The sequence below is a fragment of the Vipera berus genome, assembly GCF_964194415.1.
Source record: "Vipera berus genome assembly, chromosome: 1".
In the NCBI taxonomy this organism is placed as follows: Eukaryota; Metazoa; Chordata; class Lepidosauria; order Squamata; family Viperidae; genus Vipera; species Vipera berus.
The window spans coordinates 102,386,774-102,530,952 of record NC_138202.1 but is presented as its reverse complement, the minus strand read 5'-3'; the positions used below and the strand labels follow the sequence as shown (position 1 = coordinate 102,530,952).

At 39.0% G+C, this 144,179-nt stretch overlaps 4 protein-coding genes across 4 annotated transcripts; 3 read left to right on the top strand and 1 right to left on the bottom strand.

The window, feature by feature from the left end:
- Positions 1-5,276: 5,276 nt before the first annotated feature.
- Positions 5,277-18,269, top strand: CYP2R1 (cytochrome P450 family 2 subfamily R member 1). The gene is made up of 5 exons (XM_081315000.1): positions 5,277-5,519; positions 6,535-6,676; positions 10,899-11,531; positions 13,228-13,557; positions 16,731-18,269. Exons 1-5 carry the CDS (start codon positions 5,307-5,309, stop codon positions 16,907-16,909), a joined length of 1,497 nt encoding a protein of 498 aa, XP_081171126.1. The 5' UTR covers positions 5,277-5,306; the 3' UTR covers positions 16,910-18,269.
- A 9,650-nt stretch (positions 18,270-27,919) lies between these two features.
- On the bottom strand, positions 27,920-91,318 carry PDE3B (phosphodiesterase 3B). The gene is made up of 16 exons (XM_081329986.1): positions 89,841-91,318; positions 66,983-67,033; positions 64,771-65,019; positions 60,569-60,702; positions 55,012-55,121; positions 52,586-52,790; positions 52,018-52,094; positions 47,560-47,663; positions 46,266-46,403; positions 45,347-45,458; positions 44,540-44,653; positions 40,776-40,969; positions 37,360-37,563; positions 30,464-30,622; positions 29,859-30,096; positions 27,920-29,186 (listed from the first exon to the last, which is right to left on the bottom strand). The coding sequence occupies exons 1-16, from the start codon at positions 90,840-90,842 to the stop codon at positions 28,981-28,983; spliced, it is 3,297 nt and encodes a 1,098-aa protein (XP_081186112.1). The 5' UTR covers positions 90,843-91,318; the 3' UTR covers positions 27,920-28,980.
- A 13,717-nt stretch (positions 91,319-105,035) lies between these two features.
- PSMA1 (proteasome 20S subunit alpha 1) lies at positions 105,036-115,466 on the top strand. The gene is made up of 10 exons (XM_081313133.1): positions 105,036-105,199; positions 107,180-107,224; positions 108,568-108,669; positions 110,341-110,444; positions 110,968-111,056; positions 111,993-112,063; positions 112,655-112,784; positions 113,029-113,108; positions 113,669-113,773; positions 115,134-115,466. The coding sequence occupies exons 1-10, from the start codon at positions 105,197-105,199 to the stop codon at positions 115,188-115,190; spliced, it is 786 nt and encodes a 261-aa protein (XP_081169259.1). The 5' UTR covers positions 105,036-105,196; the 3' UTR covers positions 115,191-115,466.
- A 2,871-nt stretch (positions 115,467-118,337) lies between these two features.
- COPB1 (COPI coat complex subunit beta 1) lies at positions 118,338-142,981 on the top strand. The gene is made up of 22 exons (XM_081324130.1): positions 118,338-118,493; positions 122,341-122,492; positions 123,436-123,665; positions 124,006-124,175; positions 125,217-125,331; positions 125,794-125,886; positions 126,419-126,556; positions 127,942-128,061; positions 128,183-128,290; positions 128,413-128,559; positions 129,974-130,119; positions 131,892-131,988; positions 134,650-134,810; positions 136,827-136,947; positions 137,636-137,863; positions 138,016-138,195; positions 138,704-138,848; positions 138,949-139,068; positions 139,663-139,808; positions 140,411-140,500; positions 141,309-141,464; positions 142,682-142,981. The coding sequence occupies exons 2-22, from the start codon at positions 122,402-122,404 to the stop codon at positions 142,739-142,741; spliced, it is 2,862 nt and encodes a 953-aa protein (XP_081180256.1). The 5' UTR covers positions 118,338-118,493; positions 122,341-122,401; the 3' UTR covers positions 142,742-142,981.
- Positions 142,982-144,179: the final 1,198 nt, after the last annotated feature.

Below are 144,179 nucleotides of genomic sequence, written 5' to 3'. Positions count from 1 at the left end.
ACAGGCGGACTGGGTGGGCAAAGCTCCCTCGAGGGGTAAAAACGCTTCTCTGCTGCCTTTCCCCTAATTCAGCGTTTCCCAACCTTAGGAACTTGAAGATGCGTGGACTTCAACTCCCAGAATTCCCCAGCCAGCATAGCTGGCTGGGGAATTCTGGGAGCTGAAGTCCACGCATCTTCAAGTTCCTAAGGTTGGAAAACGCTGCCCTAATTGACAGGAGAGGCGAAGTGGTTTTATTCCGACAGCTCGAAGGCATTCCTTTGATGGGGTTCTGGACCTGGCCCCGTCTGAAACGGCCAGAGCCTCAGCTAAGCTAACGAGGGAAGGGAAGTAATTAGCTAAGTGGTTTCGCGCGCCGCGAGAGGAATGGCGAGGCGCTCGGCCCTTCTCCGGTTCGCTGGCAGCTCTGCCTTTTTCAACTTGCGGGGACTTCATTTGGAACAAGCGGGCATTGCGCGTTAGGTTGCAATTCCATATTCGTATTTATTCTGGAAAAACCCCATTCGGTGCAGCCGGAATTCTCTGGCGCTTCTGGTTAGCCGGTTGCGACTGCGTTTGGCCGCAAGAGCCAGTACACTAATTTGAAAGTAAATTGCATTGGATTATAGACTGGCTGCTTCTAAGATCTCGCTGCCTAGTCCGAGGCATACTCTCTCAAAGAGTCTAATGGAGTTGGACGCCTATAATACATCTGAAATAATAACAATAACAATAGTTCCGATTAAACAAAGTTGCGTGTGAATAAATCTGCATAGGACTGAGTGTATCGTACAGCTAAGGCTTTAAAAGGTTAAAATGAAATCAGCACATTTGGAGACGACACATATTTACAAAAATCCACTGTCACAAGTCCGGGGGAAATTACTGGGAATCTCTCTGGTGTAGTTGGCCAGGTGGGGCTGCTCTCAGCCCAATTTCCCTCAAAAGGCTACTTCCATGGAAGCCACCCTGCGGAGTTGAACGAAAAGTGGAATATACATTCAACAAGCAAATACGGACCTCTTCGTTCTGAGAGGGCCAGTAAAGCAGATGCAGGTAATTTCACCTGAGCAGTTTCTAGAAAGGCAACATGGTTGTGCTTTTAAAGACTGTGCCACAAATAAGAAAGCAGCAGGTTAAGATTTGTCATAGATGAGCTGAGTTTCTTGAAGTTGCCCACCAGAGGCAAAAAAGAACAAGAGTTCCCTAGCTGAATTCATGTGATGAACAGACAGACAAATAGAGTGGATGGATGGATAGATGGATGGATGATATGACAAATGGATGGAAGATGGCAGGCAGGCAGGCAGGGTGTGAGAGAGAGAAGAGAGAGAGGCAGAGACAGAGAGATACCAATTTTTTGTGGCTTATCGTCTTAGGTGAATTTATGGAAACTCGGGGTAGTCATGTAGAATTTAAGGAACTTTTAATGCCATAAGTCATATTCCTCTCCTAAACTGTTCTAGTATCACTGAAACTTAGATCAAAACTCACTGCAGTGCATAAAATGATCCTGCCAGCACTATAGTAATACATCAGGAATGAAATAGCTTTTACATTGTTGCAGCACTTGCCCGGTGATTTTATCAATATCCAGAATAGAAATGCCTATCTGGCCAGATGGCAGCTGTCTAGGTATACCGCAGAATTTCACATTTTGATTGTTCATTTGATTGGAGTTATTCAATGCTATTTTGTTTTCTTTCTGTTACAGAAAGTGTCTAGCTAGCAGCACATCTAATATATTTAATATATCTATATATCCATACCGACATCTATCATCTAATCGTGTAAACTACTATATATTGTGTACTGTAACATAATATTTATTTGTTAAATTTATATGTTGCCCATCTCAAAATAATGGATAATAAGAATTTCCAGTAAATCCAAAAGGTGGGATAATAACTGGATTTGCATGGAAGGTTAAACTCCTGGAGTTTATATCGCTTCATAATTAAATCATTAAAGGAGAGCCAGGAAGGGAGAAGAAAGTCAGGTAGATTTTATAATAACCAGCCAGCCTGATGCTGAAAAGAACTGTGGTACATTCATTAAACCAAGATGCAATTGAGTTGAACTAAGGAAAGCTGCAAGGTGTCTCCCCCCACCCCCACCCCCCAATGAAATGCAAGACATTATTTCAGTTCCATTGATAAGATTTAAGAGCACCATCTAATCATTTGAACAGAAAAGAGACACACTGTGACTTTTGAGAGTTTCATGCTATATTTCTCTGGACAGATTAAGCACATTTGCCAAGATCGCTGGGACAAATGTAAATATTCTTTCATTTAGATTTTTTTCTTTGAAATCTGGATATTGAGTACCTCTGGTTTCTTGCAACTCAATTGGGCAAACCTGCATATGTCCATTTAGAAGTATATTTCAAGGAAGCATGTGGCCTCAGGTAAGCCTAGGGTAGGAGTTTACGCCCACAATGGAGAAAGCTCATTTAGCCAAGTAAACAAATTTAACTGAGTAAACAAATAGAACTGACTTACCCAAAACTTAGAATAAATTCTCAGATTCTCTCCCTAGTTAGGTCTCCAGTTAACCAATTTGATGATGAGACCCATTGGTATAGCAAGCAATTATCTCTTTAGATGTAGGACAACTGCACAAAGGACATATTGTTTGTAAAATAGTCCCAATTCTATGAATCACTGAAAACTCAGAATATTAAGTAGATTTTTGGGTATTTGCAGAATCATTTCCATGCCACTTCTACTTCACAGAGGCTGCCCTATCAGTATTCAAAGAAGTATGCATATATGCACACACAGGGCAAATGTGCATGGCCTTTTCACTTTTGAATCTTGATGTACATTAGGAATTAGTGAAATGCTTGCTCTTTGTCTATGTCACATCTCTCTCTCTCTCTCTCTCTCTCTCTCTCTCTCTCTCTCTCTCTCTCTCTCTCTCTCTCTCTCTCTCTCTCTCTCTCTGCCAACATTTCCTTTTTCCAGAAATCCTAATAAAAACTGGGGAAATAAGGGGAAACTGATTTTTCCAGTAGGGAGAAGTCCCAAATGTTTATCCCATTCAGAGAAATTAGCCAGCTTGGAACCTTGGGTAAACCTTACATGCATGCCTGACATTATCTGAAAGGGTATGTATCTGTAAACAAAATCTGTATGGAGGCAGTATCTTCATTAGCTTAAATCAGGGCTTTCAAACTGCCAGGGGGGGGGGCCCATGGGCCGGATGTGTCATGCCAAAACCACGCCCACCCCATTTCCATCAATGGAAAACATCACATGATGTTACAAGTTTGACACCCCTAGCTTAAATGATCTAAGCATGGCAATGTAACATGGTGTAGTCCAGATGTGATGGAACTGCAACTTTCACAATCCTCAGGCAGAAGATTAATTTGCAAATATGGGATTTGGAATCGCAAATAACTATATTAGCAGTTTGAACAGAGAGATCTCAAAAAAAAGCGACCTTAGAATCTGGCTTCCCCATTGACTATGCAGGTCAGAAGGGCGCAAAAGTTGATCACATTACCCCTGGACACTACAACGTCATAAATATGACCCAGTTGCCAAGCATCTGAATTTTGATCATGTGACCATGGAGCTGCTGCAAAAGTCGTAAGTGTGAAAAACTTAAGTCACTTTTTTTAGTGACATTATACCTTTGAACAGTCACTACACGAACTGTTGTATGTTGAGGACTCCCTCTATGCGGTTATGGAAGTATTCAAACAGAAAATGAATGCTCATTATCAAAGTTTTGCTTCTGGATTTAATCTCTTCAGTTCTTCATCAGTTTGCAGATAGTATATGAATTTTTTTAACTGTTTAATAAAAATAGTGTAGTACAATATGGAAATATGGGAAAGTGGCTTACCTAGCTATGATGGGCCATTGGAATAAATCCATAAATAGTAAAAGATTAATATTTTCTATTTAGATCAATTAAAAAGCAGTAAGCAAGCATTCAAATTCTTAAAAATTCTCATTAGTGTAGGGGAAATTCTAATCTAGAGTAACAATTAGTCATTATGAAGCAGTAATAGTAAACGAAGTGAACATGCAATGAACACTTCAGAGCATCATTTTCCTTCCTTTTTTATTTTACATGAAATTGGGTATTTGTCTTCCCTAAATTTAGCTGAGGAATTCAAATAAGCAATATTTACTGAAATGCATTTCCCCTTTTTTCTTCAACTTCCATGCAGCTTTATATACATATATCTATATATCTATAATCTACATATCTCTCTCTGTGTGTATATATATAGATACACACACATATACATACACATATAGATACACACACACATACAGTTTACAAGCTTAGCAGTAGCCTTCATTCTATGTATATGCCTGCTTATTAGGGCTTTCACACACACACCCCAAGCGGCATTATTACAAAGTCAGCTTAATTGCCCCCAACAATCTGGGTCCTCATTTTACCTACCTCGGAAGGATGGAAGGCTGAGTCAACCTTGAGCCTTTTGGGATGCGAACCTGCACTAATTGCAGGCAGCTGGTGTTACTTAAGGAGGCATTAGCCCACTGCTCCACTCATATGTCTTGAGTGTTTTTTTGATGCACCCTGTTGAATCTCCCAAATCATAAACTGCTTCAGGGGAATGCCATTCAGATTAAAGATGAAGAAACAGATTTTAAAATGCATGGTGCAATTTAAAATGATTTCTTGAAAAGCAGCAAACATTTGTCCCTGTGGCCTCATTTGAACTCACAAAAGAAAATGTAATTAACAACTATGATTAAATTAGTCAGGAAATAACACGCAACCCACACATGCCGATCCCACTTTAGCTGCCTAAAGCTCTATCTTCACATTTGCAGAAAGAGACGTCAAAAGCCCAAAGAAGTGAAGTTGTTAGGAACTCTCTAGATTTCAAAATCACTGTCGAGAAGACGCACCTCTGCTTCTTACTTGGATATGTTCTAAGAAGCGTTCTCCACCCTATTTAATGAAGATCTCAGCAACGCGGAATTATTACATAACTCGCTTTGTTTATTGGAAAAGCCCGTGTTAAAGTAAAGAGGCGGGACAGAGTAAGAGCAGACTTGGCATTGGCTTAGAAGGACTCCGTGCAACACGTGGCTGGATGTCCCAGTTTCTGAAATTCCACGGGTTAGATTAGAATTTGGAATCCTGACGCCGAGAAGCAAGCGGGAAACAGCGCCAATGGGTGAGAAGAACCGACCAATCCGGCTCGCCGCGGCTTGACAAGCAGTTTCGACATCCTATAAAAAAAGGAGGAACAAGGCAACAGGGCGTTCTGAGCTTGAACTATTGTGTTGACAATTGGCCACTGGCCTGGGAGGGAGAGGGAGAAAGCAATGTGGTCCGAGGGGCTGCTGGTGGGTTTGGTTACTGGCGCTGCTCTCCTCTTCCTCGTGCTGGCCGTGGTGGTGAGGCAGCTGCTGAAGCAGCAGAGACCGGCTGGCTTTCCGCCTGGTCCGGCGGGGCTCCCTCTTATCGGCAGTATCCATTCCCTGGCCGCGGAGCAGCCTCACATCTACATGAAGAGACAAAGTCAGCTGTACGGGCAAGTATGTTTGGAGGGACCTCGGCAGATCAAAAGGGAGCCGTCAGCCTGTTCATACTCGCACCGCAGCCTTTCAGCTTTCTCCTGTCAGGTGCACGCCGCATAGGTTGGACTACAACTCCCATCCCCGCTTATCTTTTGATTTTGCTGGTATGAGTGATGGGAGTTGTTTTGCAGCGTATCGGACGATGCCCGGTTTGGGTTCGCATGTTGGGGAAACCAGGCTGCTGATCTTTATCAGAGTGATTGCTTCTTGTTTGTTATCTCAGGGCAACGAAGTTGAAAACAGTTGTTGCAAGGGCAAGCTTAAAATGAAGGGGGGTGTGTGTGAAAAAGAAGCATAGGTTGTTACAGTATGTCCATGATCTTTGGTACATTTTTACGTTTAGCTGAGGGAGGCGAGGGGCAGAGGGAATTTCAGTAGTACACTCTACGGTCTATATATGATTAACTTGCTGGTTCAGCCAGGACGTAATTCTGACTATATCATTTTATAACTGTGGTACATACATGTAACTTCTTTGTGCTTTGCTTCATTATACTTAACATGAGAGAGGCTTACTAGACTATGGTTTGTTTTGTGTAGCATTTGAATAATGAAACAGAATACTTATAGTCCACTCGTTTCAACAACTTGTCTTCCAAACAGATTTCTCCAGTATAAAGCTAAAACTGTCAGCTTCCAAATTCTCTAGATTTTTTAAAACAAAATCCCATTTTCTTTCAAATCTGTTAAAATATGCAATAAGGATCAAACAGCTTTTCTTCTCTGCTTATGTTTTGAATGGACATTTTAAGCAACCAGTTGAGAGCTGGGATACACAGATGGGAGGGGGAAGTCAAAATAACTTTTTGCTGGAATGTGACAAATAGGAAACTCACTATGGGGATAGTAACCTTAGGCAAACAGAGGATTGGGTGAATAGTGTTTCTAGAAATTATCTGGAATTTGGAAAATATGAATGAGAATACTTGTTAATATATCTTTTATATGCAGCTTTTTCTATTTGTTTCTTAAGATCTTTAGTCTTGACCTTGGAGGCATATCAGCTATTGTACTGAATGGCTATGATACAGTAAAAGAATGCCTTGTTCAGCAAAGTGAAGTTTTTTCAGATAGGCCTTCTCTGCCTTTGTTCAAGAAGCTGACAAAAATGGGAGGTATGTCTGTTGTCATCAGTGATTTTTACAGAAGTTTATTGCATAAGAATTGTCTTGAAATCTGTCTATAATCTTATCTTTTATTCTGAAAAAAGAGTCTTGAATATATGTTCTTTGCACCCTGATTTGAGATGCCATATTAGACAAAAGATGTACAAGCAATGCAAGTTGAGGTTGCTGGAGTCAGAGTTCCCAGGCCAGGGAAGATGACTCTTGACTTGAGTCTCAAATAGGTCCACATATACCAAACAATAGTCTATCCCAAATAAGATTCCCTCACAATGCATACATATCTATGGAACATGTGCATACTAGTGTTACATCCTACTTATCTTTGACATATGATTCTCCAAACTTCATAAGATATATTGAATAAAAGAAAAGCTAGATAATATGAAACCTAACTCACATACTTTTGATTAAAACTAAAACTAAAAGTTAAAATCCAATGGATAGATGGAGACTGAAGATAGACTAGAGAGGGATAAAATGGCAAATTTGTCACCCAAGAACAACCAGGCTATGCTTAGAAAGTAAACTAATCATACATTGTCATTCTGTCTGAGTTCTTTGCATCTTAAACTTTTGGGCTGTCGGGCATAAACAGAAAGGTTTTATGGATTTTTAAGCCAAAATAGCCCAAAGGACAGAAATACCAGAAGGGAAACCAGAAAAAACAAAAAGCCACTGTCTTTAAGAGTAGAGCAAAAGGCAACAAATTGATTTTGTTGTTGTTGTTAGCTGCGAAGTCATGTCCAACCCATCGCGACCCCATGGACAACACTCCTCCAGGCCTTCCTGTCCTCTACCATCTTCTGGAGTCCATTTAAGCTCACGCCTACTGCTTCAGTGACTCCATCCAGCCACCTCATTCTCTGTCGTCCCCTTCTTCTATTGCCCTCGATCTTTCCCAGCATTAGGCTCTTCTCCAGTGAGTCCTTCCTTCTCATTAGGTGGCCAAAGTATTTGAGTTTTAGCTTCAGGATCTGGCCTTCTAAAGAGCAGTCAGGATTGATCTCCTCTAGGACTGACCGGTTTGATCGCCTTGCAGTCCAAGGGACTCGCAGGAGTCTTCTCCAGCACCATAGTTCAAAGGCCTCAATTCTTTGGCGCTCAGCCTTTCTTATGGTCCAACTTTCACTGCCATACATTGCAACTGGGAAGACCATAGCCTTGACTATACGCACTTTTGTTGACAGGGTGATGTCTCTGCTTTTTAGTGTGCTGTCTAGATTTGCCATGGCTTTCCTCCCCAGGAGCAAGCGTCTTTTAATTTCTTGGCTACAGTCACCATCTGCAGTGATCTTGGAGCCCAGGAAAACAAAATCTGTCACTACCTCCATTTCTTCCCCATCTATTTGCCAGGAATTGAGAGGGCCAGATGCCATGATCTTGGTTTTCTTAATGTTAAGTTTCAACCCAAGTTTTGCACTCTCCTTCTTCACCCGCAACAAGAGGCTCTTTAGTTCTTCTTCACTTTCTGCCATTAGAGTGGTATCATCTGCGTATCTTAGGTTGTTGATATTTCTTCCGGCAATCTTAATTCCAACTTTTGATTCATCTAGCCCTGCCTTTCTCATGATGTGCTCTGCATATAAGTTAAATAGGCAGGGCGACAGTATACAGCCTTGCCGGACTCCTTTCCCAATTTTGAACCAATCAGTGGTTCCGTGTCCAGTTCTCACTGTTGCTTCTTGACCCACATATAGGTTTCTCAAGAGACAAATAAGATGGTCTGGTATGCCCATCTGTTTAAGAACTTGCCACAGTTTGTTGTGATCCACACAATCAAATGCTTTAGCATAGTCAATGAAGCAGAAGTAGATGTTTTTCTGGAACTCTCTAGCTTTCTCCATGATCCAGCGTATGTTGGCAATTTGATCTCTACTTCCTCTGCCTCTTCAAAATCCTGCCTGTACTTCTGGTAGTTCTCGATCCACATACTGCTGGAGTCTAGCTTGTAGGATTTTAAGCATAACTTTACTAGCATGAGAAATGAGTGCAATGGTGCGATAGTTTGAACATTCTTTGGCACTGCCTTTCTTTGGAATTGGAATGTAAACTGATCTTTTCCAATCATGTGGTCACTATTGAGTTTTCCAAATTTGCTGGCAAATTGAGTGTAGCACTTTTACTGCATCATCTTTTAAGATTTTGAATAGCTCAGCTGGAATACTGTCACCTCCACTATTTGCAAAGCTTCCTCAGACAGCCATTTTGCTTTCTTGCATTTCTTTTTCTTTGGGATGGTTTTGGTTGCTACATGTTGTACAATGTTGCGAACCTCTGTCCATAGTTCTTCAGGCACTCTGTCTATCAGATCTAATTCCTTAAATCTATTTGTCACCTCTATATTCAACAGGGATATGATTTAATTCATACCTGAGTGGCCTAGTGCTTTCCCCTACTTTCTTCAGTTTAAGCCTAAACTTTGCAATGAAAAGCTCATGGTCTGAGCCACAGTCAGCTCCTGGTCTTGTTTTTACTGACTGTATAGAGCTTCTCCATCTTTGGCTGCAGAGCATGTAGTCAATCTGATTTCTGTGTTGACCGTCTGGTGATGTCCATGTGTAGAGCCGTCTCTTGGGTTGTTGGAAAAGAGTGTTTGCTATGACCATCGTATTCTCTTGACAAAATTCTATCAGCCTGTGCCCTGCTTCATTTTGTACTCCAAGGCGAAACTTGCCTGTTATTCCGCTTAAATTTTGGCTTCCTACTTTAGCATTCCAATCCCCCATGATGATAAGGACATCATTTTTTGGTGTTAGTTCTATAAGGTGCTGTAGGGCTTCATAGAACCGGTCAATTTCATCCTCTTCAGCACTGGTGGTTGGGGCATAGATGTCGATGTTCAGTCTTGTCATCTCTTGTTTGACCATGTCCAGCTTTCCTTGATTCATGGATCTTACATTCCAGGTTCCTATGGAGAAAAAATCTTTACAACATCGGACTTTCCTTTCACCACCAAACACATCTACAGCTGAGCGTCCTTTCGGCTTTGGCCCAGTTGCTTCATTCTTTCTGGCACTACTAGTACTGGCCCTCTGCTCTTCCCCAGTAGCATATTGGACGACTTCTGACCTGAGGGGCTCATCTTACAGCGTCATATCGTTTTGCCTTTTGGTACTGTCCATAGGGTTTTCATGGCAAAGATACTGGAGTGGGTTGCCATTTCCTTCTCCAGTGGATCACATTTTGTCAGAACTCTCTGCTATGACCTGTTCGCCTTGGGTGGCCCTGCACAGCATAGCTCATAGCTTCATTGAATTACGAAGCCTCTTCGCCATGACAAGGCAGTAATCCATGAAGAGGAACAAATTGATAATCATGAAGAAAAAGAAGATCAAAGATGTTGAGGAGAAATGGCAGGAAATCAGAGTCACATACAAGTCACAAAGCTGTAGCAATTGGGCCAGCCCATTACTATGACCAAATCTGCAATCAGTGCTGCATGTGGTATCTTACCATAAGGTTATATAACAACATCAGTGTAGGAACCCTTCTCTAATTAGTCCTCAAGTGAAATCTACTTTTTCTTTTTTTAATAGATGTCAGGTATTTGGCTGGCATCACTGAATTATAATAATGCATGATTTTTAATACTGTTGTCCTCCTGAGTATTATTGATTGGAAGTTTTGTTTCAGGTACATGCATTTTTCCATATGATCCTCTATAGCTTTTTAATTTTTTTAATGGGACTACCTTGTAGATCAGGGGTGTCAAACTGCCGGCCCATAGGCTGGATGCGTCACCACAAAACCACACCCACCCCATTGCTGGCAATGGGGAAAAAGCTCAGATGCATCACGCGATGTCATGTGACGTCATGAGTTTGACATGTCTGTTGTAGATGGTAAGATAGATTATAATTATTTAACAAAAGAGATTTCTTCATTGGAAATGCTCTTTTTGGGGGAATTTTATGGTAAATTTGATATGGTAACTGCTCAAAGATGCCCATTTTCCTATACCCAGAGGTGATGACCTTCTTATAGATACAAAGACAGATAGAAAAAAATTGAGTCATTGAGTAGAATAGTGTGGTTTATGTACTTAATTTCAAACCAAAACATAGAAATTATGTTCCCAGTATTTAGTATTTTGCTACTTTTGGCAAAAAAATTCTGTCTGAAAAATAGAGAAAGGTAATATATGATAAAATAAATTTATAATAAATTATAAGCTTATGAGTTAAATATATCAATATGTTGAATGTTTCAGGTTTACTGAATGCAAGATATGGCAGAGGTTGGACAGAGCATCGCAAATTAGCCGTAACTAGCTTTCGCAATTTTGGATATTGTCAAAAGTCCTTTGAAAGCAAAATAGCTGAAGAGTCGGTTATTTTTCTTGATGCCATTGAAACTTACAAAGGCAAGGCTTTTGATCTAAAGCACTTGATAACAAATGCAGTGTCAAACATTACTAACTTAATTGTTTTTGGAGAACGATTTACCTATGAAGACACTGAATTTCAGCACATGATGGAAATATTCAGTGAAAATATTGAATTGGCTGCAAGCGCTTCAGTATTTTTATACAATGCTTTCCCATGGATTGGTAAGTTGCCCTTTGGAAAACATCAACAACTTTTTAGAAATGCTGCTGAAGTCTATACCTTTTTACTCAACCTTATTCAGCGTTTCTCACAGAACAGGAAACCTCATGCACCTCGACACTTTGTAGATGTATATTTAGATGAAATGGATAAGAATAAAAATGATCCCGAATCTGTATTTTCAATGGAAAATTTAATTTATTCAGTTGGAGAACTCATAATTGCTGGAACAGAAACTACAACAAATGTTTTAAGATGGGCAGTCTTGTTCATGGCTCTTTATCCTAATATTCAAGGTAAGTAATATGCAGTTGTTATGATGAAAAGTTTCCATTCAATGATAACTAAGAACATCATTTTTCTACAACATCTTTTAATACAGTTTTTAACCATACTGTAGCCCACATTCAGATTAAAGATTTGGGTTTCTTTTTTTTCCTAAAATTTCTGAAATTTGGATGATATATTAAAACAGTGGCGTGCCAAGTTATTGCACTGATGAGGTTAGTTTGATGAGAAAATTGGGCTGCTTTGGCCAGTATTGATCAGTTCCTACTAGTATTTTGGGGAGTAAATTGCAATCAATATTATTTGATATAAACTATTGCCCTTGTATGCTGAACTTGACAGATTTTATATACACCTTCTTGCCCTACCTTGACATACAAAATAAATTCTGACAACCACAAAATGGCTGCAATTTGGCTATGTAGGCAATTTTGTATTTCTTTTTTGATATGCTAAGAAGAATGTACAGTACAGAATTATATTACAGAAGGAATATAATCCATAATCAATAGATTATAGAATAAATCTATCAGGAAACAACAAATTTGGTTAAGAGATTATGAAGTATTTAAAACCTTAAAGAAAACCTGTGACTGTTATAAGAGCACAGAGGTGGTATGTTGTCAGATAGTTTTGCTTGTAGGACTAAACAAATGTTGAAAACATAAGTCCCCTTTAAAGTTGTTTACCTTAGTTGGGGGAAAGTATTTGTGGATACCAACCATGCCATGAATTCTGTTTTTAATATTACTAAACAGCATAGTTTTTTTAGACAAGATGTTACCTAGGGATTCCTGTGATATATACAATTACTATATGAAAAATGGTTTGAAACAATTTCTTCTAAATAAAGTTTTTTTATAATAAAATATACAATTTGATATATTTATGAAGTAATAAGAAATTGCTTTTTGAAACGTGTGGAAACTTCTGTTAATAAAAAAATCAAAATAATGAGATAGAAGTGTATCAAACTTACACCACGGACTTAACTACTGTATTAAACAGAATGCCTTTTAATGAAGTAATATGAGAGTAAACGTTGTTTCAGTCCTAAGGTAAAATGTAGAGGAGCTTACACAACCTCTTGTGTAACTCTTTAATTTAGGAACTGGAAGAAAGCTCATAGCTTGATGACATAACACATACTTTGTACTGAAAGATTCCAGGGAATACTCCATGAAATATTCAGTTAAAAGTATCAGGGAGCTGGGGATCAAAAGATCAGAGCCAGATTTCATAGAGAGAATTTATCAATGCAAGAACATAAAACAAGTCTGGAGTCTTTCTGAATTTTGAGCTATTTCTCAGATGCATGATTATATTCCAGATTGATCTACATCGAGTTTATATATACACCTGGGTAGAGAGAAAAAGCTTTGAAAGTAACAGAAACAACAGTCACCCAGTTCTATATAGTCCATAAATGGTCAAGTGACAATCTAAATCAGGGGTGTCAAACTGCCGGCCCATGGGCTGGACGCGTCATCCGGAAGCCGCGCCCACCCCATTGCCGGCAATGGCAAAACTGTCCCGATACATTGCACGACGTCAGGTGACGTCGTGAGTTTGACATGTCTGATCTAAATTTTAAAAAAAACCTTTGTAAATCATATACTGACATTTCAAATGTAGGTACAAATGTTTTGGTGTACACATAATGTAGATGCTCACATACAGTCTAAAAGCTTTTTCTCTTAACAGGACATGTGCATAAAGAAATTGACTTAGTCATTGGTCCCAACAAAACACCAGGCCTAGAAGATAAGTGTAAAATGCCATATACGGAGGCAGTGCTACATGAAATTTTAAGGTTCTGTAATATAGTTCCATTAGGTATTTTTCATGCAACTTCTAAGGATACGGTTGTCCGTGGTTACTCTATCCCTCAAGGCACTACTGTAATCACAAATCTCTATTCTGTACATTTTGATGAAAAATACTGGAGTAATCCTGAAATGTTTTGTCCTGAAAGATTTTTGGACAACTCAGGACAGTTTGTCAAGAAAGAAGCATTTATTCCCTTTTCACTAGGTAAGCATAAAAAAAATGTATCCATAAATCTAGGTGTGATAAAACCTATGAGTAAATATATAATAAGTATGATATAGTGTATATAACAGTAAAATGCTTTAAATGTTCTGCTTTTGATCAATAACTTTCTCTGAAAGGGCAGTTGTTATTATTAATCTTCTTTGAGAAGTAAGAATAATAACTCATAAGTGTTAGTAATGCCTAACTGAACTTGAAAATGTGAAATAAGGTCAGGTCTGCTTAGTAGAAACACATGGAAGACCATCAGGATATTCCAGGGATGAACATTAGACTAAGAAGTTGAAACAAATCACTTTATCATTGCCACAAAAGCTAACTCAAATCAAGAGTCAAGCTTGATTTGAATGGGATTTTATTTTTGCCTTTGCAATGCAAGAAAGCAGTGAAATCTTCATTGGTAAACCTTTCATGCCGTTATCATTGTTTTTATTTGAGCTTGATACACCATGCAAAGGTGCAAAGAATGGAGTTTCTCATAGCTGCTTGGCTGCCTAATGATTTGTAAATCTCCTTTTTCTCTCAGCTTAAGACTTATGCAGAAGATTTCAGTATATTTATTTATCATTAAACAAATTTATATATCAACCCAACTCGCACATAGTGACTTTGGGTGGTGTACAGTAATTAAAAGCCACAATTTAAAATCCTCAAACCCCTCCCACCACCACCACAGCGGCAACAAATACCTCTGAAACCTCTTTTCATAGGCTTCTACTTAGCAATCAGTAGGTGTAATTTTTATCTTCTAAAGGGTTTTTTATGTGTGAAAAAGGGAAAAATGTGTGTCCAGGATTGAACTGGACAGAGGTGGATTAAAGAGGTAGTCTAAGGAGAATGACTTTTTCTACCATTTCAGATCTTACCTTCCTCAGATTTTTTTTCCATTACTTCTTGACTAGCTCTGTTACATGAAATCTTTTAGGGTCTTGTGTCAGGTGTGGTCTTGCTGAGTTAGAAACAGTTAAAAAAATAAATTTTGGACAGCATTAAAAGCAAAGGGAAAAAGAATAAACACTTTGGAATTGCCTGAGTTTTTCTCGTGTATGTGTGTGATCATATGGAGAAATACAAACATTTTAAAGATTAATATTCAGTGTTCTTATCCAGAATGTATGTTGTTGTTAGTTGCGAAGTCGTGTCCGACCCATCGCGACCCTATGGACAATGTTCCTCCAGGCCTTCCTGTCCTCTACCATCTTCTGGAGTCCATTTAAGCTCTCACCTACTGCTTCAGTGACTCCATCCAGCCACCTCATTCTCTGTCGTCCCCTTCTTCTCTTGCCCTCAATCTTTCCCAGCATTAGGCTCTTCTCCAGTGAGTCCTTCCTTCTCATTAGGTGGCCAAAGTATTTGAGTTTTAGCTTCAGGATCTGGCCTTCTAAAGAGCAGTCAGGGTTGATCTTCTCTAGGACTGACCGATTTGATCACCTTGCAGTCCAAGGGACTCGCAGGAGTCTTCTCCAGCACCAGAGCTCAAAGGCCTCAATTCTTTGGCGCTCAGCCTTTCTTATGGTCCAACTTTCACTGCCATACATTGCAACTGGGAAGACCATAGCCTTGACTATACACACTTTTGTTGACAGGGTGATGTCTCTGCTTTTTAGTGTGCTGTCTAGATTTGCCATGGCTTTCCTCCCCAGGAGCAAGCGTCTTTTAATTTCTTGGCTACAGTCCCCATCTGCAGTGATCTTGGAACCCAGGAAACGTATAGATAAAAGTAATAATCCAGGGAAATGTTTGTTAATAGTTCTAACAAATGGCAAAGACTTACAGTTTTTCAAAGTAGCTGTTTTATCAGTTTTTCAGCCACAGCAATTTTCTATGTTTTCAAGAAATTCCTCTTTTTGAATGAAGTATATTTTAACTTCCCAGAATTTTATGATAAGAGCTTGTCAGTTAACAATGGGAATTGAATCGCTTTCTTAATGTTACATATTTATGTGATTGATAAAACATCAGCTGGATTTATTATGGGGGGAAAAATCAAACCAAATATGAACAACTTAACTGGTGCATCCCCTCGAAAGATGCAATATGTACCAAAGTGCTTACAAATGATCACAAATACAATCTAGAAGGATTGCTGAAATTACTGTATAAAAACTTTAAAGTACTGTGTCACTGATGGATTTTCTTCATAGTGAATTGTCAGTGACTTGCTGAACTAGATACGATGAACAAATTCTATACTATAAGTTCTATACTTTACTATATAATTCTGGATGGGGTTGCACTATCCCAAACAGACTTGGTGCACAATCTGGGGGTCTCCTGGTTTTAATGAGTTTTATATATTGACAAAGACATGAATGGAATTTTTCTTACTTGAAATATGTTACCCTCCTTTTAAATAACAAGTCTCTATGCATAATTCTATAAAATCTCATTTTTTCCCCTTATATTGAAGAACCTTATATTGATGAAAGAGGATTGAGGAATTAAAAGAGGTGAAAAGATGGGTATCAAACCTAGCTTACACCTTTCCTAAATGTTTAAGATTTGAGATAATGTATTATATAGTAAGAAGTTCAGTGCAAATTCATTTTGTGTTCATTGAATGTTATTTAAATATGTAGTTATATGTATTAAATGTCTCAGTTGAAAGACACCTGGGATTTACAGTTACCAGAAGGAGAAATATTTGAATCTTCCTGCAATGGGTACACTAATTTAAATTAGTTGAATTCTACTGGACTACTGTATAAGCATAATGTGTCCCTTGCAGGAGAAATCTATCCTTAAAAAGCCCTGTTTAGCATCTTCTACCTTAATGATGAGTTTATTTTGATTTTTTTAAATTCATCTTTGGAAAGCACTTCCAAATTTAGTACCTGAGAAGCATGTCTATGAAAATTAATTCTGTTTTTTAAAAATAAGGAATATATAAATTTAAATTATACCTAATTTAAAAATCAGTAATTATTTACTCAAAAACATGATTTTGTTGATCTATTTTCATTGTAGAGTAACGCTTAAACATACATAGATTCAAACTGTAAATACATGCTGTATTTGCCATAGATCAATTTATTATCAGTGTGGTTTTTTTAAAATGGGCCTCTATTTATGTTTTGCTTTATTTCATATGTAGTCCTTGATTTAAAAAAACAACAATTAAACCTTGTTACTTTCTCTGTCTTCCCATCTCTCAGGACGAAGACACTGCTTAGGAGAGCAACTGGCCAGAATGGAAATGTTTATATTTTTTACTGCATTACTTCAAAGATTTCATCTACATTTTCCTAGTGCTTTGGTTCCAAACCTTAAGCCAAAACTTGGCATGACACTGCAACCTCATCCGTACCTCATCTGTGCAGAGAGACGATATTAAATATTACCACGATGGCCACAGAGGCATGGGGAAATGATGAGATGCTACATACAGTACATACAGTATTCTGTGCTTTTGCCTAAATGAACTGATTTCTGACCTATTCTTATAAAAACATCATAAACAAGCTTTCTGAAAAGCTAAACAGGAAGAAAAGAGTTTTTAAAACTTTCTTGGAGTGAGAAATGGAGTAAAGTCTAATCTAATCTAGTCTGATCTAATTTAACTATTTAAGTCACGTAAGGGGTGACTTCTACTGCCTTTCTTGGAAGGTTGGAACCCACTGGAAATCCTGAGTAAAGTAAGCATGACTAGATAAGCTAAATTTACTTTATTGCAAGGCTGCGTTAACAGAATCTTACAAGTCTGAAGGTACAAACTTCCAGCCACTTTTAACCATCTGATAAAAAAAATTACATTTTCCCCCTCTTACCATTAACCTCCTGAGGGCTCCACCCTCTCCTGTCTGATTGTTTCTTAGGCAGCATCTCTTTCACTTGTCCCCCAAGGGTCATCCACACATTCCATTACAAAAACTGAACACATCTAACACCTTTATAAACCTTTCAGTCTTGTTATCTTCTTACTTCATCATCCAAAGATCAGCTAATTAAACTGTTCGCAGAGTGGCTACACCCTCAGCCAAGTAAACCAGTTCGAATTATTTCAGACTGTATAGACCAGGGGTCCCCAACCCCTGGTCTGTGGACCAGTACCGGGCCACGGCATGCCAGCAACCAGGCCACACAAACAAGCAAAGCCTCACCCGTGGGATCCAGGCAGCACACAAAAACATGTGCCCTCTGGTCCGCGGAAAAACCTCTCTCCACGGAACTGGTCCCTGCTGCCCAAAAGGTTGGGGACCTCTGGTATAGACTGTTTCCCTTCAGGCATACAAGATCTGTAGACTCTGATTCTGAATTAGCTGGATGGAACAAGTAAGTAAATATAAAGTATTGGAAGTTATCCAAGCATATGTTGTACAAAGGGGTTCTGATGCTCTCTGAGCTTGGTTGTTTTCTTACTGACCTTTCATTACTCAAACTAGGTAACATCAGTGCTGGCAGGGAGTGGGGTTTGTTCCCATGTTATAGTGGCTCTGTAAGTGTTGGGAGTGGTCTGGGTAGTTGTTACTGTTAGCTTGTTTGGCAGTTCCTTGATAGGGGTATTGCCGTGCTCTCAATATAAATTGAAACCAAACCCCATTCCTTACTAGCACTAAAGTTATATACCAGTAGTTTGGGTAATGAAATGTCTGCAAGAAAGCTACTAAGCTCAGAAAGCACAAAGGACCCCTCGTTTCAACCCTGAGGTACAAATATTCTCCTTTATTGGTAGTATATCCTGTATGCCTATCTTTTATTTTTATGTTGATGCTCTGCTATTAAAAACACTGTAATACAACTAGTTAACTCTTAAAGATAAAATGGCAATAATGTTCAGAATCTTGCAGCTTGGACCTCTTTCATAAATAAAAGAAAGATTTGTTTTATATGGGATATTTATTAAATACATATAAAGGAGTATTAGAAGGAAGAATAATTTCTTATGAGACTATTTTAAATATATCACAATGTATCTCACTCCCTTTTTTGTAAAATAAATGGAGCAATAGTAGAAGAAAACATTAAGTTGACACACTTAATGATTGGTTGAAATACCATTAAAGCATGTATGTGTGGTTTTTCATTGCTTGTGCTTCACCAAAAAGAAAAAAAAAGTGAAAGAAGAAAATTTGAAAAGTATGACATTTTTGAGTATATGTGCAGGACAGCCTACATCTAAATTATATGAAGTTCTTTTGAGGATTAGAATTCAATTTTCTCTGTGCACCCGATAGGTAATATTCATTTATAATAAAAAGCAAAGACACTGGAACTGAGGGGGGAAAATGCTGATTTTTCAGTTGAAACAATTATTCTATAGTATCATTTTTTACAAGTTGCTCTTTCCCTGAAATGAGAAAGTGGCACTTCTAACTTGCCAAGGGTTTATCCAAAAAAAGAGAAGAAGCAAATGAGATCTTCCAGTGACAAAGCATGCCTTCTTTCTTACCCCATTCCTTCATAATATTGTCTTGCATAAACACACTCCCAACAGCCCACCAGGCATCTCTCTTTTAGAAAATGGGAGAAAATTATTCCCCCCCCAAGCAATCAAATAGGACGAGTTGACTGCACATTAGAAAGTTTGAATTGGTGCCAGTTTTTAATTTTTAATGTGTTTAGTTTTAATCTGGTTATTATGCTGTTTTAACTTTTGGTGAGTAGCCATCCAGGGTTTAAAATGCTGTAAACAAACAAAATAAAATTGTAATGATATGGGTTCACAAAAGAATGTATGCGGCTTCTGTTGGGTTTTTTTTTTCAGATTTTGTACGCACTCTCAGTAGTAACTTTTTAAGTTTAATGCATTCAAGGCAATAGCTGGTAAGCATAAATGAAGGATTTCGCCTGAGTAATTTCACAGCTGGTGGTGGTGGTACTTTGGAATGCAGCCATGATTAAAAGGATGCGCACAGAAGTATTTATTATAATAGTTTTCATTTAAACAAATGTAATTAGTTTTACCCCCTTATCTTGAGTCTGTCTATGGCTTTTAGAAAGTTTTCTTTGAAGGTAAACAGGCTTAATTTAAGGCTAAAGCCTTTTGCAATTGCTGGAGCCTTTCAGTCCTGGATTGCAACATTGTGACACGTGACACGCCTGAGGCAGCTTAAAGAGAAAAAAAACCCTGTTTATTCTGGGAGGGTTTTGTGAGCCTTTCTTGCTTTGCACTTGATTCCTGCGTCTTTAAGGGTACAGAGAAGGGATTGGGGGGGGGTGCATTCTTACTTCACTGTGGAAGGAAAGCTCAGAAGGCAGGGAGGAAGAAGAGGAGAGGGAGAGAAGAAGGGTGGTGCATATTAATAAACATGGATAAATTCATCATAGATTTGTCAGTGCAAAGGAAAAGTGTTTTAGCAAAGGAACCGCCTCCGAAGAAATTAAAACTGGTACCCTTTTCCTTTTTTTCCCTACAGTTTGTAATATTTTATTATAGAATAAAATACAAAAATACAAAAGCAAATAGTAGGACACAGTGGGAGGAAAAAGGGGGGGAGTGAGGGGGAGAAGGGAAAAAAACACTTCCTCTGTTTCAGTAGAAGGAAGCGTTAACATTGAACCTCAACTTTTTACTTTTCCATAATATTATAAACTAGCCATTTCTATAACAACAAATGAATCTAATCAGTAAAACCCAAAATCCATCCCCCCCCTTTTTAAGTCATCAAGTTTTTGACACCTTGCTAAGCACTGGTGGTACTCGAATATTGTCATGTCCTAAAAGTGGTACAATCTGTGAAAAGGTTGAAAAGCCCTGCTCTAAGCATTGTTGGAAAAAACCAGCAAAAATAGTTTCATGAACTTTTATGAACTCTAATGGGATTTTAAAAACCTACCCAGTGTATATTAATGGGTAGCTATTAATATTAAGATATGGGTAATTATTAATATTTATACCCATAATATAATGAGTAGCTATTAATGTTACAGCTATTAATGTTGTTAATAAAATTAAGATTATCATACCAGGGAAGCATGACATTTTGTTTCCCCAGTACAATAGTTTCATTAAGTGCTATCTTCCTGATGAAGATGAACTTTTAAAAGATTAACTCTCTTTTATGGCATTAATATTAAAAATGGCAAGTCTTGAGGGCTAGAAAAAGAGGTGGATGAGGACATTTTGGCTAACATCCAGACTATACCATCTCTGTGTCACCAATTTTCCTTGACCAAGTCAAATCCATTACAATAATTGAAGACACCAAGAGAAGAACTTATATATGAATAACTATTTTTTTCTGACCATTATAACGAATTCTCCCTACCATATAACCAACAAAAAACTGATAGGAAACAAAATCATATGATCATGCTGATGTATATAAGGTGAATCACCCTCTCAACCAGTGACAACAATGTATAACAGCTGACTACTGGCTTTGAGCCAGGGAAAGACAAATTGGTTCCTTAAAGCAGAAAGCCAAGCATCTGACCGTATCCAGCTGTATACAATTTTGCATCCAAAAAACATTTCTCCACCATGCTTGTTTATTAGAATAATTGTGGTTAAGAAACCATCTGCATCCATCTTGATGTGAAAAATTTGATCTTTGAATTATGACCCTTGACAGAGAAACATTATGCCATATAATCCACCTAATGCAGACATGTCAAACTCGCAATGTCACATGACGTTGCGCAATGTATCGGGACGGTTTTGCCATTGCCAGCAATGGGGTGGGTGCGGCTTCTGGATGACGCATCTGGCCCGTGGGCCGGCAGTTTGACACCCCTGATCTAACGCCTAGTCCTCTGCTAAATCTGAGAATCAAAGGGATCCTATCATTTAAGTGTCTATATATATGCATGTTGCAGCTTAAACAATAGTTTTGTGAACTTCTATGAAGTTTCTTAGTAGCATGAATGCTAAACATTTTAAAATGAGCAACCATTTAACAAAACTTATAAGTCAGGAAACATGATTAATATTAATATAGTCAAAAAATTGATTTTTTTCCATTGCAGAACTGAACAATTAAATTTAAGTTTCGCACACATACACACACATTTGCAAACTCATACCTGTGTTTCCCTGAAAATAAGACCGAGTCTTATATTAATTTTTGCTCCAAAAGACCCATTAGGGCTTATTTTGTGGTTAGGTCTTATTTTTGGGAAAATGCGGTACTAAATACATACATCTGGCTGATGATTTTAACTGGTGCTTATTTTTGGGGTGGGGCTTACATTACAAGCATCCTGAAAAATTACGTTAGGGCTTATTTTCTGGTTGGGTCTTATTTTGGGGGAAACATGGTAGTTGGCAGTGGCCACCTATAAAGACACTATTAAAATTAGGATAAACTGGAGCCTAGTAATTTTTGTATCATATAACTGTCCTGTTGATAAAACATCTAAGCTGTGCTGTTTTTTTTATAATTTAACTAAATAAGTCACAATAAGATTTCCCCATCACACTAATCCATAAACTTTACATACTAATTATATTAGGTTCACATGATGAACTAAGTCACAAACAAGTTATCCTATTTTGTATGTTGTGTGAACTGTATGTTTTGTATTATGCACAGATATAATAAAAAATATTTAAAAAAAACAATAGGTGCCAATTTAGCAATCCTATTTCTAGATCAGACATGTCAAACTCGCGACATCACATGACGTTACATGATGTATCGGAACTTTTCCCCCATTGCCGGCAATGGGATGGGGGCGGTTTCCTCGTGACGCGTCCGGCCTGTGGCCTGGCAGTTTGACATCCCTGTTCTAGATAGTTACACATGCAGGGGTGGAGGGTAAATGATGACATGCCATTGTGATTTCCTGATACAAAGGACAAGATATGTGGCCAGCTGTAGCTGTCATGATGCAAGTACTAAGTTGAATCTTTTGGGCAATGGTGTCATAACACGTATGTTCATTTGTTGTCATCACGACTTGCTACAGACACCACTGTGGGTTTCCTTAACCAATAAACAAGCCAAGATAAACTCAGCTTCCTTTTGCCTGGCATAAAACTATAAGTCTTGGTCTTCAAAATAGAGCAGTCTGGTAATTTCTAGTCTGACGCTCCATAATGGACACCTTTCAAGGCAGGGGCCTCAGTTATTTTGATTACAGCAGAGCCAAAGAAATGCACTTCCTGATCTCATCTAGCAGTGAGTGATTCTGAGGATAAGACTGATCAGAGGAGATGAGTCAAAAGTCTGAGTCATTCTGTCTTTTGGCAGCATTACTGGAACACAGGGAAAGCACAATGAGAGTGGTAGGGGGACTTTCTAAAACATTTCACACTGTGTGTATCCGTATTTAATGCATCAGTCTAAATAATAATGATAATGTAGAAGTTTGGGTGATACTTTCATTTATTCCTCCATAAATGCAAACTGTTTCCCTTTAATGAGCTTCCATTAAAATAGGTTCAGTACTTTTCCCCAGCTTTTGGAATAGTTCAGTTGGAAATAGGATTTGTGATACTTCCGATTGACAAAACGTACTGCAAGCTTGAACTTGGTCATGAAATCTTAAAATGCTTTGTAGGCATTTAAAAGGTGCTTAAAACATTTTCAAAACAAACATGATTTTAACTTATTTTTATTCATTTTAATTGATATTGTTTACACTTATATTGTACGGTTGACCATTAGGGGACTAGAGTCATTAGCAGTATAATGAGCGAATATATGTGTATAATGTGCTTGTGTGTGATTCACAAGGATCATGGGTGAGAGACCTATCTATGGAAGCCCAGCAGAAAATCTGGAAAACCACACTTCTTTGTTTTCTTCTCCAGTCACTATCCTAGCATTCCTTTTAGTGGCTCAGCAGCGGATCCTTTCATCGTACTTTTATTTTTGTATGTTTTGGAGGTTGAGAGCCAAGTGGAGGTAGACTCTCACCAGATGGGATAAAGGAAACCTAGTTCTTTTCTTTGCAGGAATTTGGCCATGGGCGGTGGGTGGTATGCTACCTATCCAAGAGCAGTGAGCGGCTTCAAATTTGTGTACAGCACACAAACCTACAGTATGTTGCAATAAGTAACCCTTAAAACAAGCCATGGTTTCAAATTGTGGTTAAAATTCTCAGCCTGAAGTAAGTTTGAGTGACACACTGTTCTTCTTATTCCTGGATGTGTCATGTTAGCCTTGAGGAACACAAGTGACTCAGGGACACACTTGCCAACTTTGTGAATAAGCAAAAGCAGTCTTTCTGCTCAACAATGGCCTCCTTGTGGAAGTTTCATAAACAGTGCCAACAAACTTGAGAGCTACTGTGATATACTGATTCAGAAGTTATTTCAGGACTGGGGAGAGTCAGCCTCTGGACTACCCTACTAACCTTTTGGTAGTTTCTTTCTTTCACTCCAACTCATGTCAAAGGGTTATTGTGGGCAAACATAGAAGGAGGACTATGTCCAGTGCCCTTAATTCCTGAAAGAAAGGCACCAAATCTAATAGATAAATATCCAAAGTTGATGTTTACTGCAGCATGAATTCCAGTGGGGTTTGCAGTTCAATTGTCTGAGAGCCCAAGTGAAAGAACCAAATACATCATACTTTATCACTTTATCAACTGCTCCTCTTACAAATCAAATGTAAGTCAATAATAACTATGATCTCAACATTTAGGCCACATAGAAATAAAAGACATGTTAAAAATCACGAAAAGTAAAAAAATAATGGTACTATGATATCTACTGTACGTTGAATTTCAGACAAATTATTTATCTTTTAAAATATTTTATTGAAAAAATTTGCAAAATTCATTTTAAACAAAAATATTCTGTGAAATCAAGGTAAATTAAGCCATTCTTTAGGACACAAATATATAGTTGTCATTTCTTTGGCAAAAAGATTTTTTGCTATTTTAAAGTATGTCTTTAAAATAGTTTCAGCAGAGTCCCTAGAATCAACTCTATAAAAGCCGGAAAGAAATCTGATTCCATTCAATTTTATTTCAGCTCAGTCATGATAAAATCTCTGTTTCATTAGGTTTTAACTGAAAATGATTATTAGTAATTTGGAAAATAATCAATCTAGACTAGAAATATGAGGTGGAGATGGGTTTCAAAAGCCCTTCAGAAATTACTTAGTGTGAAAAAAATAGTGCAATCCTCTATAGCAGGGGTGTCAAATTCGCAATGACACGTGACGTGTTGCGATGTATCGCAACTTTTTTGCCATTGCTGGGAATGGGGTGGGCGCGGTTTCACTATGATGCATCCGACCCGCAGGCCGGCAGTTTGACACCCCTGCTCTATAGGGATACAAAATGTTCTTGAAACCATGAAGGGAGCCTGGAACAGAGAACAGAGAAAGTATAGTGCATCTGGAATTAAACATAATCTGTTCCCACTATTATTGTAGACATATATTTTAGTCTCTAATAGATGACATGGATGGGAAGCCCTGCCTTCCTCCATATATGAGATGTCAGCTGTGGCTGCCAACATTTTCCCTATCTACAAATAGGTCGAGGTGGCTGAAATCCACACTGAAGCATAACTAAAAACTGGAAGGCAGCACAATAAAGATGGAGATCCTGAACATAGAGCCAAAATGGTTTTATACTTGTTGAAATTCATGGAGCCTTGTACTGAAAATGCCCTTTTCTACAGGGAAAAGGATGATGTGCCCAAGTTGCAATAAAGAAATAGGTAGAGACACCTATTAGGGAAATAGGGAACCACTGTGTTTGGCAGGCAGGTAAGACTTGCAAGGTATTTTTTTCTAGCCAAGGGAAGTTCGCAGAGATGAAATTTCTAAGGTTGCCAAAAAGTTCTGCATTTGTCCTCCCCCTCTTAAAGAAGAGCAAACCGGATGTGGGTCCAAATAGACAATTTTAGGGAATGAAGCAACTATCTAGCAGCTGGTTGCTAAAACATATGGGTGGGGGAGAGACAATGTCTCAAGTACTGGATCATTTCCAATGGCCAGCTTTACCCTATCCCAGGCGTCAAAGCCTCTGCTTTGCATCAGTTGAGTCCATAGCGCTGTAGTTAACAACAACTATAAATCCCAAACAAATCATTACTGCTAAGAAGCATTTTTCTGCAATCTCATGGTTCTATGCCTTTCAACCCTTTGACGTTTGCCCCAGTATCACTGATGGTTTTACTTGAAGCATGCTCCAGAATCCCAGTCAGAAAGATGCTGAAGTTTTAATGGATTAAGAAAGGAAGAATCAGTTGAATTGCTACCGCATGGAAAAAGACAAGAGCAGATGAACTAGTTCATTAAAGGTCAAGGATGGAATGGAGGACAGCATCCCATGTTCATAATGGGAAATACCAGTGGCTCTTTCTTTAGTTCAGACATGTTAAACACAAGGCCCGGGGGCCAGATCCGGCCCGCGAAGTGGTTTCATGTGGCCTGCGAAGCCATCCTGGAAACAGTGAGGGAACAGCCCCCCACTGCCTTGGCCCTGGCCCAGAGACCCTCCTTCTGTCAGAGACCCTCAGATCTGTCCCACTCCTGCCCAGGCCCCCATAGGCACCCTTGATGCGAATGATGTAGAGCTGGCCACACCCACCCAGTAGGCCATACGCACTTTAGCCACGCCCACCCAGTAGGCCACACCCACCCAGGCCACACCCACCCAGCCCCGAGGGCAATTGCAATGCTGATGCGGCCCTCAGTGAAATTGAGTTTGACACCCCTGCTTTAGTTTGAAATGACAAGAGTCTCTTTAAAACAAAAGATTTTTCCCTTTGTTTCTCAATAATTTTCTAATAATGTGCAAAAGGAGGATGGCTACAACATTCCGAATAAATGGTTGCTCAAGATAATTCTTTGAGCTTGCCAATTACTACTGAGTTTATGCTCAAATATAATGAAATTCAGCGTTCAAATCGGATCTAACCAAGGACAACAAACTGAAATTAGTGTGGTCTGAGAAGTGTTGGACTAAATTTAAGCAGCTAAAAACAGCCTTCAGTTGTACACCTGTGCAACAATACAGAACATAGTCTATTCCAGACAATACCTTAACTACTGTTGTTTTTGAGAGATGTGTTGGGGTAATTCAACCCTTGATTAATCAACTTAATGCAAACAAGGCCTAATTCTGAATTTAAAAAAAAGGTTGGAGACAGACTTGTATTTCTATGTCAGAAAAGCAAATTGGCTGGGTAACTTTTGCTCACTTGGATTACTTAGGAAGGGCCAGAGGCCTTCAGAAGTCCTGGTGGCAGCTTGTAGTTTTGGGACCATTGCTGCTGCTCTACTTTTTTGATGTTAAACCTTCTTGGCTTTTTGCTTCTTTTTAACATTTCTTTTCTTCTCTATGTCCTTAAACCACTTTTCCCAGCACTTTTCTCCCAACTCTCATTTCTATTCTCCTAACATCCAGTTACAGCAGCTGAGATTCAATGATAAGCCTTTTTTTTTACTGCTCACCTCCAGCAATGCTCTATGGAGGAAACTCTTCTGTCTTTCCAAGGCACCAGTGCATTTCCACCAGCACTGGGCATGTGGGAGGAAAGGCATAGGTAACTCTACATCTTGCCTCTCAGATACATAGATCCAGTAATTGAGGATCTTTTTTTCCTCCTGATGCTTTCAAGTCACTGTTAACTCTTGGAGATTGCCTGACAAATGCATGCAGTTTTCTAAGCAAGATTTTCAGAAGTGGTTTTCCATTGCCTCTTTTCTAGGGTTGAGAGTGGGTCACTGATTCAAAGTCACACAGCTGGATTTATGACTAAGGGGGACTAGAACTAAGGGGGACAAAGGAGAGGGAGTCAAGCTATTCTCCAAAGCACCTGAAGGCAGGAAACAAAAGCAATGGATGGAAACTAATCAAGAGAGAAGCAACCTAGAACTAAGGAGAAATTTCCTGACAGAACAATTAATCAGTGGAACAACCTGCCTCCAGAAGCTGTGAATGCTCCAACACTGGAAGTTTTTAAGAAGAGACTGGAGAACCATTTTTCTGAAATGGTATAAGCATTTCCTGCCTGAATAGGAGGTTGGACTAGAAGATCTCCAAAGTCCCTTCCAACTCTATTATTATTGTTAACTCATAGTATTCCACTTTCTAGCTTTATGCCCTAACTACTATATCAGATTGCCTCTCCTATCTTGTTTATATACAGGTTATTGTATCTGCATACTATTAGTGGTGTATTAGGTATCAAGACTTCACCTAATTCTGCATCTCACAAATTTTTCTAGGAAACATAAGGTGATTTGAAACCAGCACTGATCACCTGGTTCCCTTGTAATTTTGGGTTGTGCTGAGAGGAGAATATTATGAGCCATCAAGTATTACTCCCCTTAAAAAGAAAAAGAAAAAAACTAATCGTTAATTTCCTATTAATAAAACAGTTTGGATGCAATTAAGAATACAATTCAGAAACAGCAACAGCCACATCCAGGTACAAATAGATATTTTATAAAAAAGTGAAAGTGAAACTGACTCAACATAAAATAGACCAGGGTAACTGATTTTATGAGAATATGGTAATGTTTTTTTAAGCTTGTTCTATCAAGTTCATTCAATAATATTTCTGATATGTTGGATACCATGTAAAGTGACTAAAATTGAGTTTAGAACATTTATACAAAACCATCTTTTAATTTTTTATCAAGATTACATACAGAGTGAAAGTCAATATTTTTAATGAGCATCTAGCATTAGCCTAAGTCTGTAAATATAAAATCTTTAAAAAATCTAACATTTTTAAACATGTATCCTGAGAAAGAGTGGAACATATTTACAACTTTGATTAAAAGAATAAAATCCTGTAATTATTAAAATAGTTAAATAGCTTGTATATTCTATTACAGAATAATGAGAAAAAAAGGCAACGGGTATATTTAGCAAATTAGCCTGAATACTCATTGGAAACCTGTACATTTTTAGAAAAATAAAATGGCAGGCTATTTACCACAGTAAAAACGAAAGCATCAAACAGATGCAGAAGAAATTCAGTTTTAACCATAAGGACCAGGCAGTCATCTAATGGTTAAATCAATCCAATAACTTCATTAATCAAACTCTTGCAAATTAAATTGATTGGAACTGCTTATTGACAGGCACAGTGATTTTAAGGTTTGCATTAAAAACAAAATATCAATTCTAAAACATTACAGGTCTTTTTGTCTTGAGAGCTTCTATACAATCTTGTAACTTGGGTATTTCAGATTGATTTTTCTCCAAACTGTTAATTCCATTTTGATAATAAAAAGTTACTTTTAGGAAGGCAGCAAAACAAAATACTTGAAGACCAAGCTGGACATAAAATCTTCTCATCATGGAATGCAGTACTGTGTTCCATAAGTCTATGAATAAAGTCTTTTTTTTAATTTCCATATGGCCAAAGTGCTTAGAAATGTGATAATGCTGAAGAAATAAATGTCCTTTCACATTATTCACTATACTATTTTTCATACTTCTTTCAAGTCTGTCATTTTATAGCCAGCATTTTGGATAAAAGTATATTCTTGGAGCAGTCTAGGGCGCTCTTACAAAGTCTTTCAAAAGTATTTCTTCTTGTTCTTAATGTCGTTCATCTTCTTCATCTGCTTCCTCAATAACCTGAATCTCATCGGTCTGACATAAGGAGGTATTTCCTGAATGTTTGTTTTCTTCTGGTTTACATAGTTCCTCTTCTTCAATTATTTTCTTCCACAGTTTATGGTTTTCATTCAAATGGTATATTAGTTGACTAAATATGCGCTGCCCATTTTTTCTCCTTTGTAATTCTGCAAAAAAGAATAATAATTTCCAAACTCACTTCAAATAAATAACACTTATTTAGAAAGTGAACCATATGTTCAATTTATGTCCTGTTTAAAGGAAAGAAAGGGGTAGAGGAGAAAAAAAGAGGCCTGTTATCATTTGGGAGTTATGGAAGAAAATATTCAGAAAAAAAGTAAGCTTCCTAGATAATGCATAATGGTGGACATTCTATTGCAATATCTTCTTTTACAGAACTCCAGGCAGTCCTTGACTTACAACAGTGCATTTAGGGACTGTGCAAAGTTACAAAAGTACTGAAAAAGTGACTTATTACCATTTTTCACACTTACGACCATTGCAGCATCTCCATGGTCACGTGATCAAAATTCAGATGCTTGGCAACTTCGTATTTATGATGGCTGCAGTGTCCTGGATCATGTGACCACCTTTTGCAACGATCCGACAAGCAAAGTCAATGGGGAAGCCATGTTCACTTAACAACCGTGTCACTAACTTAACAACTGCAGTGCCTCATTTAACAATTGAGGCAAGAAAGGTTGTAAAATGGGGCAAAATTCACTTAACAAATGTCTCACGTAGTAACCAAAATTTTGGGCTCAATTATGTTAGTAAGTTGAGGACTACAGTACCTGTAACTGAAATCAAATTGTTCAAAACTGCATTTACTCTCTTACTTGTTCCTAAATCTTCCATTTCCTCTTCACTACTATCCTCGTCCGCATCGCAATCTTCAGGGCTTTCCCTCTCATCTTTTTCAACCCACTGGCCTGGAAGCAAGCCGGCTGCATCGTAAGAATTGCAGAGAGGACCAACAATGTCGGTAATAAAAGATTCTTGTAATTTGGCAAGTTGAGGAGAATGTCGATTCATAAAAGGGCTAATAGGTAGCCCCAGGTTTGCTTCTTCATCTCCCTGGAAATTTATACATACAAAATATTTAAAACAGATTGGACAGAAAACTAGAAGAAAAAAACGGGGACTTCTTCCCATAATCTTATCTAGTGTTACAAAGAGCAAAAATAACTAGATCTTTGCTTTTAAAATTACATAACACTTAGACACTTTCTAAATTGATGACATAGGATATAAAAGATTTATGATCAACATATCTTCCCATAAATAACAGTCTAATGTAGGAATATGCAACCTGCAGGTTTTGTATTACCTACATTCCGGCTTTTGGCATAATTTTAGATCCCTCTGTAAACGAATACACTTAAATATTTTAAGATTCAATTTTATGCATATAACATATATGTTCTGCTTAGAGAAAGTTTACCTGTTCATAAAATTCATTAATAATTCCCTCTGTCCATTTCAGGTGTAGATCTGTGACTTTGGCTGGACCATTGATATCTGCAAGCTTGATGCATATCTGACATATTAACAGTCGATCGCTTTCATTGCTCCATTCAATACCATGCCCATTCATGTTTACCTATTTAGAAGGGAGACAAAGGCATAAACTAAATGTTTTCTTCAATCCTTTCATACTTCTACAAAGCACAGTTTAATTTGTTGATATATTCTGCAGTATTCATGTGTAATTTGAACTAATTCCTAGATATCTGGCTTACTTCGAAGGAATTGAACTAACTCCTGTCTGTCTTCTGTCTATCTGTCTATCCATATCCATATCCATATCCATATCCATATCCATATCCATATCCATATCCATATCCAATATCCAATATCTATCTATCTATCTATCTATCTATCTATCTATCTATCTATCTATCTATCTATCTATCTATCTATCTATCTATCTATCTATCTATCTATCTATCATCTATCTATCATCTGGTATTTTTAAAGAATTCTGATGTTGATATATACCTCTTTGCTTCTGCCTAGCAATTTGCACTAAATACTTGCAGAAAAAAACCACTGAATTCAGCAAATAATTAAAATCCACAATGCACTGAAATTTATTAATGTTCACTTAACTGTATGTGTGTATGTGTATACACACACACACACACACACACACACACACACACACACACATATATATATGGAAGATCATATAGGAGCCGTGGCCAGGGGGGCTTTTGCCCAGGTTCGCCTGGTGCGCCAGTTACAACTTTGTTATCTGGACCGAGATGCCGTACGCACAGTCACCCATGCGCTCGTGACCTCCCGGCTAGACTACTGCAATGCTCTCTACATGGGGCTGCCCCTGAGGACCACTCGGAGGCTTCAGCTGGTGCAGAATGCAGCCGCGCGAGTTGTGATGGGAGTCTCCCAATACTCCCATGTAACACCTCTTCTCCGCGAGCTGCATTGGCTTCCAGTTGCCCTCCATCACCAAGGTGCTGGTGATGACCTATAAAGCCCTAAATGGCATGGGCCCGGATTATCTAAGGGAGCACCTGCTGCCAGCGTCAATTTCCCATCGTCCTGTGCACTCCCACAGGGAGGGCCTCCTCAGGGTACCACCGGTCAAGGATTGCGATCCCCAGGGGGATCCCCAGGGGGAGGGCATTCTCTGTGGGGGCACCTGCCCTATGGAATCAACTGCCAACAGAACTCCTGACTGCCCCCGACCTTTGTTCATTTCGCCAGGACCTAAAAACCTTGCTCTTTGAGCTATCTGGTCTGGACTGAGGGGTTTAATGTTTTTAAATTGTGATTTTAATTTTTGCGGCTAGACTTAATTTAATTTTAATTTTATATTGTATTGTTTTTAAATTTTGCCTTGTAAACCGCCCTGAGTCCTTTGGGAGTAGGGCAGTATATAAACCAAATAAATAAATAAATAAATAAATAAATAAATAAATAAATAAATAAATAAATAAATAAATAAACACACACACACACACATTGGCTTTAGGAGTAGGCAATCTTGGTTCTTTTTTATGACTCTTGGACTTCAACTCCCAGAAATCCTGAGCTAGCCATGCTGAGGGGAAAGAGAGAAGTTTCCAAGCTGAGCCATGCTGGCTCAGGAATTCTGGGAGTTGAAGTCCTTGAGTCATAAAAGAGCCAAGGTTGCCTACCCTGCACTAGAAGAGGACATTAAAATTATTTACAAGGTTACTTCTTTAGGAACTAAACTTTTAGAATCTAAAACAGCTAATTCAAAAAAGCCAACAGGAAAGAACCTCACATTTTTCATCTGTTTCTGTCTTTTGGAAGGTAAAATTAGATAACAAAATAATCTATTTCCTTTGTTAACATCTCTGCAATGAAATCAATAAAGGTAACAGGAAAGTAATGAGAAACATTTTTTCTCAATGTAATATGTCTAATTTAGCTGATGCTAGAAAAAAATAGTATCTTTTGTAAATACTCTTGAAAACTATTTTGAATCTATAGCCATCTATTACAACTAAACCACTTTAAATTAAACAATTCTTAAGAATGAAATATTCTTAATTTGGACTTTACTTTTACTGTTTGGACTGTTGTGTGTTTTGAAAAATAGATTATTTAGAATCTAGTTATGTTGTACTTCAGTCTTTAAATAATTAACCTAGTATATACATAACAATATATGATGTTTTCCATGGTGAGCTTAACATCAATAACAACATTTATCAAAAAGGCTAAAATAATTTCTGGTGGTATTATCTGTACATTAACATTTTGTTTAGTCAGAATCTTTCACTTTTCACATTCTGGACAAGCAGTGGTCATGTATCCTAGCAAAAGATGTTACATATGTACATAAGCGTAGTCAGTAGCATATGCCTTTTGAAAAATATCAAACATGCAAAGAAACAAAAATAAGCCCAAAATATCTGTATTACATCCAGAAATGCCAACTTTGCAACCAATATTTCCCATCCATAACTATGGCACCCTAAGGATACCTGCATATATGCAAATGCTTCTCTGGGATCAGTAACGCAGCAGGGATTGCTTTTTCCTTCCAGTAACAGATTGCTGGGAAATACCAAATATGGCATTGAGAATTCCAATGTTTGTTACAATTTTTTCTGGATGTGGCTGGAAAGAGGCCTAGAAATGCCAGCACAAATACATCATACTTGCTGAACGTGCACATGCAACTATTTACAATCTTCAATTATATGTGTTATATCTAAAATGAGATGGGCTGTCTCAACTGCAACTTGCAAACCATTCTGTTTTGTGGCAAAACAATCCAGGACAAGCTGATCAACAGAGCTTAGAGAGGACTCATTAACACAATTTTTGGGAAGGAAAGAAAGAGTGCCGATGCCGGAGGTCATCAGCTGTTTGGTGCCAGAGACCACTGCCATGAGGAACACAGCTCTGGGTTGGGGTTCGGAGCAGCTCCGGGTGTGGCAACTGTGGGGAGGAGAATCCCCACAGCATGTGGCTCCGAGCCGCAGGGGTGGGGGTGAAAAGGACGGGTGGTGACGCCGTAGCAAGACACCGGCATTGCTCCCACTGACAGCACCTCTGAATTCCGGCACCTTTTTTTTTTTTAGAAAAAAGCACTGATACACACACACACACACACACACACACACACACAGAGCTCAAAAAATAAAGGGAACAGAAAATAAGACATCCTACTATTAAATACAGTACATTGTGTTGTTTAAGTGTTCCCTTTATTATATAAACAACCACCCCTCAAGGAATCTTATGGAGGAGTCATAAATCTTAATTGATTTCCTGAATAACAGCAAAGAAAGGACCAGCTTGACCTCAAGAAACAAAAAATACACTTTTTCCAGGCATAAGAATACTCAGTATGACTACTTCGCTGGTCTGAATTGGGCAGGCGGGTCCTATCTGGAGGAGACACACACACACACCCCTAAATTGAGCTATTTGTTAAGTTGCAAAATCGTGTCTGTCCCATCATGATCCCATGGTCAATGTTACTCCAGGCCTTCCTGTCCTCTACCATCTTCTGGAGTCCGTTTAAGCTCACGCCTACTGCTTCAGTGACTCCATCCAGCCACCTCATTCTCTGTTGCCCCCTCTATTGCCCTCAATCTTTCCCGGCATTAGGTTCTTCTCCAGTGAGTCCTGCCTTCTCATTAGGTGGCCAAAGTATTGAGTTTTAACTTCAGGATCTGGCCTTCTAAAGAGCGGTCAGGGTTGATCTCTTCTAGGACTGACCGGTTTGAACGCCTTGCAGTCCAAGGGACTCGCAGGAGTCTTCTCCAGCACCATAATTCAAAGGACTCAATTCTTTGGCACTCAGCCTTTCTTATGGTCCAACTTTCACAGCCATACATTGCAACTGGAAAAACCATGGCCTTGACTATACACAGTTTTGTTGGCAGGGTGATGTCTCTGCTTTTTAGTATGCTGTCTAGATTTGCCATGGCTTTCCTCCCCAGGAGCAAGCGTCTTTTAATTTCTTGGCTGCAGTCCCCATCTGTAGTGATCTTGGAGCCCAGGAAAATAAAGCCTGTCACTAAAACTGAGCTATTAAGGAAATTTTAAGTAATATCTGCATACTGAAATGGGCCCAGAACTCAAAGCGACAATGTAGTCTCCACAGTACTGGTATCACTCTGAGATAATGGTTTCAATCAGTCTGGAAGTAAGGGACTATGTTTAAATTCATGCTGTATCTTTCAAGTAATGTTAAAAGAATAGTCCCAGGTAAAGCAAATTATAGTAGTCTAATTGGGAGATGAAAGGTCATAATTCATTATAGACTATAGCATCTCCTGACCTAGGAAAGGTTGTAATTGGTGCACTAGGCCAATGTGTCTTCTGGCCATGACCTATTCCTGCTGCTCTAGTAGAAGTCACCTATCTAGGAAAACCTGATGGAGGGCTACCTTGTCAAGAACTAAAGATGGAACTAACCAGTGGTGCAATTCAGCTGGTTCGCACTACTTTGCCAGAACCGGTAGCTAATTTTTTGTTGCCCAGGCCCAGAATGGACTTCCAGAAGTGCCATCCACCCAGAGAACCGGTTGTTCACATATTTGAATCTCACCACTGGAACTAACCTATTAGCAGAGGGCTTATGCAAAAACAGCACTTCCACCTTGCTACAATTCTTTCTGAATCTGTTCCTTCCCATCTAATCTTTCACATTTCCAGGCACTGGATCAAGACTTCCATCTCATGATGGAATGAATAAACTGAACACTTCATAATGTACACACATATAATTTCCAGATTCCACTCAGAGCAATTATGAAATCCACCATTTAAAAACAAATCCTATGGTACAATCAACTATACCCTGCTTCATCATACACTTTTAACAATAGGATTTGGATTAGGCATTTCTCAAACTGCAAAACTCACCCAGGAAATTAAAATAATAATAAAATAAACACACACATGAATTAGCACCATGAAAATCTACTACAAAACAGATCCTGCTAATAGTTCTCAGCTAAAACTTCTAAAAGGTATCATAATCACAATAAGAAACTGATCTCAGTGTTTTTTCCTACTATCACTCAGGTGGATCCTATTACAGAACTCACTGATATCATGCATAGACCAAAAATCTATATATCTCTACCTCTTCCAGTGTGATATATATTATTTGCTTACCACATTTTACATAGAATAAATTAGCCAGTCACTATAGTATATAAAAAAGAACAAATTGGCTCTCAGATAGGGCACTATATTAGTCTAGAATCTGGATTACTCCAAAACAAGTGGAGGTTATCACTGATACACCACTTAGCTCACAAATAACTAAACTGCCAATTCCTGTGAAGAGAATTTGTCTGAGCAAGAATCTGTTGAGAGGTTCAACATCTTTTGGATAATTAATTGAACTGAGGCCATAAAAATCTTAATCAAATCCCCGGTGCATAAATATCTGTCACGCCAAACAACTGCTTGGCCAATGGGTAATTATTAAGATTTTATTATCATTATCTGTAATTTCAGAATTTCATTTCCCCTGATATCACTGATGATCCTGTCTCTAGATTATAATTTATATGTCTGATTAAATGAATTAGAAAAGCAAAATCACAATAAACTTGAGCTTTTTCCTTTTCAGTTGGTTATCCTTGTTCTTTGTTTCTATTCTGAGAGATGAACACATTTGTAATCCACTACACTTGTTCAGTAACTATGAATTTGGCATGTCAAAGTGAATTGGTAAATACAGTAATAGCCAAGAAATTTAGGATATGGGCTAGAAAGAGTTGTTATAAACAACTTAAATACAAATTTCCCAGTCATACATGGGAAATTTGTATAGAATACAGGACTGTATGATTTGACTAGTTTCTCTCCTCAGCTAAAAGTAACTGCTCTTTCCAAGTGGAGAGTCTATCATTCCCCCAAATAACAATAATGTGAAATATGCAATCTATGACCTAGGGCATGGGTCCCCAACGCCCAATCCATGGATCGGTACTGGGCCGCGGCATGCCAACAACCAGTCCGCACCAACAAGCAAAGCCCCATCTGTGAGATGCCGGCAGCACACAAAACCACGCACTCTCTGGTCCGTGGAAAAACCTTTCTCCGCGGAACTGGTCCCTGGTGCCCAAAAGGTTGGGGACCTCTGACCTAGGACATATAAAAATGCATCATTCAATAATATGTAGAGGGAGATGATGTAGCATCACAGTCTTAAGTGAACCCAAAGTTTGCTGGTTATAGAAGGAGATAGAAATTTCTGAAAAGAGATAGAACAACCTAATTTGACCCTTTTACAGCAAGTCTATTAAAAGCTACCTGCACCATTCTAGGAAGTACCAATGGACTGAGAAGATCACCACAGAGGAATTGCTGTGACATCTATCCTGACCCTCCTTGCAGTGATTACCCAAATAGGTGAGGTTTGTTCTACCCCACAGTAGTACTACTTTTCTTCCTGATTTTATATTATTTTGTGTGCAAGGGATTCTTAATGCAACATACAGGAACAAATAAAATATGTGACAGCTTGGTAAGGAATTACTTTTCCAACCTAATCTAATGTAACACATTAAAAATCCATTCAAAGCGTATTTATACATGGCTAAAATGTGAATGTTATTGGTCTTTATGCAGATTAAGTATAAGATTTATGTGTGTAACAATTTTGTTATATTTGGGTTTGATTAATTTAAATGTGTCCTGTATTTTTCATTTATTTATAAACCTTTTATGTGTTGTAAAGAACATAAATAAGTAAATATTTAAATAAACTGTATACAATACAGCTTAAACCATATAACATACATGCGTATTGTATATTTCTATACATTTCTGTAAATATAATGAATAATGATATTAAGTAGAACAACAAACCTTAGCATTAAATTCAGCAAGAAAATCAAAATGTTTCTTGAGATCTGTCGCAAGGATTGCTTCAATCACTAAGAATCGAAATCGTTTGAACTGCACATGGTCAAGATTAGACAGAAAATTGTATTCCGGTAGAGATAAGAAGAGACTCCATGCAGAGGCTGCATGATGATTTTCTAAAACTGATCTATCATTGTACAACACAGCCTGAAAAATAATTAGTACAAATATTTTAAAGAGTTAAATTTCACAAAACTGTAAATAGCCAATTCATGTTATCATTGAGAAATTGAATACCATGGTTACTTCTTTACGGGAAGTATTATGCTAATGCTAAGCAATTAAATAGATCATCGGCATCCTTCCGTCTCGAGAGATTATGGTATCGTGCTCTGGAAAGAGGTCCTAAAGCAGCATCTGGTGTGGCTAAAAAGGCCAATTCGAGAGTGGCAGTCCCTTCCACACTGAGGGCAGGTACAATCTGTCCCCTGTCCAGCCCCCAGATTTTGCTGGTTCTGGGACTGCCTCTTTGCCTCAGCCTGCTGCACAAGTGTCTCTTTGAATTGGAGAAGGCCATGCTGCGTCTTTAACCTCCAAGCTGAGTGATCAGAGGTCTGTTAATCTCACAGGGTGCGTGGGGTTTAGAGTAAAAGCTGACAAGCAGATCGATAACTCTGCACCATGAAACAAACATAAGAAATTAAATATAAATCTCTAAATAAAAACACCACTTGAGTTGGATCCAGCAAGCATAGACTCTTAAGGAAGAACCATGTTCAAATAAACCACAGAAGCATCTACTCAGTCATTCTTCTCCACTTTGTTGAAAAGAGAGGGGAAATTTGAAGCAGGGCGCGAGAAGCTTAAAGTTAAATCTTCAAAGCACAGGTTTTTGATGAAAAAGAGAAGAGCTAAACAATATTATAGAGTGAAAAAGGGCTAAAAGAACTACAGTCCTCTTCTGTGATCTGGCTATCTTAGTATCTGATTCACAGTGAATATGGGTGTGTCAGTTGTGCACCATCGCGTGTGTAACTATATTGTGGAGACAGGGCAATCAGTAATAATTATACCTGTTTCACCAAGCAACTTTGATGCTTTGATGGATTAATGGGTCAAATGGCACGTTGAAGGGTATAAGAAATGTCACTGCTCATGCTGATGCACAGGTTGCTTTGTAGGCTGAATGTCCCAATATGGTATCATCATGAATGTGGATATAAAGGATTAAATTTGGGTAAAAGAACCAACATTTGTGATAAAATTTGGAATACTCTTCCCTCAGATCTGCCTGATCCCTTACCTTCCTAGCCTTCCAATAAGCCTTGAAGATCTGATTTTTCTCAAAAGCTCTGAGCTGGATAGAGCCCAGTAAAGTTTTTTGTGGATGTGTGAGGTGTGGGTTTCCTTTGGGACACCAGGAGTTTTTATGCTTTTTTTTACTGTTTTTATTGATTGATTGATTTAAGGACATTTATATAGCTACCCAACTCACTATCAGCAACTGTTGTCAAGTTGCATAAAATGGATGAGTATATAAATTTTTGAAATAAATACCTAAAGTCATCAAATTACATCAGGATTTGAAAACTTCAATGACAATGAACTTGATACATGAAGCAGGACAAATTTCATTTCAATTGCTCCTGGGCTTCCAAGAAATTATCTGAAATTGGAAAAATTTAATGGACTCCTGATGTTCAGATTATTTCCTTCTGAGATTGATGCAATAAAGCCTATTCTGCCCTTGTATGGACAAAGGACCAATTTGGATGGCTCCAAAGACTCATAGTTTTCAAAAGATTCTTGAATACAAGAATTGTTGAGGCTCTGGTCTTACATTAGAATGAGATGAAACGTGCCTTTCCTAACCTCTTAGAATCAACATTAAACCCTGATTGTCAGGGGAAACATTAGTGATACAGGCATTATGATGTTTAAAGCATACTCACCACAAAAGTGTATGTTTATACTTAGAAGTAAGCAGCATGCTGGCAACTTTGTGGATGATAACACATTAATCAACTTGATTTAACAACAAAAAGACCAGAAAGAGTTCCAGAATGATTTCATTAAATAAGGTGATGGTCAGCTAAATGATAAATTGTTTAGTTCAAGTGAATGTAGTGTGATGTACATTGTAGGGAGAGCATTAACCTCACATAAACTCTAATGGAAAATGAGTTGCCTATAACTAGCCAGTTCATGGAATTATTATTATGTCACCAGAATGTGCAGAAGCTATGAAAAATGCAAATTTCATCATAGGAATCATTAGGAAACAGATTGAAAACAAAACAATTGACAATGCAGTGCTCTTACAAAAATGGGCATCTATCTACAGTATCTCTGAAATATTGTGTACATGTTTGGTTGCCATGTCTGGAATTAAAATGCTTAATAAATTCAAATACCTTTCCTCCAAAAAAGCTAGATTATCTAGGGCTGCTGAACTTGGAAAAATGATTGAGGGAGGGCATATAAAATCACTCATAGCATGGAGAAAGTGGGTAGGAAGAAATTTTCCTATTTTCTCAAAATTGTAGGACCAGGAACCATCCAATTAAACTGATGGGAAAGTGATTTAGAACCACCACTATAGCAGCAGCAAGAAAAACCCTTCACGCTGCATATAATTAATTTCTGAAATTCATTATCCCAAAATGCATTATCCCATTTTGTAAACTAGATTACCAGACCCTTGTAGGCCTTGGTCTCATACTGCAACTGCTGAATGCCAGTAATGAATTTCTCTTTATCTACAATTTCATCAGGGATGAGAAGGCAAAGCTGGCTTGCATTACCAACACTTGGATAAATGTAGAGAGAGGTGTTTCCCCTCTCTGAATATGGCCATCTAAGGTTGGGTTCAACTGCAAGCCCATGGCAGGAGAGAAGAGAAGTGGCAACAATCATGCAGAAACTCTACAGAGACACTGTTCCACAAGTAAATGGGTGTGAGGTCTTGTTCCTCAGGGAAAAGTTGGGACTGCTGCTGTTGTACCATCTTTTTCTGCAGAGCACCATCTCTTCATGAGCTGCTTAACCTCATCACTGGGTTGGCAGTGTGACTTCCTACTGGTTTCTCCATTGACTTTGCTTGTGGGAAGCCAGAAGGAAAGATTCCAAAGGGTGATCACATAACTGTTGGACGCTGCAACTGTCGTAACTACAAGCTGTTTGCCAAGTGCCTAAATTGCAATCATGTGACTTTGGGAATGCAGCAATGGCCACAACTTCAAAGTCCGGTCATAAATCTCTCTTATTCAGCACCATCATAACTTTGAACAGGCACTGGATATACTGCTATGTCAATATAAAACTTAAAATATCAGAATTGCTGGAAATCTAATTTTATAATGCTAACATTTAATAGTTAGCATATATGATATTTCACATTATACAAAAAACAATCCTACCTGTGGAGCATTTGTTGCTACCAGAAAAGCATTTGTCCGACCAGGATGATCATAATCATGCATGGCTGCTGCTACATATAAAGCCATTAATTCTAAGGCTGGAATATTTGATGCTAAATATCCATAGTTTTCATCTACAACAGGACAGCTTTTGGAGGAAAGATAGGCAAGGTGGTCCATTGAAATATCATTTTCTATATCCAAAATAATAAGCATAAAAATAACATTTTAAGAATATTCAGAATTTGTATAAGCATTTTCAACATATCTAGCAATCTATAGATCTCACTGTGCTGCATCCAGTTAAATTGAAATTATTTAAAAGAAACAGACCAAATAAGAGAGGAGGTGGAGTTGTTCTCTCTCTATAAGAAATAAGTACATCTCTACAGAAATAGAGCCGAACAATGATGAAAACTGTCTTGAATGCAGTTGGGTCAATATAAAAGGGGGGTGGGAATGACATTGCCATAGCTGTATACTATAGGCCATCCAACCAAACAGAGGAAATAGATGAAGTTTTTGCTAATCAGTTAACTAAGGTATGTAGGAAGCACATCACAATAGTAATGGGAGACTCTAACTACCCTGACATCAACTGGGAGACAAACTCTGCACCAAGTGGAAGATCAAACAGGTTCCTGACAACCTAGCAGACAACTCTGTCTCCCAAAAAGTAGGAAATGGAACTAGGGGATAAGCCATATTGGACTTAATTCTCACTAACAGAGATAAAATGATAGAAAGTGTTGAACTAACAGGAACCTTGAGGGGGGTGACCTTGCAATATTGAAATTCAACATTATTGAAACACAAGCAATAGAACATAGTTAAACTAGACTCTTAACTTTAAGAGAACTAATTTCAATAAACTTAGAGAGAACTTGGGAAGGATTCCATGGAAGAGAATCCTCAAGGGGAAAACAACTCAAGAAGCTTGGGAAATTTTAAAAAGTGAGATTATAAAAGCCCAGTCTAGCACAATACCAACAAAGAAGAAAAATAACAGCTCTCAAAAGAAACCAGCATGGCTTCATAAAGAACTCTCTGATAAATTAAAAGACAAAAAGGACAAGTATAAAAAGTGGAAAGAGGGGCACATAACTAAGGCAGAATATCACCAAATAGCTCGAACCTGCAAAGATGAACTAAAGAAAACTAAGGCTCAAAATGAACTAAGGCTTGTGATAAAAGTCAAAAATAACAAAAAAAGAGCTTCTTTCAACATGTAAAAACTAAGAAAAAAGTCAAGGAAACAATTGGGAGAAGGTGACAAGCAACAGGGAGAAAGCAGAACTACTGAATTTGTTTTTTGAATCCGTCTTTACACTAAGGGAAAAAACAGTCCAACCTGTCAAAAATAGTACCGTAAAAAACAGATTAGAAACACAAGTTAAAATAGGCAAGAAAATGGTAAGTGAGCACCTGTCCACCCTACACGAGTTCAAATCACCAGGACCAGATGGATTATACCCCAAAGTTCTGAAGGAACTGGCAGACATGATTTAAGAACCACTGAACTATATCTCCCAAAGACCCTGCAGCACGGGTGTCAAACTCGCGATGTTACGTGATGTATCACAATGTATCACGACTTTTTTTCCCATTGCTGGCAATGGGGTGGGCGTGATTTTGGTGTGATGCATCTGGACCATGGGCCAGAAAACTACCAGAGGACTGGAAAAGAGATGATGTATTTTCCACCTTTAAAAAAGGAAAGAAAAATAGATCCAGGAAACTACAGACCTATTAGCCTGACTTCAAAACCTGGGAAGATTCTGGAAAAGTAAATCAAGCAATGAATCAGTGAACACCTAGAAGCAAACAAAGTCATAACCAAAAGCCAACATGGGTTTGTCAAAAACAGATCATGCCAGACAAATCTTATTGCATTCTTTGACAAGGTGATAAATTTAGTCGACCAGAGGAATGCTGTGGATATAATTTACTTGGACTTCAGTAAGGCATTTGATAAAAAGTGGGTTAAACTGTATCACCAGCAGATGGATTCATAACTGGCTAACCAACCGCACTCAAAGTATAGTCCTCAATGGAACTGCATCTACATGGGGGGAAGTATGCAGTAAGGTACCCCAAGGCGCTGTTTTAGGCCCAGTACTTTTAACATTTTCATCAATGATTTGGATAAGGGGGTAGATGGGGAACTTATCAAATTTGCAGATGACACCAAGGTGGCAGGAATAGACAACACTCCAGAAGATAGGCTTAAGATACAGAAGGATCTTGACAGACTTGAACATTGGGTGCTATCTAACAAAATGAAATTCAGTGGTAAAAAAAGTAAGGTTCTACATTTAGGCAAGAAAAACCAAATGTACAGGTATAGTATAGGGGGTACCTTGCTCAATAGTAGTAACTGTGAGAGGGATCTCGGAGTCCTAGTGGACAATCACTTAAATATGAGCCAGCAGTATGCTGCAGCTGCCAAAAAAGCCAACACAGTGCTAGGCTGCATTAACAGAGGGATAGAATCAAGATCACATGAAGTGTTAACACCACTTTATAATGCCTTGGTAAGACCACACTTGGAATACTGCAACGTTTTGGTCACCACGATATAAAAAAGATGTTGAGACTCTAGAAAGTGTGCATAGAAGAGTAACAAAGATGATTAGGGGACTGGAGGCTAAAACATATAAGGAGCGATTGCTGGAATTGGGTATGTCTAGTTTAATGAAAAGAAAAACTAGGGGTGACATGATAGCAGTTGCCACAAAGAAGAGGGAGTCAAGCTATTCTCCCAAGCACCTGAAGGCAGGACAAGAAGTATGGAAACTAATCAAGGAGAGAAGCAACCTAGAACTAAGAAGAAATTTCCTGACATTTAGAAGAATTAATCAGTGGAACAACTTGCCTCCAGAAGTTGTGAATGCTCCAACACTGGAAACTTTAAAGAAGATATTGGACAACCATTCATCTGAAATGCTATAGGATTTCCTGCCTAAGCAGAGGGTTGGACTAGAAGACCTCCAATGTTCCGTCCAACTCTGTTATTCTATTCTATTCTATTCTATTCTATTCTATTCTGTTCTGTTCTGTTCTGTTCTGTTCTGTTCTGTTCTGTTCTGTTCTATTCTATTCTAAATATTCCCTCAGTCAGGACTCAATCAAAGTACAGCTTTTGATTCTGCAGAGCTTTTCTTAAAGGTCCTCTAAATTACACCAACATCTGAGCTAGTGAGACAAACTTTCCACCACAAGTGGGGGAAGGCACAAGTGATATAAATTAAAAATATATACCTTAGCATCACAGTTCACTTTACATAATATTAAACAATTCATTCAATTCATGTGATGCTAAAAATAACAGAAAGTACTAAGGAGGTATACGGTATATTAATTGAAACAGGATGTTGAATACTGTTTCATTTTTCCAGTGGAATAATTTTAAAAAGCTCTAATTAAATTAAATACTTCAAGTATTTTTAGTCTGAGGCATTTACTTTAATAATTAAATAAAGAAATATTACTCTAATGTATTTTAGTTGCTAAAAACATGCTGACCAATCATGCTGACCACTGCAGTAAAATATAGGCCTTATTCAGGAAAAGGGTTCCAAATGAAAACAGTTTCCTTGGCTAAGAAGTGAAGACTGTCAGCAAATATTTAATCAGTTTCCTAAAATCTGATTGTTTATAAATGCCACTGAATTTAGTTTCAAGCATGCAATCTTCAGTCAAGTGTACATTTACTTCAGGTGTATTCATTACAGCCTCCTTGTGGAATTACACCACAGACTTACCCCTGGTGGTTCCTCCTCCAAAGTCACTGTCTATTTGCTGAAATCCAGGAATCGGTCTTGTGGTAAGATACCATACGGCATGAAGAACATCTGTTGCATGTATTCGATTGTGATCTAAAATAATACAGTTTTTGTTAAATGTAACCTTGCCATTATATATGAAGACTCAATAACCCAAGGAAACACAAGACAGAGGCAAAGATAGAATTCTAATTCAAGAAAAAGGGCCTCATAGACCATAGCTGCATTCCCCCCCTCACATTAAACAATTTGCATGCCAGTTCTTCATCAGTTAATAGACCAGCAGAATTTCAAATCCACAGCTTAATCTCATGGGGTTTCAATGAGATTTTTCACTAGGCTCAATGTGTCAATGAAGATTTTCAGTCATCCAGTAGAATTGACTGGAAGTTACGGCAATTGGATTTCTCTTTATTATTTTTTGAAATGTTTCACTGTTTATCAGTCTGAAGAAGCAACCTGGATAAGCAGCAAAACATTTCAAACCAAAAAGAAAACAAGTCTAGCTGCCACAGGCTCATCGAGAATTTAATTCATATCTCTCCTTAATATTTTTTTAGATTAGCAAAGACTTACACACATTTGGTTTTATCTACTTTTCTTATTATTACTTTATAAAATCTAATGTTATCACATAATTAGTAAGACTGAGAAATAATAAAAGAAACAGAAATAAAACTCTATTAAATTACAGTAATAGTTCCTTACAAATATACTCGAATATAATAAAACTCAACAGAAGTCTCAGATTAATAAATTAGCCTAATTTTGTCAACCATTACTCACAAGGAATGTCTCGATAACCGTTTTCGAGTGCTTGAAAGTAGTTCATGAAATGCTGAATTGGAATTTTGAAAATCTCGAATAAACCAGTGTCTTGAAACAATGTAAATGCAACCTAAACACACAATAGACACATATTAAAACACTGTGAAAAACATTTCAATTTTTTTAGATCCTTTGAGATTGAATGTTTGCCTTCCCCCGTGTCTCTTTCTGGCAACCCTCTGCCCTACCAAGGATTGATAACCAAGAACTCCTCAGCCTGAACACTATGGAATGCGAAGGGGGTAGAAAGGGGGCTTAACAGAGGTGAGGAATCCACCTTATATAAATTGTAGCACTGAAATTATTAATGGGTTTTGTCAAAACCCAATTAATATTTAATGCTAATATAATATAAATTTTCTAAATCCAGCTTTACCCAACCCTTGAGATTTTCTTCCCACCTGCTAAATCAGTACAGGTGTCACATCTATATATGTATATACATGTATACATACAAAAAGAACGAATGAGATGTATCTCAGATGATTAATTAACTTAATTAATTTACAAAAACAACTGATCCATAAGTGCATATATTAACTATTCTCTCTACTATAGAAACATACAAATGCACATACAACACATACAGCAGAAACAGCGGAAAGATTTATAAGACCAGTTTACCCTATGCCAATAACAGTTTTCAACAACTTCTTTCATTCTTATCTATACTCACTTTCTCCCCATTCACATGGAGCTATTTGAGGAAAAACATGGTTCAATCTGGAAAACAAGTATGTTTGTTTGCAAATGTGCTACTTATTTATATCAAAGTTTGTATGTATTTATGCAGAGAGAACAGCTTTCAGAATGTTCATATGTGTATGGTTAGAATTATTCAGATAAAATATATGGAATTTCTACAGTAGCAACAAACCTGGCTAAGGATTGTTCTAGATTTATCTCCCATCTTTTGAACAAGATCAAATATTTGAAAATTCCAGCTGTTCATTTCCTCCATTAATGAATTATAGTTTTGTATTAACATCAGTTCTAATGAAGAATTCTCCTCAATCTGTAATAGAAAAAATAGTAAGACAAAATAAGAACAGAACCTGATAGCAAATCTCTTTTGTTAGCATATAATCAAGGTCTGTGAATCAGAATTCAGCTAGATACTATTATGGTTATACCAGAGTAAAGGGACATTTGTATGCTTTTAGCTCTTAGTATAAATCACTGCAAATAAATAAGCAGTATCTTCCCAGATAATTTAGTTCAAAAATATGTTCTGTCTTCACAACATATGTTGTCTTCATAACAATCTGAGGTATTTTCTTCTCCCAATTTAAAATATGTATGTATGTATATATGCATGCATGCATGCATGTATGTATGTACTGTACATTTCAAACTGGGCTTTGCTGAAGTAGCTGATATAGTTATAAGTGGAGCTCTTTGGTTAATAGCACTTATAATTCATATTTGGAGTCAATAGGTAAAGGTAAAGGTTCCCCCACACATGCGTGCTACTCTAGGGGCCAGTGCTCATCTCCGTTTCAAAGCCGAAGAGCCAGTGCTTGTCCGAGGACGTCTCCGTGGTTATGTGGCCGGCATGACTAGACGCCAAAGGCGCACAGAACATTGTTACCTTCCCACCGTAGTGGTCACTATTTTTCTACTTGCATTTTTACATGCTTTCGAACTGCTAGGTTGGCAGAAGCTGGGATGAGTAACAGGTGCTCACTCTGCTACGCGGCACTCGGGATTTGACCCGCCAAACTGCTGACCTTCTGATCAACAAGCTCAGCGTCCTAACCCACTGAGCCACCGTGTCCCTTAATTGGAGTCAATAAAGATCTGTAAAGAACCAACACCAGCACAAACCATCTAAGATGCTCAAGAGAGCCAGAATGGTACTGCAATTATAATTAGGCAAAATAATTTGAACCTGTTATCATGACACAGAGAATTATATGTAAAATGTGTTTTTTTAAATACGTTTTGTATACATTTACTGCATCTTTTTTTATTCTGATATTTTGAAAACTTCAAGATCTATTCAAACAAAATCCAAAGAAAATAAAATTCAGTATAAATAATATTATAATAACAGTTTTGTAAATAGGTGAAGTACAGAAGTAGTTTTTACAATAAAATATCAAACATCTTATTAAAACCAGAGACCAAACTATCAAGGTATCAAGGTATTCCGGAAATAATATACTTGCATCAGATTGAAAATCCATTTGATTTTTTGTTTCTTCTATTTCATTCTGCAGTTCCTCTGCAAGATGGTTGGGGTCTTTTGAAACTTTGCTGTTTCCATCTTCACCTTAAACAAGTGCACATAATATTAGCAATTTACCGTATATACTTGAGTATAAGCCGAATTTTTCAGCCCACTTTTTGGGCTGAAAAATTCCACTTCGGCTTATACTCCAGTCAACAAAAAAACTTACCGAGGACTTGTGCGCGGCCGAGGCTTTGGTGCTTCCGGGATCGCCCGCACCTCTCCCAAGCCACCGCCGTCCGAGACCTGCCGAAGTTTGGGGAGGTTTGGGCGCCTCCCCAAACCTCCCCAAACCTCGGCAGGTCTCCGTTCCTCCTGCCGACCTTTGGGGAGGTTTGGGCGCCTCCCCAAACCTCGGCAGGTCTCCGTTCCTCCTGCCGACCTTTGGGGAGGTTTGGGCGCCTCCCCAAACCTCCCCAGGTCTCCGTTCCTCCTGCCGACCTTTGGGGAGGTTTGGGCGCCTCCCCAAACCTCGGCAGGTCTCCGTTCCTCCTGCCGACCTTTGGGGAGGTTTGGGCGCCTCCCCAAACCTCCCCAAACCTCGGCAGGTCTCCGTTCCTCCTGCCGACCTTTGGGGAGGTTTGGGCGCCTCCCCAAACCTCCCCAAACCTCGGCAGGTCTCCGTTCCTCCTGCCGACCTTTGGGGAGGTTTGGGCGCCTCCCCAAACCTCGGCAGGTCTCCGTTCCTCCGCGCAGACCTGCCGACCTTTGGGGAGGTTTGGGCGCCTCCCCAAACGTCCCCAAACCTCGGCAGGTCTCCGTTCCTGTTTGGGGAGGTTTGGGCGCCTCCCCAAACCTCCCCAAACCTCGGCAGGTCTCCGTTCCTCCGCGCAGACCTGCCGACCTTTGGGGAGGTTTGGGCGCCTCCCCAAACGTCCCCAAACCTCGGCAGGTCTCCGTTCCTGTTTGGGGAGGTTTGGGCGCCTCCCCAAACCTCCCCAAACCTCGGCAGGTCTCCGTTCCTCCGCGCAGACCTGCCGACCTTTGGGGAGGTTTGGGCGCCTCCCCAAACGTCCCCAAACCTCGGCAGGTCTCCGTTCCTGTTTGGGGAGGTTTGGGCGCCTCCCCAAACCTCCCCAAACCTCGGCAGGTCTCCGTTCCTCCGCGCAGACCTGCCGACCTTTGGGGAGGTTTGGGCGCCTCCCCAAACCTCCCCAAACCTCGGCAGGTCTCCGTTCCTGTTTGGGGAGGTTTGGGCGCCTCCCCAAACCTCCCCAAACCTCGGCAGGTCTCCGTTCCTCCGCGCAGACCTGCCGACCTTTGGGGAGGTTTGGGCGCCTCCCCAAACGTCCCCAAACCTCGGCAGGTCTCCGTTCCTGTTTGGGGAGGTTTGGGCGCCTCCCCAAACCTCCCCAAACCTCGGCAGGTCTCCGTTCCTCCGCGCAGACCTGCCGACCTTTGGGGAGGTTTGGGCGCCTCCCCAAACGTCCCCAAACCTCGGCAGGTCTCCGTTCCTGTTTGGGGAGGTTTGGGCGCCTCCCCAAACCTCCCCAAACCTCGGCAGGTCTCCGTTCCTCCGCGCAGACCTGCCGACGTTTGGGGAGGTTTGGGCGCCTCCCCAAACCTCCCCAAACCTCGGCAGGTCTCCGTTCCTCCGCGCAGACCTGCCGACGTTTGGGGAGGTTTGGGCGCCTCCCCAAACCTCCCCAAACCTCGGCAGGTCTCCGTTCCTGTTTGGGGAGGTTTGGGCGCCTCCCCAAACCTCCCCAAACCTCGGCAGGTCTCCGTTCCTCCGCGCAGACCTGCCGACCTTTGGGGAGGTTTGGGCGCCTCCCCAAACCTCCCCAAACCTCGGCAGGTCTCCGTTCTTCCTGCCGACCTTTGGGGAGGTTTGGGCGCCTCCCCAAACCTCCCCAAACGTCGGCAGGTCTGCGCGGAGGAACGGAGACCTGCCGAGGTTTGGGGAGGTTTGGGGAGGCGCCCAAACCTCCCCAAACAGGAACGGAGACCTGCCGAGGTTTGGGGACGTTTGGGGAGGCGCCCAAACCTCCCCAAAGGTCGGCAGGTCTGCGCGGAGGAACGGAGACCTGCCGAGGTTTGGGGAGGTTTGGGGAGGCGCCCAAACCTCCCCAAACAGGAACGGAGACCTGCCGAGGTTTGGGGACGTTTGGGGAGGCGCCCAAACCTCCCCAAAGGTCGGCAGGTCTGCGCGGAGGAACGGAGACCTGCCGAGGTTTGGGGAGGTTTGGGGAGGCGCCCAAACCTCCCCAAACAGGAACGGAGACCTGCCGAGGTTTGGGGACGTTTGGGGAGGCGCCCAAACCTCCCCAAACGTCGGCAGGTCTGCGCGGAGGAACGGAGACCTGCCGAGGTTTGGGGAGGTTTGGGGAGGCGCCCAAACCTCCCCAAACAGGAACGGAGACCTGCCGAGGTTTGGGGACGTTTGGGGAGGCGCCCAAACCTCCCCAAAGGTCGGCAGGTCTGCGCGGAGGAACGGAGACCTGCCGAGGTTTGGGGAGGTTTGGGGAGGCGCCCAAACCTCCCCAAACAGGAACGGAGACCTGCCGAGGTTTGGGGAGGTTTGGGGAGGCGCCCAAACCTCCCCAAACGTCGGCAGGTCTGCGCGGAGGAACGGAGACCTGCCGAGGTTTGGGGAGGTTTGGGGAGGCGCCCAAACCTCCCCAAACAGGAACGGAGACCTGCCGAGGTTTGGGGACATTTGGGGAGGCGCCCAAACCTCCCCAAAGGTCGGCAGGTCTGCGCGGAGGAACGGAGACCTGCCGAGGTTTGGGGAGGCGCCCAAACCTCCCCAAAGGTCGGCAGGAGGAACGGAGACCTGCCGAGGTTTGGGGAGGTTTGGGGAGGCGCCCAAACCTCCCCAAAGGTCGGCAGGAGGAACGGAGACCTGCCGAGGTTTGGGGAGGTTTGGGGAGGCGCCCAAACCTCCCCAAAGGTCGGCAGGAGGAACGGAGACCTGCCGAGGTTTGGGGAGGCGCCCAAACCTCCCCAAAGGTCGGCAGGAGGAACGGAGACCTCCCGAGGTTTGGGGAGGTTTGGGGAGGCGCCCAAACCTCCCCAAAGGTCGGCAGGAGGAACGGAGACCTGCCGAGGTTTGGGGAGGCGCCCAAACCTCCCCAAAGGTCGGCAGGAGGAACGGAGACCTGCCGAGGTTTGGGGAGGCGCCCAAACCTCCCCAAAGGTCGGCAGGAGGAACGGAGACCTGCCGAGGTTTGGGGAGGTTTGGGGAGGCGCCCAAACCTCCCCAAAGGTCGGCAGGAGGAACGGAGACCTGCCGAGGTTTGGGGAGGCGCCCAAACCTCCCCAAAGGTCGGCAGGAGGAACGGAGACCTGCCGACGTTTGGGGAGGTTTGGGGAGGCGCCCAAACCTCCCCAAAGGTCGGCAGGAGGAACGGAGACCTGCCGACGAGCCGCGGCCACACAGGGTATTCCTGTGTATTCAGGCTTGCAAAATGGCGGATCGAGCCTCTGCTGGCGGCAGAGGCTTGCAGAACGGCGGATCGGCTTATACTCGAGTCAATAACTTTTTCCAGTTTTTGGGGGTGAAATTGGGGGTCTCGGCTTATACTCGAGTCGGCTTATACTCAAGTATATACGGTAATTAAAGAAAATTTGTTCAAAAATATGATTTCCTAACCTGAATTCCATTATATGGCTTTTATAAAACATACTAGCATTTGAAAATATTGGAATTACTATAGACTGCTCTAAGATTTTTAAAACAGAAGATACAAATGTTTTAAATAAATACTAAAATATCTCAGTATTTTAGATCCATATGGCTCCCACCCTGATGCCGTTTAAGAAATTTCTGAAAGGTTGGCTATTTTCCCAAGCCTTGAATTAGGATGGGTGGTGGGATTCAGCTGGTTCGCACCAGTTTGGCAGAACCGGTAGCTAACTTTTTGTTGCCCAGGCCCAGAATGGACTTCTGAAAGTGGCAACCACAGAGAACCGGTTGTTCACATATTTGAATCCCACCATCGGTATTAAGCCCCTTGCGGGATTTTATCTGTCACTATGATTTTTTTTTCTTGACATACATTGTTCTTTTCTTGGTTCTTTTGTTGTTACTAAGTTTTATGCTGTATACCTCTCAGATTCTTAATGGAGTTGAGTGACCTTCTAAATTTAATAAATAATAAATAAATAAATCATCTTGTAGCATCACCTCCCACTGCGTTGGCAAGACCAACTGTTCACTACTGCGCTTTGGGGAGTGGAGGATGGAGAAAACATTTTAAATTCCCATTTTCTATACAAGTGAACTCTGTTCATGCTTTCCACTTCACACAATTCTGGACAAAGAACAGTGTAGCTGAGATTGAAATTCATAAATGTGGATCCCCTGAAGTGTTTTTCATAAATTCATATTCTCAAAGAAACAGTTATTACTGAAACAAAGGATGTTACATATTTACACGGACCAAAATCCTACCTGATTTTTGGCTTTGACATTCTGCTACAGATTCACATAATGAGTTTGCGACAGAGTTGAGCACTTGTCGTCTGCAACTTATGGAAGATTAAAAAAAAATCAAGAAATGCCATTTTTAATTTGTATTCACATTTTTCTGAATGTATTTTTTCTTAAGTATTGTGAAATATTAAAACTCTATAAGAATATCACTGCTGTAATTCCAATTTAAGTATCCACCAATATCATTATAGCTATACTCAAGAAGAAAAGAGCTTCAAGTGAGCATAGAGGACCAAATATTTTTAGAAATAATTTTTCAGGTACTATCTCACACATTTTTAGACAGCATATAGGAGAAGAATGATATGTATAAAAAAGTAAAGGCTGATGCCAACACAAAGAATCATCAATAAAGAAAGCTCATTTAAGTTCAGGTAAAAGCAGTCAATAATGTATAAAATGTAACTGCCTACCATAGCAAACAAGTTATTATTTAATTTAAATAGTAGTGGGGGGGACCCTAAGATGACACCCTCTATTAATTAAAGATATTATATATGCTGTTTAAACAAAAATAAATCATTACCTATTGCAGGTATAACATGAAGATGTTCTAAATTGTTGTTGACAATCTGAAAAATTGAATGGGCTCCCCAGAGATTTATGTACATTAACACTAGGTTTAGTAAGGAAATCAGCACTTTCAGGAAACTCCACAGGCGATCGGTGGTACCCACTGGAGAGAAACCCGTTACTGGGTGAAGTGCCAGGACTTAAATTCTGAGAAATTCCTAAAGAAGAGATGGAGGAGAAACCAAAGAAATAAGATGTTAGAAGAGTAGCACTGGCTCAACAGATGTTCTCAGGTTGCAGGTAAAATCTGGAACTCTCTTGTCTAAAGAGGCTAGTTTGGAACCTGTCTGTTGGTATACTTCTATTGAGTGAAGATCTTTGCTTTCAGAAGGGCATTCTCTCCATAAGCTACATAAATATTAAAAGATGCTAGCTAGATTTAAACACTGATTTTCAGTATATTGTGATTTCTGCTTTTATACATTTCATTTAGTGAACTTTGTTAACCAGTTTTAATTTAATTTAATTTAATTTAATTTAATTTAATTTAATTTAATTTAATTTTCCACAAGACAATACCAGATCTACTAAGAATTATGAGTTCTTTTGCAAAAAAAAATGTAGTAGGTCTACTTATACATTATTGTCAGAATGAAGACTTGCTTCACATGTTAATTCATCCTTGTGTTTCTATTAATACCAGCCAGCACCATACATATGTATAAATACACACACACACACACACACACACACACACACACACACACACACACACACACACAAATGCACACAATGTGAGTGTGATGTGTATCCTGCAACACTTATTATCATCTCCATCTGAAGACAATCAGGGCCTGAAATATTTGAAGTGTACCTGGCTACTTATATGTAATTCTTCATTTGATCATCTCTGGATTCATATAGCAGATTCCACACTTTGTCCTAAAGCCTTTCAGAATGTTCCAGAAGGCTGAGGGAGGAACTGGAACTATACTGGCGATTTAAAGACGGTTCAAATATTAAAAGGCTGACAAAATTTCAGCCAGCAATATTTGCAGCCTACAAAGTTTGCTCTCAAGGACAAGCCTCTGGACTGCTTAGTAAATATTCGCAAGTATTTATGACCATTTTCACACTTATATCCTTTGAAGCATCCCCATGGTCATGTGATCAAAATTCAGGCGCTTGGCAACTGGCAGTATTTATGGCAGTATTTATGGCAATCATGTGATCACTATTTGTAACCTTCCCAGCCAGCTTCAAATAAGCAACGTCATGGGGGAAGCCAGATTTGCTTAATGACTACACGATTCACTTAACAACTGCAGTGCTTCATTCAACAACTGTGGCAAAAAAAGATCATAAAATGAGGCACAACTCAACAACTGCCTTGCTTAGCCATGGAAATTTTGGATTCAACTGTGGTCATAAGCCAAGGACTATTTATGTATAAAAAAATCTATAACATATTTCTCTTAGGCCAGGAATAGGCAACCTTGGCTCTTTTATGACCTGTGGACTTCAACTCCCAGAATTCCTGAGTCAGCATAGCTTAGCTGACTCAGGAATTCTGAGAGTTGAAGTCCATGAGTCATAAAAGAGCCAAGGTTGCCTACCCCTGTCTTAGGCAAAATTGGCATGTTTATTAAAGGACAGGGGAATCTTTACTGCCACACATGTAACACCACAGTTTTGTGAGCTGCATGGTTTCCCAATATGTTTCTGGGGGCAATTGAAGCTGCTTCACCTTTAAAGCCCTTCATAGCTTGGGGGGGATGTCATTTTCTATCCCTCCAATTCAATCTAGCAGGTGAGCAGCCTGCAGGTCCCATCAGCCAAGGAATGTTGACTGGCAGGAACCAGAAAATATGCCTTCTTTGCATAACCCTTGCCCTCTGGAATATTCTCCCTTCAAATATCAGCATGATCTTGACCCTGCTGGCCTTTTGCAAGGCCACGAGAAGACTTGGTTGTGTGCCTGGGCCCTGAATGTATTAAGAGTCCCATTTCCTGTTTGTATGAAGAACCAGTTTTACTTGGTGCCACATATATTTATTTTGTATTGTTTAAATTATTTCTATTTTTTTTTACATCTGATTAATCCATATTGTCCAGAGGTAGCAGCTATAGAAATCAAACAAATAAATAAATAAATAGAAAATGCTTTCTCTTTCGTGTCAACAATACTTATTTTAGCTACGTACGCTATAAGCAACTCAACCTTAACTTCGGTAGCAAACAGAACAATAAAAATATATTTTATCATTTTGCAAAGGATGCATTTTTTTTCATTTGAGCAGCAAAATATTTTAGTTACAATATGCTTAAAATAATCCAAGCAATATAATAATTTAAGTTGCATAAATGTACTATTTTCAAAAGAAACCGTATCATTCTATGGACATCCCTATAGACAATGTATAAATGTTACATTCTTACCGGCTCGTCTAGAACCTGCATTGTTTGCTGAGGTCACTGAAGATGACCTTTGTTTCGGAATTGTCAACAGGTTTGTGCCAAGAAGAGGCCCATTTGGATAAGATCCTAGGCTAATTTAAAAACAGAAAAAGAAATCTTTATTTTATCAAACTAAAATACAGGAAAGGACATTTTAAAATTGAAATTAAATATAAAATATCAATCAATGATTACAGCCAAAGGCCAGGAATATTGAATACTAGTAAAAGATAGTAAAATAAAACAAATAAAATAAGTAAAGTAGTAATCAGAACCCTAAAACCCTAAAACAAAACAAAGAATGACTCTTGCTAAAAGGAATCTTCTCAATTAATGGTCAGTGCCTGGTTGTACGTAATGTTGTATGTAAGGATTCAAGGCTGATCCCTCTTTTTACTCCTCCCCCTGGCACTACCAGTCTTTCTCCTACAATGACATCATGCTGGCTGCTAAACTAAGTTCTGACTATGGGAGATCTTACATTAGTTGATGCCTCACATTCACTGCTGCTACATGGTATTTTGCTATAATTTTGGCTACAGAGGCTTTGCAATCTGAAAAAAGCAAAGCTCATACAGACATGAAATTTATATAACTGTTCTTACTGATGAAGCAGGAGTAAGCTATGTTTGTATATGTCTCCATACAAATGCAAAATAAGACATTGTTTCAAGTCAACCTTAAGCACATCAGGATTGAACTCAAGACTGTGGACAGAGTTAGCATGCAGTGCTACATTCTAACCACTGCACCACCAGGGCTCTTATCTAATGCTACATAAAATAAAATTTGCTCGTTATTGTACAAATCTATGTGGCAGTCCTGTGGGCAATAGATAGTTAAACCTTAGTAACTTCTAAAACATCTTGAGACTTTTGAGTCATTTGAGTTATAGCATTAGCATTTCTTTCATTCTGCCTTAATCACATTTTGGTGTTAATGACTCCTAAATTCTGTGCATACCTTGCCTCAGTTTCCATCACTCCATTATACATTATTGTAGCTAATGTAAGAAGGGACGCGGTGGCTCAGTGGGTTAGGACGCTGAGCCTGTCAATCAGAAGGTTGGCAGTTTGGCGGGTCGAATCCTGAGTGCCGCATAACAGAGTGAGCGCCTGTTACTCGTCCCAGCTTCTACCAACCTAGCAGTTTGAAAGCACGTAAAAATGCAAGTAGAAAAATAGGGACCACTACGGTGGGAAGGTAACAGCATTCCGTGCGCCTTTGGCGTCCAGTCATGTTGGCCACATGACCATGGAGACGTCCTCGGACAAACGCTGGCTCTTCGGCTTTGAAACAGAGATGAGCACCGGCCCCTAGAGTCAGAAACGACTATCACGCATGTGCGGGGGAACCTTTACCTTTAGCTAATGTAAGAGGATGATGTAAACTCTCTAGATGTGCTACCACTTGTAACTTTAAAAGATACAGTGGAAATTTTGGAAGAAGTGATCCAATAATCACCAACTGACCTTCTCTCTATTCTCAATTTAGCTATTAATTGCCAATTAACATACCTTCTAAAATGCAGAGGCCCAGGCTTGTGGTCAACTGTCTCAGATAAAATCTCATTAAGCTGTACCCTGAGTCCTTTGATAAACGTGGGTGGAGAGACTCCACTAGGGATTCATCCAGATATTAACATTAAAATTGTGAGTAGAAAGCATGACCATTATCACCCATACTAGCATTTAAACCCCACCAATTAATATAAATTAATTTTTTGTATACTTGATGATATGCTTTTCAATGTGACATTATTTGGGACCTATTTAGAGGTGTGTACAAATTAAATTATTCTTACAAAATATGGCAGTATTGCAACTGCCTGACACTCTAAGGAAGACAGGAGAATTTACTAATCCACCCTTTGGTGTCTCACCTGACTGGGACAAACTGACTTAATATAAAACCTACTTTACTCTAATTCAGTTGTAACTCATTTGTACTATGGTACAAGAACATCAAATTTTGAAAAATATTTTAAAAAGAAATATTTTTTTGATTTTGACTGCCATTCTAAAATATTCCATAAGGTGCAGGTGTGGTCTTTTGGGGATAGTTATTTTTCCTGCTTATTACTGCAATTTCATGCAACCCAGCAGTTGTAATAATTATTATAAGTGTATCTTATTCTCCAGGCATAGATACATAACTATATCCTAACAGATATAGTAATTACTCCAGCAATCTCTTGCAAGAAGCCCAAACGTAGGACGTAGGTACAAGAGAATATATTTTTCATGCTCCCTAGCAACTATGTATTATTATCAATAGCTAATAAAAGGTAACCACATGCTGAAGACATAGGCCCTATTGAGGGAATTTAAAAGCAAAGATCCACTTGGTCACGCTCTTTCAGTCTGTGATACTTGTTTTAATATTGCAATGCCTTATCTACAAAGCGAACATAGAATTTACAATGCACAAAGTAATTTAAAAGAAACAGAGGATCATCACCTCAAATATTTGCAGGAAATCCTTGTTTAGTGACCATATTCAGGACCATTAATAATTTGATCATTAAGCAGACAAAAGTGAAACTATGACTATGCTTATGATTTTATGTCAGCTTTCCTTTGCTTTACTGACCTGCAAAGGTTGTAAATGCAAGGATTAGCTCTAAAATTTCTTTTTCATCATTGTCATAACTACAAAGAGCCACTAAACAAAAACAGTCACTAAATGAAGACCATCTGTATAGCACTTTTCTTAATTCTAAGTACATTGTTCAGGAGGAGACATCACCTTAAAAACTCAAGCAAGACATCTTTTTCCCCCCTTATCAATAAGATTACAGAACATATTTATTCATTTTTCCTATTTCTAAACTGCCCATTTCCCTCAGAGGATCTCTGGGTTGTGAGAGAGGCTCAGGGCAGTGATTATTTATTAATTATTTAAGAAAGTTATAATATAATTCATTGAAAGTAATGGTTGCAACTTTGTACAAACCTTTGGTGTTATCTATTAACAATGAAGTGATTTTGGGGTGAATAATGACTGAAGCAAAATGGATAGAAATAGCATTTCTGTTCTTGTTGCCTTAACTCATGTAATTCTCAAAGAAAAAGTTTTTAGCTGTAGCTAATTTTATATGAGAAATATACATGAGCAATTTAGAAATCCTGAACTGCTAATATGTATTGCATTAATATATTTAAACAGATTGTTTAAATAGTCCAAATTTGAAATGCTCTCCAGACAATGTGCTTAACTAGGAAATGGAATGTAGAGTAACATATTTCTGGAGAGTTTTATCACTACACTCTTTTATTTATTAACTTGTCCACTGTGCAACTCTGCCGATTAACGAATGCATTCTATTTCTTATAACATTAATGTGTAACTCTGTAATTGCCAATTTAATCCTAATGCATACTTAGCATGTATTTTTTTTTATCAAATCTATCTTGGGGTGCTATTCAAAAAGAATACTTAAGATTTAAGAAACATAGCATGTATTTTTTTTATCAAATCTATCTTGGGGTGCTATTCAAAAAGAATACTTAAGATTTAAGAAACATTTATATAATTTTCACTTTAAAAAAAGAACTAGAAACTAGCAGCTATGTTGTAAAACTATGCCATCTGCTGTTTGAAATCTGAAATAGGAAAGCATCTAGATACGCTCAGAACTCAAAAAGTTTTTAAAGCCTGATGTTTTGTTGTCTAGATAGGCAACTTTTAATGTATTTTATATATTTTTAGATGCATATAAAATTGGATAACTTTAGCTACATTTGTTAATCCTTTGATTCATTTGTCTATTTGGAAAAAAAACTTATATAACTTATTGAATCACATATATAATTGTGTTAAATATAATACAAATTAAATTAATAATTTAGTGGTGAGTGAAATCTCAATCTTGATTATGTGAACCCAGTGCTTTTTTTGTAAAAGAAAAAGGTGCCGGAACTCACACATGTCATACACACATGCCTTGCCTACCCTACAAGGTTCCATCGAAAAAAGGTGCCGGAACTCCGTTCTGAGCGTTCAATGAGAAAAAAAGCCCTGTGTGAACCAATCAATAATATGATTCACTAGCTATTCTTGCACCTATAATTGTATCTATTTAATATATTTGTGGAAAATTTGTCAATAGACTTTCTCCTGCCTGTGCATTTTGGCTTCCATATCCTGTACCTCTTTCATGACTGATAAATTAACTAGATTCTTACGGCTAATGTATTGATCATTCTTTATTGCTTATGTGTAGGTTCTCACAGTTTCTTTCAAACATTTGCTTAAATGTTTCTTGCCCTGTCCAAGAGGAGAGCTCTCCATCACAATTTCTTGACCTCTGTACTAGAAGCTGCATTTCTAAAACTCATTCTCTCTGACTTTTAGTTAACTTTTATTTTTCAGTTTACACAAACTGGAGATCTAAGTATACGAGTATAACTTATAAATCAGCAGAAGATGATTCTCAAGCTTAGGGAGAAATTATTATTTGTAATACTTTTCAATAATGTCATTTTTAGGTTATCAGATCTGGGCAGCAAAAATCTAGATAATTATTAGCTGGCAGCAAATATTTAATTATTTGCTGCCATCTGGTGGTCATCTGGATTTCTGCAGTTCTGTTCTGAAAGTTTTTGTATTCTAGGATTCTAGTAACTGGTAGTTCTTATGCATTAGGTTACAGGGAAAATTTAAAAAAAAACACCTAAGAATTAATTTATTGGTAAATTTAATTCATGTAGGACATTTAAAATTTACTGGTTCTTCTCACAAGAGCAAAATAGATTGTAGGCAAGCTAATGGCATTCACTCCTTTTATATTATTTCTAAGAATTATCACCTAAACTAGAATGATAGAAACTAACTAAATGCCTCAAGTAGTGCTAGATTCCTATTTTTTATTTTAAGGTAAAGGTAAAGGTAAAGGTTCCCCCGCACATGCGTGCTAGTCGTTTCCGACTCTAGGGGCCGGTGCTCATCTCCGTTTCAAAGCCGAAGAGCCAGCGCTTGTCCGAGGACGTCTCCGTGGTCATGTGGCCGGCATGACTGGACGCCAAAGGCGCACGGAACGCTGTTACCTTCCCACCGTAGTGGTCCCTATTTTTCTACTTGCATTTTTACATGCTTTCGAACTGCTAGGTTGGCAGAAGCTGGGACGAGTAGCAGGCGCTCACTCTGCTACGCGGCACTCGGGATTCGACCCGCCAAACTGCCGACCTTCTGATCGACAAGCTCAGCGTCTTAACCCACTGAGCCACCGCGTCCCTTCATTTTTTATTTTACTATCCAATAAATAATTATTATACATAAATGACTTATCTTAAGTTGCAATTTCATTTCTTAACTTTTGATGCTCAGAATTAGTGTTTGCTGTTAATTGCTTCCTAAAATACCATACTTTAAACAGCTTGGATGAATGAAGTAATACATTTAATTACAAATATTTTACGCTACTGATAGAATTCAAGAACCATATTGTACAATATTGATTCAATTCAATATATATGTCTGAATATTTTCTACTGTAGGTAAAAAAAAATTGTGAAATCTATATTGGTAATATTCTAACCTTGAAAGATTATATTCATGGTGTGATCGTTTGCCATTACTACGTTCCCATCTAGAAGTTGGATCAATGGGCAGCAAGCTTCCTAAACTTCGCCTTAACTGTGGTGTTGGTAAGCTATTTCGACTGCTCAGTACCTAGTTAAGAACAAGTTAAGAAAAATTATACTTTCCCCCCCACAAAATATCCATTTTAAATCATGCTTTGTTGTTCTCAGCAGTACACAAATATATATTAGCATCATTTAACTTAAATCAGCTAGCTAAAGTAATTAAACTTTAAACAACTTTGATCTTTAAAAAGTTTGACTACCATATTATCAATTCTCTTTATCCATTTATTTTTATGCCATAAGTGCCACGGAGGATTGCATTTATACAAATGTATTCATATTGTATTTGAGGCAACATCGTCTCCAACATTGATTGGAAGGTCTTGCTATGGTAACAGAAAGCTCATTTCTTAGGCCGTTTAAATCTAAACTAAGACTTTAGTTAAGAGTGGAAAGTTATCAGTTAGACTGCAATTTAAAGGTCAAACAGGGAAATTACATGAATCAGAAGCACAGAAACGGAAGCAAAACAAACAGAGAGAGAAAAGTTTAGGTGAAAAGGACTGGGGGAAAAAACAAGGAGCAGGTCAGCTGAGGTGTTGATTTTATTTATTTTTATTTGATTTGATTTGTATACCGCCCTTCTCCCGAAGGACTCAGGGCGGTGAACAGGGACATAAATACCAAAATACCCAAAATAAAGAAATTAAAAACAAATTAAACCCTAGTGCCCAAATGCAGAAAATAAATTACATTAAAACAATAATTAAAACCAAAACCCATCAGACCAGGCCGGCTTGTTCAAACAAATAGGTTTTTAGGTCGCGTCGGAAGGAGCGAAGGTCGGGAGCCATCCGGAGCTCAAACGGTAAACGGTTCCACAGGTCAGGCTTACCCACAGAGAACGCCCTCCCCCTGGGGGCCACCAGTCGGCACTCTCCGAACAGCGGCACCCTGAGGAGGCCCTCTCTGTGGGAGCGCACTGGGCGGAGGGAAGTTGATGCCGGCCGCAGGTGCTCCCTAAGGTACTCCGGACCCATGCCATGTAGGGCTTTGTAGGTCATCACCAGTACCTTGAATCTCACCCGGAAAGCAACCGGAAGCCAATGCAGCTCACGGAGCAAAGGTGTAATGTGGGAGTATCGGGAGACCCCCAACACAACTCACGCGGCTGCATTCTGCACCAGTTGGAGCCTCCGAGTGGTCCTCAAGGGCAGCCCCATGTAGAGGGCGTTGCAGTAGTCTAAACGAGAGGTCACGAGCGCATGAGTGACTGTACACAAGGCATCATGATTGAAAGCAGTTGTATAATGCTAATGAGATGATATGTGATAGGAAAGAAAGAATGCTAGTAGGGAAAGAAAAAGCTGGCTCATGGTTAATGGAAATGTAACAGAATAGGCAATAATTTGAAAAGAAGCTTAGGTAGCCACTAGCAGAATGGACAGTTACTTGGCTACACATGTACTTATATTCTATTAATAGGTGCAATGTAGGCCAACCTTCTGCTCCTTGCAGGGATCCAAATTAAAGGATCCATGCTATCCAGTCATTGCTTAAATTGTTCTCTACATAACTGGTTCCATGGCTGAACTGAACTGCTTTCGCTTAGGAAATGTTTCCTAATTTTCAAATGATACCTGTCTACTTTTAACTTTGCTATTCTGTGACCTGCCCTGCAGGTAAAAAAAATAGATTGTAACGTTTTATCTGTAACATCCTTTGAACTACTTGAAAGATGAAATTGTACCCAAGTAATCTCTTTTAAAAATGCAATCTGTTTTCTTACCCTTTCCTTAGTTTCTAGTGCCTTGATTATTCCGTCTTTCCCTAAATCTGTCCCAGTTTCTCTGAAATCTTAAATGTGGTGCTCAGAATTAGATGAAATATTCAGTGTGAGGTTTGATCAATGCAGAATAAAGTGAAATGGTTACTTCCTATGATTCGGCTTCTTTTGATGCAGCCTAAACAGTAGCAGCTTCTTTTGCAGCCACATCACGCTAATAACATATTCAGTTTGTAATACATTTTCCCAAGGTTTTCTTCAGTTTATGATTACCAAAATAAATAATCCCTATTCCTTGCACTCAACATTAATGTCCAAAGTAAAATATTTTTAATTTGTCTCCTCCATTTTATTACTTTATTTTCAGTCCATTTGGCTACTTTACTAAGATCACTTTGAATTTTATTTCTGAATGATAGAATATTAGCTATCTTATCAGTTGTTTACAATACAACCATTCCCTCCTTATCCAAGTTTTTAGTAGAAATGATTAAAGTGTCCAGCACCAAACTCTTTAATATCCAATCATTTATTCTCTTCCATTTGATAAGGAACCAGTGATGAAGACTATTTGAGTATGGTGTGCAAGCCAGTTAAATGTCCATTTAATTGGCATGCCATCCAATCCATACTTAATTGGCTTACTTATTAGAACATCATGGCCTATTTTGTCAAATGCTTCGCTGAACTTAAGATATTTTACTGTAGGTCTACAATATTCCCTTTAAAGCATCAAGGACTCCCAAAATTAGATAACTGTAGCTCAGTTGAGACATATTCTTGAGAAATCATATTGACTTCTGGTAATCAATGCATTATTTTCATTGTGCTCAGAATGTTCATAGGTATCAGTATCAGACTGATTAACTGGATCTTTTCCTTTTCCTTGGAAAATGGGACAAAATTTGCCCTCCTCAGTTTTGGCTTATCCTCCATTCTTTCTCCAGGAATTTCCAATGCAATATATGAAATGTTGAACATCAGCAAGTTCCTTCAGCATCATAAGATATAGTTGATTCAGACTAGAGACTTAGCCTCAAAGTATGTTTCTTGACCATGCTTCTATCATTCTCGTTCTCATCCTTCAATCCTACCCTTTTACCCTAGTCCTATAATTGGCTGGTGAGATACATATCCTCTTCCTAAAGAAGTCAGTGCCAAAATAGGAGTTAAGCAATTCTAATAAAGGAGAATATTAGTAGCTCAGGGTTGTCATGAGGGGCCCTCGGAGCTCTCTGAGCTTGCTTGTTTTCTTGTAGACGTTTCATTACCTGAACTAAGTAACATCATCAGTGCTCTAGGTACAATTAAGCAATTCTGCTTTTCATTACCTATAAGCCTTTTGCTATTTTCATTAAGCAATAGGTTTATTTTATCTTCTGTTTATTTAAAAATTTCTGAAGTTTATATTGCTGTTTTTTTTAAACATTCCTTGACTGACTCATTCTGAGCTTCATCCTTCTGAAACTCTAAAGCAGCCAATTTACTTTTCTTCCATCACCTGCCATTTTTTCCATTTATTTATTTATTTTTTTATTTTAATTCCATTTATATCCCGCCCTTCTCCGAAGACTCAGGGCGGCTTACAAGCTTAGCAGTAGCCTTCATTCTATGTATATGCCTGCTTATTAGGGCTTTCACACACACCCCAAGCGGCATTATTACAAAGTCAGCTTAATTGCCCCCAACAATCTGGGTCCTCATTTTACCTACCTGGGAAGGATGGAAGGCTGAGTCAACCTTGAGCCTGGTGGGATGCGAACCTGCACTAATTGCAGGCAGCTGGTGTTACTTAAGGAGGCATTAGCCCACTGCTCCACCAAGGCTGCATCCTTTTATTTTATTTTTTATTTCTGTACAGCCACACTGGCTTCTTCTGCAGTCATTTTTTTCTTTAAATTGTCCACAATTGTCCTTTCAGTATAACTGTTTAAGCACATAACAGGAGCTCCTTTTCCTATTAGCTTCTCCTGACATATTTTTATTATTTGTGTTGATGAAAATTAAGAGTTCATGTTCAAGTAGCCTATTTGCAGTTTTTGGTAATATTTTCTTCCAATATTTCTGCTTCTTCCAGGGTGTCAATCTAGTCTCTTTTAATATATGGTCACTAACGTCTAAAGACAGTCTCCATTCTTTAAAGGAGAAAGGTATTAACAAGATAAGTGATGAACAGTATAACTAAACAATTTGCTGTTGCAACCCCTTTTCCTCATTACTGAATTAAATTCTGTTTAAATAATGTGAAAGTTAAGGGAAGAGCAGAAGAGAAATTCAGGAAGGCTTTAAGCACCAAATTCTTTATTACATTGGAAAGTATTTAAATATGTACATGCTACATATTGATTACGATGATAATATTTTAACCTTGTGCAGCTTACAGTCTCCTCTTTCATGTGAGTCTTCCATTTCTGGACAGGAATAAAATCCTGGAAAGGGAGTAAACAGGTTTATCTTTGGCCTGCATGAACCTGAGAAAGCACTTAGCAAATTATCGATGCTTTGAAGAGAAGAAATCACATGTGGAGGAACAATTGGATCAGACAGAAGATCAGACACCATATTCCGAGTCTGATTTAGTACAGACAGATCAACTTCGGTTCCACTGCATGGATTCTATAATAAAGAAAAATAATACTGGTTATTAAAAACAGAAGCTTTTATCTTGTAGGGAAAAAATTATACAAATAGGAAATACATCTCAGATACTCTGTAACATACAATGTGATGCATAATATATTTTAACAAGTAAATTTTGTGGAAATACACTGTAATATTAAGGTAATATAAAATATTTGAAGTTTTGCTCCTTACAATTTGGGAAAAATATCTGCAGTCTGCATAAATAAAACTGTATCATTTCTAAGCTTTTTAAATCAAAAAGAGAATAGTATACATTTTTGGCACAATACTGCCAGATATTTTTAAATCTTTATTTTCAACTGTATTTAACTGGAAGGGTGTGGCATTCTAAGAGAAGTGCATTTTTTAAACATTAGAAAATGAAACAGCTTACAAGGATACAGAAGCATTTGTTTCTACATAATATGAATGTTATACAAGTAATACTGAAGCGTATCAGTTATTCTGCATCACATTTCCTGAGGCACAATTCTCATTTTTCAGAGTTATCCTGAAATTATTCTTAATTACAAAAAATCAACAAATCTCATTCTTGCTTTATTTTGCCCATATATAATGCTACTTCGTTGGATTCTAATGTCTGGTTTCCCTTTAGATATTAAGGAAATATTGACCTTCCAGACATTGTCCTCTTAATCAGAAGCCCACTTCTGAATGGGAAAGCTCACAGGAAGAACCAAACGAGATTAGTTACTTATGGCAGGCTAGAATAAAACAATATGCAAATGAAATTCCACCATTGAAAGCAATCAAAACTAGGGTGGTGATACGAGATGGGTTATATTTATCTATCTCCAAGGTTTTAACCCTAAGCTTTTTCCCCTCTTCTTTCATAGTCATTGGATGTTTTGAACTTTCTTCAAGACAAGAAGAGGCAGTTGTGTTGACTTAATGGTTCTCTCAAGAGAACTACTACTACTACTTGCCAACTTCATTATCTCCTGCTCCTCTTCTTCTTTTCCTTCTCCTTCAGGAGGTTTCATATGCTTTTCACCCTTGCTCTCTATGGCCTTGTATGGCCAACTTTTCATGATACTCATCCTTTCCCAAAAACTAGGAAAAGTAAAAGTATCTAACAATGATGGCTGGCTTTCCTGATAATGACGCTTGGGAGTGTTCTCATGGGCAATCTAAGCACAATCCACTTGATCTACAAGGGGGTGCTAAAAGGCTTCAAATTCCTAGGGAAAAAATAGTGGAATATAAAAGAACCAGATACATGTCTTGCAGTAGGTACTGTGAAATGGAAAGACACCACATGGAAGCATGAACTTCATAATTATAAATTAATCTGGCCAGTTCTAAGAAACTTTCCAGTTCTAAGAAACTGATGGGAAGAGGAATTGGGGAGGGGGAAATTTTCCATGCACATAACAGAAGTAGGAGAAGAGTCATTGAGTAAGAAATATCGTAACTTCTGGAAAGCCATCAGGGAAGTGACCATTCAGCTCTCAAGAACAGGTTATTCCACAGGGCTGTTCCATATTTGTCAGGTCAGGTAGAAGGATGACGTGTTGAGGGTTGTAAATCTGGCACCCTGGGGAATCAAAGGTGATTATCCTAGTCCCAATGAATATGTCAATTGTGACATCAAGCTGAAACAACTCCTGATTGCTGAGCTCTAGAGGTTTGGTTCTCTCTATAATGAACCCCATGTATGAAGTGTGACAACAATCATTTCAATTTTAAGGAGGGGCTGTATGAATATATTATGAATATAAATAGGTAAAATATATTTTTGTGTTATGGAAGTTTTGGTGAAGTTGCCTGTGCTTCAATTATTCATGAAAAAAGAGAATGACTCCCTATATAAAAATTTCCCAGATTTCCTGAGAAAGAATCTACATTATTTGATGCACATTTTTATTTACAGGGCAAATATTAATTTGGTATTTTTTTCCTGCTAGAATTATTTTTATATTTTATATGTACTGACCTGATGATGAAGTTTATACCATTGCTTTAAATCCCAGTCCCAAAGAATCATCTGTAAAACCAAAAAACAGGAAGTTATAACCAAACTGTCCATATCTGGCAACGTTCAACTCTTCAAGTCATGAATTATAAATTAAAAAAATACTTCTACGAATCATCTGTATTTGGTGCATTTAGCTGCTGCACTTCACTTCAATAAATAAAAAGTGAAGATAAGGAGGTTCCTAGAAAATAATTAATTCATTTAAAAAGTAATTTAAATAATTTTGTATTTCACAAATTTCTTTCCTGTAAATACTTTTTCAATATATTCATTAAAAACTATTTATTTGTTCAATTTATATAGCTGCCTATATGTGACTCTGGACAGGTCAAAAAGGTAAAATACAAAAAAAACAATACAAAGAATAACAAATACCAGATAAGAACAATAATTGAAAATTCAAAATAAAAGTCACTAAAACCATAAAAAATACAATCTACAAGAGTAACACATTCAAAATAAAAAGGGTAAAAAACAATCTATAGCATTTAATCCAAGCTATTAAGAGTATAGATATTTAGCAGGATCCACACCACCAAAATATTGTTTTCCATTTCAGAAATAAATTAGAGACAATGGGATAGGCAGATGAACCTTATTTGCATAGAGATAGTTGTCACTTTATCGTTCATTCACATGTTCTCCTTTTTCAAATTTCAATAGAAGTTTATGTATTTTACCAATCACATGTTCATCATTTATACATAATTTTCAAACTCAGTCTTGCAATATTCACAAGCATAAACTCTTTTGTCCACTTTGTCTTTCTAATAGCTATAAATAAGAAAACATTAGAAACGATATCCCTCTGCTCAAAGTTCTTCTCTTGATTTTATCCCATAGCCTGTGTTTGATCAAACTCATCCCTTGCTGACCCCCAATAACACTGTAGATCAGGGGTCCCCAACCCCCAGTCCGTGGACCAGTACCAGTCCGCAGCATGCCAGCAACCGGGCCTCACAAACAAAGCCCAATCCGTGAGATGCAGGTAGCACACAAAACTACACACCCTCTTGTCCATGGAAAACCTCTCTCCACAGAACCGGCCCCTGGTGCCCAAAAGGTTGGGGACCTCTGCTCTAGATGTCTATTCTCATGTATGTCCCAAAGGTGCAGGAACATAAATCCTTCCATTCTCCACCATCCAGTCAGAGCTGAAGAAGCTTCTTGGATGAGAAGCAAAACATCTTGAAAGAAAAATAAGAAAGTCCAGTTTCCTCTTGTCCTTTGGAACAACCATGACCTGGATGACTGAAAATCTCCATAGATATTTTTCTCCTGTATCCTCTCCTTCAGCATTAACCATGGAGAGTGATGGGATCCATGGGAAGGGAGAGGTCACATGGGTGCAATCCAATCCAAGGCCCACAGTTGCCCTCTCGTTAATGGCGAGTAAGGCCTCAGTCAGATTGTGCAAGCAGACCATCAGATACAGCCATCAGGTTATAGGACATAACCGTCCTGCTTTAGTCAATAGCACCTGGAATATTAGTTTAGGTTCTAGGCACTGCAATTTAAAAAACATGCTGAAAAATTAGAATGCATGCAGAGAAGGGAGACTACATCGATAAGGGGCCTAGAGAGCAATCAAATAAAGAGAAATTGGAAATAGATAACTTTTACCTGCAGAAGAAAGGATTGAGGAGTGATTTGATAGTCATTTTCCCACTAGAACTGGACAAGTGGGCATGTTCCAGGACCCATCAGTGAAACAATGTCACCTGCTGTGGTGTCTGTCATAGCACCCGCCTTAAGAAGAAGACCCCCTACAGAGATACAGATAGCCCTGACCCTCTTGGGCCTTCAGGGAAGCAGAAGAACCTGGAACTGGCATAGGATGGTTTTTAGATGAATAAGAGCGTGTTGGGTCTTCAACCTTGTTTGTTTGTTTGTTTGTTTGTTTATTATTTATTTATTTATTTATTTGATTTTATATACCGCCCTATTCCCAAAGGACTCAATGGAAGATGGGGGAGGAATTTTCAATGAAAAGCTGGGTTGTTATTTTTTTAGAGGCACTACAATTCTGAATTTCCTGCAACAGCTAGAAGTTGAACTAGTGAATCTTTGAGCTTCATTCTGTGATTCTGGATGTGGGCAAGGATATTCTTTTCAAATGTTACAAGCTTCCACAAGGTGGTGCTCAAAACGTAATTCTTAGGGACATTGTTATTTAATCTAGGTTCATGACTCTTGTCATGAACAAGAGTCATGAACAAGCCATGGAAATTGGATGGCTTAGCTTTTTCAATTCAGCCTATCTTACAGGGTTGTTTTGGTAAAGATAAAATAAAGGCAGATTCCTAGGTAAGCTACCATGAATTCCTGAAGAAACAGCTATAAAACAAATCAATAAATATCAGAGTACTCAGTGATAATGACATGATATTACTGTATTTTGTTAGTACAAAAAAGATGGGTCCTCATTTGAATGTGAGGGTACAAAATTGCTGGCATTTATTTAAAGAAAATGGAGCAGGTAGAATGCAAAGACCATCTGATCAGAAAAGAACTGTACAGGATGTTGGAGATGTTTGTCTTTGTCTTTCTGAAAGCTAAGAAAATGACTTCAAAAGGTACATGGTTCTCCTGTCAGGACATCTGATGATTGAGTTAACAAGATGCTATCTATATTCCACAACAGAAGATAAATGACTAAAAGGAAACCAAGTTCCAGAAAAAACATCTAAGATAGATGGATGAAGAGCAGATTCACATGGCTTAGGACCAAGGTAGAGAACCTATGGCACGGGTGCGACAGGTGGCACCCAGAGCCCTCTCTGTGGGCATGCATGCCATCACCCCTGTCCTAGGCCTTCAGCTGGGTTTTATAAAACCTTTTTGCTTTAGGCCTCCGCTGCCATGTACAAAAAAAAAGGTTCAATCAATCAATTTCAACTTCTCGTGGGGAAAAAAAAGTTCTCGCAAAGTTGGAATTGATTGATTGAACTTTTTAGTCCCACCCAGTCTGCCTTTACCACTGCAGCCATGCGCACCCGATGGGCCACGCTCACCCAATTGGCCACACCCTCTCAAAGGGTCACGCCCACCCAATTGGCCACACCCACTCAAAGGGTCACGCCCACCCAGCACCCGATGATACATAAGTGGGTTTTGGGTTGCAGTTTGGGCACTCGGTCTCTAAAAGGTTTGCCATCACTGGCTTAGGAAGTGATGATAATACTAGTGGGTAAGACATAACAAAATGTGCAGCTGCAACAGAACTACAATCCCAGCCATTTCAGAATTGACCATGCTGCTCCATTTCTTGAGATTTTGAGTGAAACTTTGTCCACAAACCCACCTGGTCTTTCTGCCTGCAGAAAGAGCCTCAAGTGTCTGCAGAATGGTCATCTCAGCTGCTCTATGACATTTCTGAAGTAGAAAGACATAAGGTAGTTGAAATCACAGAAGCTTTGCTTATAGAATCTCTGGATGAGGCATCTGCAAGCCCAACTATACTACAGAAGGGGACGGAGTTGCTCAGCTATAAATTCACAGACTTTCTGGAGGCATATTTAAACTAAACAGCGGGGACAATGAGTTAATTGATACAGAACATCCCTGTCCCCGGCAATCTAAAAACTATAGGGCTATCAGTCCATGTAACATAGATGTGTGTGTGGACAAGAATATCATCCTTGCTGTCAAGCAAAATCAAGCTTCTAATAGTGAGTGCCACACAAAGTGCACTAACCAAATAGGTGGTAAGACAATAAGGGAACTCAGGCACCACACAGGTCATGTAGAAAGTAAAAACAGAGTCAGTTATAAAGGACTCAAATGTCTATACACCAATGCAGAGTATGAGCAATAAACAGGGTGAACTAGAAATTCAGGTTAATGAGGCAGATATGATATTGTCGCCATCACGGAAACATGGGATGAAACCCACAAATGGAACACACAGCTAGAGGGATTTAAATTATTCAAAAGAAACAGACCAAATAAAAGAAGAGGTGGAGTTGCTCTCTATATAAGAAATAACAACATCTCTACAGAAATAGAGCACAACAATGATGAAAACTGTAAACCTGAATGCATTTGGGTCAATATAAAAGGAAGAAAAAAATGGCATTGCCATAGGTGTATACTATAGGCCACCCAACCAAATAGAGGAAATAGATGGACTTTTTGCTAGGTATGTAGGAAGCACATCACAATAGTAATGGGGGACTTTAACTCCCTGATATCAACTGGGAGACAAACTCTGCACCAAGTGGAAGATCAAACAGGTTCCTGACAAACCTAGCAGACAACTTTGTCACCCAAAAAGTAGAGAAGGGAACTAGGGGATTAGCCATTTTGGATCTAATTCTCACTAACAGAGATGAAATGATAGAAGGTGTTGAAGCCACAGGAACCTTGGGAGTAAGTAATCATGTAATATTGGAATTCAACATTATGGAAGCACAAGCAATAGAATACAGTCAAACTAGAGTCTTGGACTTTAAGAGAGCTAATTTCAATAAACTTAGAGCTTGGGAAGGATTCCGTGGATGAGAATCCTCAAGGGGAAAACAACTCAAGAAGCTTGGGAAATTTTGAAAAGTGAGATAATAAAAACCCAGTCTAGCACAATACCAACAAAGAGGAAAAATAACAGCTCTCAAAAGAAACCAGCATGGCTGCATAAAGAACTCTCTGATAAATTGAAAGATAAAAAGGACAAGTATAGAAAGTGGAAAGAGGGGCACATCACTAAGTCAGAATATCAGCAAATAGCCCGAGCCTGCAAAGACGAAGTGAGAAAGCTAAGGCTCAAAATGAACTAAGGCTTGCAACCAAAGTCAAAAATAACAAAAAAAGCTTCTTTCAACATGTAAAAAACAAAAAAAGTAAAGGAAATGATTGGTCCATTACTGGGTGAAAGTGGCAAGAAGGTGACAAGCAATAGGGAGAAAGCAGAACTATTTAACTCGTTTTTTGCATGTCTTTACACAAAGGGAAAAACAGACCAACCTATCAAAAATAGTGCCATAAAAAACAGAATAGAAATAGAAGTTAAGATAGGCAAGAAAATGGTAAGTGAGCACCTGTCCAGCCTAGACGAGTTCAAATCACCAGGACCAGATGGATTACCTCCCAAGGTTCTCAAGGAACTGGCAGATGTGATCTCAGAACCACTGAACTATATCTTTCAAAGATCCTGGAGCACTGGGGAACTACCAGAGGACTGGAAAAGAGCTGATGTGGTTCCCATCTTCAAAAAAGGGGAAAAAATGGATCCAGGAAATTACAGACCTATCAGCCTGACCTCAATACCTGGGAAGATTCTGGAAAAGATAATCAAACAACGAATCAGCGAGCACCTAGAGGCAAACAAAATCATTACTAAAAGCCAACATGGGTTTGTCAAAAACAGATCATGCCAGACAAATCTTATTGCATCCTTTGACCAAGTGACAAAATTAGTGGATCAGAAGAATGCTGTAGATATAATTTACTTGGACTTCAGTAAGGCATTTGATAAAGTAGATCACAACCTACTACTTGATGAGATAGAATGTGGGTTAGACAGCATCACCACCAGATGGATTTGTAGCTGGCTGACTGGCCGTACTCAGCGTGTGGTCCTCAATGGAACTGCATCTACATGGAGGGAAGTGTGTAGTGGGGTGGCCCAGTGCTCTGTTTTGGGCCCAGTGCTCTTCAACATCTTCATCAACGATTTGGAGGAGATAGATGGGGAACTCATCAAATTTGCAGACGACACCAAGCTGGCAAGAATAGCCAACACTCCAGAAGACAGGCTTAAGATACAGGAGGATCTGGGCGGACTTGAACACTGGGTGCTATCTAACAAAATGAAATTCAATGGTGGAAAAAGTAAGGTTCTACATTTAGGCAAGAAAAACCAAATGTACAGGTATAGTATAGGGGGTACCTTGCTCAATAGTAGTAACTGTGAGAGGGATCTTGGAGTCCTAGTGGACAATCACTTAAATATGAGCCAGCAGTGTGCTGCAGCTGCCAAAAAAGCCAACACAGTGCTAGGCTGCATTAACAGAGGGATAGAATCAAGATCACATGAAGTGTTAACACCACTTTACAATGCCTTGGTAAGACCACACTTGGAATACTGCAACCAGTTTTGGTCACCACGATATAAAAAAGATGTTGAGACTCTAGAAAGAGTGCATAGAACATATAAGGAGCGATTGCTGGAATTGGGTATGTCTAGTTTAATGAAGAGAAGGACGAGGGGTGACATGATAGCAGTGTTCCAATATCTCAGGGGCTGCCACAAAGAAGAGGGAGTCAAGCTATTCTCCAATGCGCGCGAAGGCAGGACAAGAAGCAATGGATGGAAACTAATCAAGGAGAGAAGCAACCTAGAACTAAGGAGAAACTTCCTGACAGTTAGAACAATTAACCAGTGGAACAACCTGCCTCCAGAACCTGTGAATGCTCCAACACTGGAAGTTTTTAAGAAGAGACTGGACAGCCATTTGTCTGAAATGGTATAGGGTTTCCTGCCTGAGCAGGGGGTTGGACTAGATGACCTCCAAGGTCCCTTCCAACTTTACTATTCAAGCACCTTTATTGCTTGAAGTGGTTCTTTCAAGAACTGTAGATTCTCTTGGGGAGGTGTGACTGAGTTTTAGGACCTATGATAATGATGTCATCTAGCCACATAGGGCATATCAGTGAAAGATTCAGCCTATGGAATAAATCTCACATTCCACCCAATTTTCATGTTCTGTCATTCAGTTGCTCTTCATTTTGATCTGATCTGTGATCAATGAACTGATAAGCATCATTTTGATTGGACTATTAGTAAACTGCGTATTTTGAGGTTATGCTTATCTGTCAAACAATAGAGGTGAGAGTATCATTAGCAAATTTAACAGTAACAAATATCAATTAATTAATTGCAGGCAAAACATCAGATTAGTTTATAGCAATTTTTCCAAATGATGCTAGGTTTTGAATTTTGGACATTAATTGCATATGAGGGGTGGTATTCCATAAAGTTTGCACAGCCAGACCTGAAACACAATTTAATTTTAATCAAATAACGTTAATTAAATGCAATTAATATGATTATTCCCCAGGATTGACATTTAGACAGGTCAGAGATTGATACTGCCGTCATGTATATGTAAATTCCATCTAAGAATCTAAAGGATTGCAGCTTCAAATTGATAGTTACAATTTTAATGCAGGCTCAGTACAATAGAATAATGCATATATGTGCCTACCTTCAGAACCTACAAGATGTAAAATTTGAGTAGAGCATCAATAGTGTAGATGATTAGATCCTAGATAATCTAAATTATCGTTAAGAAGATCCAATGACATAATATGTTAAATGTAAAAAGTATGTAGAAGACAAAATTCATTTAATGTTGTTTTGGCATCTATCTTATTCAACATTTTTATTGATTAAAAATAGTTCAGATCTGCTAACACCATCTCGTCAGATCTAGCTCAGTAAATAAATATTTCCATGGAAACTAAGCACAGCATTAACCAAACAAAGACAATAACACCATAGCAACTTGATTCAGAAGACAAATCTGCAAAGATCTTTAAAGTTTATTTTGAAAGAAAGAAAAAGAAACACTTTTACAAAAAGAATATATTTTTATTAAACAAACTCTTTCCTTCATTACTCCAAACTGCTTATCGGAAAATCCTTTTTACCCAGTAAAGGTAAAGAACTTTAAGTTGATTTAAGTGTTCTTATTGTGATCAGGTAAAAAACACTTCTAGCCAATTTTGGGTAATTTTGTCCAGCTTTGGGAACCACTGACCTTGTGCTTGACTTTTAAAATGAAATATATATCAAGAATTTTTCACTGCTTAGTTCCACTGCAGGAATAGCCACACATAGCTAGGAATTTTGGCTAAGTTAAAAATAAATGGGAAAGGTGAATGTATGGGATAAGAGATGGTAGGAAATTAGGTACATCTTACCTTTTTGGCCCAATAGTTTCCTCAAAAATTGCTACTTCTTCCAGCTTTCAGCTGTTTTACGCTGACATGAATCTGGTTGATATTATAAAACCAGAATGGGGCTCTCTTTTGGTTCCTTATGGTGATAAACAGTACAAACTCTAAATATTGCAGGCAGAGAATCCAAAATGGCAGCTAAGAATGAGCTACTGTTGCCAACGTCTCACTTCTGTTATGCTGGATTAGCTCAAATTTAAATCCTGATTTCCCAATTGTCCAAGAAGCTTATCATTTTGTCACTGCAATAGCCCATTAATGTATTATTTTCCCATTCTCATGTGCCTCAAAGGAATTTCTCGTATATCACCTGTTTTTCATCTTGCAGTGTCTCGAGTCATCTTTACATCTTGTGTTTACATTCTGAAATTTCTCAAAATCATTTTTAAAGTAATTTTAATAAGTAAATTATTTTAATTATTTTTGACTGTTACCTTTCTTGGGGTTCCTTGTTCCTCTATCTAAATAAAGCTTATTAATTTGCTTTACTTGGATCATAAAGCTTATTTCTGAATTTTAACTATGCTTCTGGCTATTTAAGTATTATTTCTTTACATGCCAGGTCACTCATTCATGCTAGACTTTGAATAAAAAAGAAATGATCAATTGGTAGAATTTATCCCAGTGATTAGAAAACAGCTTCTTATAGTTTCCCTCTTCCAGATAAATGCTTGCCACATTCTTATTCCAGGTTCAATAGAAATATAGCTACTGTAACAGAGAGTCAGTTTGGTCTAGTGGTTAAGGCATCAGATTAGAAAATGGGATACCGTGATGAGTTCAAGATCTGCCTTAGCCATGAAAGCCAGCTGGGTGACTTTGGGCCAGTCACTCTCTCTCAGCTAAACTCATTTCACAGGGTGCTTGTTGTTGACAAAATGGGAGGAGGAAGGTGTGTTGGATAGTTCATAACTTGAGTTATTTGTAACAATAAAGTGAAGATATTATTTCTATACATGAATGAATGAATGAATACTAAGGACAGCAAGCAAGCGTAAGTGCATGCATGCATGTGTATATGCGCAAGTACACACACACACACACACACACACACATACACACATTCTCTTGGAGAAATGAGTGAAGACTGATAGTGTTGTTGTTGTTAGTTGCGAAGTCGTGTCCGACCCATCGCGACCGTATGGACAATGTTCCTCCAGGCCTTTCTGTCCTCTACCATATTCTGGAGTCCATTTATTTCACGCCTAATGCTTCAGTGACTCCATCCAGCCACCTCATTCTCTGTCGTCCCCTTCTTCTATTGCCCTCGACCTTTCCCAGCATTAGGCTCTTCTCCAGTGAGTCCTTCCTTCTCATTAGGTGGCCAAAGTATTTGAGTTTTAGCTTCAGGATCTGGCCTTCTAAAGAGCAGTCAGGGTTGATCTCCTCTAGGACTGACCGGTTTGATCGCCTTGCAGTCCAAGGGACTCGCAGGAGTCTTCTCCAGCACCATAGTTCAAAGGCTTCAATTCTTTGGCGCTCAGCCTTTCTTATGGTCCAGCTTTCACTGCCATACATTGCAACTGGGAAGACCATAGCCTTGACTATACGCACTTTTGTTGACAGGGTGATGTCTCTGCTTTTTAGTGTGCTGTCTAGATTTGCCATGGCTTTCCTCCCAAGGAGCAAGTGTCTTTTAATTTCTTGGCTACAGTCCCCATCTGCAGTGATCTTGGAGCCCAGGAAAATAAAATCTGTCACTACCTCCATTTCTTCCCCATCTATTTGCCAGGAATTGAGAGGGCCAGATGCCACGGTCTTGGTTTTCTTAATGTTTAGTTTCAACCCAAGTTTTGCACTCTCCTTCTTCACTCGCAACAAGAGGCTCTTTAGTTCCTCTTCACTTTCTGCCATTAGAGTGGTATCATCTGCATATCTTAGGTTGTTGATGTTTCTTCCGGCAATCTTAATTCCAACTTTTGATTCATCTAGCCCTGCCTTTCTCATGATGTGCTCTGCATATAAGTTAAATAGGCAAGGTGACTGTATACAGCCTTGCCGGACTCCTTTCCCAATTTTGAACCAATCAGTGGTTCCGTGTCCAGTTCTCACTGTTGCTTCTTGGCCCGCATATAGGTTTCTCAAGAGACAAATAAGATGGTCTGGTATGCCCATCTCTTTAAGGACTTGCCACAGTTTGTTATGATCCACACAATCAAAGGCTTTAGCATAGTCAATGAAGCAGAAGTAGATGTTTTTCTGGAACTCTCTAGCTTTCTCCATGATCCAGAGTATGTTAGCAATTTGATCTCTAGTTCCTCTGCCTCTTCGAAATCCTGCCTGTACTTCTGGTAGTTCTCGATCCACATACTGCTGGAGTCTAGCTTGTAGAATTTTAAGCATAACTTTACTAGCATGAGAAATGAGTGCAATGGTGCGATAGTTTGAACATTCTTTGGCACTGCCTTTCTTTGGAATTGGAATGTAAACTGATCTTTTCCAATCCTGTGGCCACTGTTGAGTTTTTCAAATTTGCTGGCAAATTGAGTGTAGCACATTTACTGCATCGTCTTTTAAGATTTTGAATAGCTCAGCTGGAATACTGTCACCTCCACTAGCTTTGTTGTTGCTCAGCTTTTCTAAGGCCCACTTCACTTCACATTCTAGGATGTCTGGCTCGAGGTCAGTGACCAACTCATTGTGATTATCAGGGACATTAAGCTCATTCTTGTATAGTTCTTCTGTGTAATTTTGCCACCTCTTCTTAATCTCTTCTGCCTCTGTTAGGTCCCTGCCATTTTGGTCCTTTATCATGCCCATTTTTGCATGAAACGTTCCCTTCATCTCTCCAATTTTCTTGAAAAGATCTCTGGTCCTCCCTATTCTATTGTTTTCTTCTATTTCTTTGCATTGTTCATTTAAGAAGGCATTCTTATCTCTTCTAGCTATTCTCTGGAATTCTGCATTCAATTGGGTGTATCTTTCTTTTTCACCCTTGCCTTTCGCTTCCCTCCTTCCCTCAGCTATTTGCAAAGCTTCCTCAGACAGCCATTTTGCTTTCTTGCATTTCTTTTTCTTTGGGATGGTTTTGGTTGCTACCTGTTGTACAATGTTGCGAACCTCTGTCCATAGTTCTTCAGGCACTCTGTCTATCAGATCTAATTCCTTAAATCTATTTGTCACCTCTACTGTATATTGAACAGGGATATGATTTAATTCATACCTGACTGGCCTAGCGCTTTTCCCTACTTTCTTTAATTTAAGCCTAAACTTTGCAACAAGAAGCTCATGGTCTGAGCCACAGTCAGCTCCTGGTCTTGTTTTTACTGACTGTATAGAGCTTCTCCATCTTTGGCTGCAGAGCATATAGTCAATCTGATTTCTGTGTTGACCGTCTGGTGATGTCCATGTGTAAAGCCGTCTCTTGGGTTGTTGGAAAAGAGTGTTTGCTATCACCATCGTATTCTCTTGACAAAATTCTATCAGCCTGTGCCCTGCTTCATTTTGTACTCCAAGGCCAAACTTGCCTGTTATTCCAGTTATCTTTTGGCTTCCTACTTTAGCATTCCAATCTCCCATGATGATAAGGACATCATTTTTGGGTGTTAGTTCTATAAGGTGCTGTAGGGCTTCATAGAACCGGTCAATTTCATCCTCTTCAGCACTGGTGGTTGGGGCATAGACTTGGACTACTGTGATATTGAATGGTTTGCCTTGGATTCGAACTGAGATCATTCTGTCATTTTGAGGGTTGTATCCCAGTATTGCTTTTCCTACTTTTTTATTGACTATGAAGGCTACTCCATTTCTTCTGAGGGATTCTTGCCCGCAGTAGTATACCTGATGGTCATCTGAATTAAATTCACCCATTCCTGTCCATTTTAGTTCGCTGATACCTAAGATGTCGATGTTTAGTCTTGTCATCTCTTGTTTGACCACGTCCAGCTTTCCTTGATTCATGGATCTTACATTCCAGGTTCCTATGGAGAAAGAATCTTTACAGCATCGGACTTTCCTTTCACCACCAGACATATCCACAGCTGAGCGTCCTTTCGGCTTTGGCCCAGTCACTTCATTCTTTCTGGCGCTACTAGTACTAGCCCTCTGCTCTTCCCCAGTAGCATATTGGACGCCTTCCGACCTGAGGGGCTCATCTTCCAGCGTCATATCGTTTTGCCTTTTGGTACTGTCCATAGGGTTTTCATGGCAAAGATACTGGAGTGGGTTGCCATTTCCTTCTCCAGTGGATCACGTTTTGTCAGAAAACTCTGCTATGACCTGTCCCTCTTGGGTGGCCCTGCACGGCATAGCTCATAGCTTCATTGAATTACGCAAGCCCCTTCACCACGACAAGGCAGTAATCCATGAAGGGGCAATAATGGTAAAACCAGTCAATTAAAATAAAACAAAACCGCTGTTCAGGAATTTGTTGTGCAGAGGTCTCCTTGTGCTACCAAGGAGTTGCACAGACAAGGAAGGGTACTGAGAGCAGCAAGAGTCACACACAGGAGTGCACTGATTTGTAAAAGCAAAAAGTATTTTACTTTGAGGTGGTGTAAAAACAAAAATGCACAGTCAAAAATAAACAGTCCAAGTCATACACAATAGCGACAGTCCAAAGAGTAATCCAAACTACAAAGTCTTCTTACCGGTCCAGAGGTCAATACACAGTTCAGGTTACAACAGTAGTAAACCAACAGCAGAGCAAAAACAGTAATAGTAGAGAGCAGTGAATTCAGAGAGAGAGAGAAGCTAGTTACTAGCTTCCTCTTATGGCCATGAGAACACTTACACACCCATTGGCCAATTAACAACTTAAAGACATAGCATTATGGTTAATATATTTTCAACCCAACATTGTAGGCTAACACCATATGCCTAACAACCGCTAAGCTGCTAGGTAACCCCAATTACGCTGTAGGGCACAGGTATCAAACTCACTGCCTCACGTGACGTGTTTTGATGCATCACAACTTTTTTTGCATTGCCAGAGCTGGGGTGGGCGCAGCCTCTGCATGATGCAACCAGCCTGTGGGTCGGCAGTTTGACACCCCTGCTGTAGGTGGTCCCCTGAATACGGGATGGTGGTGGTGTAAGTAGAAGAGTCTCTCAGTGGCCGATGTTTTCCCTTAGCTCAAAGCAACACACTGCCTTGTAGGAAAGATGCTTGAAGTTTATATTTTAAAGAATATTTATTGTTATTGTTTAAACAATTGTTTCTGCTGTTCTTTTGAAAGAACTATTATCCTGAAAACTGGGATATAAATAATTGCATTAAAACAGAAACATACCCTGCATTAATTAACACATGTAATGTGTTAGGTCCACACAGAAAAATGTAACCCTTAAGAGAGTCCTTCATACTTTATTTGGCAATACAGAATACTTTCCTAGCTATATCTAAAACTGCCTTCAGCAATGTCAAAACCTGTCTTTTGCATTTCCCTGGGAGGAAAGAGATTCAATTTCAAGCAAACTTTCTACAAATTTCAATAAAACTTCCATTTTGGGGGTAGGAATTTAAGAGAAATATGAGAGTAGCAATAAGAAATAATGAGGAACAGTTAATAGGAAATTATAGGGATGACTGAAGAAAGAACAAAGAACATGTGGAATAATAGGCATAAATAAAGCAAAACAGCAATGTAAACAGAAGAATTCACAGAATTCACAATCCATTCAAAACAATCATAAATGAGCATAGACTATTTGGGTTGCAGCAAAAGTTAGTAAAGTGAACAAAATTAACAGATTTGACTCAGTTTACTTTTACAGGTAGTCCTTGTTCAGCAACCACAACTAGGAGAAGCAACTCAGTTGTTAAGCAAAGGGATCATAAAGTAAAACTGTGACTGTACTTACGATCTTACTTCAGGCCTGTGAAGGTTGTAAATGTAAGGATTGGTCTTTGGTAGCAAAGTTACTTTTGGCGGCTATTTGATATAGCAGAATAACAGAACAGAACAATAGAGTTGGAAGGGACCTTGGAGGTCATCTAGTCCAACCCCCTGCTCAGGCAGGAAACCCTATACCATTTCAGACAAATGGCTGTCCAGGAAATTTCTCCTTAGTTCTAGGTTGCTTCTCTCTTTGGTTAGTTTCCATCCATTGCTTCTTGTCCTGCTTTCAGGTGCTTTGGAGAATAGCTTGACTACCTCTTCTTTGTGGCAACCTCTGAGATGTTGGAACACTGCTATCTCTTCATTAAACCAATGCCTGCAACTGTTCTTTGTATGTTTTAGTTTCCAGTCCGCTAATCATCTTTGTCACTATCAATAAAAAGGACAAACTGGCATCCATTCAAAATCAGATGTTTTTCACTACAGATCAGGGTAGATAATAATTGATGATTTTTAAAAAATAAAAAAACAGGATTTTTGATTTAAATTGGATTTTTTTATATAAATCAGATTTTTTAAATTTTTAACAAATTTATTTTAATAAAATGCTTCTGGAGTAAAAAAAATCTATCTAAATATAGTTTTTTTATTTAAGATACATTAATAATTTAGTTTATTCAGCATGAAATGGAGCTTAGTTATGTAGTATGAGGCTGTATATTCTGCAATATTTACATTTTTGGTAAACTCATTCAATGAATCCAAGCTCTGCAAGCTGAGATAACATGCACTGCATTGACGTATTCACACAATTTCACACTAACCATGAGATAAACCATAAAACAAAGTTCAGGAATATGCCTTTATCCCATTGTTTTGCAAATCTATGTACACTACAAACTGTATGATATTTTTTAAGAGAAATGCATCTGTACCAGGCTCTTAGTGTTTTAATTAAATAAAAGAATTTGAGTAGTTCTCCAACTATGTGTGATTAACCTATTAACCTAAAATCGGTTCTGATCTCGCTGTTTTACTAATCTGACAGGTTATTATTCAAAATAGGAAACTTTCATTTTGCTTGCAAATAATAATATTAAAGATTCTAACTACCAGCAAGAATAAGTCCTTACATTTAAAGAGCACCTGTCATTTCAGACCCATCATGGCAGCACCTTTTAGCGGGCATCCACTCACCTGATGCCCGCCACGTCCCTCATCTTCTTGTATCGCTGCTGCATCACCAGCCGTCCCATTAAAGTGAATGGGATTGTCGGTGAGTCAAAAGCGGGTCAGAGGAGGAGCCGCTGTGGGACAGAGATGACAGCTGCTCTTTAAAAATTATGATGTAAATCGAGTTGATTTAAATCAAGCCTTTTTTACTGGTGATTTAAATCATGATTTAAATCGTGATTTAAATCAACTTGACTTAAATCAAATCCACCCTGCTACAGATGTGGTTTAAATTGCAATATGTTCCTAAATATTTATTTTCTAAACTGTTCCAATAAAGCCATGTCTTCAAAATGAGATTGTAATAGCGACATCTGAAATCCAACTTTCCTTCATTACAGTCAAGTTCAACTGATTCCACTATCAAAAATAAAGGCACTATAAGGTAATTGCTGGGTAGAATGACGCAAAAAGTTTCCACGACAACAAGAACTGGAGTGCCTGCCCTGTACTTCCTCATCTGTTTGCTCTCAGCCCAGGAGCCTGACAGTACAGTCACTACATCCTGTTTCTCTTAAAAGATACAGAAGTATAGAAGCTGCAACATTTAACCCTTAACCGACCTTAGCATCCTTTAGCATCCTTAATAGTTAATACCAATATTTTGATTTCTATATTTCATTAATGTGATTATTAAATATTAAAAACAAAAAGATGTATATATTTGAAGAGACATCTTAAACCTATCTAAACATGTATCTGGAAAAATCTTAGTGCAGAGAATATGAAAAAGAAATAATTTGCTCGGTTGTCTCTCAAAATTACTACGAATCAATAATATTGTTGTAATATTACAATATCACAGCCGGTTTTATAGGAAAAAAACATAATGTATAAATTAGTGACTTTAGAAACAGTGACTGCTGGTTTAAAACGTTAAGATGAATCCAGGAATGATAAAACACTATGAGTGCTTTAGCTAAAAACAACCTCAACTTCTCCAGTTGAGAAAGGTACCAGAGTAGACTTGAAAAAAACACGTTAGCCTTTACTCAAAGTTACATCCAAAGTTTCACACAGACCTATTTAGCAGTTCCCATGTCTTCCCCGATACCAGTTAAAAAAAATCAATACAAAACTGATAGCATTTTACAGTATATTTCAGTTGGATTTATTGAGCCAAGTAGAAGCTTAGAAAGCATGCAAAAGACAATGTAACTCCATTAGATCCCAGAGCATAAACCCAAAGAGGCCAAACTACACTATACCCTACCTATCTTTGGAATTGCCTTTATAAACAGTAGCAGATTCTCTGAAATATAGTACCCGTGAATTGCAGGGTTTTTTGCCTTACTTATAGAAAACCTACCGCGTTATGTCCAATAGCTCATATAGGCAACCCATGACTCAAAAACTTTCTCTGAGCTCAGACTACCTCACTTTTCACTGCCAGCCAGCTGTTAGCATCCATCAATGTGTGTTCCAGCAATTAACAGATGCACAGAAAAAAAACATGTTTAATAAGAATCACTGGGAAAGGAGGAATACCTGTACTTAACTTTGCCCTGCTCCTCAGTGATAGCCATCAAAACAGCATAACCAATGAGCTGCAAAAGGGCCAATCTGTCTCCCAAAACCAAAAAAGCTCTTTCCTTACCAATTGTATTAAAAGTCACTCAAAGCTGATCCCTCTCTAAAAAAATAAAGAGAGAAATAGAGCGCCTGAGGTGCTGCGCAGAAATACGATTTAAAAAGTGGTGACAACTGTTCTCCTAGCACATTTTTTTTAATCCCATTTATATCCCGCCCTTCTCCGAAGACTCAGGGCGGTTTACAATTTAAGCACAAACCAATGTGCTTAGCAATAGCCTTCATTCTATGTATATGCCTGCTTATTAGGGCTTTCGCCCCCCCCCAGCGGCATTATTACAGAGTCAGCTTATTGCCCCCAACAATCTGGGTCCTCATATGCATCTTTCAAATGTCCACAGCAATTAGTTGCATTAAAAATGTTTCAGTTCCTAATGAATGCATTTGTTTAATATCTAGATGGTCATTCTGGGAGGCCCTTGTTTTGTTTTGTTTTTCTCATTTTGAGAAAAATAAGCCTGGATATTTATTATTATTATTATTATTATTATTATTATTATTGTTATTGTTATTATTGTTGTTGTTGTTATTATTATTGTTGTTGTTGTTTGTTGTTGTTGTTGTTGTTGTTGTTGTTGTTGTTGTTGTTATTATTATTATTATTATTATTATTATTATTATTATTATTATTATTATTATTATTATTATTATTATTATTATGAACTGCTTTAGGAAAGCCAGTTTGGTTAAAGACTTTAAGGCACTATGATAAAAACCAGAAGATTGGAAGTTCTAGTCCTGTCTTAAGGTACACAATCAGCTGGGTGACCTTGGGCCAGTCACTCTCTCTCAGCCTTAGGAAGAGGACGATGGCAAACCACTTCCAAAAAAAAACCCTTGTCAAGAAAACCGCACGGACTAACAATTTTATACTATCTATCTTCTTAAAAGAGTATGTCTTTGTGTCCCACCTTTATTATTTTTACAAATAACTCAAGGCCACAAACATATCCAACACACCTTCCTCCTATTTTCCCCACAGCAACAATCTGTGAGCAGCTCTTTAACCTACCCTATGATCCCTTCCCCACCACTTCTTCATAAGAAAACCAGATGTAACTGGCTAGAAAGTCAGGGTGCTTGACCCTGAGTCCAAGGGATTAGAGCCAGTGGGATGGTGCTCAGCTTCATTTTGGAACCTGGTTCCGCAAGACTCCATGGTAATCACACTATCCAATCCAAAACTGTCAACCCCAATTCATGTCCTTCCAAGTCCTCTTCAGGACTCCTTCCGAAGTATCTCAGTCCTAAGTAAGAGCACTCTAGGGAACTAAAGCATTACTTGACATGCCAATTACTTAGCACGCATCAATTTATTATCTTTGTAAGAGTTAAACTGTGATAAGGGCAAGAGCATGTAATTTTCTCTTTCAATAACAATCCCGAGGAGTCCACAATAATAAAGTCCTTTGGACATTATATTCTAAAGTTTACGCATGTTCAACTAATCATAGAAACCTCTTCTGAACTGAGCATTGGGGTGTATGAGAAGCTCCCACTTATGGGAAGACTTCTATGCATGCTTATTGAATACGCTTAGCAGTCTCTTGCAAACCTTTGCATTTTATGTGCAAAAACCTGAATAAGCAGCAGCTGTATAGCCAGGAATGCCCAATGTTTCCCCTCCAAATAAGGATGGAACCTTCTTCTTGATCCTTATTTATTTAAATTATTGGCTTAAATGGGAATAACAGCAGCAGAAAGTTATGAGGGGAAAGTATGTTGCAAAGGAGGTTAAAAAACAACTACAGAAAACATGGCACGGGCAGCATAGAATGACTACAATCATTGAATATATTAACAAGCATGTTTCGTTGACAGAATTTCTTTTTGACTGTTAAAGCTGTTAAACAGCTAGAGCTGTTTAAAACTACCTCTGCATTCCTTGTTCACTGGATGAGACAATTGTTATAATGATATATCATAATGACATTTTGTTATCATTTTGCTGTCCATAGAAGAAAAATAACTTGGTGGAAACTTTGCTACAATGCATTCTATTTTGACAAATTAATTTGTTGTAATATAGGGAGAAAAAGCAATTAAATTCACAGTTCAAAGTTCATGGAATCAGGCTTAACATACTTGCTTCCTGAAATAATGTGGAATAAAGTAAGAAATAAACAAAGTAATGCAGCATGTTAAATGGTTTATTAAATCCATGATTTAATAAACCCTTAAAGGCTTCAACTGATTAAATCAGTGCTTCCCAAACATTTTCCTAATTACCCAAAACTGCTAATCAGAAGGTAGGTAAAATGTAGGAAAACACTTTTAAGTCAATTTAAATGTCCCTACTCTGATCGAGTAAAGGGCTTGTTGTCATTACCAAAAGAAAAAAAAATACTTTTATCCAATTTGGAGTAATTTACCCAGGTTTGGGAAGCACTGGACTAAATGATATACCTGTTCATTTCTACAGTGCTGCAATACATTTTCTTTGATACAGAATAATCGTATTATTTTTCTGTAAAAAACACTATTGTGTAAAATATTATTATTTACACAAAAAGTTTGTTTATGTGCAAGCTTTAAAAATTTATATTGTTAATCGCATAAACCAGTGGCCTACAAAACCTTTTGGGCACCGGAGACTTGTTCCATGGAGAGAGGGTTTTTTGCTGCCTGCATCCCGCAAATGGGGCTTCGCTCGTTTGCATGGCCCGGTTTCTGGCATGCCACTGCCCAATACCAGTCCATGGCCTGGGAGTTGGGGATCCCTGACATAAACAATATCAATTTTTAAAGCTCTCACATTTACACAAGTTTCTTTCCTTAAGTTGTCAAAAAAATGTATTCAACCATACTGTCCGACAACTCAGTCTTTGCAATGAAGTATGTAATAACAATGTCTGCTTTTAAAAATGCCCACGCCTTGCAAAATAAAAAAGCTAACCTGAGATTCGTGCATATATTCCTTAGTTTCTGGATAATTAGTTAAGGAAAGGAGCTGATTCTAAGAGACGTGTTTTTATGGTGGAATCTAGCACTGAGTTGCAGGTGGGATGCTGTCTTTCCCAAAGAGCAAGAAGCAAATCAGCTAGCTTTGAGTGCTTAGTGTACAGAAAAAGGCCCAGGAGGGATCCTCCCTAAACCTTCATAGGGTAAATCTGATAATTATGCAGATATGCTTTAGTCTGGCAAGATTCCTATCTATGGGCAAAAAGCAAGAAGGAAACTACTGTGAGCAATTCATTGTGTTGTTCTTGGTTCCTTACGCCTAGAATGTTTACATGGAATGTTAGTCTGTTCCAAAGAAGATGTTACCAAGCTCAGATGAATGAATCAGGTTTTTAATAAAATCTCAGTTCTATAATTCTTACTTGAATAGTATTTTTAAATTTATGCCTAGGAAGTTCATCTTAGGAAATACCTATTTCACACCATATTATACCCACTGAAATGACTTTAAAAATCTAAAAAGAAACCTTATACTCTAAAATATGTGATGCCTTGAAAGTAGGAACTTTTTTTGCAAATTCTGAATTTTTCCCCTTGATATTATAATTTAAAAGAAATTCTGAATTACAGAATAATCAATGGTTTCTCATTATTTGAACTTAAATTTCACTACCATATTTTGTTGAACTATTTCAAATGATATATGCTACCCGTAATAAGATTATTATAAGATTTTTGGCTTTTTCAGACTATAATGTGATTAGAAAAGCTATAATGCATATTATTATTGGAACAGATAATTCTTTTAAAGTTAGTTAATGAAATATTAATGAACGAAATTCTTGTTTCTACAGCTCATTCCTATTAGTATTATACAAAGCATAAAAAGGGATGTTCTGTCAGTACAAGCTTCATATACTATATGTTTGCAATAGAAAAATTAGAAGTATAGAAGTATAATTCACAAATGAGATGTACTTCCTGTTTTCCTATGGCAGGTGTGACGTTAGAAAAGAAACTCCTTCGCATGCATGTTTTTTTTCAAAGCTTCCACCAGCAGTTCCAAAAAATGAGAAGTGAACTATTTTATTTTTTCAGGCATCATCAGTACCGTATACCCAAAACTATTCTTAATATACTGCCTCATATAGGTAGTCTCATGTAAACAACAAATACTTTCACTGAGAAAAATTTTTATTAGAGCACACAAGATGTCCTATTTGTTTCACTCATGACTGTATACAGAACACCTTTTTCCAGTTTGGATTATTTGATCTGTGTTTTAATGATTTATCATTGTCCAATTTTCAGAAAAAAAGTCTCAAGGTTTAAAGATGTACTGAATAATGACCTAATCTACTTTTCCTGTCTTTCCTGAGTACTTTCCTGAATTAAAGAATGTCTATTGTTTTATATTTTGCTAAAGTATAACTTAAATATTTCATATAAAATCCAAATTGTTTTAAGAATATACATTTCTTATACTGTACTGATCAAAAACCCAATGTTTTAAGAAACAAAATGTTTGGAAAAGTTACTGCCACATTAAATATTAGTATTTATAACATTACACAGTAAATTAACTTTAATTAATCTTAAATAGTAAATTAATCTAAATTAATATTAATCTGTAATGGTGGCTTTTATATAAGGAAAGAAGGATAACCTTTTTTAAAAAATTGACAATTGATACATTTACCAGTTATGGATTTATTTGCCAAAATTCATGTAAATATTTTAAAACAAAATATTAAAAAAATAATATTAATTAAAATTCACTGAGGTCAATTCTCTAGTCTTAAGTGATTAAGCTCAAAGGGTAAGTATTGTTTGCAGTCCATATTTATAAGTATGTATTTAAGATTAGATAATTAACAGTAAATTTATAAATGGCTACTAGAAAACATATTGTATCTTAGAAGGAATAGTTGCAACTGTATTTTGTACCTTGTAAGAATTTTCCTTCCATCTAATAAAAATACAAAGCTAATTCTTCCAGTTGTAATTCATTTAACCAAAAATCTACTATGTAAGATACAACTTCAAATTTAAAAGTTCAGGGAAGAAGATATTGACAATGCATAGTCCAATAATATGTACAGAATAAAACTCAATATTCATTAGAACTTACACATATGTAAATATGCACAGAATTGCAATCTTATTGTACAAATTAATTTAAAAAACCATGATGGTACATAAGATAAACTCAAATTATCCAAAATTGCAGAGAAGCTTCCTTTATTTACTAATAGATAATTATTTCATATAGTGAGTTTTCAAATTACGGAATCTTTCATAATCAAGTCTATTAGCTATGAGACTTTTCTAGCAACTGACAACATTCACTTCAGATGGTTATCATGTAATAGTATAATTTTAATATTTTCAGTGTAAGGTAATATATCTGCCTTATAATGAGTAATGTATGAATCAATCATGAGAAATTTTGGGCTCAGTTATAATCTCTTTTAAACACAATTACTGCTAACAAAATAGGCTGAGTACAATTAAATCTATTTGAAAGCAATACTATTGATGAGGTTTCTTTAGAAATGTTTTCTAGTTTTTCCACAGTTGGTACACCTTTCTCAGTGTTCTTTCCCTAGGCTTTTATCTTTCTTACTATTTCCAATGATTATGAAACCTTTATCTGTCTCCTATTTGTCAAAACAAAATTAATTGTGTTTGTCCCAATGCTGAGTACTTGTGAACAGCTCCAAAGACATATTACAGAACAAACTTCACACAACTGTTCCTCCTTTTATCAGCCTATTTTTGGAATGATAAAAGTTATATTGAATTAGTTTCATAGCATTCAACAGGACAATGTTAATCTAGTTTGTATTCTTGTTGAGAATCTGTAGCCCTCATTTTAAAATGTATACTAAGTTGGCCCTGAGCAATAAAGGCTATCAGATAGTGTGCAGTTACAAAGTCCTTTAAAAGTTTAGTTTGGCTTAGAAAATGCAGTTGTTTTGCAAATTATCAACTCAGGTAACGTCCCATAAAATAGCACAAAGTAAATTCTGCATGTAGGCTAACAATATCAGTGTGCAGTACACAGATTATACTTTTGCAACAGGCTAAGGTGGCTATTTGAATTAAGCGAGTCAATTACATTTACATTCAGTTTTGGAGACTGCATCCTCTTGACCAAATTACACAGGTACAATTTCCACCACGCGCAGGCTGGAAAATGAACCCCACACCTCCTAACAGAAAAAGACAAGTTCTTCAGTAGAGTTGCAGGATGCTCAAGCAGAAAGCATCCCCACGGCGCTGTGCCTTAAAACCATTTATTTGGGGGGGGGGGAAAGTGTGTGTGTGTGGGGGGGCAAAGTCAGGCTTACCTGTTCTTTGGAAATAGAAGGCAACGAAGGTCTCCTGGACGTTCTCCAGCTGCCATAATAAGCGGCAGAAGTCTCCCCCAAGGAGACGCAACTGGATCTCCTCTTGGGTCGGATCACAGGAACTCTGTGCTCGGCGCCGCCGGGCGACTTGGGATGCGAAGCCTGGAGGTGGTGCTGTAATCCCCGACCCAAAGAGGAGCGAGAAGAGAAAAGGCAGCGCTCTCCTCCCAACAGCGCCCACAAGCATCCCGCCGTCCCGGCGAAGCAGGAGAGCAGCGGCCTAAGGGGCGGAGGCAGAGACCCCAGACCGGTGAGCGAGACCAACCAGACGAGGCCGGCGAACACCAGAACCAGGAGGCTGCGGCGGAGTCTGAGGCTGCGCTGCCAAAGGGTCAGGCCGGCCACGGCGCCGAGGGTGGCCAACAACCGTCCCGTCAGCATCTTCAATTCGACCGGCGGCGGACGAGGGACGCCTTCCTCCGCTTCGGCCTGGCGGGACAGCAGGAGCCACTGCAGCGTCAGCGAGTCTCCCGCGTAGCAGCAAAGCGGCAGCGCCAAAAGCCACCAGGGGCCGCCGGGCTCGTCGCGGGCCAGGTAGCAGGTGAGGAAGAAGAAGGCGCAGGCGAGGCTGAAGAGGGGGCTCAGGCACCGGCACAGCCCCAGCGGCGCCAACAGCCCGCTGGCTTCGGCGCTGCTGGCAGCCGCGCCCGCTTTCTTTTCGCGCTCTCCCCACAGCAAGGCGCACGGCAGGAGCGCCAAGGGAGCCGCCGCCGCCGCCGCCGCCCCCAGACCCAAGAGCAGAGCGCGGCGAGGAGCGGCTGGGAGCGGCGCCCGAAGGTTCGGCAGGGGGCCGCTCGGGGCCGGAGGAGCCGCGCATCCCTTCGCGTAGCCGTTCCGCAGATTGGGCTCCGCAGAGCCGCGAGCCGGAGGCTGTCGGCTTAGAAGTTGGTTGAGCCCGCGGCGGAGAGAAGCGGAGGCGGCGGCTTCTTTCTCGTCCTTCATGGTGGTCGGGCGGGAAAGGCTGGAGGAGGAGGAGGAGGAGGAGAAGAAAAAGAAGTGGTGTGGGGGGGGGGAGAGGAAGAGGAGGAAGAAGAAGCCGGGCTCGGTCAGTTTCTCCTACTTCCCAACCCTGCCTTCTTCTTCATCACTTTTTCCCAAGAGAGGGAAAGCCGGGAAAAGCCAGCAAAAAAAGACGAGCTTCGCTCCCGAAGCGCAAACGGCGGCGGCGGGATCGCAGAGTCCAAACTCGGAGCATGGTGGGTAAAAGACGGAGGGAGGGAAAACGAGATAGAGAGAAAGAGAGGGAAAAGTACTTCTTTCCCCCCTTTACTCTCTCTCTCTCTCTCTCTCTCTCTCTCTCTCTCTCTCTCCCGCTCGCACGGAGAGAACGCGCCGCCGCCCCGCCCCCCCCCCAGAGTTCCAGGGCAAGCAAGGTCCGCACGCGCTCTTCAAGACACGCCCTCCGCTGACGGCACAAATGCAGGAGCTCGCTTCTGCTTTTTTTTTTTTTTGTCCCCGCCGACCGCCCTGCAGGGCATACGTCATAAAGTACAAAGGGTAGGCAATCGTAGGAGGAGAAAGTCTCTCTCTCTCTCTCTCTCTTCCCCCCCCCATAGAAAGGGGAGGAGCGAAAGGCTTCGCCGAAGAATCCCTATGACTGGTGAGAAATACGCTAGTGCAAATTCAAAACGAGTTTGCGGAAGTTTAATTCTTGTCAGGACAGGAATGCTGTCTTCAGGCGCCGGTTGGCCTTTCTTGCGAAGCGGAGCTTGGCTTTAAAAAAACACCCGCTCTGCCTATCGTTTCCGATACCCACCCTTTCCGCTCAGTCGTGAGAACTTGCACGGTTTCTCTCTGGCCGCTTTGAGCTACGTAGGCTGGGACTCTGTATCTTGATGCTGCAACCCGCGGCTCTGGAGCCGCATGCGGCTCTTTCAGCCGTCTCCTGTGGCTCCCAGTCCACTGCCATGTGCAGTCCCGAAAAAAAAGTGGGATTAAAAAAGTTCAACCAATCAATTCAAATATGCAGGGCGGGTGCATATCTCGCCCTGGCTCCACTCTTCAGTCAAACCCTGTTCTGCATATGCGTGCATGTACGTGCGTGCACACACATTTTTTGCGGCTCCCAGTTTTTCCTTTTGTGAGGGAACCGGTTCCGAGTGGCTCTTTCACTGTTTCAGGTTGCTGACCCCTGCCCTAACCCTAACCCTAACTAAGTGGAGTTAAACGGCATAGCGTTTGCCTGGCCGCTTCGATCCTGCAAGGTTGGCACGCTCCGGATTTCTTCGATTATTAAACAATGTCATTATTGGGACCTTGGAAGTGTGCCTTCTCTGTGTCAGGCCCTGCCCTCTCGAATAAAGTCCCGCCACTCATATCCGTTCTGCTATTGTTTGGAAGGCTTTTCACCCAGCCTCTTGGAGAGAAAATGAGATCCCTCGTTTTATTTCACTTTCCATTTTTTATCTTTATTGTTTATTGATTTTATTGTAATTTCTTTGATTGTTGTGAGCCACCCGTTCAGAACTGGGAAGCATACAAATATAATAAATTACTAGACAAGCGGTGAACCCCTTGGCTCATTATTTCAGAGCTAGTTCCTTATGCTTTTAACAATGGCAGGAGCTTCAACCTTTTTGATTGTACCACTTTTAGGATATGGCATTATTCAAGTACCGCCTAGCAAGATGTCAAAAAGTTGATGACCAAAAAAAGGGGGGGGAGGAAAACAGTGATAAAGTACAGGTAGTCCAAGACTTACAAGAGTTTGCTTAGTGATTGTTGGAAGTTACAACGGCACTGAAAAAAGTGACTTATGACCATTTTTCACACTTATGACCATTGCAGCATCCCCAGGGTCATGTGATTTACATTCAGATGCTTGGCAACTGATTCATATTTATGAAGGTCACAGTGTCCCCTTTTGCAACCTTTTGACAAGCAAAGTCAATGGCTGCGGGAGTGGGGGGGTGGCCAGCTCAATGTTGCTCAGGTCGGGGGACACCTGTGGGGAAGCAGGCTGTGGGGGGGATCCAGAGGTCTCCAGTGGAGGGGGGTGGGACTGAGGTGGACGCCGGGGCATGGTCCACCGGAGGAGCTTTGCCGTCCCACTTGGGCCATGCGGGGGACTTCCATATGGTGGCGCAGGCTGCCTGGAGTCCTGGGCATTGGAGGGCAAGTGTCCAGCCCGGCCCTTGAGCTCCCAGGGCACCAGGACCCCACAGCCCAACCCAGTCCAGCCCCACTTGCCTGAGAGGCACCCAGCTACGCTTACCTCCTCGAGGCTGCTGCTGCTGCTGCTGTGCTCACTCTCCTTGGCCAGGTTGCTCATGGTAGGTGCAGGAAGGCAAAGTGCATGGGTCAGAAGGAGGCCCTCTCCCTCTCCATGTGAGGAGACCCAGTTTTGTAACCAAAGCATCCTCAGCAATAGGATGGAAGACCACCAGGAGAGGCCAGGAGGAGGGGGCAGGGCATGGGCAGCAGGGCTGCTGGTGGCCAAGTGCTAAGGCAGGACTTCTCTCAGACCCTCTCTCCCTCTCATTCCAATCTCCCTCCCTCCTTCCTTCCTCCCTCCCTCCCTCCATGCCAAACCTCCAGCCAATGGTGCCTTTCTTCATTCCTCATGGAAGGTGACGCCTCCCCAGCTGCGTTTCTTTGCCTGTTTTTCACTGCCATCTGTGTGCGCGCCTGGCACAGATGGCTGCCACAAAGTTGTAGATTCTCCCAGCTGGCCTGTTTGATCTCCTCTCCTCTCTCCCCTCCTCCTTCTTTTTCCTTCGGTGCAGCTCCAGCTGACTCCGCCTCCTCCCAAGGCTGCGTCTTTTTTCTCTCTCCCTCTCCCGCCAAAGCTGCCTCCTTTTATAGCCTCTCCTGTCTCCGCCCCCTCCTCCTTTCTCTTCTAGGTGTGCCGGAAGTGCCAATCCTGGGGCCTTCGTCTTGCCCCAGCAGCCCTGCAGCTCCTGGGGACTCTCTCACGGTAAGTCCTGCGTTGCACCGCTTTGGCTCATTCCCTTCCCCCGCTACGCTTGGCTAGGCAGTGCTGTGTACCACCTGCCAGATGCCAGTGTACCACTGGTTGAAAAGCCCTGTTCTAATGCACTGGTAAAGTTCTTAACAATTCAGGGAGATATTCATAGATGTTATCTGCCTTAAAAATAATCCATTTTGAACTGTTCAGTACAGTACAGTTCAGTACGGTCAAATATGACCAGAGGACATATTTTATGACATTCTGTATTATGTTATAATATATTTTCTAAAATTTGCCTAATTTCAATTCCATGGGAGTCATGGCCTCTGGATTTCAGACACATTCTGCAAGTTAGCCCATTTGAAGTACCTTGGTTGAAAAGGATTTGCTCTATGATGCATTGTTTTGTCCAGTTAAAGTTACAGACATGACAGCTATAATAGTATACTAGATAACCCATGACCCATTATAGCAATAGCACTTAGACTTACATACCACTTCATAGTGCTTTACAGCCCTCTCTAAGCGGCTTACAGAGTCAGCATATGGCCCCCAACAATTTGGATCCTCATTTTATTGACCTATTATGATTTCCTTTCAGAAATATTTCCTCACCAGATTTCTCAAAGCCTTGAACAATGAAAGAACTTCTAATGTATTGCCTTTACTGGAAAAGTTGGAATAGATTCAGAGATATACAATGTATCTTACCTTGAAAACAGTCCTTGGTGAATTGTATAGCACAGGGGTCGGCAACCTGAAAAAGGAAAAGAGCCACTGGGAACCCATCACACATAAAAAAAAGTGGGAGCCGTGTGTGTGCGTCCATGCACGCGCATGCGAAAAAAACATTTTGCGCATGTGCAAAACGGGTTTTTCTTGCGCATGCGTGGACGCGCACGGTCGCCATTTTTTTATGTGTGATGGAACCGGTTCCCGGTTGCGCGACGGCGACGGCCCGTTTGCAGAGATACCACCTTCGGCAGCCTGCAAACGTGCCGTGACAGCTTTCCCAAAGAGCGGTGCCACTGCCCGTTCGCGCGGAGGTGCGCGCGCACCTCTCCAAAGGTTTGGGGAGGTGCGCGCGCACCTCTCGGAATGGGCAGCGGCGCCGCTTGTTGGGAAAGCTGCCGCAGCCCGTTTGCAGAGCTGCCGCTTTCGGCAGCCTGCAAACGTGCCGCGACAGCTTTCCTAAGTGGCGCTGCTGCCCGTTCGCGTGGAGGTGCACGCGCACCTCTCCAAAGGTTTGGGGAGGTGCACGCGCACCTCCACCCATTCGGAGAGGTGCGCGCGCACCTCTCCAAATGGGCGGTGCCACTCTCCATTTGGAGAGGTGCGCGCGCACCACTGCCTGTTCGAATAGGTGCGCGCACACCGGGCGGGTGGGAGCTGCAGGAGACGGCTCAAAGAGCTGCATGCGGCTCCGGAGCCGTGGGTTGCCGACCCGTGGTATAGCATAATCAAGTAGCAGGATAGGAAACATTTTATGACATCCTGTATTATGTCATAAAATGTTTTATGATAATTTTAAAATTGTAAAATGTTTTATAAAATTTGCCAAATTTTAATTCCACAAAAATTATAGGTTCCAGAGTTTGAATGCATTCTGTCAGTTAACCCAAAGGTTCCCAACCTTTTGGGCACCAGGGACCAGTTCCGTGGAGAAAGGTTTTTCCGTGGATTGGAGAGTGTGTGGTTTTGTATGTTGCCTGCATCCTATGGGTGGGGCTTTGCTTGTGTGGACCGGTTGCTGGCATGCCACAGACCGGTACTGGTCCACAGACCAAGGGTTCGGAACCCCTAAGTTAACCCATTTGAGATACTTTTTGTTTAAAAATTGTTGCCCTATAATGCATTGTTCATCCAGTTAAAAAAAGAAAATATAGAAATCGTAGTTTTAGTAGTTTGGAGATGTAACTGCCTTGAAAGTAACCTATGTTGAACCATGTAGCACAGTAGAACTTCAGGAGTTGACCACAGGAAATGTTTTATGACATTTTGTCACAAAATGCTTTATGATAATTTTTATGTCATAAAATGTTTTATGAGATTTGCCAAATTTCAGTTTCATAGGAGTCATGGGCCCAGGATTTCGGATACATTAACACATTTGAGATACCTTGGTTGAAAAGGTTTTGCTCTGTGATGCACTCTTTCACCCCGTTAAAGGTTATAGACACACGAGTTTTTACCAGTATAGAATTACTAAAAAAGAGATAAAAATTAATTAATATTAATAAACCATCACAGCTAACATCAGCCAGAAGATAGAAAAACTCAAAGAAGTAGTGCAAAATCAGAAAATGTGGAGATACCTGGCACATAGAATCGCCAAGAGTCGGACATGACTGAATGGATATAATCATCATTAATATTAATAAAAATTTAAAATTAATAAAAATAGTTATGGCTGAAACATTTATCACATTTGCACTAAGAGTTCCTGCATTTTCATTGTAGCCACACAAAATTTGGCTATTGTGTGGGTATTAACATAGTAGAAATCTAAGAAGATTGACATGGTATTCAGTTCTTCCAGGGAGAACACATTACCCCTACACAGAGCGAGATAAGAATTATAGTAGAACAGCACATATTGGATAGTTTCTATGTCTTCAGAATCACAAAGACAGGTACATTCTATTAATGGGGTTTTGGTAAATTGGCTGTCGTGGTTCCGATAGATGAAACTGTTTAAAGAACTTGAAGGCAAGAATTCTTCCACATTAGAAGCAAAAGTAAAAATGTCTGCTGATTCTCAGTTGTCAGAGCAATGATATCCATTGTCATAGCGTTGACATCAGCCTTGTAATAGTTCCAATGTTGATAGCAGTGTTCCACTATCTCAGAGGTTGCCACAAAGAAGAGGGAGTCAAGCTATTCTCCAAAGCACCTGAAGGCAGGACAAGAAGCAATAGATGGAAACTAATCAAGGAGAGAAGCAACCTAGAACTAAAGAGAAATTTCCTGACAATTAGAACAGTTAATCAGTGGAACAACCTGCCTCCAGAAGCGGTGAATGCTCCAACACTGGAAGTTTTTAAGAAGAGATTGGACAACCATTTGTTTCCTACCTGAGCAGGGGGCTGGACCTCCAAGGTCCCTTCCTATTCTATTCTATTCTATTCTATTCTATTCTATTCTATTCTATTCTATTCTATTCTATTCTATTCTATTCTATTCTATTCTATTCTATTCTATTTCTACTCTATACTCTACTCTACTCTACTCTACTCATTGTTTGGCTCTGAAGAAATCCGTCCTCAGCTTGGGAAAGGTCAGCATATTTAGATAACTTGCAAGTTGTGAGCAGCCTTTTACGATTAGGGTTGTGATATATTGGGAAAAGGTGCTAGCTCAAGTACGATCCTCAATGTTTGTTTTTTTTATTGAAAAGTTTTAACATACAATTTTTCTTTAAACCCCCCCTCCCCCTCCCTTCTCCCTCCCCCCCTACCTCTCCCCCCTCCCCCCCTCCCCCCCGACTTCCCAGAGCTAAATACAAGGTATATATAAAAAAAAACAATCATAAACAACCACATACTAACAACTATAAACTCTAAGATCCATCACTCTCTAGCTTATATAGGATAAAACAAACCTTAGTAATATTAAATATATATAAAGAAACTAAAATAAAAAAAAAGAAAGAAAGAAAGAAGACTTATTCAAATGCTACATAAAACTTCTTAACCCTATACTTGTTCTGGATAAACTCAATCCATTTTCTCCATTCCATAATATAGCGTTCTTGCGAGTGATCTTTCAAATAAGCCGAAATCTTCGCCATCTCTGCCAGGTCGGAAACCTTTAAAGTCCACTCTTCTATGGTCGGCAGTTCCTCTTTCTTCCAATACTGACCTATCAAAAGTCTTGCTGCCGTAATAAAATTCAACATCAACTTAGTGTCCACAACTGTAGCATCTGTAATTATTCCCAACAAAAAAAGTTGCGGACAAAACTTTATCCTCTGTTTAAAAATCTTCTGCATGTTCCACCAGACTTTTATCCAAAAAGCCCTAACCTTTTTACAAGTCCACCATATGTGAAAATATGTTGCGTCTTCATCACCACACCTCCAACATTTAGGCTGATAATTCGGATACATACTTGCAAGCTTTTTAGGATCTAGATGCCATCTATAAAACATTTTGTAAAAATTCTCTCTTAGATTTTGAGCTTGTGTAAATTTTACGTTCCTCACCCAAATCTTTTCCCACGTGTCCATCGTGATAACTTCCTGGATGTTTTGGGCCCATTTTATCATACAATCCTTAACAAGTTCTGTTTCCGAATCAATCTCTATCAACGCAAGATATATCCGTTTAATATGTGCTGGTCCCTGATTTCTAATTTGCTTTATCAAATTTTCATCAGTCATTGTAAAACCATTTTTCTGATCTTCTTTCCACCTGGCCCGTAACTGAGTATATTGAAACCAGTTTTGAACAACCTTCTCTTCTCGCAAGAGGCTATATGATTTCAAACACCAGACATTTCTTTCCAAACTTAGAATCTCCTTGTACATAGTCACATCATGTTTGAAACCAGCATGTATATTTTCTATTGCGTGTTTCGGAATTGCCCACAGTGGTATCTTGCAATCTAACTTATGTCTATACTTCTTCCAGACTCTCAGCAATGCCTGTCTTAAATTATGCACTCTAAACACATTGTCTACCTTCTTATCATACAACAAATATGCATGCCAGCCAAACAACAAATCCTCAATGTTTTGTCTTTTTTACCTGGTTAAGGTCAAAAGCTAAGAGTGAATCTGTGGCCAGCTCATGGCCCCACAGTTTCTGGTCTACTGTGATAATCATGTTGATGGGTGCTTATCCAAAAATATTAGCATAACCAGGTCATTAGGAAAGACTAATCTTAAGCCAACTTATCAAGACTAAATGTCATACTCTTGGTACTAATTTGGTCACTCCCATTTCAAGACTCAGGTCACTAGAGATGTCCCTCGGGGCCGCAAGTATGGACCTTAAAAGGCTTGTTTGTATAAAGTTGACTGCATTTTTTTTAATATAAAGTGCTACCTGGGCTCTGTATAAAAGTTGAGTGAGTTGCTGCTATTTCTTTCTTTCCTTTGAAGTAGAAGAATCTCTTGATGGAATAGAATGATACTTTGTTGAGAACTTTAAGGCTCCTTGAATAATATATTTCTGGAAGACTCTAAGCATGGAAGACCACTCCCAGATATCTGAACACGAGCACCTGTTTTTTTCCTATTTATTATCTGACTTGAGTTATGTTTTTTTTATGGTTATGACGCTAAGTTTATACTCTTTGGCCTCTTTTTTCCTTATAAGGCATAGCAAATAGGACAGGTAGTCTTATCAACCAAGAACTGATACAAGAAGGGTGTGCTCGCATGGCACACATTTCCTAGGACTTCCCAAGGGGTTAAAAGCAACTCTGAAAACCAAGGCAGTGAGAATAAAGAGCAAAGATCATTGCCTTTCCTGAGCTGCACAGATTCTGCAGCAGCAAAAATAGCTTTATTTACATGCCAAACAGGAAGTTAGAATTTGGTGCTCCAGTATGCATCACTTTACACTTACTTAAACTGAAGCATACTTGTCATTTGGCTGACCATTTTAAAGAGGCTCTTTAAATTGAAAGTTGACAGTTTATATCTGTTTTTAACCAGTGAATAAATCCCTAGTCAAGTTCATAATCCTGTGACCAGTGTTTGCCCTTACTTAATAAGCTGTGCCAAACTTGTTTTTCAAAATGCAGCATTGATGAGGCAGCATTTATCTTTGCAGAATCTGTATTGATTTCCTTCAGCAAATCTTATTCCTCTATGTGCTTAAGTGATTTTTGATTACTCTATGCTTTCCTGGATCTCTCGCTTTCAAAGTTGGTATCATATTTTGATTGGGCCTGACTTGAAATTTATACATTTTTGCTAAGAGGGCAATAATTTCACATCTGAGTTCTTTAAGGATTCTCAGGTAGAGCCATCACAATCAAATTATTTAATCACTGTGAAGACTCTAAAGATGTCCTAAAATCTGTGAGAAAGTCAAATATCTGCCTTACATCTTTTGCAATAAAGAGATATATAAAATAGGCAGTTTCTCTTGAATCATTATATTTAAGCATCCCTTTCTTTGCCATCTAATGATCCAACTGATTCCATGAATGTATGATACAGTACATTCAGGTTTGGGAGGGGTTTGCAATTCTTATCACCTTTTCCTTTTTCTGTAAGAGTTGTGCTCATCTCTCATTTAGACAGATTCTCTATTTCTGAAACAAAGATTAATTTTTATAGCTTCCTGAATACTCATGCATGGGAAACCATGCTGTCCAGATCTTAGACTTGTTTGGTTCTTTGTTACATTATGAAACAACAGTAATTACATTTGTGATTTATTATGTGATTAATGTATCCCACAAAACAAGGAGGACTCCAGGTGGCTTTCAGAATTTACACATAAACACAATGTAGATCAGATTGCTAGTCAAAATAATAATCCAAATCAGTTTCAGTATAGTGCTAAAAGTAGTACAGATGGATTACATAACACCTGAAGTGTACGTTTCTAGTCATAAAAAGGTGATTTAGTTTTGTATGACATGATTTATACTTCCATGATTGTTTATCATCAATAAATTCCAATAAAAGTACCATGAGTTGTTCAGGGCTCGTCTAACACATCCTTTCATTCCCTACAGTTGTGCAGAGCATGTAATTTATTTTTCTAATGAATAAACTATTGTAATCTACTTTTTATCTATTTCAATCATTTAATTCATAAAACCGACAGCAATTTAGAAATTATTTTTATAGTGATTTTTCTCTGTCAGAATAATATGACTGTCCCTTCATTCATAGTATTCTAAAACAGAGGTCTACAAACTTGGCCCTTTTATGACTTGTGGACTTCAACTCCCAGAATTCCTCAGCCAGGGTGGCTGAGGAATTCTGGGAACTGAAGTCCACAAGTCATAAAAGGGCCAAGTTTGAAGACCCCTGTTCTAGAACGACAGGACTATTTGGAATACAGGTGATCCTCAGCTCAGAACCAGAATTGCGAACAAAGCTTCCCTTGCTAAGTGAGTGCACTTGATGTTATAAGCTTTATTGCTGTGGCCATTAAGTGAAATACACAAATATGCATGAATAGGGGGAAAAATATTGAATCCCGAAAAGTTAAGTAGGCTCCAGCAATTCTGCTGAACTTTTCAGGCAATTGCAGAACACTTTAGTTGATTTGAGTGGTACAAAAGCAACTCTAGATGGGTTAAGCAACATAAAACTGGTGCTTCTCCTTGCCCTTCCCTAGATGCTGGGGTGGCATATTCCATTGGTCCACCTGCCTCTGATATTCAGCATTTTTTTTTAATTCCATTTATATCCCGCCCTTCTCCAAAGACTCAGGGCGGCTTACAAGCTTAGCAGTAGCCTTCATTCTATGTATATGCCTGCTTATTAGGGCTTTCACACACACCCCCAAGCGGCATTATTACAAAGTCAGCTTAATTGCCCCCAACAATCTGGGTCCTCATTTTACCTACCTCGGAAGGATGGAAGGCTGAGTCAACCTTGAGCCTGGTGGGACTCGAACCTGCACTGATTGCAGGTTCCCTGTCCTCACTCATATCTTTCCAGAATAAATGGTGTTTTGTGTTGTGCCCAGAAGAAAACGCCAGAAACAGGTATGTTGTGCACAGTAGGCTGTAAACAGTTTGGTACGTGCACATCCCTAGTCTGAACCAGGAATAGAATTATGTGTTCACAAAATGCCAGCTAATAGAGGTTTCCTTTCTCTATGCTGTAATGAATAAAAGAAAATATTAAAAAGTTGGAAGAAGGAGAAGATGAAAAGGATAGACACATCTTGGTAACGAGAATATGTTTTTAAGCAGAGCAGGGCTTTAGCAACCGTTTTAAAAGTCAAACATTCAAGACCAACATGTAAAGAACAATATTTACATTTTGATCTTTGTAAAGGTCAGGTATTCCATTACAGAGTTCCTTAATGAAAAGAGCACAGGAAACAAAATTAAGAATGAAAGCAACCCTTTGTTTTAGCAGCTAGGCCATCTGCTGTTCTTCCTTGGGCTGGTATTGCTACAAAGAACATAGCTTGGGTGTTTGTTGCTTGACAACTAAAGGGAAATGGTTGGATAAACACGGACTTGCAAACAAGATATAAAAGAAAATATTTGCTGAACAAGACTGAAAGAGCATATAGACTAAACAAAGGCATCACAAAAATAGCAGCTTAAATAATAATAAAGGCAGTTATCCCTTGTAGTAGAAAATATGGGATGACAAGAAGAAAATAGCATTCCTAGTTTTTCAAGATGATTCCAAGCTACTTTTTGTAAAGTCAAATCACTGTTTCAATCTCTTATTTTTGCTGGCAGTAAAAAGAGTGCAACAAAATCATTTCCTTCACCAGAATTCCTCTTTCCAATGTTTAGGGAAATAGCTCTGAGCAATCAGGTTAAATGGCTTGTGGGAAAAGATAAGGAAGAATATTGTTAAAGATATGGGAATTCCAGAAGCTGATATGGAATAGGAATATGCAGAATCCACCCAATCTGATCTAGTGTGCTTTGGAGATAAGGCAATCTTACTTTATGTCTGCATCCCAAAGTGAGATGCAGGAAAACAAAACTCCTTCCACAATTAAATACAAAAATAACAGGTGGCACATTGGTTTTTTCCCCAGAAGCTGAAGTCACACAGTTTCTAATATCTTAACTCAGTGTAGCATGGTGATTACAGTACTTGCCTGGCATATTGCTGTTTTGAAAGCCAGCAGAAATTAATAAAAACAAACAGAACTATTTCTCACTTAATATTGGTAATTAGGATCAGAAATTCCATCATTAAGTATATTGGCATAAAGCATGATATCACATGACCATACCACATTGTTTTAGCAATCCTCAGTTACCACTGTTAAGCAAAGCACCATGGCTTTGTTAAGCGAGGACTTCACCCAGTGGTGGGATTCAGCTGGTTTGCAGCACTTTGGCAGAACCAGTAGCTACGTTTTTGTTGCCCAGGCCCAGAATGGACATTCGGAAGTGGCATCCATACAGAGAATCAGTTGTTCACATATTTGAATCCCTGCACTGACTTCACTGATTGCAAGTTTCAACCTGCAGGCTTCCCCATTGACTTTGTTTGTCAGAAGTCAGCAGAGAAGGTCACAAATCATAATTATGTGACCAGGAGATGCTGCAACCATCACAAATCTGGGCTGCTCATCAGTTCCTAGACTGCAATCACATGACCACAGGGTGTTGCAACATCCAGAACTTCAAGGATTGGTCATAAGTACCATCATTCAGTACCACTGCAACTTCAAGTGCTGACCAAGTAGTCATTAAATGAGGACATGTATGTACAGGCAGTGATGGGATTCAAATATGTGAACAACCGGTTCTCTGTGTGGATGCTGCTTCCAGAAGTCTATTCTTGGCCTGGGCAACCAAAAAATTAGCTACCGGTTTTGCCAAACTGGTGGTAACTGGCTGAATCCCACCACTGTATACAGGTAGTCCTCACTTAACAATTGTCCTGCCCGTTTGAACTTATTGGAAGTTCAATGAAAAAAGTAACTTTATGAGGGTCCCCCCACTAACAATAATTGCAATGACTCTGCAGTTACATGACCAAGATGTCTTTGCAGGCATTTACAGCCATGACAATGTCCTGTGGTCACATGATCATCATTTGCACCTTTCACAGCTAAGTTCCAACAAGCAAAGTCAATGGACAGTTGCCAGTACCAACTAGGCAAAAAAAAAACACCAATCCACTGCAACATGAAGGCCATTAAGATTATGAACTCTAATCTACTATGTGATCCAGTGCAATTGATAGATGTTTTCTGAGGTCTCAGGCTTTGAGAGAATTTTGGTCCAAAGCCACACAGCCTGCTTCTGTGCCAAAGTGAAGGTTTTCTGCTCCTAGAGGGAAATAACTATTAACTACTATACATATAGATATATATGTGTATGTCTTTGAAGAAGAGATGGAAGAATGCATTTTTGCATTTATATTTTAAAGAATGAGAAAGGAGGTTAGTTTCAAGGAATGGAAAACAGTAAAAAGTGCAAGGTTTCAAATCAGCAACATCCTATATGCCAGGCAATTGTAAAGCATTGTCCTGTAGTAGTGCCATTATAAAGATTGTTTTAAAGAATTTTGCAACTGGCTGTTCTGCCTGCATGTATGTGCATTGCAACACTTTTAATTTTGTAAAAAAATCATATAACTTTGGATACGCAGAGACATACATACAGGCAAAAAGTATTCATGTTCAGTAATCCCCATCCAGAGAGAGCTGCATCAGGGGAAAAATTCAGGGGGAGGTTATGCCAGCCTCCTCTGCCCAGACTGAATACCTTACAACATTTTTCCCCCAACCTTAGCAACTTTAAGATGTGTGGATTTCAACTCTCAGAATTGCTGGGGAATTCTGGGAGTTGAAGTCCACACATCTTAAAACTGCGGAGATTGAGAAATACACACAAACACACAAAGGAGTAGCTCAAGGGCTCAGTACAAATATGTTTCTAGAGAGAAAAGAATTAGACCTACTAGAAGTCTGTGCTTAAGCATTAGCAGTTCTGCAACAACAGATGAAAGGGAACTCGCCAAAAAGATAGTGCAAAACAATGGGATAAACTTCACCAGAAGTCAATCCGAGACAAAAACGGTAAGTGTTTGTTAAGTCATGTAACAAGCCCAAGTGTGAGAAATCACCAACTTTTTCGTAACTTGAACTACGTAGGATTTTAGTGGTTTTTTTTTTACACCTTGTAACGTAAAATGCAAACTAATCCATCCTCAGCGCGGCCTACTCATGGAGAAGTCGCGTTACCTCTTTCATCTTTCCCTACACGGCGAAATGACTACCCTTACGTACTACACCGGAGATACTACAACCTATATACCACACTATAAACCAGGGCTCTTCAAAGTTGGCCCTTTTATGACCTGTGGACTTCAACTCCCAGAATTCCTCAGCCAGGCATTGCTGGCTGAGGAATTCTGGGAGTTGAAGTCCACAGGTCATAAAAGGGCCAACTTTGAAGAGCCCCTGCTATAAACCGGGGCTCCACTCTCCCCGTTAGAATCTTCCGCAGCTCCCACCTCGCCTCGTTTCCTCAAGAACCCAACGCGCATGTGCAATCAAGTTCGGCCACGCCCAACTGCGATTTCTGAAGCGGGTGGCGGCTTAAGCGCGTTTGGGATCGGGAAGCTCGGCAATCGGCTGCTCCGCCTTGGCGGAAAAGGAAGGAAGTGTCCCGGTCCAAACCTATCGCTTGCCGAGGTCGCCGTCGCTTTCTATCATCTTTTCTGGTCAAGCGCCGGCGCTGCTGTCCGAACGCTGCCGACATGGTGAGAGGCGAAGCACCGGGGTGGGCGGCGGGGCGCGGGGAAGTTTGGGCGAGCGCGGAGGCAGGGGAGGGAGAGGCCGCCACGCTTTCGTTCTCCGGGGCGATAGATGTGACTCAGCACTTGCCGGCGGTGGCGACTTTGCGGCCCAGATTGCCTGGTTTTTATTGCCATTTCCCCCACCACCACCCATTTTGCAAACCTTCTACTCACTAGGAGTGGTCTGCATGGGTCCCGTGCTTGGAGTTTCCTGCTCCGTGTGGTTCAGTCCTTTGGGGCCCCCTCCTACTACTCCCATTTTTTGCATTCTCATCGGCCCTTCTCGTGGGCAGCCCAGCAGACTTTTCTACTGAAACAAGCATTCATTTCCTTTTTTTTTTTGCCTTGTTCAGGGGTAGGCAACCTTGGCTCTTTTGTGACCTGTGGACTTCAACTCCCAGAATTCCTCAGCCAGGCATTCCTGGCTGAGGAATTCTGGGAGTTGAAGTCCACGAGTCATAAAAGAGCCAAGGTTGCCTACCCCTGGTCTTGTTAATGTACCGGTATCCTTAATAAATTGAGACGCTTGAGTCACTGGGAAAGACTTTCTAAATAGTTGTGCTTTCGCACTATATTCAGACCAATGCAAAATAGGGTATCCTTTATTCTTGTATACGTTTCTTTAAAGTCAGGAGCCCGCTGAAGGAAGGGACTCCCCATTTTCTCCTTTATACCTCTATCGTTGTACCTCCTAACAACGATCGCCCCACTTCGTACATGTGAATACACATGCATGAATCAGCATTTCTTCTTTTCCAGCCTTTTGCTGGATTTGGCTGCGGAGAGGAGCGAAGGCAGATGACCGGATCTATAGTTTTACACGTCTAATAGTTATGCATCCTATGCCTTGTAGAGCCCTTGTGGGGTCACAAAATAAAATCGGAGAACAGAAAGCCAATCTAGCACAGCAGATAAACGTGTGTCAACGAATATAAGAGCAGTATAGTTTACACGTTGTAGATAATATGCTACAGAGATGTATCTTAATAAAGTCTGTTGCATTAAAAACAATTGTTGAGTGGATTTTTCTCAATTTCAAAAAGGGATATAACTTAAAAGTATATTTTAATTTCTCACCTTGCAGTCCTACAAATAATCAGAAGTAAATTTCATTTGCCTAAACCTGAATAGGAATGGGATATTGATGTAGTAGTTAAAAATATTTTTCTTTTCTTTCTTTCTGATCCCTGTTTCATCAGTCAATAGATGTGCAATACTGTTCTTACTGAAACTGAAAGCAAAACTGTTTTTACCTAGTTAGATTATAGCAGTTTTAGTTTGTAGATCTCCACATGAAAATTGGAAATATGGGCTTATTTCTAATCATATTTTTTGAAATGAATTGCTGGATATTAATTTAGCAAACATTTCCATGTTTGCCTTGATTTATAATACAGTGACTTGTGTTAGATGTCCACATTGTAAATGTTCACTTACTATTTCCTTCTTGATGCTTTTTTCAACCCAACTTTTATTTTCCTTTGTCAAGCTTTGTCCCCTGAATTTCTTAATAAAGTTTAATAAGTATGAGTGGTATACTTGCATGTATTGAACAAACCAAAAATACTGTTTCGTAAGGATGTGCAATTTCCCCAAATTGGAAGGTTGTTTGAATTTGACTTAACATACGCGCTATATTAATTGGTAATATTGTAAAGAAGCTGTGCTTTTTTGTGATATTGCAAGGTGCTGCCAATAGGTATGAGAATTTTCACACTGAATCTGAAGAATCTTTTGTTTTGAACCTGCATACTGCACACCTCTACAATTTTGTTCAACCCTACCTTGAAAAGAAAATTAGTTATTAAATGTCACACCAAAGTTCTATTTCCATAAACTTTTTTCAGTTACAGAAATGATAATCCATAGTACAGATGAGATTTTGTTTTAATTTTTCTTATTTTAATGGCAGTCATATTAATCAATTTCTTTTGTTCGCTTTAGTTCCGCAACCAATATGATAATGATGTCACTGTATGGAGTCCCCAGGTATTATTTTTCTCTTTCTATTCTTTTTTGTATGTTTCCTTTTCTCAGCAGTTGAATAATAAAAGGATTTAAATCCTTTGATTTATTTAATTTTCAAAGTAAGATTTAAAACTTACTTTGAAAGCAAAAGTAATAGATTTGCATATGTGAAATGTGTTCATTATAGTAACAACCTGCATGAGCGATTTATACATAAATACCTTTCTCAACTGGATTTTCTGTGCTAATAGCTATGGGAAATGCAGCTTAGCCTGCTTATTGTTACTTGTGTGATGCTAGGCCCAGGAGTATGAGACCACTGAGTTAGTGAATAATAAGATAATCATTATAGTCTGCTGTTTCCTAATTTCAGGGTCAATAAGGGATATCTGCATAATTAGAATTTGACAACTAGAATAGTTGTGGCCTTAGAGGGAATCTAAGTGTAAGAATGCTATACTCACATTCTTTTATATAAAGTTATAACTAAAATTATGTCAGATTGAGCTAGGTTTATGAAAACCATGGTTTGTTGATTAAACCAGTGACCCCCAACCTTTTTGATGCCAGGGACCGGTTTTGGGGAAAACAATTTTTCCAGACCAGCAGTGAGGAGTATGTTTCGTATGCTATCTGTATCCTGCACATGCTCAGATGACGCTTTGCTTGTTTGCATGGCCTGGTTCCTAAAAGGCCATGTCTGGTACCGGTCTGCGGACCAGGGGTTGGGGACCCCTGAATTAAACCATACTTGGCAAGATGCACATAACATTCAAATCCAAACAAACCACATTATGACTAAGCATAATGTAGAAACCAAAACATTAATTCTATTCCCTGTTCCCTGCTTTCATCTGAATACGTTCTGGAAAACTCAGAGGCTCTATCTATACTGTGTCATTTTTTATTGGTCTGATAAAGATATTTCCCGCACTATGGAATTTAGTGGGCATGCTGTGCACAGGGATTGTTACTAATTTGTGCTCAAATGTCCTGATTTAATGCAATTGCGATAAACATAATGTTTAGTCTTAAAACTATCATGGAACATTTTTATTCACTAAAGATGTTAAATAACGTTTGAAGGAAGCAATCATTGCAACTGAAGAAGCAAGAATAACAAAGTGTTAATTAGTTGTAACTCATAGGGTAATTTGGAGCCAGCATCTCTCTCTCTGCCCAGCCTGCCTCAGGAAATTATTATGGATGAAAGTAGGACAATGAAGCCACACACACAAGCATATATACATATATACTGTGAGTTCCTGAATAAAAGGCATTCATTATTCCCTTTCTTATTATTCCAGGAGGCTCATCAAATTTGCACCATCAGCATGTTCATAAGGTTACCTTTTGTTTTTTAGGGTCGGATTCATCAAATAGAATATGCAATGGAGGCTGTCAAACAAGGATCTGCAACTGTGGGGCTAAAATCAAAAACCCATGCTGTTTTAGTTGCCTTAAAGGTAAACTCAAGAGGAAAGCAAGTTTGTTTTTTTAAAGCATATGTGATACATAAAACATAATATTCACGATCTTGAAGTAGTTTTTTGAAATCTAGAAAACGTACCTGTTGGCCAAGAAAAAAATTATTGTAATCACTTTTGGTTTGTAGGGGCAAGAGCTGAGAAAGTCTGTTCTAAATACAGTATTCAGCTTGAAAATACAATAATAATTTAATTATTGTACTTCTTGTTTACCTAGTTCCAGGTGGGGAGATAAGTGAGACATAAATTATTATAAAGTTTGGAAACATGAAATGCTACACACAAGAACATTTTTAGAATAAAATAGGAAAGAGCCAAGCAATTTTGTGGAGCCAGTGAGAGATCATGTGGCAAAAACATTAGGTATGTTATTTGATTGTAAATGCAGTCAGAGAGCATTGCAAATTTTTATTACAGTAAGGCTATATGTGCTATAAATAATAGATAATGGTTCCATTTCCAGCAGTAAAGACCACATAGTTTTTCTTGGAGAAAAAAAACAATGGTGGAATATTACTGCAGGGACTATTTTTGGGTTCTCAATAGGTGCATCCTTACTAGGCCTGGCATGTAGGACAGGAGGTTAGGGATGGAGTTACAAGTGTTAGCTTACTGAGCAAAGACAGACGCAACACTTTTGATTCTTGCACTATTAGGAATGTACTAAATTTATTGATTAGGGAACAGAAAATTTAAGTTTTCTAGAATGCTCCATTGCATTCTAGACCAGGGGTATCAAACTGTCGGCCTGCGGGCCGGTTTCATCATTGCCCACCCCATTGCCGGCAATGCAAAAAGTCACGTCACGTGGTGAGTTTAACACTTGTGTTTTAAGGTAAAGGTTCCCCGCACATGCATGCTAGTCATTTCCAACTCTAGGAGCCGGTGCTCATCTCTATTTCAAAGCCGAAGAGCCAGCGCTTGTCCTAGGATGTCTCCGTGGTCATGTGGCCGGCATGACTAGACACCAAAGGCGCATGGAATGCTGTTACCTTCCCACCATAGTGGTCCCTATTTTTCTACTTGCATTTTTACGTGCTTTCGAACTGCTAGGTTGGCAGAAGCTGGGACGAGTAACAGGTGCTCGCTCTGCTACGCGGCACTCGGGATTCAACCCGCCAAACTGCCGACCTTCTGATTGACAAGCTCAGCGTCCTAACCCACTGAGCCACCGCATCCCTTACCTGTGTTTTAGACCATGCCAAATTTCCTTCAAAATTACACTATACAGAGATGGTTTGCAGGTTTTTGGAAGTAAATGAGAAGCCATTTAAGTCATCATAAAATAATTGCATTAAGCTTCTTATGTTTACATAAGGAATAACAAGAGTTCAATAATCTTTACTGTTTAAAATACTATTATTAATTCAGTGAAACGACTGGGCTTTAGATCCAGTGAATAAACTTCCCACTGTATTAATGTCATTTTGTGTGTTTTTCTGAAATGACATTATATACAAAGTGTTAATTTCTGCAATGATTTGCAAATTATGTAAGTGGTGTCATTTGCTTTTGTCACTACAGATTTTATACTCTCTAGTTTAACATAGTGAGTAATAATGCATACTTTCTCTCCCCCCCTCCCCCAAATTTGTCATATTATCAGTGTATGGTTCACAACTGTTACTTTGGATATCTGTCTTTGTTTAGAGGGCACAGTCTGAACTGGCAGCTCATCAGAAAAAAATCTTGTATGTTGACAACCATATTGGTATTTCCATTGCTGGACTTACTGCTGATGCAAGACTCTTATGGTAAATTTGGAATTTGATTTATTTGATTGATTGAATTAGGACTTGTTTTTTACACGGAGTGGGTTTGTATCTGATTCAAGCCCTTAGTTCCTGAGATTGTATCCATGTTTCTCCATTCTTTACCTTGTCTAGTGCAGTTGCTGCATACCATAACCAGGTCTCCCAATAAACCTCAGCTGAATTTAACTATACGTATGAAAATTGTTCTTAGTCATTTGTGAGGACTGTATATAAGAATAGCAGTGGGAAGGATTAATTCCACTGCTCCATCCACACAGTTACTGAAAATACTGGGAGTGGACCCGATTGAAATTGCTGCTGTAGGAGCAGAACGAAACACATGGAACATACTTGCTAAGGAGCGTCCAATAATTTCATGCCAAAATGAGTTTATTCCCCTCGCCTGTCCTAACTCTTTTATAATCAAATAGTAATGTAATATCCATGCAAGCAAGATTTCTATTGAATAAATCTAAGAAGTGCTGAAGTTACAGATGGAATAAATTCTGTTTTACTCCTGCAGCAATTTCATGCGTCAGGAGTGTTTGGATTCCAGGTTTGTATTTGACAGGCCTCTTCCAGTATCTCGATTAGTGTCTCTGATTGGAAGCAGTATCCTTTTTTATATGTGATCATTACTGAGCACAGTTGCCAATATATTTATTGTTGGACAATCATCTTACTGCAAAGGATTCAGCTAGTTTTATTGTGTAATAGTAATGGCACTTAGACTTATATACCGCTTCACAGTGCTTTACAGGCCTCTCTAAGCGGTTTACAAATGTCAGCATATGGCCCCCAACAATCTGGGCCCTCATTTTACCAATCTTGGAAGGATGGAAGGCTGAGTCAACCTTGAGCGGATCAGGATCAAACCCCTGGCTATTACTATTACTTTTAAGGAAAGTGAGGCAATACAGGGAATTATGGACTGTTCACTGATGCTAAAAATCTACTAATTGATTGAAAATCACAGCCATGTAATAGAAAAATAAAAGTTGAATGGTAAAATGAGAATTTTCTGGATTTCAGATCAAATTCATCTATTCAGGCAGACTCATCCACAAATTTAACTTGAACATTACATAATTTGCATGAATCAAATTTCATCACTTTTAATAATTTAATGTTGCCTCTTATCATTTCAAAGATTTCCATAATAGTTAATACAACAGATGTTGAACATTCCTGTTGAGTATTTTGGATTTTGTTTAATCAGAATCCCATGATTTATTTTTTGATGCTTATTGGACATGACACTGGGGGTGAGGTTAACTTAATGTTCTGGTGATTATTTTAAATTCTATGAATAAAACCCAATGGCAGTCTTTTTCTTATGGAACTTCAGCTTTCTGAGAAGAGGGGAACACTGCTTGAATGATCACTTTTGCTGTTATTTTCCGTTTGTGTCCTATATCTTAAAACCTGACTGGGGGATGGAGGTGGGGGTTATGTTTTACATCTTGAAGAGTGTTTATGAAAGTTTTAATAAAAATAGTATGAATGCGTAAATCAGCTTTTTGAGATGTATTCCTCAGCTTGTTTAAGAAACACAGATACCAACGCAGCGTTATGGCAGAAGACCATATGGTGTGGGACTTCTTATTGCAGGCTACGATGTAAGTGCATCAACTGTGGGAGACGTGTTGTTGTTGTTGTTGTTTTTCTGGAGAATTTCCCTTCCTAGAGTAAACATAGTAGAATTGCAGCAAAAAGAGTTTATGCTGCGTCATAAAACAATTTGTAAGTAATTATAAACATTGAATAAGAAACTTGGATTTGGAACTTCTTGCAAGATACATTTCAGTTCTAGTATATTATTCAGATGTTTAGGAATTAGGTTCTCATCAACTCAAGCCTGTATAGACAATGCTATGTAATATTTCAGACTGCTTTTGAACATCAAGCTCTGTAGAACTTTGTTGTTTTTTTCAAGGAGACTGTTGTTTCAGACGTGAAGGGAGCTGTTTTAAAAATGCTTGAACTAATTTTGCATTTGAAGTGGGAAGTTTTGGAAAGGTTGCACTTAAAAGAGTTCAGAATGAAATGTGTTGAATGCCTCTAATAGCCAGGGATTGTAAATTACACTGTAAAACAGCTCGGAAAGCATTTTTTTTAAAATTTGGATGGTGAGATTGAAACACAGTATGTAAGCTGTCTGATAGATTCCTCCTTTTTTATTATTAAAAAATGTCCTTTTAATTTGTCAGGATATGGGTCCCCATATCTTCCAGACTTGCCCTTCTGCAAATTATTTTGATTGCAAAGCAATGTCCATTGGTGCACGATCCCAATCAGCTCGAACTTATTTGGAACGACATATGACTGAGTTTTCTGACTGTAAGTACAGCATGTTTTCTTTCTTTTTATCTATCTATCTATCTATATCTATCTATCTATCTATCTATCTATCTATCTATCTATCTATCTATCTATCTATCTATCTAATCTATCTATCTATCTCTATCTAGTTCATTGCTGAACAGTTACTTGGCTATCAGAAATATGATGAAAGTGTGTTTAACCCATTCAGTCCAGAAGATATAGCTTTCCTGAACTAGTCATAAATGTAGTTATTTTGCAGGTAACCTGAATGAATTAGTGAAGCATGGACTGCGTGCTCTGAGAGAGACACTTCCCGCTGAACAAGATCTAACTATTAAGGCAAGGCTGAGATCCTTTTTTCTTGTAATTCTATCTGTCTGAAATACGGCTAATAGTAGTTATAAACATTGTGGAAAAGTGACACGTATTTTTGTAAAGCAGAACACAAATTTATAATTAAGCATTCACATATAAGAGTATGGAGAGATGCGCTTTGAACATTAATCTGAGAAATTAACTCCTGGCTCTAGGACATATAGCTTGATACTTTACAGAATCTCTGTCCCTGATAATACATTTTTGTAATCATACAATTTTTAAATACATGCTTTAAGCATTGTTTTTATATGAGTCTATAGGGCCTTTGATATCCTTTTTTGGTAGGGAAATAATGTATATTTTCAAGTGTGTATATAAAGTAATTCTGATGCATGGAACATCTCAATGTATTGAAATAGTAATATGATTCAGTCCAATTATGGGTTCAGCAAGTTCAGTAAAATGCATTCTTATTACCCTTTTGAATTGCAACATAATATATATTTTGTATTACTTTCTTGGGAAAGATAATGAATTTCTCCCCCCCTCTCCTTTTTTTTAAAATAATTGTCATTTAACAGAATGTTTCTGTTGGGATTGTTGGTAAAGAAATGGAGTTTACAATTTATGATGATGATGATGTAGCACCATTCCTGGAAGGTCTGGAAGAAAGACCACAGAGAAAGGTATGCAAATCACAGTTTGTAAGTGTTTCATTAGGCTGTTTTTTCTTTGCTATATATGCTTATCTCAGTATTTTTTTTCAATCTTGTAACTCAGTAGCTGGATCACATTATGAGACTTTCCGTTCTGAGGACTTTTTTTAGATCAGGGGTCCCTGACCTATGGTCGCGGCCCACTACCAGGCTGCAGCCTATTAGCCACTGGGCCACAAGTGGCTGTCCAGTACATGTGTGTGCGTGCGCACGCACAGCCGCACTCGTGCATTTGCAGCCCTGTTCATGCAAGCATCGCCATGAATGTCACGGCATTTGCTGCCCCACTTGTACAAGCATTGCAGGCATTTGCAGCCCCACGTGAATGCTCACGTCACCATGAGTGTCTCAGGCGCTTGTGGCCCCACTCGCATGAGTGCTCGCAGCCCCACTAGCACAAGGGTCGTGGGTGCTCGTGCGCCCACTCATACTAGTGTTGCAGGTGCTTGTGGGCCCACTCACATCAGTGCTCAGGGCCTCAAGCATCATGGGTGCTCTTGGCCTCACTCGTGCGAGCAACGGGCAAATGCACATGCGTGCACACCTGCCCCTCCCACAAAACCATCCCCTCCACAGCTGCCAACCGGAAAAGTTTGCAGAACTCTGTTCTAAATCTCCTGTCCTCCAATATTAGATGACTGGTGACCTAAGAGAACGCCTTTGGAGTGTGATATTCTGCCTCCTGCTCTCCTCATAATAATTGTAGTATTTACTCACTTGACACTAAAAAAAAACCCTTTATTTAAGTCTTTTTAACCTGACTATTAAGCTTTTGATTTTAATTTTTGCAAAAAAGTGTATTTCTCTCTTGCTGTTTCAAGGATTCTTCCCAGTATCATGCAAACACATTTCCCACTTTTTCTTTCTCTTTATTCCCAAAGCAGACTTTTAGAAAAAAGGGGGAGATTTGATTTCATTCCATATATATGCACTCCACTGGCATATTAAGAAAATTGGACATTTTGCTTAACAGACCAAATGATTATTTTATACATATTTATGCCCTACATATAAGCATTTCAAATGTATATATGTCTTACAAATAATAACTCTGAACGTATGAGCCAGTTAACGTGTAGAAAACGTGAATATTCAGTTTTTCTGGGGATTGGTCTTATGAAATATGTGAAAGGAACAAAACATTTTAAAATACTGTATATCAAACCAAATTTTGCCACTGTTGAATTTTTAAAGTAGAAAAATTGAATTATTGGAAATCTCTCAGCCTATTTGTTACACTGAATATTGAGGCACTGTGTATTTGTAGAATATTTTCTTAGGGTTTTTTTTTTACAGTGATGGTTATCTTTATTTCTTTTACTCTTTTAAGCATGCTCAGCCTGCTGAAGATACAGCAGAAAAGCCTGAGGAACCAATGGAGCACTAAATGCACTGCATAATGTATGCGTTACTTCAGAGGAAATAGTGCGAGGAGCATTATTTATATTGTAGTAACAACTTTAAAATTCAAGGCGTAATGTAGTGATAAAACACCAGTGTTTAAAATGAATTACAAAAAACACCTTATGTTGACAGAAAAAAATAACTGACTTCTATTAAGAAATGATGTCATTTTCTAGAAAAGACTGAAATACTGTTTTATATGAAAAAGCATGTTGCTTTTATGTTGTAAAAACATCTCTGAAATAAATTTTTCTTTTATGAAAAATTGTGACTTTTCTGTACTCCTTAAATAAAATCTATACAATATTATTGGATCCCATGCTTTTGGGATCCTGTACCTATATCAGTATTTTAAAATATCATTATGAATCTCATACCAAGTTAAATCAGAACGTGTAATCTATTTGTAACTCAAAGCAGTTGAAAGTATAAAATGGGATCCAATTAATTTAAAGAAATTCACAGAGAAAGATTTCTGCCAGGGATGTGCAGAATTGATTGGGAGACGAACTCTTGCAATATTCTGAATTTCAAGAATTATTTCCGGCAAAGAATAAAAAAGGGAAATAAAAAAATGTGGCTCATCTTAGAGCCACTAAGTTATAAATGACTTAGATGAGGGAATAGAAGGGGATCTCATCAAATTTTCAGATGACACTAAGCTGGCTGGAATAGCCAGCATCTCAGAAGACAAGCTCAGAATCCAAAAAGATCTTGACAGACTTGAACAATGGGCCCTATCCAACAAAAAGATATTTAATGTGGAGAAAATCAAGGTTTTACACCTGGACAGGAAAAACCAAAGGTACAAGTACAGATTAGGCGAAACCTGGCTCAAAAATAATAACTGTGAGAGGGACCTCGTAGTCTTAGTGGACAATCACTTAAACATGAGTCAGCAATGTGTGGCAGCAGCCAAAAAAAAACCCTAATACAATCCTTGGTTGTATAAATAGAGGCACAGAATCAAAATCATGTAAAGTATTTGTACTGCTTTATAAAGCCTTATTACATCTGTAATACTGCATTCAGTTTTGGTCACCATATTAGAAAAAAGATGTTGAGACTTTGGAAAAAGTGCAAAGAAAAGCAACTAAGATGATTAAAGGCCTGGAGACTAAAACATACGAAGAACGGTTGCAAGAATTGGGTATGGCCAGTCTAGAGAAAAGGACTAGACAATGAATGGAAACTAATCAAGGAGAGAAGCAACCTGGAATTGAGGAGAAACTTCCTAACGTGACAATTAACCAGTGGAACAGCTTGCCTTCAGAGGTTGTGAGTGCTCCATCACTGGAGGTTTTTAAGAAGAGACTGGACAGCCACTTGTCTGAAATGGTATAGGTTCTCCTGCTTGAGCAGGGGGCTGGACTAGATGACCTCCAAGGTCTCTTCCAGCTCTATTCTGATTCTGATATCGGAGTGTTGGAGAGCTTTCAAGCATGAGGTGTGGAGGTAAAGCAATCTCAAAACTTGCTGTAAAAAAGTGGATTAAAGTTTGTAAATTCTGTGGATTTGGAAATTTAGCTTTTTTTAACACTTTCTGTGATACCTGATGGAACCCTTGGCTGCTGTGAAACAAAGAACAAAGTAGAGTTCAGTTTAGGACTTCAGACAATTTATACCATAACCTTTCAAATGAATTCACACCTGAGCCTTTGAACCATTCAATTCCTGACAACTGCCTGCAGTTTTCGTGGTGTTTTCAAAAGTGATTTAGTCTTGCCTGCTTCCTAGGGTTAAAAGGGAGTGATTTTTTTTTTTAGGTAAAGGTAAAGGTTCCCCCGCACATGCGTGCTAGTCGTTTCCTACTCTAGGGGCCGGTGCTCATCTCCGTTTCAAAGCCGAAGAGCCAGCGCTTGTCCGAGGACGTCTCCGTGGTCATGTGGCTGGCATGACTAGACACCAAAGGCGCACAGAACGCTGTTACCTTTCCACCGTAGTGGTCCCTATTTTTCTACTTCCATTTTTACATGCATTCGAACTGCTAGGTTGGCAGAAGCTGGGATAAGTAACAGGTGCTCACTCTGTTAGCGGCACTCGGGATTCGACCCACCAAACTGCCGACCTTCTGATCAACAAGCTCAGTGTCCTAACCCACGGAGTCCCATTTTTAATCCCATTTATATCCCGCCCTTCTCCGAAGACTCAGGGCGGCTTACAATCTAAGAAGCACAAATCAATGTGCTTAGCAATAGCCTTTGTTCTATGTGTATGCCTGCTTATTAGGGCTTTCGTTCCCCCCCCCCCCCGCGGCATTTTTACAAAGTGAGCTTATTGCCCCCAACAATCTGGGTCCTCATTTTACCTACCTCGGAAGGATGGAATGCTGAGTCAACCTTGAGCCTGGTGGGACTCAAACCTGCACTAATTGCAGGCAGCTGGTGTTACTTAAGGAGGCATTAGCCCACTGCCCCACCAAGGCAAAGTCACACAACTGGCTTCATTCCTAACACAGGACTAGTGCTCAGGGTCTTCTAGTTTTTAGCCTGGTGCTTAACCACTACACCAAACTGCTCTCCACACCTAGGTACACAATTACGCACACATTCTGTTCCCTTAAGATATTTTTTTGAAAGAAAGCTGGGGGCTAGTATATTGTGCAAAATTTGTTATAGGGAAAAAAGCTATCGCGTTAAGGAAAACCTGGTTCTTTAATAAGCCAGGTTTATATTAATGGTCCATCTAAGTCAGGCCTGCCACCTTGACAACTTTAAAACTTGTGGACTTCAGCTGAAGTCCACAAGTCTTAAAAGTTGTCAAGGTTGAAGACCCCTGATCTAAGTAGCAGGAATGTAAATAATGGCGCGCTAAACAGATTCCAGGGAAAATGTGTAACAAGTGACTAGGTTAGGTGCTTCCCCTGTGCTTAAGTTAGGGGTTCCTGTAGGCAAGTTGTGGAAAAGTACTCTGGCAACTACACGTTAACTTCCCATCCACGTGTACGAAGGCGCACCCACGCTCCCTCTCTTCAGCTTTTCTCCGCGCTTCCGCCCGAGTCGCGCAGCGCTCGAACTTCGCCAGAAGAGGACGGGTTCCTCGGAAGCCAGCGGAGCGCTTTTGCTAACGGAGGAGGCGTGTCCTGAAAGGGCCGCCGTAGTAGTAGAGAGGTGGCCTGTGCGCCTGGGGCTTCCACGTCAGCTGGAGCAGGCGGCGGATGCCAGCAGGACCGGAGAAGGGAGCAGCTCCGCGACGGCCGACTGAGGAAGAGGCGGCCGCCGCTGCTGCTGCCGCCGCGCGGGTTCAACAGCCGCGTCCGTTTCTGCCACGGGATCCCTCGGCCGAGGTAGCTGCGGCCACCGGGTCGTTTGCAAAAGGGCTGGGAGGGCAGGCGGGCCGAGGAAGTGCCCGCGTAACCCTGATTGTGTGGAGGGAGGGAGGGAGGGAGGCAGGCAGCGGGCCGAGGCAGCTGGCTTTCTGGGCGAAAGATTTGGAGCCGCCGACGTGGTAAAAGGAGAGGACCCTTCTCGCCGCGAGCCCCGATCCTCTTCTTCCTCCTCCTCCTCCTCCTCCTCCTCCTCCTCTCGGCTGTGCACCGCACTTTCCCCTTCCCGAAGTCGCCACCTTTCAGATCTTTCCGCGGGGCCTGCGAGCCACCAGCCAGCCTCGCCCTGTCGGGTAAGGGAGGGCTTTGCGGTCCTTCCCATGGCAGGGCGTCTGGGTTACCCCGTTAGGAATACGGAACGGCGGGTTCCGGGATTTTCCTCCGAATGAATGAAGGCAGGGCGGGGGAATGAACGCTCGGCTGGGGCTGGAGCCTCCCTGCCTTGGAGGGACTCGTTTGGGGTTCCCAAAGCAACGGTGCCGTGGACCCCTGAACGCCCCTAGGCCAGGGGTCGGCAACCTCGGCTCTTTTATGACTCGTGGACTTCAACTCCCAGAATTCCTGAGCCAGCTATGCTGGCTCAGGAATTCTGGGAGTTGAAGTCCACGAGTCATAAAAGAGCCGAGGTTGCCGACCCCTGCCCTAGGCCAAGGAGGCTCCACCAAACTATAGCAGGCGAAAGAGCCATTGGGGGCCATCCAGTTCAACCCTCTACTCGGCTTTCCCCCCCCTTCTTCTTCCTGTGCCTTCTACTCTATTTTGATACCCAGCAATTACCTAAACTAGACCCTACCTAGAGCTTTCTTGGCAGTATTTTTTTTTAGAAGTGGCTTGCCATTGCCTCTTTTCTAGGGCTGAGAGAGAGTGATGGGCCCAAGGCAGGACTAGAAGTCAGCCTCCTGGTTTGTAGCCTGGTGCCACATCAAACTGCTCACTTTAGGAGATCAAATAAGAGCATCCCGGGTTGATGCCTGTCCAAGCCTCCCTTTGAACAGCACTGATGAGAGAATTTGCTAAATTACTAAAAGGAAATCCTCCAAACTGATCTAGCCAGTTATAAATGTTATCAATTTTAACTGTCTCTCAAAGTCAGAATAGCAGTTTTGCCTTTTCCAGCTAGCCAACAGGATGTAGCTTGCTTTAGCTGATCTTTAAAAGTTAGGCAGGGTTAGATCTGGTTAGTACTTGGGTGGGAGATCTTCAGGAAAGCCCAGACCTCTAGCATATATTGGGATGTTTTGAAAATAAGAACACCCTGGGAGAATGCAATAACAAATGACTCCCATATTGTTCACAAAGAAACCTATGTAGATATGTCCATTTAGTCTTTGGGAATAGAGCTTGCTCTGAAAAAGACTACTGTTTATATGGAAGCTTATTGTTTATAGGTTATATAAAGAAGGTCTGTTTCAAACCACAGTGATAAAAAAATGACAAAACATGGGTCATGCCACAAAACCAGCTCGAATCTTAATGTTGGATGCAAGCACTAAAGTCATATTTGTATCATGCCATTTTTAGATGGGCTGGTCCAAACCTAAATGCAGCCATGTTACAAAATTATAGGAAAGCTATTAATAGTATTTGATTGGTCACTAATCTGAAACTCTTCCAGTAATCTTCTGCATCAAATCTTTCTTGTGTGTTTCATGAAATTCTCACAGTAGTCAGATTTATATGGAGCCATTCAGAACAACCCAGCATATCATTCTCTCTCTTCTATGTATACACACGTGAAACATTTATAATCCATCTGTTTTGTCTATCTAGTTGTCAGTGTAGCTTCTCCAGAAAAAAATATTTAAACCCCTCAGTCTGGAAATTTTAATAACAAAAAGTTGGTTTATGTTCTAAAGTTTATGGGACATCACATTTTACAGACCATTATAAACCATTTAACATTTTAGATGTACTTATATTATTTTTTCTTGAATATTCACAAGAATTATAGTATTCATTTGGAACTTCTCTTTATATGAATTTTCATCGATTTTTCTGTTTATCTTTGATCAATACTACTGGTCCAAATAATGATATTGAGAACTATTCTTTCTTTGTTTATACATTTGTTTATAAAATCATTTACTAAATAAATAAAATTGCAGGACCAGAAAAAAATGCAGAATTAAAAATAAAAATAGATTGAAGACAAAAATAAAAAAGGGGAAAGAAGGTAAAAATGTGAATTTGTTTGGAATCAATAAGTTTAAATATTGATATTTTATCCAGCTATATTTGTATAAAGACTATCTATTAAGAAACATTGATAATATAGCTAATAAATGAGACCAGATTTCAATAAATTTATCTTTCACTGTAGGATTTTTCAAAACTTTTGCTGTAGTAACTTCAACAATTTGACTAATTTCAAATCTGAAGTCAGCCACCAATGATTTTTTTGAAGATTTTCAAGACTATCAAATTTGATATAAGAATGTTACAAGGGTCAAAGGTCAAAGTAAATACATAATGTTCTTTAAAGGTAATATTTTTAATGATTGGGTCCCAGAGATTTAGAAAGAAAAGATTAAGCTTGACTGGTCAAAAAGCAGGTTAGGATTTTACAATAACAGATTTTACATAATTAAGTCTCTGATTCTATAAAATTCTGTTTATAAAACCAATGTAGTTTTATACTTTAAAAGAGCGTGAGATGATAAGGCAAAAAATATCTCCATATTTTCCAAATTTGACTTTTAAGTCTGGATTTCAGATAACTACATATTAATTTCTTAATGTCAGGAGAAATGGTATCAGCCATACAGGTTGTAATACTTCAATTTGTATCCATTACATATCTAATTATATTTTTAATTGTCTTAATTGAAAGGCCCAAATTATTGTGTGGCTAAACTTCCATTATGGTTTTATTTATATAGGTACATTGTTTCTGGATTCAAACAGTTTTTACAATTTTATGCTTAAGCACAGTCATATGATAAACCAATAAAGATTTGATACAATTTCAATGTGTAGCTGAAAGCACTGTAGATCAGACAGGTCTTTGTGACACTGTGTAAAAACCATTAAGAGGAACAATGTGTAAAATGCTTCTCTGAAACTATGGCTCTAAGCATTGTGGCTTTTGAAGAAGCTTTTTCAGAGGGTTCTCCGTGTCGTCTTGCTAGTGTAGTTGTGCTACGGTACATCTATGTCTGCATATTCATTGGATGATTTTGGGAGGCACTGACGTGGTTTTTCTAAACTGTTAAGAGGACAGTTGCTTGTTTGTGAGTTGAGGATCCAGTATGGGATTCTTGCTGCCAAGATGCTTGTATAAAACAACCGATTCTTGGATTTGTTTTTGGGATAATGATGTTATTTGAGGCTAGGAAAAAAAGGACAATTGGGTCATGCAATTTAAGAACCACTAAAATAATGCTTAAAACTGAAAGCAGGGGGTTGTAGAAATGGTTTTAGCAATCTTATGTGTTTCATTCTAGGTTTGGTTTTGGAAAAAGTAGAAACGAGTTGTACCTTATGTACATAGGTGTATAACTTGAGGACATGGCTAGTTATTTTAGTGAAACATAGTGAACTTTATTTTTATACTGTGTGTGGTCTTAACCAAAGAAGGGTTAGTGTCTATTTTAAAATGTAGAATGTCCCTGAGATTAATTAATTATTCCTATTGTTTTTTTCCCCATAATGTTCTCCTGTTTCTGAAAATGGTTAAATAGTTCTGTGTTGTGCACTTTGGTGAACTCTAGAGTTCAATTTTTTACCGGAATAATGTATTGCTGTTATTTTCTACTGAATTGCATGTAGAATCATAATGAATAATTAGCTCTGTTAATATATTTTCTAGAATTTCTGAGACCTATTTGGATGAACTTATACTGGGGAAGACTTTTATAAAAAAAATCACAATGACGGCTGCAGAGAACGTGTGCTACACGTTAATTATAGTTCCAATGGACTCGGAGCCACCATCTGAAATAAGCTTAAAGAATGACTTGGGTATGTAATATTTCCTGAGCTATTGTTTTATAGCTTTGGGTATATTTAAATCAGAAATTTAAATAACATATTTTGTAGTCAAGTTATCATAAAGATACAATTCTTTTAAATATTAGAAAGTTGCAATGATACTGAAGATAAACAGTCTAAAATATATAGTGATAGCTGAAGTAATTAATGAGTACTGAAAGCAATTACAGAGCAATTTAAAAACACTAGTTGCTTGAATAACAAAAATGAAAGAGCCAGGCAGGGAGACAGGTTACTCGATATCCCTCAAAACCTAAGTTTACATAAAAATAAATTTATGAAATGGGCAGTTTTGAGCATGAAGCAGAGCTCTGGGCACTGAAAATGTCTCAAAGGCAACCATCTATGTTGCATTCAAAGCAGCAGCTTTGTGTCTAAAACTGGATTATTCATAAAATGTCACATTCAAAACAATTTGAAGTAAAACATTTTTCACACTTGAGTATTACTTTTTTGCAGTGTGCAGATCTTATCCTTTGCAATAGATTACTCCTGACTTGGACACTTATAAAAGACTTTATTCTATGATTAATCTGTTTGTATTCTAAATAGAATTGCCTTCAGTGACTGAATGTATGAACTTAGTAGCAATTATCAGCAGTGCTTCTATTTTGGCCTGTGTACTTTTTGTTGTCATAGTACAAAACAACTACACCAGTGTTTTTCAAACTTGGAATATTAAGTATGCTGTCTGGGCAATTCTGGGATTTGAAGTCCACACATCTTAAAAGTTGCCAAGTTTGAGAAATGCTAAATTATACCTTCATCAAAGTAAAAGAGCTATTCATGACGTAGTTATATCCAAAAGAAGCTGTGTAAAAATAAACAAGTGGTTTGCAGCACAAAATAACACATTGTATATGTTATTTTGTTAACATACATTGTGCTTATTTTAAACTTGTTCACTTAACAGAAAAAGGAGATGTAAAATTGAAGACAGAGGCCTTGAAAAAAGTGATAATAATGATCTTAAATGGTGAAAAGTTACCAGGACTTCTGATGACTATTATTCGGTTTGTGCTGCCACTTCAAGACCACACCATAAAGAAACTGCTTTTAGTATTTTGGGAGATTGTTCCCAAAACAACTCCAGATGGTAGATTGCTGCAAGAAATGATCCTTGTTTGTGATGCCTACAGGAAGGTAAATATTTTAATTGGATTTAGTATGAATAAATGAAAAATCCAATATTCTTGCTATAGATCAGTTTATGGTATTAATTTTCTCTTTACCTGTGAGCAACTATAAGGACCAGTTGCCATATACGTTTTAAATAAGCTGAATGTAGAATTGCATGATTTATGATCTGTGTTTCAAAATGGATTTAGGATGTCATCTTGCTAAAAATAACCAAGGGGTCACTTTATGCCAGTTTTTTTAATCCTCTCAAAAATAGATTCTTCCTTTTTCATTGAAACACTCTGGATTAATATATATACACCAGTAGACATAAATCCTGTAATATGTTTTGTTAATGTTGTAGGATCTTCAACATCCAAATGAATTTATCAGAGGCTCCACTCTCCGTTTTCTTTGCAAACTTAAAGAACCGGAACTGCTAGAGCCATTGATGCCAGCTATCCGGGCATGTCTCGAACATCGTCATAGTTATGTGCGCAGGAATGCAGTCCTTGCAATTTATACTATTTACAGGTAAATTCTTTCTATTGACTAATAACGCAGAGCCTTCGTATAAAAAAATGCTAACCTTAAATGTTAAGCTAAATGGTAAGCTTTTATTTTTTTTTCTTGAAATTGATTTATTGGCTGGTAAAGGCTTAATTACTGGGCTATTTATTTGTTTTGATCTTGCTCAAAAAAGATTAAACCCCAGAGTACTTATTCGTTCGTGTGTGTGTGTGTGTGTGTGTGTGTGTGTGTGTGTGTGTGTGTGTACATACACATACATAAACAAATTTACCACACATATTAACATTACCACACATACATTTGAGATAATATATATTGCATATATAATAAAAATAAAAGCGTATCATTTCTGCTGAAATTCATATGCATGATGAAAATTTACTAACATTTAACATTTCTTTATGTGGTATTGTTCTATACAACTGGATAGATCATACATTATAGGTGATAATGTGTAATGAATAAATTGTATATCAGCAGTATATGCCTATTAGCCTAGAAGCTGATATAAGCTTTTGTCTTTGATTTGGAATATTTAATCATTTTGAAAAGTGTTTATTTTATTTTTGATGCAAGTGAAGTAATGTAAATTTAAGAAAAATGAAATTGAAAGAATTAGCATGCCAAGCTTAGGCCATAAGCCAGAAATTACCTTTGTGGAATTATTTTTCTTGCCAGCTGGTAGTCAGATTGTCTTAGAAAGGACTTTTACACATTTGCTAGTGTCTTGTTAAACAATGCATTAAGAAAAATAAGTAGAAGGCAGACAATCAGAAACTTTCAGTTCCTATTAATTTTAAGTTGTTTGCTCCCTCAGTTATAAACATGGATATAATTTTAGTTTTATAGATTCACACTATCGGTGATTTTTTCTTTTATGGAAATACAGTATGCTAGTTTGGAAAATCTTGTTGAAATGCAAATTACATACCCTGAAAGAAGAATTGTTCTTTAACTCCCCCATCCACCCAGTTGGATGCAGTTTGTGTTGCATTATCCAATTTCTTTGTTTGTAACTATGTTTGGTGCTTTCTTTCCCAAAAGAAACTTTGAACATCTTATACCTGATGCCCCTGAGCTGATCCATGATTTTCTGGTGAATGAGAAAGATGCAAGTTGCAAAAGAAATGCCTTCATGATGCTAATTCATGCTGATCAGGTAAAAATACAGCCTACCTAATTCTGATTGTTATTTACTAATTGTGGTTAACTTGGCACTAACCCTTCAATTTGATTTCTTCACTGATATATGTCAAGTCGCACTCGCCTAAGTTTCACTGTGCACATCCATCATCTAAAGCTTTGTGAATCCCTGAACTCTAATCCTTCCATAGCCTGAAAAGAAATTTCAGAAAGCTCCATCCCTGTTTATGATGCATGTTTGCTAATTCTACGTCCAACCCCCACTCCTAAAATTTACTTTTCATCACTGTTTTATTTTACTGGATTTGGCAGGCATGATATAAACAATAATTCCGATAAAGTAATTAATTATGAGGTCCCTCCTAGATAGAATGTCAAATATAAATATGTATAAGGAATATTGTGGAACTAAATTTCAAATCAGTACAGCAAAACTCATACTTGGTTTTTGTTTTTGTTTTTTTTATTATTTTTAAAGGACCGAGCTTTAGATTACTTGAGTACCTGCATTGACCAAGTCCAGACATTTGGTGATATTCTCCAGCTGGTTATTGTGGAACTAATCTATAAGGTGCAGTAAATCAAATTAATCCTTTACAATGAAAGCAATTACCTCTGAACAAGATATGCTACTGAAATAAGATTCAGTCGTGAGTTCAGTTAGTAATTTGAGAAGCTTGAAAATTGAGAAGAAATTGTGACAGAAGCTTTCATAAGTCAGAGTGTACACTGCTAGATGAAAAGAGAGTTAGATCCAAGCACTAGAAGACATTTCTGTTTGTGCCATCTATGATCGTGGGTAGCTGTCTCTTCCGTTTATATTTTACTGTGTCTATATACTGTACTTGAGGTTCTCTTTAAGTTCTTACAATTGGCAATTGGGGTGGGTGGGTTGCCAAAAGGGTAGGAATCCGTGAAGAAAAGTACTGCTAGAAGTTTACTCCATTTGTCATTGTATTATTTTTTTAATACAGTGTACTTTGAAACATAGTCTGATGATGGCCTTCCATTATAGTGTAGTTATAAAGAAAGTAAACAACTAATTTTTTGAAAAAAATATATTCTGCATAAATAATGCTTCTGTGTCTCCTTTCCAAATTTAGGTTTGTCATGCTAATCCATCAGAAAGAGCTCGGTTTATTCGCTGCATCTACAATCTACTACAGTCATCAAGCCCTGCTGTAAAATATGAAGCAGCAGGAACATTAGTCACTCTTTCCAGTGCTCCAACCGCAGTCAAGGTACCACGGTGCATTGTGTCTTAATAAAGTGTGAGAATACCGTATAGTCAGAAACTAGGCAATCGTCATGCTGATTAATGATGCTTGCCAGTCAGGTTTGAAAAGTGTTATGGGCCAAGAGAATGGGAAATCTGGTTGCCTTGTAGAACTATTTGGCTTGTGCGTTAAACTGAAAAGCTGTGTGAGGAATTCTGTTTGGCTTGTGCGTTAAACTGAAAAGCTGTGGGAAATCAAGCCGTTCAGATAAACTCTTCAGGAAAAAAAGTGACAAATATAAAGGAGAGCTCAAAAAATTCAAAGGATCCATTGTTGATTTTTGAGCTGTGTAGTTCATTTAGTTCTTACTCAGTTACAGTTGTTTTTGGTAAATATTTATTTATTTTATTTATTTATTTATTTAGTTGCATTTGTATACCGCCCTTTCCCTGAGGACTCAGGGCGGTTTACAGGGAATTAAAAATCGAAAACATACAAAAGTTAAAACCAATTAAAAAGCATTAAATTCACCCTGTACACTGCCCTATGCAATCTTGTGAATTGTTGTCTATGCAATCGTATACAAAACCGATGCTAAATAAAATAATGTACCTAATCACTCAGATGTGGATGCGCTGCAATTTGTCTTCAATTTACATTCAGTCTTAATAAAGGGGAATGTGTCACAAGAGATGGTCCGATATTAGAGAGGGTTTTTTTGGACCACTAACATGATTTATCTAAGGCAGGGGTGTCAAACTCAATTTCATTGAGGGCCACATCAGCATTGCGGTTGCCCTCAGGGGGCCTGGTGGGTATGGCCAGGGTGGGCGTGGGCTACTGGGTGGGCATGGCCAGAGTGCGTATGGCCTACTGGGTGGGTGTGGCCAGCTCTACATCGTTTGCATCAAGGGTGCCTATGGGGGCCTGGGCAGGAGTGGGACAGATCTGAGGGTCTCTGGTAGAAGGAGGGTCTCTAGGCCAGGGCCAAGGCAGTGGGGGCCGTTCCCTCACTGTTTCCAGGATGGCTTCACGGGCCGCATGAAACCACTTCGTGGGCCGGATCCGCCCCCCGGGCCTTGTGTTTGCCATGTCTGATCTAAGGGAAAGAGAGATTTAAAACATTTTATTTCCAGTCTTTCAGGTAATCTTGCACATGCAAGTGGGTTTAAAATCTTTACAAATATTACAGGATTTCCTGTTTTTTTCCCACTTGCAAGTTGTATTATTTGCGTAAAAGTGGGTTTAAATGCTCACAAATATAATATAGACTTCCTAATTTTCCCACTTTTACAAGTTCTGGTAGTTGCTTAAATGATTGCATTTTATTGAATTATTTTTAAACTTTTTTTCTCTGGATCACAAAAGGATAGCATTTTAAATACCTTAATTCTGTCTTGTAACTTAAGGCAGCAGCTCAGTGCTATATTGACCTGATTATTAAAGAAAGTGACAACAATGTGAAACTGATTGTCCTGGATCGCTTGATTGAACTCAAGGATCACCCTTCCCATGAAAGAGTACTACAGGTAAGTACAATAAACTACACTTGTTTCCCTAAATTTAAAGTAAGTAATTCTGTGCAAAATTTCACTGGATTTTCTGAGGCTGGTTCATGAATGCCTATAAATGAAATGTCGTTTATTTCAGGATTTGGTTATGGATATACTGAGAGTTTTGAGTACTCCTGATTTGGAAGTTCGCAAAAAGACATTACAGTTGGCCCTTGATCTTGTATCTTCCAGAAATGTAGAAGAGGTAAACTGAAATGTTACTCCACCAATTTACTTGGAAATATATAGGTTCTTATTTTAATGTTGTAAAATTAATATTGTACAGAAGTGTATAATACACAATTAATAGTATTGTTTTGTCACTAGTTGGTGATTGTTTTGAAGAAAGAAGTCGTTAAAACAAATAATGTGACTGAGCACGAAGACACTGATAAATACAGACAGTTGCTTGTTCGGACTTTACATTCTTGTAGTGTTCGGTTCCCAGACATGGCTGCAAACGTCATTCCTGTGGTATGTAAATCAACTTTGTTTTCATTGCCCTGCAATAGTTGTTATTGTTAACTTATGCGGTTATCAGCTTACTTTAGACAAAATCATTATTCATCCCTAATTCATGTTTCCTTTACATTGCTTCCTTAATTAACTGTTTATCTGTGAGACACTTCTAACTTACATAGTATTTCTTTATTTGATAAGTAATGTTTAGTCACTACCCAGTGCCTGGTGCTTGCTGCATCCAGCCCCAGAATTGGTTTAATTGGTTAGTTTAATTTGTAGATTTTTAAAAAAAAACAAAATAACTTTTCATTTCATTGAAAATAGTGGAGAACAGTCACCTTTTGACTTTAGCCAGATTTAGTCAAAAAGCTGATCTAAAAGTAGACAAGCTAGGTTCTGGGTCCAGAGTTACTTCTAACCCAATCTTAACCTCTTACACCATTCTCATTTACTTTCAATGGGGTTAGGAAAATTCTGTATTCATTTTTCTGAGCTGAATTTTAAAGAACTGAGCTTTACAATGTTGTTAACAATCAGTTTGCTAGATTCATGCTAGACTCAATCTACTTTTCAAATTCTGATCTCTAGTTCTCTAGATTAAAATGGCATTGAATAGTTTGTAGTTCAGCCTGGCAAGGATGTTTTCTCTCTCTCTCTCACTCACATACTCTGTGTGTGTGTGTGTGTGTGTGTGTGTGTGTGTGTGTGTGTGTGTATGTGAGATATATATATATATATATATATATATATATATATATATATATATATATATATATATACACATACACATAAGTTTCTTTTTATGGATTTAAATTAAATTTAAATTTAAATTGGATTTGTATTAAGAATTTTATGTTTACAGAAATATGTCACTTTCATTTAAGTGTTCATAATTTAGCTTTACTGGGTCATAACCTACATTCCAGACAAATCTATTTCACATATGTTATATTGATTAAAAATGAACTGTGCCACAACTATTATCATTTAGATACACATCTTTTATTAAGCTGAAGACCATCCATTCTGCATTCCTGATCTACATATTAAGATATCTATAATTTACTATGTACTATGGTGCTAATGTCACACCCAAATGCCTTTTGTCAATGTAAATTGTCATGTCAAAAACAGTTGAACATAAATGCTTTTAAACTGGCAGTCTTCCAGCCTTGTATTTGCCAAAACGTAAGCAGTTAATCTTTTGTGTCGTCCCACAATTTTCCACAATAGTCCAGGCAAAGATATGAGATATTAAATCTCCAAATTTTACCAAATTCCGTAAGATTTCAGTAGTGTTTAATTTAATGTGGGGGGAATTGGTGCTGGGATACATAGTTGGGTACCGTCTTGCTGTATCTGGTATTAGTGGTACAGTGGTTTGTTCCAAATTTTGTAGTGCTCATGTTCATACTTACCCTTCTAGTTGATGGAGTTCTTAAGTGATTACAACGAAGCGGCAGCTGCAGATGTATTGGAGTTTGTGCGTGAAGCCATTCAGCGTTTTGATAATCTCAGGCTGCTAATTGTAGAGAAAATGCTGGAAGTCTTCCATGCGATTAAGTCTGTCAAGTAAGTTTCAAGTGCCTTGAAAATTCACTACCTGAATTTCAGTGTGGATTACTTTTAAGACTTTGTGTTTGTAACACCGTCAGCACCACTGAAAGAATCCATATACAAATGACTTTGGATAAGTTTCTTACACTTGGAATTGACTTTTATTGCTGAAGATTTCTTTTTCTCTGGATGCATTTAAAATTCCATTTTGATGTGTACATAAAACTTGCCAGATCTAAATATGATCCTTAAAGAAACCTGCATTGCAGTTCTCTAATGCCTACTGAAAATATCTCATTGTGTTTACTTGGCTGTGTTCCCAGGATTGCACCCTTTGGTACATCACTTTATCATAGAATTGCATTGCACTTTATCATAGAATTGCATTAAATACTTTCTTAAAGCAATCTGAAGCACAAGTGACTGTTTCTAAGTAAAATACGTGTAGATTAACATTCAGGGATTTTCAAGTTTCATTCTTCTGTATAAACTGTATAAAACCATTTCTAGCCCACAGAAGTTTTAAAAAGGAAATGTCCAATAGGGCAATTTTTAAAAAAATATTTACGTATGTTAGTGAAATCCAGTAATTCTGGATTACTTTTCAAATAATATATATTTATATACTCTGTTTCAGGAAGAATATGAAGCATAATTAGTAAGCTAGAATTTCTATTAAAGGTTCCTCAAAGGTGCAGTTGTATATATCATACATGTGCTGAGAGAAGGTCTCAGAGGATTTGTCAGAATACTTGTCAGGACTTTTCTTTTGGGTTAGTTGAAGAAAGTTCATTCCTGTGACATTTCCTCTCCTACCTGTCAAATCGTCTCTGCACTGGCAGCCCTCCCTTTGGAGTGCTTTCTTTTACTTAGAGTCCCAAGCATGCATCTGTGACATTCACGCAACTCACTGTATTGCTAGAAAGAAGTTTGGTGACAGGGAGAAATCGAGAAGAACAAGTTATTTTGCTGCTCTTCTGCTTTTTCTACAGATAACTGACAATCACACTAGATAATCGGTGGAATAGAAAAGTGCATTTCTCGAAAGGAAAGCTACACCATCTTTAAATTTATGATTTATTTTCTTTGATCTGGGATAAGTTGGTGGCTCTGTGTAATTCTTTACAAAATCAAATCCATTATCATCAATAACCTGGCTGACTATAGGTAGTCCTCAGCTTACAACCATTCCTTTGAAGTTACAAGGGTGTGACTTAGGACCGTTTTTTTCATACGGCCATTCCAGTGTTCATCCTCAGTCATGTGATCAAAATTTGGATGCTTGGTAACTGGCATGTATTTATGATGGTTGCAATGGCCCAGGATCATGTGATCATCTTTTGCAGCCTTCTTGACAAGAAAAATCAATGGAAAGCCAGATTCACTTAATATTAAAATATTAAACAGCCGTGGTGGCGCAAGGGTTAGAATGCAGTATTGCAGCTAATTCCGCTGACTGCCGACTGCCAGCAATTCGGCAGTTTGATCTTGTCCGGCTTAACCTTGACTCAGCCTTTCATTCTTCCGAGGTCGGTAAAATGAGGACCCAGATTGTTGGGGGCCGTAGTCTGACTGTAAAAGTGCTTGTAGAGGGCTGTAAAGCACTATAAAGCGGTATTTAAGTCTTATTGCTATTCCTATTGCTAACTTAAAAATTGCAGTGATTCACTTAACTATGGCAAGAAAACTCACTTAACAACTGTCTTGCCTAGCAACAGAAATTTTGGGTTCAACTGTGGTCAATTTAGGATTACCTGTAGTTTGGTTTATTTTGCTTTGCTTTACAGAATTTATCGGGGAGCACTTTGGATCCTTGGCGAATACTGTAGCACAAAGGAAGATATACAGAGCGTAATGACAGAGGTCCGTAGATCATTGGGAGAGGTATGTGTTTGCAATTTTTGTCAATTGGAAATATTTTCCCAAGTTGATATATGGTATTTTAGAGGGAAAACGTAGTCTTTGAAAAATTCTATCGAATCTTGAAACTGGTTCTTCATTTCTTGAGGATGCATTTAGGAATTCTTTAAATGAAAAGCTATGTAATAGTATCCACAATTTCTGATAGAGTAACTGAACAGAGTTTCATTACGTTGGAAGTAATTGATCATTTCATTGATGGGTAATGAAACTAATGGCAACCTTTTGACAGAAATATAATTAATATGGGCCTTCTTGTAAAAAGGATTGATTAACCGGGAGGCATTGGCAGTGGCGTAGCGTGGGAGGTGGGGGGGGCCGGCCGCACCGGGCGCAACATCTGGGGGGGCGCGCTCGACGGCGCCGGGATCCAGCAGGGCGGAGGCACCGGAGCCCCAGCTGGGAAGGGCCTGACGCCCCACGGCGCGCCACACACACACACACACACAAACACACAACCACACAGCGTGACTCCTCCTTTGGGCCGCTCCGCCTTCGCTCCGGCGCTGGACGGAAGCCTTCTCTCCCTCCTCCCCCCCCCCCGCAAAGGAGAAGGCGGCTCCTGAGCGTGCACAGAGCGCGGCCCTCCTGCAAGCCCGGGGCTCCGCTGCAGAGGCTCTCCCAAGGCGCTCCCGGGGTTGCCAAAGGCGGGGGGGGGGCGCGGCTGGGCTTGAAAGAGGGTGGATTTCCCGCGGGGGGAGGATCGCTGCAGCGTCTCTCCGGGGGTCCCTGCTCTGGAACGAAAGCTGCGTCGGCAGGTTGCCGATCCAACCGTGCATCGGCGATCGGGACCGCCCCCCCCCGACACACGTCGCCAGCAGCGAGAGTTTCCAGCCAGGCCGGCGAATCTTTGGGGTGAGGTGCCAAAGAGAAGGAGGCGGCTTGGCTTGGATAAGCAGCGTCTGGGCAGAAAATAGGTCGGGCGCCGCAGCAAGTATGAATTCCTGGGGTTCAGCCTAAGCAGGCAAAGCTGCAGGGTGGGTTGGTTGGCTTTTCCGGCTTTGGAATAACCTTGGGAAGCTGAGGCATTGTAAGTTGGAAGTCATTGTTTGTCGCCTAACATGTTGGGTCAACCCCACGCCACATGCTAAGCCATAAACAGTGGTTGGTATCCAGGGTTTAGGACAAGATGGAGAAAACTAGCCAATTGTGGGATCGTAAATCTTGATGAAGCCCATCATCGCTCCATGTGATGTATGCACTCAATCTACAAACGTAGTCCAAGCCTATTCACATCTGTTGTAAGGTCATTCTCTCGTGGGGTTTATCCTGACGTTCACTAAGAGTAGAACAAACATGCCCCATTAACCATTTTCAACGCCATGTCCTCTCTTTGTCTCATCCTAAATCACAGCTGAGGCACCTTAAAGTTGCCTTGTTTCAGTTTTAAACTAGCATTTTCCCTCTTCTCCAGAGACCCTTTTTTGCCTTGAACCTAACTCAGGGGTAGGCAACCTTGGCTCTTTTATGACTCATGGACTTCAACTCCCAGAATTCCTGAGCTAGTGGAAGAGACTCGAGTGCTAAAATCCACAGGTTAGGGGGCGCAAATTACTTGCCTTGCCCCGGGTGCTGACAACCCACGCTACGCCACTGGGCATTGGTGATAATGGAGTGTATCTGCCAACCTTCAGCTCCCAATGGAAACAATTCTTTTCTGCCCTCATTTTAATTGGGAATCCTCGAAAGCAGTATTGGGGAAACATAGAGCAAAGACAATTATGAGACTTCCATCTTTGCAAAGCAGCTCAGATAATACTGAGTTTATAGATTTAAAAGAAATTCAGAAAATTCTAATGATATCCAAGATCAAATCCAAATTGTCCTTCTCCCAAAATCTTTTGATCAAACAGTTTTGTGCAATAATGAAAAGATGACTTTGCCTTGAATGAAATAAATCTACATAAGTCTACAGATATTGCAATCTTATAAGTACTAATAGGAACAGGAGCAATACTCTGCTAGATTGGATCCCTGTCCTAAATACTCCAGCAGTCTATTCTTACAGTGGCCAAACAACTGCACAAGGAGCTCATTAGTCTTCCAGCAGATGGTCTTCACTGCCATGAAGACTGATAGCCATCGGTCCCCATGACTACCACAGACTTGCTCATTTGAATGCAAGTTGGAATTTACAACCATTTGTTATTGCAAAATACATAATGCATACAGCAGGAGTAAGATTATTAGTAATGAAATCTCCTAAGCTTATAACCTCTTCTATTTTCCCATCTTTTTATTGTAATGTATTTATCTTACTGCTTGAAATATCTTTATTACAGCTAGAAGTCAAATGTAAACAAAACGTGTGTGTGTGTGTGTGCGCGCACGCGCTCACGCGTGCGCACTTTTATGTATTTGTACGTACATGTGGATGCTTGGGTCAGTTTTGACTCCTTATAAGAAAAGGTGGGTGGTACATTTGAAAGCACAAAATTGAGCAATCTGGATCTTACACAGACAAAAGAAGCAAATCAAATACATGTTGGAACCTCAAGGAAAGCTCTAGTCAATTCAGATTGAGTAGCTTCAAAAATATTAAGCCCGAAAAGACGAGTGAGAGTAGGAGAGAGCAAGTTTGTATTTTTAGCAACTTTACTCCTACTGCTCCTTTTTTACGTTCAGATCCCGATAGTAGAATCTGAAATCAAGAAAGAAGCTGGTGAGCTGAAACCTGAGGAGGAAATCACCGTGGGTCCTGTCCAAAAGCTGGTAACTGAAATGGGAACTTACGCTACACAGAGTGCCCTTAGTAGCTCCAGACCTGCCAAAAAGGAAGAAGAGAGGTGATTTAAGTTTTTGCTGTTCTCAGGATGATTTGTACAAACATACATATATGCTTTTTCTTATAATTGTACAAATTGCTGAATGTGGTTTTTATTTTATCTTTCATAATATCTCTTTGGTACTTTTTTTGAAATTTCCGGTTGGGACTTCAGAATGCAATGATAATAAATTGTTATAATAATAGTTATTTGAAAGAACTGCAACAAGTTTCATTTTTAACCATATATTTTTGGGCATAACTGATTATTTAGTAAGAATTGTAAATATATATATATGTAGCAGATGACCAGGCTGAGCCTGAGGGTGGGGTCAAATGCATCATTAGGCTGGAGTCTCTATGCCTCCAAGACACCTAAGTCCAGTCCCTGAAGTCTGTTGACTGTTATCTGGCACCAATTTAGTAGATCAGATTCTTGTGCATAGGTAGAATGAAATAAACTCACAGTGCTTTTGAACTCTATTCTGGCTCCAGGTTTCTTGCACCTTACAAAATGAAACTTATAGTCATGGCAGCAGACATTTCTCATCCATTTTATAGCCCCCTTTTCCCCTAATCCAGGAGTCTGCAACCCTGATACCTTTAAGACTTGTAGACTTCAGCTCCCAGAAGTCCTCAGCCAGCTATGCTGGCTTAGGAATTCTGGGAGCTGAAGTCCACAAGTCTTAAAGTTGTCACGTTTGCAGACCCCTGTGCCTAATCCTTCAAGTAAAATTAGAGGTGAGAACTGAAAAAAAAAGAGTTGCAGAGGATTGAGAATATTTTTTCCTATGAGTTCTCTTGATAAAAGCATTCCACCTGTGGAACAATTAATATCATTTCTATTCAAGATTCTACTTTTTTTTTTTTAGCAAGTAGGCTTGAATTAAAAACCACAGTGATCCTGCAGCACCTTCAAGTTGGCTGAATCATGCACAAAGAGAATCTTGCTTACAGTAGCACAAAGCATGAATGCAACATTTTAACGAAGGAATTAGTAGTTTGCAGCTTGGGAGGAAAAAACACCTTCCTACAGTGCTTGTTGCAATCAAGTGATTTAGGGTGAAATAACTTGGCAAACTTTTGATAATGTTAGTGCTGGGTTGCTTTTTATAATTAGCAACTTCATGAATACTGTTGCAATTGTTAAAGTCTCAAGAGTTTGCAACACTGTATCCAAAGACTTTTCACAAAAACTTTAAAACCTTGGCGAGATTTTCGTATTCTCAAACCAGAATTAGAACTTTAAAAAGCCTGTGAGATTTCAGCTTTTTTTATTTTTATTTTTTGCTGGATTCATGGATGAATTCTAGAACTTGGTATCTTACCACAAACACCAACATTTCTGTCATATTTTTACCCACTTTTGGAGGGAGATAGAACAAATAATTGTCACTGACCACTTGTGAATCTCCTGTTCTCATAATTCTTTGGTACCTATTGCTAAGATTGGTACCTTACCCATGTAAGGTATGTGCCTCTTATCAGCCAGTGTTAGGTTGGCAATAGTTATCTGTGGTTATCTAGAGTTACTGAAGCACCTAAATAAATTTTCCTTTAGTATATAAACTAATGAACTCCCCAGCAGATAAAACTGTAGTGAAAGAACCTTGGATGCAGGAGACAGGTTAAAGTTCCCAAAGGTATTTGTAGCTCAAGCTCCTATATTCATCATATGTCTTGATCTTATCTGGGGAAAGTTTTGTCACAACCTGAAAAGAACTTTTGCATAGTTGCAATATATCATTTAAGTATCATTCAAATACATACAAATTCCTTCATAGTTAGGCCAGGGGTAGGCAACCTTGGCTCTTTTATGACTCGTGGACTTCAACTCCCAGAATTCCTGAGCCAGGAATGGCTCAGCTTGGAAACTCTGCCTTTCCCCTCAGCATGGCTGGCTCAGGAATTCTGGGAGTTGAAGTCCACGAGTCATAAAAGAGCCAAGGTTGCCTACCCCTGAGTTTGGCTAAAGCAGAATGCCCGGGATTGCCAGCTGCTCTTTTTTCTGAATGTCAGTTTTACCTTTCCTTTGTAGACCTCCACTGAGAGGCTTTTTGTTGGATGGTGATTTCTTTGTTGCAGCTTCCCTTGCAACAACTCTGACCAAGATTGCTTTACGCTATGTGACTCTGGTTCAAGAAAAGAAGAAACAAAATGTAAGTGGTTTCTCTCTGATTCATAGAGGCTTTTGTATCATTAAATTTCAATTGTTAGGCAATAGCTGTATACTCAACTCACTTATGGTTCTTTGCAGCCTCATATGGAGGTACAATTGACCGAACTGTTTGCTGTCAGGATGTTATTTTTGCATAGGTTTCCAAAGGCAGCAGCTTGGTTTATTGTGCCTTAGAGTATTTGAAGTAAATCAAAGGAGACTATAAGTTGTAAAACTGTCTTATCTATGTAATTAATTTAGAGAAAGAAAGAGACAGTGTTACCCTAAGCACAGTTTGGACCAGGGGTCTTCAAACATGGCCCTTTTATGACTTGTGGACTTCAACTCCCAGAATTCCTCAGCCAGGCACGCTGGCTGAGGAATTCTGGGAGTTGAAGTCCACAAGTCATAAAAGGGCCAAGTTTGAAGACCCCTGGTTTAGACCCTGGATGACTTTTCAAAACTAATGATTGGAAATTGCATGCCAAAGCATCTTCCCTAAAGAGGGAAGGCTCCATTATGGTTTTCCTTTGGCGCTACTTGGACATATTTAGCATAAGTAGCCTGTGTCTTGCAATTGCTACTTTTTTAGGTCTTAATTCAGTCTTACATGTCATTTCGAAGAAGAGAATAGTGGAATGCATGGGATTAAAAGAAATGTCAGTTGTTTAATTATCATCTCTTGTTAGTCTTTCGTAGCTGAGGCAATGCTGCTTATGGCCAGTATTCTCCATTTGGGCAAGTCTTCACTCCCCAAGAAGCCAATCACAGATGATGATGTGGATCGGATTTCTCTGTGCCTGAAAGTGCTCTCAGAATGTTCCCCTCTTATGAATGATATTTTCAACAAGGAGTGTCGGCAATCTCTCTCTCATATGTTGTCTGCTAAGTTGGAAGAGGAGAAGCTGTCTCAGAAGGTGAGAACTAATCTCCACATCTTTACTTAAGATCATTAGAAAAGATCAGTTCAGTGCCAATGCCAAGGATCAATTCTTAGGAGAAGCCTTTTTCTTTTTGTCATACTCTTCTCTTGACCATTTCTTCTTCTTTTTTTTCCCCCTTACACCAGAAAGAGTCTGAGAAGAGGAACGTGACCATTCAGCCAGATGATCCTATTACTTTTATGCAGCTGACTGCTAAAAACGAAATGAGCTCAAAGGAAGATCAGTTTCAGCTCAGTCTTTTAGCAGCTATGGGAAACACTCAGAGAAAAGAAGCCGCTGACCCACTGGCATCCAAGCTCAACAAGGTAATACAGATTCTTCCCAGGCTGTTCTTCAACTAAATCCAGGGAAGTACCTTATCTCATTTTGAATAGTGAAATTTAATGAAAGCCTTGGAGGAAACTGCAAATAGGGCTTAGCCAGTTGGTGAAGCGAAATGGATGGCGTGGCTTCCTAGGCGAAATGAGGAAGTGCTATTAAAACTGTAAATATAAAGTTCATTTAACTGTACGACTGCATCTCTCCAAGTATGGATTGCCATACTGCTGGGAAAGAGTGTAATTGTATTTTGGGAATACAGTAATTCATTTTAATAGCGTTGGGAGATTGGTGAGTGTAAGAGTGGCTTGTTGAGCTACACAGGATTAAATATTACTGCTAATAAATGTAAGTGCAATTTTTTCCCCAAAATTCTTACTGGTTTTTTAATAAGTCAGCAACACTTGGATATTTGGGCAACTGCATTATGTTCAGTGAGGTTATTCTGGTAGAGACTGACAATTTCTGCCTAAGTATCTTCCTTATCCTTGACAGGTAACTCAGTTGACAGGTTTTTCAGATCCTGTCTATGCCGAAGCATATGTCCATGTCAACCAGTATGACATTGTGTTGGATGTGCTTGTGGTAAACCAGACCAGTGATACTCTGCAGAATTGCACGCTAGAATTGGCTACATTGGGTAAATAATCCAGCATTTTTACTTATTTCTTCTCAATATTTCTGCTGTGTTTCTCATTAACATTGTCTTTTTTGTGTTCCCTTCAAACCATTTTAATTAGGCGACTTGAAGCTTGTGGAAAAGCCATCTCCTCTGACCCTTGCGCCCCACGATTTTGCCAATATAAAAGCGAACGTGAAAGTAGCTTCCACTGAAAATGGAATTATTTTTGGCAACATCGGTAAGTGTTCTATTGTGTATATAATGTGGGATTTTGAAAGTGTCAAGTCCCTCTTGAGAGAAAATGAATGAATGGATGGATGGATGAATTATATTAGTGCAGGTTCGCATCCCACCAGGCTCAAGGTTGACTCAGCCTTCCATCCTTCCGAGGTAGGTAAAATGAGGACCCAGATTGTTGGGAGCAATTAAGCTGACTTTGTAATAATGCCGCTTGGGGGGTGTATGAAAGCCCTAATAAGCAGGCATATACATAGAATGAAGGCTACTGCTAAGCTTGTAAGCCGCCCTGAGTCTTCGGAGAAGGGCGGGATATAAATGGAATTAAATATATATATATATATATATATATATATATATATATATATATATATATATATATATATATATATATATATATATATATATATATATATATATATATATATATATATACAGTATACAATATAGGAGTTAATCAGCAGCACCTCAAATATTGGAGAATACTATTTTCAGAAATATGCCACTTTTCAGAATGAAACTGTGTTTATTCAGCTTTAAAACTGTCACAATATATGTTGTTAATTTCTACTGACTTTTCTCTCTCTATTTTTAGTATATGATGTTTCTGGAGCAGCCAGTGATAGAAACTGTGTGGTTCTTAGTGACATACACATCGACATCATGGATTACATCCAGCCCGCTACTTGTACCGATGCTGAGTTCCGCCAGATGTGGGCAGAATTTGAATGGGAAAACAAAGTGAGCTCTCTAAACTGTTTCAATATTTATACTTTTTATTATTGAATATTTTAAAGAAAGAAACCATGAAGGATAAGAGGCATCTAAAGGTATAAATAAGTAAACAAGGAATCTAAAATGCCATGGAGATTGCTTTCTTAAAACATATCATTAGTAATTTATAAAGTTACGAAATGTCTTACATCACTGGAAGAAAAATTAAGGATCACTATTCAGCTTTAAATTAAGAATATCTGGTTAAGATAATATAAGTCACTAACTATAATTATAAGTGATAGTGAATTAAATCAGTACCAGGGCTTTAAATAATTCAATATTGGAATCGCCATCCACAAAAATATTGGAAAAAATGGATTGATTTGATTGATTGAAGTTATTATGGACACTCAGTTATTATGGACATTATGGATACTGGGTGGCTTCAGTTCCTGTAGGCTCTGTTGAAGTGTTTGAAAACTAGGGTTCTTTCAGGATACACTTAATGGTAACATTTAAAAACCCAAGTAATGTTTTATGAGATTTGAGATTAAAAGCCATGTTTTCTAGTTGTTCCTTATCAATTGAAAGATAGTGTGATGGTTAATTTCTATATATTTTTGAAGGTTACAGTGAATACCAATATAGTGGACCTGAATGAATACTTGCAACATATCTTAAAATCAACTAACATGAAATGCCTTACCCCAGAAAAGGTAAGATCTTATATTCAGATCTGGAGTTAGACTGGGGCTTTCTTGGTACTTCCTCCTTTCTGATCACCCATCCCTGGCATGCGCCTACTGAAAACTTGCCTTGAGGCTTAGATCCTTGGAATGATTATAGGATATGCTGGTGCAAAGGACACCAGTGACAAGTGGAGTGCTTTTCCCTAAACATTGTGACTGAAGAGTTTACTAATATTAAGTTAAAGAATTTAATGGGTTTAAAATTTGCTTTCATTTGGCTTCACTGTCCATTCATGTAAATCTGTTCTTGGACGAATAAGGTGTCAATGCTGCTAACATTGACTTGTTTTTGCACTGATAGTGTAAGAGACAGCCTTTTGTTTAAACTGCTTCACTTTGAATCTTGTAGGGAGGGAATTTTCTAACAGCTATTTTGAGAAGACAAGAAGCCCACGTACAGAATGGGAGGAGAGACCTCATATGTGAAACTAATTGGATAATGTGATTTATGACATGTAGATAAGGGCGGGGATTGTGTGTGTGTTACGATGGGTTTGGGGGGAGGAGATTTCAGATTCTGGCATCCCTCCATGAGTGCCGATGTTTCGTTTCATTACTAAGACTTTTTAGATAAATAATTATGCCAGCAATTTGTTTGATTTGTCTCATTCATCGGAACCTTGACATAAGGCCTATATATGTTTATTGCTTTTTGGACAGTTTGAACTGTAATGTAATGAGAAGATCAAGCATTATGCCACAGACCTGCTCAATTATTAAGCTTCAAGAGGAAAAAAATATTTTTATAAACATTGTATCAAATGTTGTTTTCTAGGCACTTTCTGGTTATTGTGGCTTCATGGCTGCCAACCTGTACGCACGCTCCATATTTGGAGAAGACGCACTTGCAAATGTCAGCATTGAAAAGCCAATTCATCTTGGACCTGATGCTCCAGTCACAGGACACATAAGAATTCGGGCAAAAAGTCAGGTAATTATATTTCTATGCAGCTATTTCCCTAAATTTGTGAACTTTTCACATCAGTGAAATGTTTGCTCTTAATTTACCATTTATCATTACCCTGATGAATAATTTGATTACTGTATATTGACTAATGTAGCATGTTATCCTGAATGAATTCTTCAGACTATAGGGAATTGACTAATGTAGCATGTTATCCTGAATGAATTCTTCAGACTATAGGGAATGCCCTGTGAATCTTTGTAGAATAAACATGTAAATCTGTCATTAGGAGAAGTGCTGATAAAATAGACAAGTCCAAAAATGACGTGGGAATTTTCTGAAGTGCCATGAGCTGGGTTATATTTATCACTATATATGTATCTTCTGAAAAGCTGCTGGATATATTTGAAAAACTTTTAAAATTACTTATAATTCAGTGAAACTAGCTATTATGAAATATTTGGGTTCCTTTCACTCCCAATTACAATACAGTTGGGTCTGGCAATTAATGTGTACAAAAAATTCGGAATCTCAGAATTTGTGTATCATTGCACTTCAGGAAGAATACTACAGTTACTTTTAGAACCCACGAACTGCCAGATTATAAAAATCAGCAATGCCATAACATACCAATTCTGTTAATCTTATTTATACAGTGTTGTAATAGCATGCACTCAAAAGTAATTTTTTCCCAAAGTCTTAGGAAATCAGAACATAATAAGATTACATTTAAATAATGCTGACAAAAAATACATAGATGAGAGTCTGATTAATGGGACATGTTTTCAGTTATGAGATTTTCATCTCACTCAATTTGCACACTCAATCTGGAGAAAGGAGAATTGTCATGAGATGCTATCCCTCATGACTAGGTGGCCACCTTTTTCATTACTTATTTGATGACCTAAAATGGCTTTTGATTTATTATAGCATCAAATTGAGAAGTTTCTATAAAATGATAAGTTTTAAGATTGTAACTAAAAGTTAACTGACTAAAAGGCATTACCCAAAGTTTTCCTGAGCTGTAGTGGTAAGAGAAATTAGGAAAAGATGTGTCAGCACTGAACTGAAGAATTAATTGTGATTTAATTATTTCAGGGTTTTCTCATAAAACGTTCCAAACTTCCTAAAAATCTTTTCAAGAGTCATGCAGATGCAGACTTTGGGAAAAAGTATTTTCCTTGCATGTGAATTATTGAATATTGAAATTATTATTTTAATTGTGATTATTCTATTCCTTATAGGGAATGGCGCTAAGTCTTGGTGACAAGATCAATCTCTCTCAGAAGAAAAATAATTTATAAGATTCTTCTGAACATTTACAACTAAATGCTTGGAATTTTGCTTGTTGGGGATCAGAACATTTTTCATATTCTGTGTTTGTTGGTTGTAGAAGCCGAACTGGTAATGAATAAATTCCAGCAAATAATTGTTAGGTTTTATCATTCAAGATCATTATTGATAAAACTTTTTCTCTATGTCTGTAAAAGTCAATTTGTCTAGTCTCTTACATGTACTCTTTCCAAACTAAAATAAAATACAATTCTCTATAACTGTGTTGTGTTACTTGGACATCAGATCTATATTATTGAGAACTTAAGAAAAAATTCATAGTAAACTTTAACATAGACTATGAGCAAAATTAGGATTTCTTGTCATACACACATGGACACATTTATTTATTTAATTTATATGCCACTCATCTCACTATCAAGTGTCTCTGGGTGGCTTACAAACATCATAAAAACAGGCACAGAACATTTAAATATTAAATAACTAAAAACTGAATAAGTTTTGAAAACTAGAATATTATGGGGTGCAGAAGGATCTTGCTACTCCAAAGAACACCTCTAATATGGAATGCCCTAAGGCCAGTCAGCAGAGCTAGGTTTTTAGGCTGTTATGTAGACCAAGAGAATGAGGGTGGATCTCAACTTGAGGAGGAAGAAGAGAATATTCCAGAAGGCGGGAGCCATGCCAGAAAAGGCCTTTCTGGAATGAATTAGATATGAATTTCATATGAATTAGACCCCCTTAGCAGCAAGGAGGCCATGTTTCCTGAGGTGATATGCCTTCCAGTAAGCAGTACAGCAGCAGTGTAGCCTACTCCTGTACATGGGACTTCTGGTATCCTGATTGGGGGGCTCTAGTCTCCACTGTGTCATCAAACTTAGTAGGCTATATATGCAGATGGGATTATTTTTAAGCTTTAGATTTAAACACACTCCTAACCCTTTAAGTTGGATTTGTTTTCTCTGCACTTGTGATCTTCAGAAGTAAATGCCTAGCAAAATTTTCAGATCATGAAACAGAACTCCAGGTCATTCAAACAATAGTACATTTGAACTCTGAACAATTCCTTTATATTAAATGAAAATGAATGTCAAACGTTCAAGTGTGATGAATCACTGCTAGGTTCACACACTGAATGAAGATAAGGCTTATTAAAAAGCAGTACAGATAGTCCTCAACTTACGACCACAATTGAGCCCAAAATTTCTGTTGCTAAGTAAGACATTCGTTATGTAAGTTTTGTCCCATTTTACGATATTTCTTAGCACAGTTGTTAAGTGAATCACTGCAGCTGTTAAGTTAGTAACATGGTTGTTAAGTGAATCTGGCTTCCCCATTGACTGCTAGAAGGTCGCAAAAGGTGATCACATGTCCCTGGGAGTCATAAATAGGAGTCACTTGCCAAGCATCCGAATTTTGGTCACGTGACCAAGGGCATATTGCAATGGA

What these genes read in the sequence shown, in the direction of transcription:
- CYP2R1 (XM_081315000.1), top strand. Translation starts at nt 5,307, where the DNA reads ATGTGGTCCGAGGGGCTGCTGGTGGGTTTGGTTACTGGCGCTGCTCTC. An exon ending in GAAGCTGACAAAAATGGGAG is followed by an intron (nt 6,677 to 10,898) that starts GTATGTCTGTTG and finishes TGAATGTTTCAG; the next exon opens with GTTTACTGAATGCAAGATAT. An exon ending in ATTTATTCCCTTTTCACTAG is followed by an intron (nt 13,558 to 16,730) that starts GTAAGCATAAAA and finishes CCCATCTCTCAG; the next exon opens with GACGAAGACACTGCTTAGGA.
- PSMA1 (XM_081313133.1), top strand. An exon ending in CTGTTTTAGTTGCCTTAAAG is followed by an intron (nt 108,670 to 110,340) that starts GTAAACTCAAGA and finishes GTCTTTGTTTAG; the next exon opens with AGGGCACAGTCTGAACTGGC. An exon ending in AACAAGATCTAACTATTAAG is followed by an intron (nt 113,109 to 113,668) that starts GCAAGGCTGAGA and finishes GTCATTTAACAG; the next exon opens with AATGTTTCTGTTGGGATTGT.
- COPB1 (XM_081324130.1), top strand. Translation starts at nt 122,402, where the DNA reads ATGACGGCTGCAGAGAACGTGTGCTACACGTTAATTATAGTTCCAATG. An exon ending in CCCATGAAAGAGTACTACAG is followed by an intron (nt 128,062 to 128,182) that starts GTAAGTACAATA and finishes CGTTTATTTCAG; the next exon opens with GATTTGGTTATGGATATACT. An exon ending in GCCAAAAAGGAAGAAGAGAG is followed by an intron (nt 134,811 to 136,826) that starts GTGATTTAAGTT and finishes TTTCCTTTGTAG; the next exon opens with ACCTCCACTGAGAGGCTTTT.
- PDE3B (XM_081329986.1), bottom strand. Translation starts at nt 90,842, where the DNA reads ATGAAGGACGAGAAAGAAGCCGCCGCCTCCGCTTCTCTCCGCCGCGGG. An exon ending in GAGACTGTAAGCTGCACAAG is followed by an intron (nt 60,703 to 64,770) that starts GTTAAAATATTA and finishes GTTCTTAACTAG; the next exon opens with GTACTGAGCAGTCGAAATAG. An exon ending in TGCAGGTTCTAGACGAGCCG is followed by an intron (nt 52,791 to 55,011) that starts GTAAGAATGTAA and finishes TCTCTTCTTTAG; the next exon opens with GAATTTCTCAGAATTTAAGT.